General features: G+C 44.4%; 2 long non-coding RNA genes, 1 other non-coding gene and 4 pseudogenes across 3 annotated transcripts, besides 6 other annotated features; 3 read left to right on the forward strand and 4 right to left on the reverse strand.

Annotated features, from left to right (window-relative positions):
* RPS3AP30 (RPS3A pseudogene 30) lies at positions 16234 to 17082 on the forward strand (annotated as a pseudogene).
* Positions 31909 to 79838, forward strand: LOC105377803 (uncharacterized). The gene is made up of 4 exons (XR_941393.3): positions 31909 to 32023; positions 46104 to 46192; positions 48128 to 48176; positions 79670 to 79838. It is a non-coding gene; the product is annotated as an uncharacterized LOC105377803 (long non-coding RNA).
* On the reverse strand, positions 36446 to 37227 carry SNRPCP6 (small nuclear ribonucleoprotein polypeptide C pseudogene 6; annotated as a pseudogene).
* Positions 40615 to 41115: an enhancer, noted in NCBI's record as "H3K4me1 hESC enhancer chr8:7004751-7005251 (GRCh37/hg19 assembly coordinates)". NCBI's record gives its function as "activates a minimal SCP1, AML or CMV promoter by ChIP-STARR-seq in naive H9 embryonic stem cells {active_cell/tissue: H9 hESC(naive)}" and the evidence as "EXISTENCE:reporter gene assay evidence [ECO:0000049][PMID:30033119]".
* Positions 46159 to 46783: an enhancer, noted in NCBI's record as "OCT4-NANOG hESC enhancer chr8:7010295-7010919 (GRCh37/hg19 assembly coordinates)". NCBI's record gives its function as "activates a minimal SCP1, AML or CMV promoter by ChIP-STARR-seq in primed H9 embryonic stem cells {active_cell/tissue: H9 hESC(primed)}" and the evidence as "EXISTENCE:reporter gene assay evidence [ECO:0000049][PMID:30033119]".
* Positions 50297 to 50978: an enhancer, noted in NCBI's record as "NANOG-H3K27ac hESC enhancer chr8:7014433-7015114 (GRCh37/hg19 assembly coordinates)". NCBI's record gives its function as "activates a minimal SCP1, AML or CMV promoter by ChIP-STARR-seq in naive H9 embryonic stem cells {active_cell/tissue: H9 hESC(naive)}" and the evidence as "EXISTENCE:reporter gene assay evidence [ECO:0000049][PMID:30033119]".
* Positions 51661 to 52342: an enhancer, noted in NCBI's record as "OCT4-NANOG-H3K27ac hESC enhancer chr8:7015797-7016478 (GRCh37/hg19 assembly coordinates)". NCBI's record gives its function as "activates a minimal SCP1, AML or CMV promoter by ChIP-STARR-seq in naive H9 embryonic stem cells {active_cell/tissue: H9 hESC(naive)}" and the evidence as "EXISTENCE:reporter gene assay evidence [ECO:0000049][PMID:30033119]".
* Positions 52343 to 53023: an enhancer, noted in NCBI's record as "OCT4-NANOG-H3K27ac hESC enhancer chr8:7016479-7017159 (GRCh37/hg19 assembly coordinates)". NCBI's record gives its function as "activates a minimal SCP1, AML or CMV promoter by ChIP-STARR-seq in primed H9 embryonic stem cells {active_cell/tissue: H9 hESC(primed)}" and the evidence as "EXISTENCE:reporter gene assay evidence [ECO:0000049][PMID:30033119]".
* SNRPCP15 (small nuclear ribonucleoprotein polypeptide C pseudogene 15) lies at positions 63920 to 64695 on the forward strand (annotated as a pseudogene).
* Positions 84125 to 84973, reverse strand: RPS3AP33 (RPS3A pseudogene 33; annotated as a pseudogene).
* Positions 108908 to 121574, reverse strand: LOC101928095 (uncharacterized). Its single transcript, NR_168401.1, has 3 exons — positions 121239 to 121574; positions 115099 to 115339; positions 108908 to 109236 (listed from the first exon to the last, which is right to left on the reverse strand). It is a non-coding gene; the product is annotated as an uncharacterized LOC101928095 (long non-coding RNA).
* On the reverse strand, positions 109608 to 114598 carry LOC124901876 (uncharacterized). The gene is made up of 4 exons (XR_007060792.1): positions 113939 to 114598; positions 112544 to 112721; positions 111512 to 112053; positions 109608 to 110658 (listed from the first exon to the last, which is right to left on the reverse strand). It is a non-coding gene; the product is annotated as an uncharacterized LOC124901876 (transcript).
* Positions 114497 to 115243: an enhancer, noted in NCBI's record as "H3K4me1 hESC enhancer chr8:7078633-7079379 (GRCh37/hg19 assembly coordinates)". NCBI's record gives its function as "activates a minimal SCP1, AML or CMV promoter by ChIP-STARR-seq in naive H9 embryonic stem cells {active_cell/tissue: H9 hESC(naive)}" and the evidence as "EXISTENCE:reporter gene assay evidence [ECO:0000049][PMID:30033119]".
* Positions 121575 to 121896: the final 322 nt, after the last annotated feature.

Genomic DNA, 121896 nt, shown 5'->3' on the forward strand with positions numbered 1-121896 from the left:
TGAAGGTCATGTGCAGGTGGAACGAAGAGGGTGAGCCTTTTGGGGTGAACTGCAAGCATTTGATAAGATCCCTGTCCCCATGGTTGGGGAAGTCTTGATAAGCAACCTCAATGGGATGGAGGGATCAAGGAACCCGTGACTCAACCTGTCCAGCATGGCAGCAACATGACACAGCCAAGTTATTGATTATTGGTTGCTCAGCTGTCATCACTCAACATCTTCTGTTAGTTATAGCTGTAATTTGCATTAGTTGTCAGTGCCAGTTTTGACTTTCCTAGTCAATAAAGTGTTCTGAGAGTGGCGACTAAGGCTGAGCACTACCCATAATCATGAGTATTACAGAGGCAAGCCGCCTTGCCCACACACCTGCAGGTGATGACACACCCTAGGAAATCACTCAATTCTTTGGAGGACCCTGAATAAATGCTCAAGTCCATTTGTTCATCTGTCCATCCATCCATCCACCATTCCATCCATCCATGCATCCATCCATGCATCCATCCATGCATCCATCCATCCATCCATCCATCCATCCATCCATCCATCCATCCAGACACGCATACATCCATCCACACACCTACCTATCTGTCCACCCACCCACCCATCTATCCATCCAACCCACTCTCTTATGCACGCAGCTATCATCCACCTACCCACCCACCAACCCATCTATCCATCCACTCACCCATGACTCTATCCACCTATTCACTCATCTACCCATCTATCCACCCACCGGTCCATCCATTTATCTATCCCTCCACCCCCTCACCCACTCATCCATTTCTCCACCCACTCAGCCATCCCTTCACCGAGTCAACCATCCATTCATTCATCCATCTGCCCACCCACCCATCTTTCCATCCACCCATCTATCCACCTACCCACCTACGTATCCATCCACTGCTTGTCCTTCTGTTCATTTATTCCACAAAGACTCATTAACCACCTACTAGATTCTGGGGAGGTATCTGTTCTAGTAATTGAGAACATGGTTTCTGGAATCTGATTCCCTGGGCTCAAATTGAGCTGCCTCCTAGCTAGCTGCTTGGGTAAGTTATAGAAACTGTGCTTTGATTTTCTTATCTGAAAATTGGCTATTAATAGCTTCTACTCTTGCAGATATAGTGAGGATTAAATAAGATGACACATTAAAAGTGCATCATCGACACTCAATAGAGATTAGGTTTTGCCATTCATTATTATTCTTGGCAGATGCTGCAGATAACGTGGAGAGCATATGAAAGACACAATGTTTGAACCAGTAGTGACATACAGGTGCTAAGTTCTGCAGTAGGGGAAGGGCAGAGAGCCATGGAGAGGGCGTGGCCCAATCTTGGAGCGTCAGAAAAAAGTTCCCCGTTGAATTGCTGTTTTAGCTGAGACTTGTGGGATGGGTAGTAGTTGGAGATCCCAGACAGGAGGTGACCGAGTTAGCCAGGGAAAAATTGGGTCCTGGCACCCATGGCAGAGTTGAGTGATCCAGTCCTTCTGTCTCCTCTGGCTGGAAGTCCACCAGATCTGGGAATGTCCAGCTGGGGCAGTGGGCTGACAATGATCATGACCTTCACCTGTCCTCACATGTCCTCTGTGTATCTGCAAAGCCTCTGCCTCAGTCTCCTCTTCTGGAAAGTGGGATTGAAAACCACATCTGCTTCTCTCCCAGGACTGCTAGGAAGACAAGATTAGATGGCAGGTGAGAGCTCCTTGAAAATGAAAACATTCTGCTATTTGAATGCAAAGTGTTCTTCTTTGCCTGTGATGTTTCCTAATCTGTGAAATCATACTGGACCTCGAAGGTGTGTATTAAAAAAAAATAGCAAAGTGGCTGGGCATGGTGGCTCATGCCTGTAATCCTAGCACTTTGAGTGGCTGTGGGGGGTGGATCACTTGAGGCCAGGAGTTCGATACCAGCCTGGCCAATATGTGAAACCCCATCTCTACTAAAAATACAAAAATTAGCCAGGTGTTGTGGCGTCTACCTGTAGTCCCAGCTACTCGGAAGGCTGAGGCACAAGAATCATTTGAACTCAGGAGGCAGAGGTTGCAGTGAGCCGAGATGGCACCACTACACTCCAGCCTGGGCGACAGAGCGAGGCTCTGTCTGAAAACAGAAAAAAAAAAAAAAAAAAAAAAAAAAAGCAAAGTTAACACTTCCTCCATCTCTCCCCTAGGGGAGGCAATTTGTCAAATATTGTTGTTGGATTTTACACACAGGGAAATCTAAGGAAGGGTGGAAACCAGATCAGGAATCCAGACTCTCATCTCTCTGTTTACAGGGTCTTAAATGGGGGAGCCACTTTGGGTTCTTACCACAAGATTGCTTTGTAAAAAAAACAAGAAACAAACAAACAAACAAAATGCTCAAAAAAACAGCCCTGACCTAAATATTCACAAGGGACCTTAGGCAATATCTGCAAACAAAAGTGAGTGATGAGTGGAATCTGTCGTCTTTACAACTAAGACAGCTCCAGAGTTGAAGCAAGTGGAAACATCTCTAGAGACAGAGATTTGGGCGGGTTTTGCCAGTTAAAAGCTATGAGAACCTGGGCAGGTTTACCTCTCTGAGCTTCTGTGACCTTGTAAAATAGGCTGCATTGCGCTAAATGTGCAGGAGGAATCCCAGCATCCTCCTGTGCACAAGGCTGGTTTCTTCCCATCCTTTTCCTTGTTCTGCCTCTCTCCTCCTCTCCAAGAGACGAATACATTTGGGCCCAGTAGGGACCTATGTTTGCAAAAGCTCGCAGGCGATTCTCATGCAGACAGCCTGGCTCTGGCACTGAGTTCTTGGACACTTCTGGAGGCACATTTACTAGTGAGGAAGATCACTGTGTGCTGAAGGCATGACTCATCTTCCATTCCTTTCTTCCATAAAGCAAGGCGCATGGGTCGACTGAGCTGGGAGAGTCCACGGTGTCAGCCTCCCCCACGCTTCCCTCCCTCCTTATTCCTTGTGTGCTGTACTTTGTCTTGATTTCCTGTACTCTGCACCAAGCCAGGAGATGGTAAGCTCTCAAAAAAATCATTTTTTTGGGAAATGGGATCAAGAGGGTTTTGGTTTGCTTGTTTGTTTGTTTGAGACAGGGTCTGTCGCCCAGGCTGGAGTGCAGTGTCATGACCTTGCTCACTGCAGCCTTGACCTTCTGGGCTCAGGTGATCCTCCCTCCTCAGCCTCCTGAGTAGCTGGGACTGCAGGTGCACACCACCATGCCTGACTGATTTGTCTATTTTTTTGTAGAGATGAGGATTCACCATGTTGCCTAGGCTGGTCTCAAACTCCTGGGCTCAAGCAGTCCTCCATCCACCTTGGCCTCCCAAAGTGCTGAGATTACAGGCATGAGCTTCTCTGCCTGGCCAAGGTTTATTATTATTATTATTATGAAAAATTGTCAATATACATAAAAGTAGAGAGACCAGTTGAATGAGCTATCATATACCCATCACATAGGTTTAAAAACTATTAACATTTGCAATATTTACTCTATTTGTTTTTCTGAAGTATTTAAAAAATAGTTCACAGTAGTTATGTAATTGCATCCTGATATTCACCCCTACGTAATTTACTTTCCCTCTAAAAACATGAGGGCATTTTTTATATGATCATTGTCATACCTAATCAAATTACCAATAATTCCTTAATATCCTCTAAGATCAAGTTTACATTCAGATGTCTTGTCCTCAAAATGTCAATTGTGATTATTTTTTTCTTTGAGCAAAGATAATAAGATCTCAAGATTTAATGACAGAGATTCCATGTTAGCCCTGATGTCTAAGCTCTGTGGTCCATTGTGGCTTTACTTGAAAGTCTCAGGCGAGGCGTGGTGGCTCACACCTGTAATCCCAGCACTTTGGGAAGCCAAGATAGGTGGATCATGAGGTCAAGAGATCAAGACCATCCTGACCAACATGGTGAAACCCTGTCTCTATTAAAAATACAAAAATTAGCCAGGCGTGGTGGCGGGTGCCTATAGTCGCAGCTACTCAGGAGGCTGAGGCAGAAGAATCGCTTGAACCCGGGAGGCGGAAGTTGCAGTGAGCTGAGATTGCACCACTGCATGCCAGCCTGTGTGGCAAGAATGAGACTCTGGAAAAAAAAAAGGTCTCTCACCGTGGTCTCATAATAAAAGGACACTCCATTTCCCATCTGGCCCCTGCTCCTTAATATTAGCCCCCTGCTGTGGGGAGAAGGGGGTGACCTTCATCGCAGGTTCAAGCATTCCCAGGGCTGGCTCTGATCCCGATAAAGCCCATCATGAATGAATGCCTCCCTTGCAGGTTATTCTAAGTATTGTAAATAGTGCACGTGGAGCACCCTCATGATGCCTGGGATGGTAGTGAATATTTATAGGTTTCTTTTAGTGCCTTTTTTTTTTAGTGTTTTCCATAGTTCCATGTTTCTACAACCCTTAGGAACATCAGAATCATGTGTGTGTGGGTGCTTATTAAATACACCAATTCCTGGAGCTCACTCCCAGTGACTCCCAGTCTGATGATTAGGGGCTCAGCTAGGACCTATGTTTGCAAAAGCTCCCAGGTGATCTCATGCAGCCAGCCTGTCTCTGGCTCTGGCTCTGGCTCTGGGAGCTGGGTTGGGAACTAGTCTTTGGTGCTATTCTGCTGAAACTTCAAGTTGGGCTCTTTGACTCCGTCTTGTATTGTCACCCCTTGTATTCAGATCTGTTTTTCCCCTGTATTGTAAATTCCTTGATGTCTGGGTCATCTCAGCTCATGAGCTGAGCTTTCAGTGGGTGCTCAGTGGAACAGGTGCTGAGTGGAGTCAGGCTCTAGGGAGGCCAGCGTGTGCTGGTAAGTGAGAGACAAAAATCATTTTAAAAAGAATCTTTTTGCCCTTCAGTTGTGTTTACCATGAGTTAATGTGACTTACTCTAGTGGAAGCCAGTGCAGCTTAAGTGGAAGTCTTGCCCTGAAATGGAGCAAGGTTATGGATCAGCAAAGCTGCCAAAAGCATTTTGGGGGAATTGTTTCTGTGTCACCCTCAGTTGATTGAACTCAAGTTTTCACTCCCTTTTAACACCACGTGGGGGCCATTCTGACTTCTGCGGAGTGGGTATGATCAGGTCTTCTGTAAAAGTGTCAGTGAGGAGGCTGGGCACGGTGGCTCACATCTGTAATCTTAGCACTTGGAAGGCTGAGGTGGTCAGATCACTTGAGGCCAGGAGTTTGAGACCAGCCTGGCCAACGTGGTGAAACCCTGTCTGTACTAAAAATACAAAAATTAGCCAGGCATGATGGCGCATGCCTGTAATCCCAGCTACTCAGGAGGCTGAGGCAGGAGAATCGCTTGAACCTGGGAGGTGGAGGTTGCAGTGAGCTGAGGTTGCACCACTGCACTGAACTCCAGCCTGGGTGACAGAGCATGACTCTGTCTCAAAAAAAAAAAAAAAAAAAAGTGTATGTGAGGAAACTGGGATAGAGCTTGGGGATATTGGGGGATGGAGATACTTCATCTACTGAACAAAAACCATGGGATACCAATGCTGGAGGAAGAAGCATCATCCTCAGTTTCTACTAACTCAACCACGCATGAGATGGGGACTTGGTGTCCAAGAGCAGAGCCTCTTTTTAGGTCTTCAGCCTTGATCAAACCATTTCTGAATTCCTCATACACATATAATCAGGTACTATGAGTGCTACTGATTGGATAATCTTTCTGTCGTTTCCTGTGCTAGGAAGGAAAATGCATGTACAGCTAACTTCCTTGAGGGTTCGTTCTTTTGCATCAGGGTGTCTCAAGCTCCTGCTCTTAAAACACCTGCAAGAGAATCATCCAGGCGGCTTGCTCGCTCTGTATGCAGACCCTTTAGAATCAGAATCAGAATCCCTGGGGCTGGAGCCACAAAATGAAATGACATTTCAACAAGTTTGTCATCACGTAAGAGAGAATAGGTGAGTATTTGGATACCTATAATACAAAGTAGATTCAAAAAGAATAATGATTATTTTAAATGTTATGTTTTTAAAAATTTAATACAGAAAAGGCTGGGAACGGTGGCTCACGCCTGTAATCCTAGCTCTTTGGGAGGCCAAGGCGGGTGGATCATTTGAGATCAGGAGTTCAAGACCAGCCTGGCCAACAAGGTGAAACCCCACCTCTACTAAAAATATAAAAATTAGCCAGGCGGTAGTGGTGCGCGCCTGTAATCCCAGCTACAGGGGAGGCTGAGGCAGGAGAATTGCTTAAGCCTGGGAGGCGAAGGTTTGGTGAGCTGAGATCGTACCACTGCACTCCAATGTAGGTGACAATTGTTTAACCACCACCAAAATGGTTTCTGAGTCCAAATATTAATATGAAGGACATTGGTGACATTGTCTCAAAAAATTAATACAGAAAAGTACAAAAAGGGAGAGAAATCACCCCAAATCTCACGACCCCAAGAAATAAACCTCCTAATATTAAGTGAACAACATTCCTTGCTATGCACAAAGATGGCTAGAGACATGAACAGACACTTCTGATAGCACAAAATCAGATTTTAAAAAGAAGTAGCAAATTGAATGCTGTGTAAATTTATCAGAAGAAAAAGAAATGGAAGTGAAACTGAAGGAACTGGTCAACTCAGATAAATGTAGTTTTTCCTCACTAAAAATCAGTTTCTAGAACGTCAAAGAAATCAAAGATGATGAAAACTATTAAGATGTTTTATATATATGTAGAAGTCTTTACAGTTTATTAATCATCTCATGAAAAATTTGTACAGTCACTGCAAATAAAGTCATTGCAAAATCTTTACTCCTTTTGCTTTTTGCCAGCACTGACATTGGCCTTTGCAGTCTCTTGACTTCTTTCTGCCCTTGCATTCCTGTTGCTGTTTTCTTGAGGTCATCTTCTTCTCATGCCAGCTGTGTCTTGCAAGTCTATGTTTGAGTTCATTTTTCTTTGCATAATTCAAAGAACCAGATAGCATGCCAAAGCCCATTGTTTAACCACCACCAACATGGGTTCTGAGTCCAACTATTAATATGAAGATGACACATATTGTGGTCTTGTACATTTTGTTGTCTTTCCGGGGTGAAGGACATTGGTGACCATTTGTTTCCTCTGGAGTGGTCGATTGGTCATGAACTTCCTGGTCCAGATAGTTACTGTGCCATTCATGATGGTGGTTGATCCTCAGGTAGTTAGGGAGGAAAATAAACAAGAAGTTATATATTTAAAACCACGTTTCAATTTTAGACCTGATTAATTAACTTAATAAAGGGCATTAACACTTCTACTTCCTACAGTCCCTCCCTTTACCTCTGGAAACTAGTTATTTCTAGGTTGTTTTATGTTGTTAAGGTTGACCACCTTCTCTTTCTGTTCTGCAATCATAGTCCTATTTTTAAATGGATTCACCTCTCATCATTAGCCTTTTGTCATGGTCATTCAATTCACAAGTTGCTTATTTTTTAATTTCTTGGCTGACTAAATTTTATTATGAAGACTTTTTTTTTTAAAGAGCTCAGAAATACTGTATTCTTTAAGTTCTTGAACTTGTGATAGTGTCTATTGCCTATTTTGATTGGGCAATAATTTAGCTGGCTATAAAATTCTTGGATTATACTCTATTTCCCTTAGAAATTATAGGCACCCATCCACTGACATTTCATTGTGCTTTATTTATTTATTTATTTATTTTTGAGATGGAGTCTTGCTCTGTCACCCAGGCTTGAGTGCAGTGGTGCAATCTCGGCTCACTGCAAGCTCTGCCTCCCGGGTTCACACCATTCTCCTTCCTCAGCCTCCCGAGTAGCTGGGACTACAGGTGCCTGCCTCTGTGCCTGGCTAACTTTTTTGTATTTTTAGTAGAGACGGGGTTTCACCGTGTTAGCCAGGATGGTCTCGATCTCCTGACCTCGTGATCCGCTGGCCTTGGCCTCCCAAAGTGCTGGGATTACAGGTGTGAGCCACTGTATGAGCACAGCCTCATTGTGCTTTGTACTAACCCCCTTTCCCTGGTCTCTTCCAGCTTGTCTTCTTCTCTCCCAGTAGTTTCTTCATGAAGAGGCCATGTACTATATTCCATGAGATATTTCAAACTCAAAGAAGACTTCTTTTATACTCTTTTGATAATTTGTCTGGGAATCACTGTCTTGATTTATAAGAGGGTTTATAATAAATACAGTAAAAGAGAAACACAACATATTTTGAGACATCAGAGAAGGGAGAAACCAATTCTATTAATATTTGGGGTTAGCAGGGAAGGCTTAGTTAAGAGGTAACATTTGACCTAAGTCTTGAAATAAGGGAAGGATTTGGACATGCAGTAATGTGGAGAGAGTAGAAGCAAGACATGATGGTTAGTGTTATGTATCAATTTGACTGGGTTGTGGGGTGCCCAGATATTTGGCTACACATTATTCTGGGTGTGTCTCTGAGGTATTCTGGATGAGGATAACATTTAATTGGTAGACTGAATAAAGCAGATTGTCCTCCCCAATGTGGGTAAGCCTCATCCAATCCACTGAAGGCCTGAACAAAACAAAAAGGTAGAGTCACAGAGAATTTGCTCTTTTTACCTGATTATATTTGAGTTGGGACATCAATATTCTCCTGACTTTAGATATGGACTCGAGTTGGAACTCTGTCATTGGCTGTCCTGGGTCTCCAGCTTGCTGGCTGCAGACTCCAGGACTCCTTAGCCTCCATAACCATGTGAGCCATCCCTTAAAACAAATCAGTCTGTCTCTGTCTATGTGTATAGCTCTACCTCTATCTCTCTGTTCTTTCTCTGGAGAACCTAGAATAATACACAAGGTTATATTAGAGAAGAAGATGACCCAAGGAAAAGCATGGAGTCAGAAAAGTGCAAAGAGGGTTTGGGAAGACTGGGGTCCTGATGGGGAGTTTGGATTTCTCTGTGTGTAGCATGGAGAATCCTTGAAAATAGTCAAGAGGTGAAAATTGTATCTGTGGAAGAACACCAGGAGTATGTGAAAAGAAAAACATTCACTCCGTTTTAACTCCACTGAAGGGGGCATCAAAAGGATACACTGGGGACATGGGTTGGAGGGTAGTTGAGGCCATATCTGGAGGATCTTTACTTCTAGGCTGAGTCTGAATTTATCTTTCTGGGGAGTGGGAGATTAAAAATCTTTGAGCTCCACTCAAGAGATGGTTTTGCTAACAATGGCAGGGCGACGGTGGTGGTGGTGGTGGTGGGAAACTGGTAGCATGAATTCTAATTGGGCTTCTGTTATTCCAGCCGAGAAAGTTGGGGAATGGACTTTCAGTAGAATAATACAGACCTGGGAATCAACTGCATGGAGGAGGTAGTTATAGGTGATGAGATGGCTCAGGGACAAAGTTGTGTAGAAGGAGAAAAGATACTAGTCTGGTACAAAAATAATTGCTGTTTTTGCCATTACTTTTAATGGCAAAATCCACAATTACTTTTGCACCAACCTAATTAGGATGCAGACTTCAGAGCCATCTGCATCAGAGGGATTGATGAAGATCAGCAAAGTTTGGGAACACAGGAAAGGAGAGGGGAGGGTAATGACTTGAGGGCATAGCAGGGATAATCAAGGTTTTTCCTGTTAGCATGTGGAGACTTAAGCATGATTATATGTTAATCGCCTGGCACATACATGGTGCGAAATATTTATGAGTGAAATGACAAGTGAAGGTGGTGAGTCATGGGAGTTCCAAGGGAATGGGTGATAAAGGGAGGTCTCAAATGAGGCACAAGTGGAGAAGGTAGCTTGGGAAAGGAGAATGATGCTTCTCCTTATAAGATGGGAAAGGCAGAGGAAGAGGGTCAAGATACAGTGATCTAGGGGTGAGATGGAAGTGAGTTGAGAGAACTCAACTCTGGGCTCTGAAACCCCTAGGGATGGGTTTGGGGGGCTTTGAGATATGGAAGAGGTTTAAAGTTAATTATTATAGCAAATATGGTTTGGAATTTATTTGTCACGCTTAAAAATATTGCTGAACAGAAGTGAAGTCTACCCTAGAGTTGGATGGTGAGATTATTTAGTGGAACTACCAGATCCATGTTGTGATTCTTCCCAGTATCATTCAGCAGCCCTTGGGCAGTTGCGAGGCAAGTCATCAATGGGGTATGGAGATTTTCCAGGTGGGTGTGGTTGAAGGCAGGGAAGAACGCGTTTAGGAGCACATTACAAGAAGGTGACTGTAAGGTCCAGGCTGAGCAGGAAGGTAAAGCAAGAAGGAAACATGAGGTTGTGAAGAGAAGTTTAGAGGGATGAGGAGGCAGGAGAGGTGAACAGTTGCAGGATGTAGCTAGAGTGGCGATGTTAGATCTAGGGGCCAGACAGCTTTACAATGATGATGAAGATCAAAGGGCATTAGAATCAAGCTATAAAGAGCCACTGTTTGATGTTGGGATGTGAGGATGCTGCAGGTGGATGTGTGCACATTGATGGTGAGAACATGGTCACCCTGGCCCTGCTGGGTCTTTGCTAAAAAGACTGTGCTCTGTTCTTGGGGCCGTTTTCATCACCTGATTAGAGCAGTGGTCCCCAAATGGTGTTCTTTGGACCATCTGTATAAAATGTTCATAGGTCAAGGATAAAATGGAAAAACAGAGACTGTGTCACAGAAATGTACCCACTGGTGAAAGACCACCAGCTGTCCTTTTTGGAGGATTGTTCTTTATTCTAAAAATGTATATATTCTGTTCTATTAAAACATTTTTGTATTTGCATTTTTTTTCTCTTTTATGAAATGCCATGGGGTAGAACTTTGTAATGTATCCAATTCTCCTGTCTTCATGCATTGCCCTGTGGTGGGGGAGGGGATGTGGCTAGTACTGGCCAAGAGGCTGGGGGCAGAAGTGCAGTGTTAGACTTCTAGCCTGGAGTATTTAATTCCTAGTACAAGACTGTCTAGCATTCTTCTCCCTCTGTTCCCTGCTTGGTGATACTTGAGGTATTGCAGCCCCCATTAGCCTTAGTCTTAGGGCAAGTTTGATGGGAAACAGAGCACCCCACACCTCCCTGCAGATGAAGCATGAGTGAGAAAAACAACTTCTGATGTTTGAAGTTACCAAGATTTAGGAGTTGTTTGTTATTGCAGCAAAACCTCACCTATTCTGACCAATCATGGTGGAATTTCTGTGTGTATGTGTGTGTGTGTGTGTGTTTGTGTGTGTGTGTGTAAAACTGGTAGTTTAAAAAAGTTCCTTCTTACCAAAAAGAAAAAAAAGTAGCAACCTTATGTTGGTTCTCAAATTAATAAAATATTTTTACTGGTTTATAAAATAGAAAAATCTGAGAATCTGTAGCTTAGAGAACTACAGTGTGGGATGCCTATAAAGACCAGGTTATTTTATCAGCTCCTAACACCCCTTAATAGAAGCTTAGCCAAGACTTGGACTATTTCAGTATTTCCCATTCCACATTCCATGGACTCTTGAAGAGACATTGATGAAACGGTGCAGCCATGAACCACCCTCACTCAATCCTAGTGGCAGAATCCCCCTTTTACTGCAGAATGAGCTTCTTGCTACAGTGATACTTGAACCCCTTAGATATATCCTGTACTAATTATATTAAAACACGACCAATGCTTTTGCTTTGTTGTCCCCCAAATTAAACACCTTAATCATGAGAACCCAGAGAATTGGATTTAGTGTGACCGATTCCAAACTGTCAGTAAGAACACAATTAGGTTATATTTTTCTCCAGTTCAAATAAAAGAAAATTGACAATAAAATGCTGATCAATATGTGTAGCTCAGGAGGTAGAGCCTGCTTTGAGATGCAGAAGTGTTTGTTTTTTTTAGATCCATATTCTTCAGTAAAGAAAAAATCCATCTCTCTTTCCTAGAGGGGAAGACTTTCAGAGCTGGGCTTGGCAACAGCCTATCAGAGGCTGAATTAAACAAATAGGTACCTCCCTGGAGTGAATGGTGCATTTCTCCTATTCGGGGAACCGTGCTTTTATGGTGGAGTTTGCTTTCTGTCTTGGTCTCCGGATGTGTGTATCTGTGGATTGATGTCTGCATGTAAATGGCAATGTATACCTGTGTGGGTGTGTAGAAAATTCCCATGTGAATCTCAGGTTTGTGGGGATCTCCAGGTCTTGAGCCCAGAAGATGCCAGTTGAAGAAAAGTCACTTGAAAATGAGACAGAAAGAACGGAAACTAAATCCTAGCTCTAAAGGCACCAGGCTGATTAAAAACAAAACTCTGGATCTTCTTTGTTTTGGACTCTACCTACCTCCAAATGACATTTCTGTTTCCTCTGAAATGATTAGAATGACAGAGATCCTGAGCACGAAAGAGCAGATACTGTGTGATTCTGTGTATGTCAGGGTGTCAGCTGTGAGGCTGCTGACATTTCGGCTCAGCAATTTCTCTGTTGTATGTGTGGGGGTTCCCTGTGCATTTTAGGATGTTGAGCGGCATGCCTGGATCCCTGGAGTCACTGGATGCAGTAACACAACTTCCTCCAAGTACAGACAACCCCCAGTGTCTCCAGATATTGCCTAATGTCCCCAGGGAGCAAAATAGCCCCATCTGAGAACTGCTGCTTTCATAAAGTACAATGTCTGGTGAAATAGGTAGAGGCTGTTTTTAGTCAGGCGTTAGTAGAGATGGAAGAGACCCCAGGAACATCCTGGAAGGGGCTGTAATGTTCTGTTTCTTGAATTGGGTGTCGGTAATATGGAGACGTTCAATTTTTTTTTTTTTTTTTTTGGCAGGATCTTGCTCTGTCACCCAGGCTGGAGCACAGTGGCACCGTCTTGGCTCACTGTAGCCTTTGCCTCCTGGGCTCAAGCAGTCTTCCCACCTCAGCCTTCCTGAGTAGCTGGAACTACAGGCAGGTGCCATCACTGTTGCCTAATTTTTGTATTTATTTATTTTTTGTAGAGAGGGGGGTCTCACTATGTTGCCCAGGCTGGTCTCGAGCTCCTGGGCCCAAGCAGTCTGCTCACCTCGGCCTCCCAAAGTGCTGGGATGATAGGCATGAGCCACTGCGCCTGGCCAGTATGTTCAGTTTGTAAGAAAAGTACTGTGTTGACCTCTTCTATGTGCACATTTCTTTAAGTAATAATTCAATAAAGCATTTAGAAAAATTGGTCATAATAGGAGTGATTTGTAGAGTGATTGGCATGAAAGCTGATCACCTTAATTTGAACTACTCTGAAATGAGCACCAGGGGCCACCAAGTGGAACTTTTCAAGGTGTCATAGCCAAGGATAGGAGTGTGTTGTGTACATCTCTGCATAAAGGATTTGCTGGTTACATGGAAGGATGAAGCCTCCTTCTGAGGACAGAGGCAGCAAGGCAAGTGGAAGCCGAAAACATTGAGCTTTGTAAATGGACTTTGCTAAAATCTTGTGGATGACTCATGCTCTTAACATACACCCATGTACATATTGTCCATATAAACATTAATTCTGTAACAAGCCCCACACATAAGGGTATTTTTTTCTTTCGAGACAGTCTTGCTTTATTGCCCAGGCTAGAGTACAGTGGCATAATCGTGACTCACTGCAACCTCCACCTCCTGGGTTCAAGCAATGCTTGTGCCTCAGCCCCCCGAGTAGCTGGGACTACAGTTGCACACCACCATGCCTGTCTAATTTTTGTATTTTTAGTAGAGACAGGGTTTCAACATGTTGGCCAGGCTGGTCTCAAACTCCTGGCCTCAAGTGATCTGCCCACCTCAGCCTCCTAAAGTGTTGGGATTACAGTTGTGAGCCACTGTGTCTGGGGCCACACTTAAAGTTTGAGTTTAGATAGAGAAACTCTGGCAGGACTGAGGAATTTGGCCACAGTCTCTGGGAAATATGCACAATTTCTGGAATCTTCTCTACTTGCAGAGTTCCCACTTTCTATCTGTCTCCTATTTATTCAACAAATTTGTATGGAACCACAGTGTGTCTAGAACTTGCCAGGCGTGGAGGATAAAAGATGACTGAGGTCGGGCATGGTGGCTCATGCCTGTAATCCCAGCACTTTGGGAGGCCAAGGCAGGCAGATCACTTGAGGTCAGGAGTTTGAGCACAGCCTGGCCAACATGATGAAACGTCTCTAATAAAAATACAAAAATTAGCCAGGCATGGTGGCACGCACATGTAGCCCCAGCTACTTGGGAAGCTGAGGCAGGATAATCACTTGAACCCAGGAGGCAGATGTTGCAGTGAGCTGAGATCACCCCGCTGCATTCCAGCCTGGGAGACAGAACGAGATTCCATGTCAAAAAAAAAAGATGACTGAGATACAGACTCCATCAGAGTTGACTCTGACACAAATTTGGTAAGAGCCCAAGGTCTGGCTGGGCAAGGACCTTGATCGGCTTCATCCTGCAGCCTCTACTAGAATGAAGAGCACTTTTTCCTTTACTCATGAAAATGTTTTGTGCTTCGTACCTACAAGTACAATTTGTGTTAATTCTGCAAAATATGCCACATAACTCTGCCTGTATTCTTAGCATTTTTCCTTTGAGAGATTTCTCAGCACATCATCTTTGGACTATGTGGAATTGGAAATTTACTTAGAGTCAACAACAAGTACAGGAAAGTCAGTTCTTAGCCAAGAGTTAGGTTTTCAAAGACAGTGGATAAAATAAACAATCTAGTACAGTCAAGATTATACGTGCAAATCCCCTCATCATTCATAAAGTTTAGCCGTCAGTCTTACCGTGGCTCACCAGGTCCAATCCATACTTCTTCCTCCACGATTGGAGCAGAGGGTGATTTTTTTTTTTTATGAGCAACTGCTGAAGTCATTTAGAGACCATTTGCAGTAGGAGCCCTGTGTACTAGAGACCAATCAATGTGCCCTCATGGCACCATTTCTGCCTCTCTCCCTCTTTGTTCTTGCCAAGTACCCATAGTTCATTTTCCATAGATTAAAAGAGCCCAAGTTGGGCCTATACCTAGGAGTACAATTACTGGGTCATTTGGTAACTCTATGTAGAATTGTTTGGGAAGTTGTTAAACTGTTTCTCACAGTGGCTACACCATTTTAATTCCTACCAGCAGTGTATGAAAGTTCTAGTTTCTCTGCATCCTCACCAACACTTGTTATTTTCTGTATTTTTTTTTTGAGACTAAGTCTTTCTCTGTCACCCAGGCTCGAGTGCAGTGGCACAATCTCAACTCACTGCAACCTCTGCCTCCCAGATTCAAGTTACTCTCCTGCCTCAGCCTCCCGAGTAGCTGGTATTATAGTCACCTGCCACCATGCTTGGCTAATTTTTGTATTTTTTTAGTAGAGACAGGGTTTCACCATGTTGGCCAGGCTGGTTTCAAACTCATGGCCTCAGGTGATCCACCTGCCTCGGTCTCCCAAAGTGCTGGGATTGCAGGCATGAGCCACCACTCCACGCCAATTTTCTCTATCTTCAATTCTAGCCATCCTTATGGGTATGGAGTGGTATCACATTGTGGTTTTGATATCTGTTTCCCTGATGATGAATTTCATTGAGCATCTTTTCATGTGCTTATTGGCCACTTGTATGTCTTCTTTGGAGATGTGCCATATTTTCATATTCAAAAAGGAAAGCACAGGTCCACACAAAATTTTGTACATGAATAATTACAGTAGCATCACTCCTAATAACCCACAGAGGGAATTAATCCAAATGCCCATCACCAGATGAAGAGATACACCGATTGTTGTCTACCCACATGGTGGAATATTATTTGATCACAAAAAGGAGGAAAGTACATACGCTACAGCGTGGATGAACCTTCAAAACAGATGAAAGATCACATTCTACATGATTTCATTCAGATGGAAATCTATAGAAATAGGAAGTCGATTAGTGGTTGCTTAGGGCTGGTAGGGGCATGGGAGGATAGGGGGTGATAGCTAAAGGGTATGAGGTTTCTTTTTGAGGTCATGAAATGTTCTAAAATTGACTGGTAATGTTTGCGTGTATCTCTGAATATATTAACCATTGAAATGTAAAAAAATGCAAAGAAAAAACAGCCCAAGATGCAATTTTATTCAACACTTGATTGGCTTTAGAAATAGATTCCAGGCTGGGCATGGTGGCTCACACCTGAAATCCCAGCGCTTTGGGAGGCTGCGGTGGGAGGATTACTTGAGGCCAGGAGTTCCAGGCCAACCTTGGCAACATGGCAAGACCCTGTCTGTACAAAAAAGAAAAAATAAATATCAGCTGGGTGCAGTGGCTCACACCTGTAATCCCAGCACCTTGGGAGGCTGAGGCGGGCAGATCACCTGACATCAGTTCAAGACCAGCTTGGCCAACATGGTGAAACCCCTTCTCTACCAAAAATATAAAATTTAGCCTTTTGCTACTCTGAGCAGCACCATGGCGGTTGTTAAGAACAAGTGCCTTATGAAAGGTGGCAAAAAGGGAGTGAAGAAGAAAGTAGTTGGTCCATTCTCTATGAAAGATCAGTATGATGTGAAAGCACCTGCTATGTTCAATATAAGAAATATTGGAAAGACTTGGTCACCAGGACTCAAGGAACCCAAATTGCATCTGATGGTCTCAAGGGTCTTGTGTTTGAAATGAGTCTTGCTGATTTGCAGAATGATGAAGTTGCATTTAGAAAATTCAAGCTGATTACTGAAGATGTTCAGGACAAAAGCTGCCTGACTAACTTCTATGGCATGGGTCTTACCTGTGACAAAATATGTTCCATGGTTGAAAAATGTTCAACAATGATTGAAGCTCATGTTGATGTCAAGACTACCGATGGTTACTTCTTTCTTTTGTTTTGTGTTGGTTTTACTAAAAAACACGACAATCTGATACTGAAGACCTCTTATGCTTAGCACCAACAGTCTGCCAAATCCAGAAGAAGATGATGGAAATCATGACCTGAGAGGTGCAGACAAATGACTTGAAAGAAGTGGTTAATAAACTGATTCCAGACAACATTGGAAAAGATGTAGAAAAGGCTTGCCAATTTATCCTCTCCATGATATCTTCATTAGAAAAGTAAAAATGCTGGAGAACCCTGGGTTTGATAGGCATGGAGCTTCGTGGTGAAGGTAGTAGTTCTGGAAAACCCACTAGGGACAAGACACATGCTAAAGTTGAATGAGCTGATGGATAGGAACCACCAGTCCAAGAATCTGTTTTAAGTTCAGACTTAAAACAGTGGCAAATAAGAAGTCCTATTTGTGAAAAACAAACAAGAAACAACAATGAAAAAAGCAAAATTAGCCTGGTGTGGTGGTGCATGCCTGTAATCCTAGCTACTCAGGAGGCTGAGGCACGAGAATCACTTGAACCCAGGAGACAGAGGTTGCAGTGAGCCAAGATTGCACCATTGCACTCCAGCCTGGGCAACAGAGTGAAACTCTCTCCAAAAAGAAACAGGAAAAAAAAAAGTATCGGGGCTTGGTGGCATGCGCCTGTATTCTCAGCTACTCTGAAGGCTGAGATGGGAGGATAGCTTGAGGCCAGGAGTAATTTGAGGCTGCAGTGAACTATGATTGTGATACTGCACTCCAGCCTGGACTGGAGAGCAAGACCCTGTCTCTCATACATACATACATACATACATACATGCATACATGCATACATACATACACACATGCGCACATACATACATATCCAGGCTATACCTCTGGTGATTCTGACTCAGTAGGGTGGGGTATCCCCTAGGGATCCTGCTGTTCAGCCTGGTCTGGGATCCACTTTTCATTGGGAACTGAGACACTGGCTGTGAGCCTTTCTGTCCTGTGATGTAGAGGTCATGGCGACGCAGGTTCAAGCTTAAGGAGACCTGACTGTGCGTTAGGTATTGTGCTGAACATCATCTCTTACTCTCACAGCAACATCCTTAGAAGGTTAATGATGTGTCCCCGCTCTACAGATGAGAAACTGAGCTTTGAGAGGAGTTTAGCTTGTTCAAAACTTATTCTTCCTATTGGAAAATTTGTACCCTTTGAGCAGTGTCTCCTATCCGCTACCTTTCCTCCACCCCAGCCCCTGATAAACACTGTCTTACTCTCTATTTCTGTGAGTTCAACTTCTTTAGATTCCACATATAAGTAAAATCATGCAGTATTAGTCTTTCTGTGCCTGGCTTATTTCACTTAACACAATGTCTTTCAAGTTCATCTATGTTGTTGAAAATGACAGGCTTGCTTTCTTTTTTAAGGGTTAATAGTATTCCGTTGTGTGTATATAGTACATTTGCTTTATCCTTTCATCCACTGACGGACACGTAGGTTGATTCTATATCTTGGGTATTGTGAATAGTGCTGCAGTGAACATAGGAATGTAGGGATCCCTTCGACATATTGATTTCGATTTTTTTTTGTCTATACCCAGAAGTTGGGTTGCTGGATTATATGCTTTGAAATCTATAACACAGCAGCGTGACTATAGTCAATAATAACGTATCTTTCAAAATAACTAAAAGGCTACATTTCAAGTGTCTCATCATAAAAATTGTCAATAAATTAGGGGATGGACATGTTAATTAGTTTGATCTAATCATCCCACATTGTATACACATATCAAAACATCACATAAATGTGTACAATTATGATTTGTCAATTAAAATAAAGTTAGTTAAAAAAATAAGTAACTTGTTCAAAGCCCCAGTTGGGATTGATGGAGCCGGGACATGCACCAAGGCTTATGCTCTCAGGCTCACAGAGTCCTTGGTCCACAAATGTTGAAGCCCTACCTGAGATTTCTACTGAGATCAGTGTAGGGATTCGATGTCTCAGAATCATCCCATCCTCCAGGGCCCACAAGTCCATGACCGTTGGCTCTACCCCCGACCCTGCTGACCTGAAATGTGGCACCTGCTTTCATTTCCAGGAGCATACAACACTTACACCAAGCATTGATGGGTTTTATTGACTTCATTTGAGATTGGGGCCGTGGAGAGGGTCCCATGATCCTTGCTTGGTGTTGGCCAACTCATTGACTTCGCTCTTTGACTTCACCCTTCCCTTTTCTACTCACCTCCTCTGTCATGGATTGCTCTGGGAATTCTGAGCCCTAGTTCCTTTATTTTGCAGATAACCTTCACTCTTCTCTGCAACGAATCCCAAAAGTATGTAGTTGAGCTGACTGCAAGGTGCTTGACATGCAAGAGGCTCCACAAATGGGATTCGGCCTCTGGAAAGTGGTGGTAGTTCCAGATTTATGTGTATGTTACTTTGTTTTTCCCTATAAAATATATTCTTTAAACTATCAAGCTCTTGGCTCCTGGATGCAGTCCTTTGCTGGTGGCAGTTGGCTGGGTACTGTCACTGGGGAGAAATGCTGCCCACTTAGAGAAAGAGTAACTGGTTCTCTTTAAGAGGCAGAGGAAGGTTTCCAGTGCCAGTTTGTTTGGAGGCAAAATGGCTGTTGTATTAAAATTGCCCAAACTTGGGCTGGTGCCTTGTGTGTTTAGAGCTCAAAGCCATGATTGTTTTCATTTTTTTTTTGGTGGTCGGTTTTACATCCTTTTGCTTGGTAGGTTTCTGCTAATAGCTTCAACCTCAAGAGTGCCATTATACAGACACTAATAGCACCTACTATGTGTCAGGCATTGGAGATAATATAATGATGAACAAGATAAACATGGCACTTGGAAAAGAGAGTCTAGTTCCCACTCTCAGCCCACCCCAAAGAGAGGCCAGAATTGGGCTTCCAAAGATCTCAGATGCCCTTGCAGCACCTCCCTGTAGAGGGCGGGTGAAGCCTTGGTGTCTGAAGAGAATTTGGCTGGACAATCCCCGAGGTTTGGAACGATGGGAAAGAGCTGCCATCTGTGTTTAAGGTGAGAAGGGGGGAGTGGCTGTATATCAGAGGAAGCCAAGATGAAGAGAAGGTTTTTGTGAGTTCCTATGCATAGTGGAGACCTGTTCTAGTGAGGGTCCCTGGGGCTGAGCCTGTGGTTCAGTGGAATGATGCTGTGAGGAGGGTCTTTTTATAGCAGATGGCCCAAAAAAGGCTGATGGATCATGAGCAGCTGGAAGAATGGAGAGTTCGGGGGAAGGAGTTCCTACCTGGCTTTCCAACAGTGTGTAAGCCCAGAATTCTTACATAAGCCCATGGAGAAGGGAAAGCAATGATGGTAATGACAAGATTGAATTCTCCACCTGCCAGGCATCCAGGGACTCAGAGCAGATTTAACTGAAGTTACAGAAATAGGAATGTGACATTTCCTACATCCGGATGTGCTGGAGCAAAATGTATTCCCTCTCTGGTTTGTGAGGAAGGAGAATGCTAACAGACAAGACTCCAGGTTTTCGCTCTTAAACCTGGTGCCTAGAAATGCATTTTCTACTGGATGCAGACAGAAGCTCCATATAGACATATCCATCGCTGCATCTCTCATGCCTTGTGTTCTCCCTAATTTTCCCTTTTTAACCCACAGAGGAAGAAAGTTCAAGCACCACTTCTGGCCTCTCAAGAGTGAGTTTGGTGGCCAGGTGGGGTTATTCATGCCTGTAATCTCATAATGAAGGGGTGGCCTGCCCCTCCACACCTGTGGGTATTTCTAGTCAGGTGGGATGAGAGACAAAAAAGAAATAAGACACAAAGTATAGAGAAACAACAGTGAGCCCAGGGGACCGGCGCTCAACATACTAAGGACCTGCACTGGCACAGGTCTCTGAGTTCCCTCAGTTTTTATTGATTATTATCTTCATTATTTCAGCAAAAAGGAATGTAGTAGGAGGGCAGGGTGATAATAAGGAGAAGGTCAGCAACAAACATGTGAGCAATAGAATCTATGTCATAATGAAGTTGAAGGGAAGGTACTATGACTGGACGTGCACGTAAGCCAGATTTATGTTTCTCTGCACCCAGACATCTCAGTGGAGTAAAGAATAACAAGGCAGCATTGCTGCAAACATGTCTCACTTCTCACCATAGGGCGGTATTTCTCCCATCTCAGAACTGAACAAATGTACAATCGGGTTTTATACCGAGACATTCAGTTCCCAGGGGCAGGCAGGAGACAGTGGCCTTCCTCTATCTCAACTGCAAGAGGCTTTCCACTTTGACTAATCCACCTCAGCACAGACCCTTTATGGGTGTCGGGCTGGGGGACCATCAGGTCTTTCTCATCCCACGAGGCCACTTTTCAGACTATCACATGGGGAGAAATCTTGGACAATACCCAGCTTTCAAGGGCAGGGCTCCCTGCGGCTTTCCACAGTGCATTGTGCCCCTGGTTTATTCAGACTAGAGAATGGCGATGACTTTTACCAAGTATATTGCTTTCAAACATTTTGTTAACAAGGCACGTCCTGCACAGCCCTACATGCCTTAAACCTTGATTTCATACAACACATGTATTTTGAGCTCCAGGTTTGGTCAAAGTGGTGGGGGCAAAGTGGCTGGGGCAAAGCTACAGATTAACAACATCTCAGCAAAGCAATTGTTTAAAGTACAGGTTTTTTTCAAAATGGAGTCTCTTATGTCTTCCCTTTCTATGTAGACACAGTAAGAGTCTGATCTCTCTTTCTTTTCCCTACATATCCCCCTTTTCGTTTTGACAAAACCACCACCATCATCATGGCCCCTTCTCGCTGGTCGCTGTCTCTCTGGAGCTGCTGGATACACCTGTAGACTAATAATAGAAAAGACAGACAGACAAGGATTAATACAAAATTTACAATAATGGAATTTCCGGTGGTTTTAACCCAAGTGACGGGGGCAAGAGGACGGTGTGGGTACTTCGGTACCCGGGCAGTCTCCCACCTCCTTTGTGTCTTAGTTGCTGTTTCTCATAGTTTTCAGTCTTTCTCCTCACCTGCTCACTCGCACCTTTTATCTCTTTGTCTCCCTTCTCTTATGGTCTCTCTCTCTCTCTTTTACACTATCTCTCTCCCCAGTCTCACTTTTTGTGTCTGTCTCTGATCTCTGTCTCTTTTTCTTTCTATTCCTCGTCCTGGCTCTCCACATGTGCCATTTTCTTGGTGGATGGTAACTTCATCTCTTCTTCTGATATCACCATTTTGTTCACCCTGCGAGTCGATGATGCTCGATTGCGTGTTTTCTGTCTCTGCGGAGGCACTTTCATTTGCATCTCTGATAGGTTCATTGTAGAACTTCAAATGTCTAGTGGGTATCCAAACAGGAAGCTGATTTTCTTCTGGTGAAACACGAACAAAACCTCTCCCCCATGTTATCACTTTACCTATTTCCCATGTTTTGTTTTGTTGTCTTTCCACCAAATCAATTTTCACTCATGTGGGCTGTTCTTTTCACCAGTAAAATGTTCTGCAGAAGTAGTGGTCTCATTTCTATGTATGTTTAGAAAATTTAAAGTATAGAGTGTTAGATTAAGTTGCATCTGGGAAGTGTTATACTCCTTACTGTCTGTTTCCTTTTTTTGTTTAACCAATTGAGCTTTGAGTGTTCTAAGCAGGACAGGTAAGATCTGCGTCTGGCACAGCCAGCCAGGTCTCCTTACCCTCGGCCTCCCTTTCTGCCTGTGACTGAATGGGTATGTCATGGTCTAGTAGGGGATCCAGGAGGAGGAAGCCTCATTAACTTCTATTCTGCAGCAATTGATGGCCACCCAACTTGAACAGTGGGGGCTTATCACCTCATGTATTAAGACCGGAGATAGCTGATGCCAAGGTTGGCTAAATTAGTAGCATGAGATGTTAGGTTTTTCATTTGAGGTTTCTATGGTGCTATTGCCTTCTGCTCTTGGTCACAGAGGCTGCCACAATCCGCATGTCAAGTCCTCATGTGACAATATCCAGACACAGCAAGGAAGAGGTACAGTGTATTCCTGCATGTTTCTTAAAAAAATATTTTTGATAGAGAATAATTGTACAGATTTTTGGGTTCCATGTGAGGTTCCGGTACATGCATGCAATGTGTAATGATCAAATCAGGGTCTTTAGGATATTAATCACCTCAAACATTGATCATTTCTTTGTGTTGGGAATATTTCAAATCTTATTGCTATTTAGAAATATACAATAAATCCATTTATCAGGATACAAAATCTATGTACACACATCAGTAGCAGTGCTATACACCAACATCTACCAGGCTGAGAATCAAATCAAACCCTTTTATAATAGCTGTAAAAATAAAATACTTAGGAATATACCTAACCAAGGAGGTGAAAGACTCCTACAAGGAAAACTACAAAACACTGTTGAAAGAAATCATAGATGACAAAACAAATGGAAACACATTCCATGCTCATGGATGGGTAGACTCAATATTGTGAAAATGACCATACTGCCAAAAGCAGTCTACAAATTCAATGTAATTCCTATCAATATACCATCATCTTTCTTTATAGAACTGGAAAAAAAAAATGCCAAAATTCCGTTGGAACTAAAAAAGAGTCTGCACAGCCAAAGCAAAACTAAGCAAAAAGAACCAATCTAGAGGCATCACATTACCCAACTTCAAACTATATTACAAGACTATAGTCACCAAAACAGCATGGTGCTAGTATAAAAATAGGCACATGACCAATGGGACAGAGTAGAGAAGCTAGAAATAAAGCCAAATAGTTAACAGCCAGCTGATCTTCGACAAAGTAAACAAAAACAAAGTAGGGAAAGTACACCCTATACAACAAATAGTGCTGGGATAATTGGCAAGCCACATGTAAAAGAATAAAACTGAATCCTCATCTCTCACCTTATACAGAAATCAACATAAGATGGATCAAAGACTTAAATCTAAGGTCTGAAACCATAAACATTCTAGAAGATAACATTGGAAAACGCTTCTACACATTGGCTTAGGCAAACAGTTCATGACCAAGAACCCAAAAGTAAATGCAACAGAAACAAAGATAAATAGATGGGACTCAATTAAACTAAAAGCCTCCTGCACAGCATAGGAAATAATCAGCAGAGTGAACAGATCACCCACAGAGTGGGAGAAAATTTTCGCAAACTGCATCTGACAAAGGACTAATGTCCAGAATCTACAGGGAACTCTAATCAGCAAGAAAAAATAATCCCATCAAAAAGTGTGCCAAGGACATGAATAGACAATTCTCAAAAGAAGATATACAAATGGCCAACAAACATATGAAAAAATGCTCAACATCACTAATTACCAGGGAAATGCAAATCAAAATCACAATGCAATACTACATGTAAAATAAACAAAAATAGGGCCGGGTGCGGTGGCTCACGCCTGTAGTCCCAACACTTTGGGAGGCCGAGGTGGGCTGATCAGGAGGTCAGGAGTTTGAGACCAGCCTGACCAACATGGTGAAACCCAGTCTCTACTGAAAATACAAAAATTAGCCGGGCATGGTGGCAGTTGCCTGTAATCCCAGCTACTCAGGAGGCTGAGGCAGGAGAATTGCTTGAACCCGGGAGGCAGAGGTTGCAGTGAACTGATATGGCACCATTGTACTCCAGCCTGGGAGACAGAGCAAGACTCCGTCTCAAAAAAAAAAAAAACAAAAAAAGCAAAAATTGGTGTTGACACGGACATGGTGAAAGAAAACGCTTTTACACTGATGGTGGGAATGTAAGCTAGTACCGCCACTATGGAAAGCAGTATGGAGATTCCTTAAAGAACTATAAGTAGATCTACCATTTGATCCAGCAATCCCACTGCTAGGTATCTACCCAGAGGAAAAGAAGTCATTATATGAAAAAGATACTTTTGCACACATGTTTACAGCAGCAAAATTCACAGTTGCAAAACTATAGAACCAGCCCAAATGCCCATCAATCAATTAGTGGATAAAGAAAATGTATATATATATATGTATACACACACACACACACATATATATACCATATACACAAATATACACATACACAAATATACACATATATATACCATAGAATACTACTTAGCCTTAAAAAGGAATGAAATAATGGCTTTCATAGCAACCTGGATGGAGTTGGAGACCATTATTCTAAATAATGTAACTCAGGAATGGAAAACCAAACATTGCATGTTCTCACTCTTAAGTGGGAGGTAAGCTATGATGATGCGAAGGCACAAGAATGAAACAGTGGACTTTGGGGGCTCAGGGGGAAGGTGGGAGGGGTTGAGAGATAAAAGACTATGCATTGGGTAAACTGCTTTGCTGATGGGTATGCCAAAATTTCAGAGATCACCACTAAGGAATTTATCCATGTAACAAAATACCACCTGTTCCCTAAAAACTATTGAAATGAAAAATATATATACACAACAAATTGTTGTAGTCACTTTCTGTGATAATGAACACTAGATCTTATTCCTTCTATTATATATTTTTATACCCATTAATCAACTTCTTTTCAAACCCCTCCTAATCCCAGCCTCTGGTAACTATCATTCTATTCTTTATCTCCATGATATCAATTTTATATAGCTCCAGGGCACACAAGTCCATAATTGCAGTCTCTATCCCTGATCCTACTGACCTGAAACATGGCCCCCACTTTGATTTCCAGGAGCATAAACTGCTCATATAAGTGAGAACATGAAATAGTTTTCTTTCTGTGCATGGCCTAGTTCACCTAACTTTATGACCTTTAATTCCATCCATTTAGCTGAAAATGACAGGATTTCATTCTTCTTTATGGCTGAGTACTATTCTCTTGTGCGTATATTCCCATTTTCTTTATCCATTCATCCATTGATTGACACTTAGATTGATTCCATATCTTGGCTACTGTAAATAGTGCTGCAGTAAATATGGGGGTACAGATATCCCGTTGATACACTGATATCCTTTTTTTTGGGTATATACCCAGGAGTGGGATTGCTGGATCATATGGTAGATCTGTTCTTAGTTTTTTGAGAAATCTCTGTACTTTTTTTCATAGTGGCTGTACTAATTTACATTCCCACCAACAATATACGATAATTTTCTTCTCTTCACATTCTTGCCAGCATTTGTTGTGCTTTGTCTCTTTAATAATAGCCATTCTAACAAGTGTGAGATGATATCTCACTGTGGTTTTGATTCGCATTTCCGTGATGATTAGTGATGTTGAATATTTTTTCATAAACTTGGTGATTTGTATATCCTCTTTTGAGGAATGTCTGTTTATTTTTTGATAGTTTCTTTTGCTGTGCAGAAGCTCTTTCATTTAATTAGATCCCATTTGTCAATTTTTGCTTTTGTGGCAATTGCGTTTGGCATCTTCACCATGAACTCTCTGCCCATCACTATGTACCGGATGGTATTGCCTAGGTTGTCTTCCAGGGTTTTTATAGTTATGGGTTTTACATTTAAGTCTGTAGGCCATCTTGAGTTAATTTTTGTATATGGTGTAAGGGAGGGGTGGTGTCTTTTCACTCTGTTGATTGTTTTCTATGATATGCAGAAGGTATTTAATTTAATATAATCCCATTTGTCTGCTTTTGTTGCTTGTACTTTTTAAGTGTTAGCCATACAATCTTTGTTCTGAAGCGTTTCTCCTGTGTTTATTTCCAGTAGTTTTATAGTTGTGGCTGTTACATTTAAGTCTTTAATTGATTTTGAGTTTATTTTTGTAAGTGATGAGAGATAAAGGTCTAGTTTTATTCTTCTGTGTTTGGATATCTAGTTTTCCTGGCACCATTTAATGAAGAGGGTGTCTTTTATTCAATGTACGTTCTTGACACCTTTCTTGAAAATCAGCTGTAAATATGTGGATTCATTTCTGGGTTCTTTAGTCTGTTTCCTTTGTTTTTGTGTGTGTTTTAATACCAATACACGCTGTTTTGGTTACTATAGCTTTGCAGTATGTGTATATATATATATATATTTTGTTTGTTTGTTTGTTTTTTTGAGACGGAGTCTTTCCTTGTCACTCAGGCTGGAGTGCAGTGATGCAATCTCGGCTCACTGCAAGCTCCGCCTTCCGGGTTCACGCCATTCTCCTGTCTCAGCCTCGGCTAATTTTTTTGTTTTTTTTTTTTAGTAGAGACGGGGTTTCACCGTGTTAGCCAGGATGGTCTCAATCTCCTGACCTCATGATCCACCCTCGTTGGCCTCCCCAAGTGCTGGGATTACAGGCGTGAGCCACCACGCCCAGCTGCTTTGCAGTATACTTTTACGTCAGGTAGTGTGAGACTTCTAGCTTTGTTCTTTTTGCTCAGTTTTGCTTTGGCTATCTGGGGACTTCTGTGGTTCCATATGAATTTCAGGGTTTTTTTTTTTTTCCTGTTTCTGTGAAGAATATAATTGATAGGGATTATACTGAATCTCTAGATTGCTTAGGGTAGTATGGTCATTTTAACAGTATTAGTAATTCCAACCCATGAGCATGAGATGCTTTTCCATTTGTTTGTGTCTTCTCAATTTATCAGTGTTTTGTGGTTTTCATTGCAGAGGTCTTTTTTTTTCTTTTTCCCCATCCTTGGTTAAGTTTATTCCTAGGTATTTTATTTTTGTAGCTATTGTAAATAGAAATTCTTCCTTGGTTTCTTTTTTCGCTAGTTTTTTACTGGTATATAGAAACATTACTGATTTTTGTATGTTGATTTTGTGTCCTGAAGCTTTACTTATACATCTGTTTTTTTAAAAATTTTTTGTTTTTTATTTTTTGAGATAGAGTCTTTCTCTGTTGCCCAGGCTGGAGTGCAGTGATGCAACCTTCACTCACTACAACCTCCGCCTCTGGGTTTCAAGCGATACTCCTGCTTCAGCCTCCCAAGTAACTGGGATTACAGGCACCTACCACCATGCCTGGTTAATTGTATTTTTAATAGAGACAGGATTTCACCATGTTGGCCAGGCTGGCCTCAAACTCCCAAGCTCAGGTGATCCGCCCACCTTGGCCTCCCAAAGTGCTGGGATAACAGGCATGAGCTACCATGTCCAGCCTAATTTATCAATTTCAAGAGTTTTTGGTGGAGTCTTTAGGTTTTTCTGTTTACAAGTATAAGATTATGTCATCTGCAAAGTGAGACAATTTGACTTCCTCTTGTCTAGTTTGGATGCCTTTTATTTCTTTATCTTGTCTGATCACTCTGGCTTGGATGTCCCATATTGTGTTGAATAAGAATGGTGAAAGTGGGCATCCTTGTCTTGTTCCAGTTCTTGGAGGAAAAGCTTTTCAGTTTTTCCCAGTGAGTAGGATATTAGCTGTAGATTAGTCATATATGCCTTTTCTTATGTTGAAGTGTTCCTTCTATGCCTAATTTGTTGAGAGTTTTCATCATGAAGGAATGGTAAGTTTTACCAAGTGATTTTTCTGCATCTGCTGAGATGATCAGATAGTTTTTGCCTTTCATCTTGTTGATGTGATGTATCACATGCACTGATTTTGTGTATGTTGAGCCATCTTTGCATTCCTGGGATAAATCCCACTTGATCATGGTATATTATCTTTTTCATTCATCATTAGATTTGGCTTGGTAGTATTATGCTGAGAATTTTTGCATCTGTGTTCATTAGGAATATTGGCCTGTAGTTTTCTCTTTCTGTTGTGTCCTTGTCTTGATTGGATATCAGGGTAATGCTGGCCTTATACAATGAGTTAGGAAGAATTCCCTCCTCTTCAATTTTTGGGAATAGTTTGAGAAGTATTGGTGTTTGTTTTTCTTTATAAACTGGGTAGAAATCAGTATAAAAGCCTGGTCTAGGGCTTTTCTCTTTGGAGAGACTTTTTGTTACTGATTCAAACCTGCTATTCATTTTGAGTCAGTTCAGGTTCTCTCTTTCTTCCTAGTTCAATCTTGGTAGGCTGTGTATGTCTGGGAATTTATCCCTTTCCTCTAAGCTTTCCAATTTGTTAGGGTATGGTTGTTCGTAATAGCCTCTAATGATCCTTTTTATTTCTTTGGTAACAGTTGTAATGTCTCCTTTTTCATTTCTGATTGTATTTATTTGGGTCTCCTTTCTTTTTTTTTGGTTAGCCTCACTAGTGGTTTATCAATTTTGTTTAACTTTTCAAAAAAACAACTTTTATCTTGTTGATTCTTTGCATTTCTTTTTTGTCTCTGTTGCATTTGGTTCTGCTGTTATTTTTTTTTTCTTTCTACTAATTGTGTGTTTGGTTTGTTCTTGCTTTTGGAGTTCCTTGAGGTGCATCGTTAGGTTGTTTATTTGAGATCTTTCTACTTTTTTAGTGTAGGCATTTATTGCTATGAACTTACCTCCTAGTACTGCTTTTTTCTGTATCCCATAGGTTTTGCATGATGTGTTTCCATTTTCTGTTTAAAAAATTTTTTTGATTTCCATCTTAATTTCTTCATTGACCCAATGATCATTCAATAGCACATTTATTGTTCATGTATTTGTACACTTTCCAAATTTCTTCTTGTTATTGATTTCAAGTTTTATTCCATTGTGGTCTGAGAAGATAGTTGATATGATTTTAATGTTTAAAATTTTGTTGAGCCTTGTTTTGTGTCCTAACATATGGTCTATCCTGGAGAATGTTCCATGTGTTGATGAGATGATTGTGTATTCTGCTGCTGCTGGATGAAATATTCTGAAAATATCTGTTAGGTCCATTTGGTCTAAAGTGCAGCTTAAATCTAATGTTTGTTTGTTGATTTTATGTCTAGATGAACTGTCCAATGCTGAGAGTAGGATATTGAAATTCTCAACTATCATTGTATTGGACTCTATCTCTCCCTGTAGATTTAATAATATTTGCTATGTGTGTCTGGATGCACTTGTGTTGGTTGCATGCACATTTAGAATTGTTATATTTTGCTGCTTAATTTTTCCCTTTATTACCATATAATGACCTTCTTTGTCCTTTTTACAGTTTTTGACTTAAAGTCTGTTTTATCTGATGCAAGTTTAGCTACTCCTGATTACTTTTGATTTCTGTTTGTGTGGTATATTTTTTTCAATCCCTTCACTTTCAGTCTGTGTGTGTCTTTACAAGTGAAGTGAGTTTCTTGTAGATGTTGTTGGGTCATTTTTTATCCATTAAGCCTGTCTGTACCTTTAGGTAGGTAATTTAACACATATTCGAAGTTATTATTGATAGGTGAGGACTTATTCGGGTCATTTTGTTCATTGTTTTCTGGTTATTTTGTATATCCTTTTGATTTGGTTTGGCTGTGTCCCCACTCAGATCTCATCTTGAATTCCCATGTGTTGTGGGAGGGACCCAGTGGGAAGTAGTTGAATCATGGGGGCAGGTATTTTCCATGCTATTCTTTTGATAGTGAGTAAGTCTCCTGAGATCTGATGGTTTTAAAGGAGGAGTTTCCCTGCTCAAGCTCTCTCTTTGCCTGCTGCCATCCCTGTAAGATGTGACTTGTCTCTCCTTCACTTCCACAATGATTTTGAAGCCTTCCCAGCAACAAAGAACTGTAAGTCCATTAAACCTCTTTCTTTTGTAAATTTCCCAGTCTTATATGTGTCTTTATCAGCTGTGTGAGAATGGACTAATACAGTAAATTGGTACCAGAAGTGGGGTGTTCCTAAAAGATACCTGAATATGTGGAAGTGACTTTGGAACTGGGAAACAGGCAGAGGTTGGAGGGCTCAGAAGGAGACAGGAAAATATGGGAAAAGTTGGAAGAGATTTCCTAGAGACTTGCCCAAAATGCTAATGGTTATATGGACAATAAAGTCTAGGCTGAGGTGGTCTCAGATGGAAATGAGAAACTTGCCGGGAACTGGCACAAAAGTGACTCCTGTTATGTTTTAGCAAAGAGACTGGTGGCATTTTGCCCCTGCTGTAGAGATTTGTGGAACTTTGAACTTGAGAGAGATGATTTAGGGTATCTGGTAGAAGAAATTTCTAAGCAGCAAAGCATTCAAGAGATGACTTGGGTGCCGTTAAAGGCCTTCAGTTTTATAAGGGAAGCAGAGCATAAAAGTTTGGAAGATTTGCAGCCTGACAATGCAATAGAAAAGAAAATCCCATTTTCTCAAGAAAAATTCAATCTGGCTGCAGAAGTTTGTTGAAGTAACGAGGAGTCAAATGTGAATCTCCAAGACAATGGGGAAAATGTCTCAAGGGCATGTCACAGAGCTTCATGGCAGCCCGTCCCATGAAAGGCCCAGAGGCCTAGGAAGAAAAGATGGTTTTGTGGACTGGACCCAGGGACCCCTGCTGTGAGCAGACTCGGGTGCCTGAGTCTTAGCCACTCCAGCTGCAGCTAAAAGGAGCCAAGGTACAATGTGGGCTGTGGCGTCAGAGGGTGCAAGCCCCAAACCTTAGCAGCTTCCAAATAGTGTTGAGCCTGTGGGTGCACAGAAGTCAAAAATCGTGGTTTGGGAACTGCTGCCTAGACTTCAGAAGGTGTATGGAAATGCCTAGTTGTCCAGGCAGGAGTTGGCTGCAGGGGCAGGGCACTCATGGAGAACCTGTACTAGGGTAGTGCAGAAGGGAAATGTGGGGTCAGAGCCCCCACCTAGAGCCCCTACTGCAGTACCACCTAGTGGAGCTTTGAGAAGACGGCCACAATCCTCCAGACCCCAGAATGGTGGATTCACTGACAGCTTGCACTGTGTGCCTGGAAAAGCTGCAGACACTCAATGCCAACCCATGAAAGGAGCCAGGAGGGGGTTTATACCCACAAAGCCACGGGAGTGGAGTTGTGGCCTTTTTTCTCCCAAAGCCATGGGAGCCCACCTCTTACATCAGCATGACCTGCATGTGAGACATGGAGTCAAAGGAGATCATTTTGGAGCTTTGAGATGTCAGTGCCCCACTGGATTTTGGGCTTGCATGGGGCCTGTAGCCCCTTTGTTTTGGCAATTTTGTCCCACTTGGAATGACTGTATTTACCCAATGCCTATACCCCCATTGTATCTAGGAAGTAACTAACTTGTTTTTGATTTTACATGTTCATAGGCGGAAGGGATTTGCCTTGTCTCACATGAGACTTTGGACTGTGGACTTTTGAGTTAATGCTGAACTTAGTTAAGACTTTGGAGGACTGTTGGGAAGGCATAATTTGTTTTGAAATGAGATTAGGCAAGGGCCAGGGGCAGAATGATATGCTTTGGTTGTGTGCCCACCCAAATCTCATATTGAATTCCCACATGTTGTGGGAGGGACCCGGTGGGAAGTAATTGAGTCATGGGGGTAGGTCTTTCCCATGCTGTTCTCGTGACACTGAATACGTCTCACAAGGTCTGATGGTTTTAAAAAGGGTAGTTTCCCTGCAGAAGCTCTCTCTTTCTCTGCTTCCATCCAGCTGAGACATGACTTGCTTTTTCTTGCCTTCTAACATGATTGTGAGGCTTCCTCAGCTACGTGGAAATGTAAGTCCATTAAACCTCTTTATTTTGTAAACTGCCCAGTCTCAGTCAGGTATGTCTTTATCAGCAGTGTGAAAACAGACTAATACACCTTTGTTCCTTTTTTCTCTCATTATTTATTGTTGCAGTTTGGTGGTTTTCTTTAGTGGTGACGTTTGAATCCTTTCTCCTTTGTGTGTCTGCGCTACCATGAGTTTTATACTTTCATGTATTTTCATGATGGTAGATATTGTTCTTTTGCTTCCCAGTGTAGGACTCCCTTAAGCATTTTTTGTAGGACCACAACAAACAAGACACAAACAAACAGTCTTTTGCTTATCTGGGAAATATTTTTTCTCTTTTTTAAGCACTGGAGTCTCACTCTGTCACCCAGGCTGGAGTACAGTGGCATGATCATAGCTCACTGCAGCCTTGAACTCCTGGGCTCAAATGATCCTCCTTCCTCAGCCTTCTGAGTCTCTGGAATTGCAGATGTGAGCCACTGTGCCAGTCTTCTTCATTTGTGAAGGATAGCTTTGCTGGTTTTAGCAATTTTGCCTTACATTTTTTTTTTTTTTAACTTGTAGTATACATCCCCTTTTCTCCTAGCCTGTAAGGTTTCTGCTGAGAAATTCCCCGTTAGCCTGATGGAGATTCTCTTATAAGTGACTTGATGCTTTTCTCTTGCTGTTTTTAGCATTTTCTCTTTGTCTTTTGACAATTTTACCATAAAGTCCTTGGAGAAGACCTTTTTGAGTAGTGTTTATTTGGTAATCTTTGAGATTCCTTTATTTGGAAGCTTTCAGGAAGTGTTCAGTTATTATTTTATTAAATAGGTTTTCTATGCTTTTACCCATCTCATCTCCATCCAGAACTCCCAGAATTTCAGTTTTTGGTCACATATGTGTCCCATATGTCATGTAGCCTTGCTTCATTCTTTTTTCTTTCTTTTTGTCTGACTGGATTATTTTAAAAGACTAGTCTTCAGGTTCAGAAATTCTTTGTTTTGCTTGATCTAGTCTATTGTTAAAGCTGTCAGTTGTCTTTTGTATTTCTTTCAATGATTTCATCTCTTCCAGGATTTGTGTTTGGTTCTTTGTTATGCTGTCTATCCCTGTTGAATTTCTCATTCAGATCATGAATTGTTTTCCTGATTTTTTTGTATTCATTATCTGTGCTCTCTTATATCTCCCTGAGTTTCTTTAATATCATTATTCTGATTTTTTTTCAGGCATTTCATAGATTTTCTTTTCATTGAAATCTGTTGCTGGAGAATTATTGTGCTTCTTTGGAGATTTTATGTTTCCTTTTTCATATTTCTTGCGTCCTTATGTGACTACTTGTGCCTCTGACATAGCAGTCACTTCTTCCAATTTTCTGGGTTGGCTTTTATATGGGAAAGACCTTTTCTTATAGCTGTATCTACAGCGTTCATTGGATATCACACTTTGGCTTTGATTCTGGGTGGGTACAGTGGTATAGGCTGCATATGATTTCTTCAGCTGTAATTGGCATGAGTGGTGTCTGTGAGTTATTCAGTGGCTTAGACAGCAGTTTTTTTTGTTTGTGTGTTTGTGATTGAGATGGAGTCTAGCTCTGTCACCAGGCTGGAGTACAGTGACACAATCTAAGCTCACTGCAACTTCTGCCTCCCAGGTTCAAGCGATTCTCCTGCCTCAGCCTCCTGAGTAGCTGGGACTACAGGCACCTGCTACCACGCCCAGCTAATTTTTGTATTTTTAGTAGAGATGGGGTTTCACCACGTTGGCCAGGCTGGTCTTGAACTCCTGACCTCGTTATCTACCTGCCTCAGCCTCTCAAAGTGCTGGGATTACAGGTGTGAGCCACTGCGCCCAGCCAGACTGCAGTTGTTATTGGAGGCTGTGGTGAGGCTTTGCTGAGGATGGGGATGCCTGGAAGTCTTGTCCTTCAGCATCAGTGGTAGTGGTGGTAGAACAGGTGTGTCAATACTAGTGACCATGTGCAGTGTATGTGGGCACTGATGATAGCCTGTCTGCATGGGCCAATCCCTGGGCCTCCAGGTGGCTTCTTTGGTTGCTGGCAGTGGCAGCACTGGGCCAGGTGGGCGGGTGCGCCACTGGGCTCCTGGGTTGTGTGTGTGGCAGGCTGATCTCTAGTTCTCCAGGTGACGTGTGCAGGTTCTGGTGGTGGGTAGGCAGGTGTTTCCTCAGGCCTCTCAGTAGTAAGTGTGAGCGCCAGCTCTGGAGGCAGTGTGAGTCAGTCTCCAGGCCCCCAGATGGTACATTCAGGCACCAGCATATTCCTATGCATTTCTAGATAATAGTATTTTTCAGAAAACCTGAGCATATGTCCTATTAATACAACTTTCCCTCATCAGCTCTGCATGAGAAGAAGGGGGATTTCCCTCAGTAGAACAGTCACAATGGAATCATAGACTTGTTTTGAGCCACTCACTGGTATGTGGGGGTAGGCTAAAATGATAAGCTCAGAATCTAAACCTTAGACTAGGGAATGGCTAACTTTTTCCATAAAGAAGCAAACGGTAATATTTTAGGCTTTTGGTCTGAATAACCTCTGTTGCAGTGACGCAGTGGTGCCATCGTAGTTTAAAACATATGTAGACAAGGCATAAATGAATGGACCTGGTTTTATTCCAGTAAAACTTAATTTATACAAACAGTCAGAGGGCCAGATTTGGCCCTTGGTCTATAGTTTGCCAACCCTGTTTAGACAAGTCACAATTTATTCCCTGGGGCTGGGCCAATTTTTTCTAAAAAAAAAAAAAAAAAAAAAAGAAAGCAACCCGCTTTCAGAATAAAATAGGGTTTCTATTTAAAAAGAAGAGGCTGGGTGTGGTGGCTCATGCCTATAATCCTAGCACTTTGGGAGGGTGAGGCAGGAGGACTGCTTGAGGCCAGGAGTTTGAAACCAACTTGGGCAATATAGTGAGATCCTGTCTTTGCAAAGAATAAAAAAATTAGCCAGGCATGGTGGCACATGTCAGGAGTCTTAGCTACGTAGGAGGTTGAAGGGGAAGATCAGGGGAGCCCAGGATTTTGAGGTTACAGTGAGCTCTGACTGTGCCACTTGTACTCTAGCCTAGGCAAAGAATAAGACTCCGTTTCAAAAAAAAAAAAAAATGGTTGGTTGGGGTGGGTTGGAGAAGAAAGTATTTCTGAATTTCTGGGTAGGTAACTGGTAGTGTCAGGGCAAACTAGCTCTACAGTCTTATTCATTATAAATAAAGGCAACTAGAAGATCTCCATCTAGCTATTAAAAATTGGTTAAAATCTACAGAGATAAAGTATGGTGACCCTTGTATCAGTTAGTTATTGTCACAAAATGCTGCATAACAAGTCACTCCAAATCTCAGTGGCTTAATACAACAGTTATTTATTTTCATGGATCTATGGGTCAGCTGAGGATTGGTTAATCTAGCATAAGCATGTCTGGGAAGCTCTACTTTGCTCTTGGTGTCTCTTATCTTCTGCTGGAAGCAGCAGGCTGGCCTGGGCTTGTTCTCATGGTGATAGCAGGAGTGAGCGAGCACAAATGAATGCACACTTTCCAAGTTTTTGGTCATGCAGATTAATATTCCAGTGGCCAAAGCTAGACACATGACTAAACCCAACATTAGGGGCTGGAGAAATATACTCTGATTCTTCAGTGGGAGGAACTGCAGAGACAAATGACAGAGTCTTGGATACAGGGAGGACACGGATCCATTAATGTACCTTAATCAACCGCAACCCTCTAACCACCAATGCAATTAAATAAGTATTTGTTGAATGCACTTGTGCCTGAATGCTTCTGGCTGCAGCCCAGGCAATGGGGGCCTGACTGGGAAGGGACCATAGCAGGGACTCGATGTCCTGCAGGTCTGCATGTAACTGTGCACGGCCGACTCCCCATTGGTCATGGCTGATTTGCTTTATCCTGCGACCCCAAGGGGCAACGATTACCTGATTTTATTTCTGAACAGTTTTGACAAAGTTGTTTTCAGGAGCCCAGGAAGCAAATCAATTGTAGATTTGAATTTTGCAGGGGGTCAGAATTGTTTAATATATATATAGTCTTTTACATGCTGATAATTATTTCCATACCACAAAGAAGGCCGGCTATTAGGAGGCTGCTGTTCAATTCCTTTGCCCCGTGAGCTCATGAGCTGTGTCTATGTGGGGGGCACTCACTTGTTAGAGATATTTCCCTTCAGAATAACATTAGCCAATATTCTAAATAAATGCAGGAAATTAAATAGTCTTCCCCAGACAGGTACTTTGCACTTCTAAAGTGAATTACACATTCTAAAATAAAACACAGTCACATTAAAAAAACAAAAGGTCTTTGTGTTAGGTTGGTCTGGCATCAGCAAAGATATTTTCCTCCAGAGTAGAAGATCCTTGTAATGCACGATATTGCGTGTGGCAGCCCCACATCTCGTTTCCTTTTTTTTGTTGTTGTTGTTTTTAACTAAAAGAGTTGACAATTTTATTTTCACATTTCCCAATACAAATGAAAACTGCATCTTTTTTGGTCCCACTTCTCCCCTCCAAAACTATTCTCTTTGATAGGGCAACGGGGCAAGTCTTCCTTATGCTGTTAAGAAAACCCGGCATCACAGCAGCATGATCTCCTGGTGAAGGGAGCAGGTAAATATAAAACTCATATAGGCCGGGTGCAGTGGCTCACACCTGTAATCCCAGCACTTTGGGAGGCTGAGGCGAGCGGGTCACGAGGTCAGGAGATTGAGACCATCCTGGCCAACATGGTGAAACCCTGTCTCTACTAAAATAAAAAAAATCAGTCGGGCATGGTGCGCATGCCTGTAGTCCCAGCTACTCAGGAGGCTGAGGCAGGGGAATCGCTTGAACGCGGGAGGTGGAGGTTTCAGTGAGCTGAGATCGTGCCACTGCACTCCAGCCTGGGCGACAGAGGAAGACTGTGTCTCAAAAACAAAACAAAACATTACAAACAAAGAAAACACAACAATAATAACAACAAAACAACACTGATGTAATGAGGCCTCCCCTCTATCCTTATCTGTCTGGTTGAGTCATTCTGGGCTGACTGGGCACCATCATGAGACGGGCAGGAGGTCTCATCATTGGGCACCCAGGCATCATGGGCATGTGGCCTTCCATGGGTGGCCTCATTCCAGGAGCAGGTCTCACTGGCATCATCCCAGGAGGAGGAGGGCCCATCATTGGCATCATGGGAGGGCCCCCCATATGGGGTGCTGCCATCATTCTGAGATGTGCTAGAAGTGTCAAATACACATTAGATTGTGAAGACTTAATATAAAAAGAAAGCAAAGTATTTTGTTAATGTTAAAATATTTTATACTTGTAGACCTGGTATTTCGGATAGATTTGTTTAAATCTGTGATATTATTCCAATTACCTTCACTTCTTTTGTTTTACTTTTTAAAATGTGGTTACTACAAAATGCAAAAGTAAATATGTGGCTTCCATCATATTTCATTACATTTAGTGTGGACCCTGAGGATCTAGGGGAGTTATGAGCCTTAAGTTGAGGGTGACCCAGGTCAACATGAATTGCTCTGAAAGAGAAGCAAAGGGCATAAAGAGAACGTATAAATGGAGAGAGGGAGTGAGGAAAGGCTTTCTTTCTTACACAGTCTGGCACTTCTTCAAAAGCTTAAACACAGAGTTCTATGACCCAGCACTTCCACTCCAGTTTATGAAAGAAATGAAAGTATATGTCCGTGCAGAAACTTGTACACAAATGCTCATAGCAACATTATTCATAATAGCGCCAAAGTGAAAACAACACAAATGCTTGTCTACTGATGAGTGGAGAAATAGAACATGGTTTGACCATGCAATGGAATATTATTCAGTCATCAAAAGGAATGAAGTACTGACACGTGCTACAACACGGATGAACTATGAGAATATTATGCTAAGTAGAAGAAACCAGTCACAAAAGGTCACATATTAGAAGATTTCATTTATATGAAATGTCCAGAACACGCAAATCTATGAAGACAGAAACCCTGTCTCTACTAAAAATACAAAATTAGATGGGCGTGGTGGCATATCCCTGTAATCCCAGCTACTCTGGAGGCAGGAGAATTGCTTGAACCTGGGAGGCAGAGGTTGCAGTGAGCCGAGATTGTGCCACTGCACTCCAGCCTGTGATAGAGACTCTATCTCAAAGTAGATTGTCAGGACTTAGTGGGAGGAGGAAATGGCAGGAACCTGCTCATGGATACAGGGTTTCTTTTGGAGTGATGAAAATGTTTTAAAATTGATAATGATGGTGGTCGCCGAGCTCTGTGAATGCACTGAAACTATTGATTTGTTCACTTTAAATTGGCAAAGCATACGGTACCTGAATTATAATAGTAATATTAAAAAAGTAAAATCTTCCTTGAAGAGATGACACTTAAGGAGAGGCCTAGGGGGTGGGATGAGTTCACTATGTAGAGAAATGAGGAACAGCATTTCAGGGTGAGGAACAGCATAGTGAAGTCCCTGAGGTTGATAGGCATAGAGCAGATTTAAGGGACTTTTGTTTTTGAGACGGACTTTCAGTCTTGACGCCCAGGCTTGGGTGGAGTGGTGCGATCCTGGCTCACTGCAACCTCTGCCTCCCGAGTTCAAGCGATTTTCCTGCCTCAGTCTCCCGAGTAGCTAGGATTACAGGTGCCGTCCACCACACGTGGCTAATTTTGGGATATTTAGTAGAGATGGGGTTCCACCATGTTGACCAGGCTGGTCTCGAACTCCTGATCTCAGGTGATCCAGCCGCCTCAGCTTCCCAAAGTGCTGGGATTACAGGCGAGAGGCACTGCGCTCAGCCAGATTTAAGGCACTTTCAAGAAGTTTATGTGGCTGAAGCCTGCAGGGCAAGCAAGAGAATCAGGAAATGAGGCTGGAGAAAGAGAGGGGCTAGGTCATGGAGGGTCTCACATTAGGGTGTGGAAACTTACACGAGTGGTCCCACCTTGGGCATCCCACCTAACTACTCTGTGTCCCAGCTTCCCCACTGGTGAGATCAAGGGCTGATGTAGGGATGGAATGAGATAGTGTGTGCTCAGTAGAGGTGACCTTTTATCATTTTTTTTTTTTTTTTTTTTTGAGATGGAGTCTCACTCTGTCACCCAGGCTGGAGTGCAGTGGCGCGATCTCGACTCACTGCAAGCTCCACCTCCCGAGTTCACGCCCGTCTCCTGCCTCAGCCTCCGGAGTAGCTGGACTACAGGCGCCCGCCACCACGCCTGGCTAATTTTTTTGTATTTTTAGTAGAGACGGGGTTTCACCGTGTTAGCGAGAATAGTCTGAATCTGCTAACGTCGTGATCCGACTGCCTCGGCCTCCCAAAGTGCTGGGATTACAGGCGTGAGCCACCGCGCCCGGCCGAGCTTTTATCATTGTTAACCCACACAGCAGTGGGAGCCACGGAAAGTTGAGTGATCTGTTTGGATGCACCTTCTGAAGTGATTGCTTTGGTCCCTGTGAGGAGTGCAGATTGTCACAGGGCCAGGGAAAAGCAGAGGCCAGTCTGGAGGCATTTGCAGTCAAACACCTGGAGGTGATGGTGGCTTGGTTTATGATGGTGTCAGGAGAGTGGCTGAGCAGTGAAGGATATGAGAAAGATTTAGGAGGTAAAACCCACGTGACTTGGTCACTGAATGTGGGTTGTGTGGGCTGGAGGGAAGGTAAGAAAGAATGAGAAGAAAAACATACTCAAGTTTTGTAGGCTGTACAGGGAGCATGACACTGACATCTGCTGAGCTTCTGTAGAGGCCTCAGGAAACTTACAATGATGGCAGAAGCTGAAGTGGGAGCAAGAGAGTAAGGAGGGAGGTGCTACACACTCGTAAACAACCAGATATTGCAAGAACGCACTCACTATTGCAAAGACAGGACCAAAAGGATGACGATAAATCATTCATGAGAAATCCACCCCCGTGATCCAATCTCTTCCCATCAGGCCCCACCTCTAACACTTGGGATTACATTGCAACATGAGATTTGGGAGCGGACACATATTCAACCTGTCAGCTGCTTTCATTCTATGGGTGACAGAGCTCAGTATCTACTACAAGAGACTGTATGGCCCACGAAGTCTAAAATATTTACTATCTGATGCTTTCAAGTAAAAGCTTGCAAACCCTGCTCTTGAAAAGGAAAGGAAGGGAGAGGAGAGGAGGAAGGCTGGAAGGAGCAGAGAGGAACACGGGGCTGTATTCAAACATCTGTTGTTAAGAAGGAGAAATTCAATTTATTTGGCATGGTCCAAGTTATCAAACTAGGAGCACTCCATTGAAGTTTCAGGACAAACACTGTGCTGAATATAAGGATGACCCCATCTGTAATGCCTAACCTTGTTTTTATTAACTTTGTTCTTAGACTTTCCTTTTCTTTTAATCACTTAGCCTTGTTTCTACCTGAATTGACTTTCTTTTAGCTAAGAGAGCTAGACAGACTTTGTCTTGGCTTTTTCACTGGCAGCCCCTTCCTCAAGGCCATCTCTTGGCCGCCAGCTAAATAAACAGACTTAATTCATGTCAAAGTGTGGCATTTTCTCTAACTCGCTCAAGTACAACATTTGGAGGCCCGAGTGAGAAACGCCACGAGGCAAGAGCTGGGCTCGCTCCGGGCTTCCCCAGAAGGACGGCCGGCTTGTGGGGGGGTGCCATCTGAAAAAAAATTGCAGGTCCCCGAAAGGTGACCGTCTTCCAGAGGAGAGCGGATCGACTACCGTGTGGATGATTAGGACAGTTTCTTCCTTTTTTTTTTTTTCAGACAGACAAGGGGAGGGTTTCCTGTGATGGGATCAGTCAGATGCCTGCCTGGCCGCTCCCCCTGAGGGGACTTGGGCTCCTCTTAGCATTGGCAGGCAGGAATAAACTTCCGGCTCAGATCGAGCTATGCCTGATGCTGCCTTAAGCCTTATGAGGTCGCCACGGAACCGCAGGTGAGGTGAGGACCTACTTGAACTCCGTAGCTTTCGCCGTGGAGCTACAAACTGGAGGACAAGCGCGAGCCCTTGTCCTCCCTCACTCATTCATTATTCACACAGAGTATATAACAGTTTTTTTTTTCTTTCTTGGAGATTCTTCAAGAAACTCGAACAAGAGAAAGATGAGAGATAGAAAAGGAGAGAGAGAGAATGACCGGTCTGCCAGAAACCAGGACTCAGTCCTCCAGCATCCTGGGATGTGGACTGAGTCAAGGGAGGGCCCCTGTCAGGGCCACTTCCCTCCTAGAAAGAGACACAGAGGTGCCTGACAGAAAACCAGGGCTCTACCTTCTAGCGTCCTAGAGAAACAGGCAGAGTCGAAAGAGGGACACCCTCATCAGGGCCGCTTCCCTCTTACTAGAACTGAAGTCAAATCTGACCTACCTGACCTCGGGGTCAGAAGTCGAGGACTCAGAGGTGGAATTCTTATGGGCACCCACAGGGTAGTCGATCCGCTCTCCTCTGGAAGATGGTCACCTTTCGAGGACCTGAAGATTTTTTTTTAGGTGGCACCCCCCACAAGCCGGCCGTCCTTCCGGGGGAGCCCGGCTCTCGCCTATGGCGTTTCTCGCTGGGGCCTCCCAATGTTGTACTTGAATGAGTTAGAGAAAATGCCACACTTTCGCATGAATTAAGAGTCTGCTTATTTAGCTGGTGGCCAAGAAATGGCTAACTCTTAAAGTTCTCTTGGCCCCGAAGAAGGGGCTAGATTTTCTTTTATACTTCAGTTTAGAAAGGGGAAACGGGTCTAGTTAAAAGAATTTTACAGGAGTAAAGTAGACAAAAAAGTTAAAAGGATAAATTGTTACAGGAAAGTAAACAGTTCTAGGTCTAAGGGCTTTAAGACTATTACAAAGTGATAGACGTGGGGCTTTAGGCATTATCAATCGGACAAATTCCTGGGAACTGCGGATATTGCTCGCCCCACAGTATCTTATCAGTTAATTGCATTCTTAGATGTGCTAAGAGTCAGCTTGCACAAGTTAAGTCCTTGAGGAAGGGGCTGCCAGTGAAAAAGCCAAGATAAAAGCTGTCCCCAGTGTTAGAGGTGGGGCCTGGTGGGAAGAGATTGGATCATGGGGGTGGATTTCTCATGAATGATTTTGCATCGTCCTTTTGGTCCTGTCCTTGCAATAGTGAGTGAGTTCTTGCAAGATCGGGTTGTTTACGAGTGTGTCGCACCTCCCTCCTTACTCTCTTGCTCCCGCTTCACCTTCTGCCATCATTGTAAGTTTCCTGAGGCCTCCACAGAAGCTCAGCAGATGTCAGTGTCATGCTCCCTGTATAGCCTACAAAACTGCGAGCCAATTAAACCTCTTTTCTTTATATATTACCCAATCTCAGGTATTTCTTTATAGCATGAGAGAACAGCCAAATCCAGCAGCCATAGACAATATGTAGCAAATGTGCATGGCTGTGTTTCAATAAAACTTTATTGACAAACACATGTGCAAGCAGGTCAGATTTGGCCCATGGGCCATAGTGTCCCAACGTCTGCTCTGGAATATTCTGTTCAGCCTGGATGGACATCTCTAGGTTGTTTTTTTTTTTTTGAGACAAAGTCTCACTGTTGCCCAGGCTGGAGTGCAGTGGTGCATTCTTTGCTCGCCACAACCTCTGCCTCCTGGGTTCAAGCAATTCTCCTGCCTCAGCCTCCCAAGTAGCTGGGATTACAGGCACCTGCCACCACACCTGGCTAATTTTTGTATTTTTTAATAGAAATAGGGTTTCATCATGTTGGCCAGGCTGGTCTCAAACTCCTGACATCAGGCGATCCACCCACCTCGGCCTCCCAAAATGCTGGGATTACAGGTGGCCGCCACCACACCTGGCTAATTCTTTTATTTTTAGTAGAGATGTGGTTTCACTATGTTGCCCTGGCTGGTCTCGAACTCCTGATCTCAAGTGATCCACCTGCCTCGGCCTCCCAAAGTGCTGAGATTACACCTGTGAGCCACTGCAGCTGCCCTCTAGATTTTTCTTGTTTTTTTGATCATTGCTTATTTGGTTTGACTTTCATTTTCTTCCCCATTGTGGTAGTCGTTTTCTGAATGCCTGTTAGTTTGTCCATCTCTCTCCTCTGTAGTCCCTAGAGTCAGATGAACTCCTCTGCAGGTGCAATGGTGTAACACTCTCTAGTGCTGAATTTTGAGCAGGAGAAAGAGAGCAAGAGTGACCAGTACCTTTGGAAACTCTGGCCTCCTGAGAATTTGGTGTCTCCTCTGCAAAGGTTGCATACCTGTTAACCCACAGGCAGGAGAGACAGACAAGCCAGAATCATGATCTGTTGAGCTTGAGTTTAATAACTGATGCACAGAGATCACTGAGTTTTTTGATAAGAATTAGAGTAGGAAGAAATGGCCACAGAGAACAATTTATATCTCCAGGTGAGGACTCAGGAGATAATTCTGCGAACAGAACTTCCTGAGAACTGAGATGGGGTAAATCGCTGGTATTAGAAGAGTGAAAATGTCAGTAATTAAGGCTACGACTGTGCTCTTAGAGGCAAAAGAAGAAAATGAGACTGCCAGGCATGAATAATGAGAAATCTTTGATGGAATTAGCCATGCAGAACAGATACTAAATGCATCCTCATTCTTCTCATAGTCAAAAGTTTCTGCTTAAGCTGGATGGGAAAAAGAGAATCCCATTTCACTAAGTATAAAAGAGGGGATTTTAGAGAAGGTTTCAGAAGTAAGAGATGTGGGGGTTTGGTGAAACTCACCAGAGGCTGAACCCTCTCCTGCATAACACAGGGATTGGGAGGAGCGGGGTGGCATTAGGCCAGATGCATAGCCCAGTGCTGCTCTCTCTGGACTTTCTGCTCTCTCTGGACTTGTTTGCTATCTGAGCTCATCCATTTACATAATTTTCAGTGCCATTTCTCAGCTAATGAGTCCTGAACTTTTGTCTTGAGGCTAGACTTCTCCTTCAAACAGCAGTCTTAAACACTCAACTTCTTTCCTGTTTTTTCCACTTGTCAACTCATGAACACCTCAACCTTGTTACATCCAAAGCCAAACTCATGGCTTGGAGTGGTAGGTGATGGCTGTAATCCCAGTGCTATGGGAGGCTGAGGTGGGAGGATTACTTGAGGCCAGGAGTTGGAAGCCCGCCTGGAAAACACAGTGAGGCTCCCTATCTACAAAAAAAAAAAAAAAAAAGCTAGGCATGGTGATGTGCATCTGTAGGATCTGTAGTCCTGCTACATGGCAGGCTGAGGCAGGAGGATCACTTGAGCCCAGGAGTTTGAGGCTGCAAAGAGCTATGATTGCACCAATGCACTCCAGCCTGGGTGACACAGCCAGAGACCCTGTCTTAAAAAAAAAAAACCCAAAGCTAAACTCTCTTTTTCCTCCTCCTTCTCCATGGGCTCTGTCCATGCCATCTCTGTTCTGTAAATGGCACCACCCCCTGCTGAGCTGCTCAAGGTGGTCATAACTCATGTGTTGTGCTAACTCTGCTTTTGCCCTCTTCTCCAGTCAGCAAGTCCTGTGATTCTAAACTTTATCCAACTTGTCCAGTCTCTGTAGCTTCACTGTCATTATCTTTGCCTAGGACACCGCTATCTCAGCTAGGCTACAGCAGCCTCCTAACTGGTCTTAACTGGTACTCTGCACCTGCTCTCCATGCTCAGCAATCCATTTCCTACCTGGCAACTTCAGTGATCTTAAGGTGTCCATTGAGTCTCATCCCTGCCTTTCCTGCCCATGGTACATAGAATAAAATCGAGACCCCGAGTCTTCTGCCTGTTCCTGCCACCTCTCCAGCCCTCTCCTATCTCCTGCCCTTGGCCTACTCTATTTCAGCCGCTATGGCCTCCTTTTGTTTTCTTGGACTTTCAAACCTTTTTCCACAACACGGCCTTTGCACTTGCTGCTTCAGCCTGGAATGATTTTCCTCTGCACCTCCCCAAATTAGACCATCCTTTAGGTGTCAGCTAAAATGGTGCTTCCACAGACAGCTCTTCCCTGACCCTGCTCTTCTCCACCTTAACGTCTTATTGTTTCTTGTTGTGGGAAGTCAGGGACCCCAAATGGAGAGGGACTGGCTGGAGCCATGGCAGAGGAACATAAATGGTGAAGATTTCATGGACATTTATCAGTTCCCAAATAATACTTTTATAATTTCTTATACCTGTCTTTTATCTCTTAATTCTGTTATATTCATAAGCTAAGGATGTACATCACCTCAGGACCACTGTGATAATTGTGTTAACTGTACAAATTGTAAAACATGTGTATTTCAACAATATGAAATCAGTGCACCTTGAAAAAGAGAATAACAGCAATTTTTAGGGAACAAAGGAAGACATCCATAAGGTCTGCCTGCCTGCAGGGTTGGGCAAAAAGAGCCATATGTTTCTTCTTGCAGAGTCTATAAACGGATGTGCAAGTAGGAGAGATATCGCTAAATTCTTTTCCTAGCAAGGAATATTAATAGTAATACCCTGGGAAAGGAATGCATTCCTGGGGGAAGTTCTATAAATGGCCGCTCTGGGAATGTCTGTCTTATGCGGTTGAGATAAGGACTGAGATACGCCCTGGTCTCCTGCAGTACCCAAAGGCTTACTAGGGTGGAGAAAAACTCCGCCCTGATATATCTGTGGTCAGCCTGGTTCTCTGCTCTTGAACCCTGTTTTCTGTTGTTTAAGATGTTTATCAAGACAATACATGCACCGCTGAACATAGACCCTTATCAGTGGTTCTGCTTTTGCCCTTTGCTTTGTGATCTTTGCTGGACACTTATCAGTAGTTCTGCTTTTGTCCTTTGTCCTGTTCCCTCAGAAGCACGTGATCTTTGTTAGACCCTTAGTAGTAGTTCTGCTTTTTGCCCTTTGAAGCATGTGACCTTTGTACCTACTCCCTGTTCTTACACCCCCTTCCCTTTTGAAGCCCTTAATAAAAACTTGCTCATCTGAGACTCAGGGGGCATCACGGTCCTACTGATGTGTAATGTCACCCGCAGCAGCCCAGCTGTAAAATTCCTCTTTGTAGTGTCTCTCTTTATTTCTCAGCTGGCTGACACTTATGGAAAATAGAAAGAACCTACATTGAAATATTGGGGGCAGGTTCTGCCTATACTTCTTTCATGGATTTACTTATTTTTTATTTGTCCCTCTGTATCCTAGAAACTCCTGGAGGGCAGATGCATGCCTGCCATCTTCATCGTTTCATTACCACCATCCAACACTATCGGGGGACCTGCCCTGATAATCAGGTAGGTTCTTTTCTATTTTCCTAAGTGTCGAGTGGCTTGAGAAATAAAAGGACAGAGTACAAAAGAGAGAAATTGTAAAGCTGGGCGTCTGGGGGGAGACATCACACATTGGTAGGATCCGTGATGCCCCACAAGCCACAAAAACCAGCAAGTTTTTATTAGGGAGTTTCAAAAGTGTAGAGAGTATATGAATAGGTGTGGGTGACAGACATCAAGTACTTAACAGGGTAATAGAATATCACAAGGCAAGTGGAGACAGGGTGAGATCACAGGACCACAGGACGGAAGTGAAATTAAAATTGCTAATGAAGTTTTGGCACCATTGTCATTGATAACATCTTATCAGGAGACAGGGTTTTGAGATCAACCCGTCTGACCAAAGTTTATTAGGCGGGAATTTTCTCTTCCTAATAAGCCTGGGAGTGCTATGGGAGACTGGAGTTTATTTCACCTCTGCAATCTCGACCATAAGAGACAGGTACGCCATGGGTGGCCAGTTCCGAGACCTACCCCTAGGTGCGCATTCTCTTTCTCAGGGACGTTCAATGCTGAGAAAAGGAATTCAACGATATTTCTCCCATTTGCTTTTGAAAGAAGAGAAATATGGTGCTGTTCTGCCCGGCTCACCGGCGGTCAGAGTTTAAGGTTATCTCTCTTATTCCCTGAACAATTGCTGTTATCCTGTTCTTTTTTCAGGGTGCCCACATTTCATATTGCTCAAACACACATGCTGTACAATTTGTGTATGTAACGCAATTATTACAGGTCCTGAGACGATATACATCCTTCTCGACTGACAGGATTAAGAGATTAAAGTAAAGACAGGCATAGGAAATCACAAGGGTATTGATTGGGGAAGTGATAAGTGTCCATGAAATCTTCACAATTTATGTTTAGAGATTGCAGTAAAGACAGGCATAAGAAATTACAAAAGTATTAATTTGGGGAACTAATAAATGTCCATAAAATCTTCATAATCCACGTTCTTCTGTCATGGCTTCAGCCGGTCCCTCCGTTTGAGGTCCTGACTTCCCGCAACATCTCTCCCTTTCTTTTTATATAAATGTGCCATGGCGATGAAGGCTTGTTCGTTCTCTCGATTTTGACACAGGATTATTTGACTGGTACGGCACACTAAAAGCAAGCCGATTAAGCAGAGAAACATAATTCCAAAATTTAGTACAGTGGATCCCCCAATAGACTTAATCCATAAAGATTTTCTGCCACCTGATCTAACGCCTGAGCTCCAGGCACGATGGATAAGTGAGCTTGGGAGGCTTCAAAAATTTGCTTTTTTAATTTAGTTGTTTTCAATGATAAATTACCTTTTCTACCTAGAAGGTGTCCTTTGACCGTTTCCCATGAATGATCAGTCTCGTTATAGGAATAGGGGTGATGCAGAAATCCAAAGTATTCCAATCGCACTGCATTTGCATGCGATGTTCTAGACTCACTACCTGATCTCCAAGCCAAATAACAGACTGTCTTAAATCATTAATTTGCTTTGCCAATTTTTGATCGATGTCTTGTTGAGAATTCCACATTTGGGTGGAATTGGCTTGCCAATCATTAACAAAATGAGCCGTTTGAATAGACTGGTGTAATTCCATTCCGGCAGTGGTGGCCATTGCAGTGACTGTAATTAGGCCCATGATAACAGCGATTAAAGTGAAAACAAATCTCTTAGATCTTTTTAGAATTCGTTGTACCAGATCTTTTTTGAATTCGTTGTACCACTTCATTAATTAAATGTATTGAGGGGGAGAATTCCCAAGGTCGAGGTAAAGTTATCGGAATCCAGATTCTTTCTCCAGCTTGAACCAACATTACACTTTTCCTGGAGTCAAAATGGGAGTTAATACAAGTGTATAGATGACAATTGACGCACTGGACAGTTTGATTATTCATCCAAATTTTGATATTTCCTACCAATAGCATGTAACGAGGCTCAACACAACTCTGTATGGGAACAGTCAGGTTGGAGGTAAGTGAAGCAGAATGTCTGGGTCTACGATGATACTGAGAGAATGGGACGGTAGTGGGAACAACAGTCAAAATAGTTTTTCCTTCCCATACTCGCAGTCCAGCCATGGCAATAGCCAATTTCCAAAGTTCTGGGTGTTCTGGGCTCAGAATAGGGAGTGTCATAGGAGGCCTGGAGGGGGCGGGTAATGCCTTTATCTTCCCATTTTAAGGGAAAGAATGAGCTGATCCTTCTATGCAAAGTAGAATGATGATTCTCTTTCTCCGGATAAGAAATAAAATAAGTAGCCTCCAGGCATTCCCTTCCACAGAGGAGCAATTGTTTTTTAAATAGCCCTATGGTGCCCAGTCTATTACTAAACCATATGAGTCATTTTTTAATATTACTGCATGTGAGTTAACACAATCTTCCCAAATTAAAGTTTTAGATGGTCCCTCAAAATGTTTAGGGCATGGTTTTCCTGCAGGTTTATATTGAAAGTATGGGGTACCTCCCATTACTCCTCCTTTCATTTGTTGTAAAGGAGAAAGGGAGAGGCCAGAGGCCAAATGTCCCATTTTATCTGTAGCTGATGTTTCTGAAAGATAAGCAGCCCAGAACTAAGTTTCTAGATGGATGCAACCAGGTGCATGTCCGAGGCACAGAGGTGGGTATTTATAACCCATGGTAACATTAAATGCAGTGCCTTCTTCTCCTGGTTGTGCGGGGCAAGGGTCGTCTATGGCTCCAGGCATCCACACACTATCGTTAGTGTAGATTTCTGCGGGAGCATCTATCCGGGTGAGAGAGCGAATAAGTGGAGGAAAAGACACCTAAGCCCAAGAAGAATAATTATGTGTAGCAGGTAAATCAGTGTGAGAGGAAACTGGTGAGACAGAAAGTATAAGGAGGAGAATCATTAAATAAAACCTAGTGTAAGCGAGATGGAGTGCTGAAGGAGAAAGAGAAGAAGAGTGGGATGTTATTTTCAGGCTAATAGAAATGGTGAGATATTTAGGTTTGTAAGGAGAAAAAGAAAGGTAATCAGGATAAGTGTGATTAGTTAGATGGGTCTCCACTGTCATCAGGGAGGATTGATTTACACCCATTGTGATTTGGTGTGCCTGTTTCTGAGGAGTCGGCACAGATCTCACCACATCTGAAGGCAGTCTCTGACACAGACGTCTCTTCACTGTGGTTTTGATTGTCAGTATTCACAAGAAGCTTGAGTCTTCTGGTGGGCACCCAGACAGGGGATTGATGATCTCCTGGTGAAACACAAGCATATCCTCTTCCCCACGTTAAGTAGAATAAGAGACAATATTTAAAGGTTTGGGGAAATCCTGTAAGGCAGTAATCACAGCAATTAACTCCGCATTTTGAAGAGAAGTATAAGAGGTAGAAAGAAGTTTGTCTGCAGGACCTGTATAGCCAGCATTGCCATTACCAGAGCCATCAGTGAATACTGTAACGGCCTCAGGAATGGGTTGATTTTTGGTTAATCTAGGAACCACCCAAGACGTTATTTTTATAAAATCAAACAATTTGTTTTTTTGGATAATGATCGTCAATAACACCAATAAAATCAGCCAAGTGAATTTGCCACAGTACAGAATGTTGAAAGGCAGCTTGAACTTCGAGCTGATTTAAAGGAACTACAATTACACTTGGATCAAATCCAGAAAATTGAAGTATTCTGCACCGAACCTGTCCAATTAATATGGCTATTTGGTCTAGATAAAGTTTTTGACACAGAATGAGGAAGAAAACACCATTCCACTAAATCATTATGTTGAACTATTAGTCCAGTAGGAGAGTGTAATGAAGCAAAAACCAGAAGCTGAAAAGGCTGAAATGTCTGTACTCTAGATAACTGGGCGGTCTGGATTTCTTCCTCTACAAATTCCAGATCCAGTAAAGCCTCAGGGGTCAAAGTCCTAGGGCTGCGGAGATCAGAATCTCCCCGCAGCATAGAGAACAAGTTAGACAGGGTATAGGTCGGAATGCCTAAAGTAGGTCTTAAATAATTAATGTTACCCAAAAGTTTTTGGAAGTCATTTAAAGTTTTTAAAGAATCTCTCCTAATTTGAACTTTTTGAGGTTGAATACATTGTTTATCGACCACCATTCCTAAATATTGAACAGGAGTGGTCTGTTGAATTTTATCCTGAGCAATGCGTAATCCAGCCTCTGTAACACAGCGGTTCAAAATTTGGTAACAGTCAATTAATTTTTTATCAGTGGGGGCAGAAATTAAAATATCATCAATATAATGAAGAATATAGGCCTCGGGAAATCGGGCTCAAACTGGTGAAAGCACTTGTCCAACATAAAGCTGGCAGATTGTAGGGCTATTTAGCATTCCCTGAGGAAGTACTTTCCATTGATAACGAGCTACAGGCTCCTGATTATTGATAGATGGTACAGTAAAAGCAAATTTTTCACAATCCGATTTATGTAAAGCGATATGAAAAAAAAAACCTCTTTAAGATCAATAAGTATGAGAGGCCAATCTTTAGGTATTAAAGCAGGGGCAGGCATGCCGGGTTGGACGGCCCCTATAGGTTTAATTACAGCATTAATGGCCCTTAAATCGGTTACCATCCGCCATTTGCCTGATTTCTTTTTTACTAGAAACACAGGAGAATTACAAGGGGAAAGAGAAGGTTCCACATTTCCAAGTTGTAACTGCTCAGAAACCAATTGATTTAAAGCCTCCAGTTTTTCTTTAGAAAGCGGCCACTGCTGAATCCCAGGGCCACTTGTCTTATCTCCTTTGTTTAAAAGGATATTAGGTAGTAAAAGCAATTGAACTTGTTTAACAGTAGTAAAAGAAACAAGAGCTTGGGCTCGGGAGTGTAGTTTATCCCAAGCTCTCATACACACTTTTGTTACTTGTTTTGTGGTAAGAGTATCAAAGTTTAATTGGGCATAAGCATCAGAGAAACTATCGGAGCCTGTGAGCTGAGCCTGAGTAATTAGAATGCCATTACTCCGATTTAGCTGAGCCTGTAAACAGGCCTCCTCTGACCACCAGGCTGAGATGGACTTAGAACAGCTTTTTGCCAAAAGATCACAGTCTAAAGGAAGCAAAACAACCTCAGTATAAAAAGTTTGCAATACCATTTGAACATAAGGAAAAGTAGGACCATACTGAGTACAAGCATCCTTAAATTGTTTTTAAAAAGGTAAGATTGAGCGGCGCCTATCGATGCAGACTGGCTGAGGAACTGAAACGACAGGAGGGTGAGGGGCTGTAGTGGATGGGGGAGGGCCTGGAGAATGACAGGTAAATTGTAGTTTGGTCCCAGAGCCATTATTTGATGCTGGAGGTTTGAAGAGAGAAGAATTAGCATATTTATGTTACCGGGCTTTGTGAGTCACAGCCGCAGGAGTGTGAAGTACCGGCTTTTCGTGGGAAGAAGTAAGAAAAGTAGGGGGTAACTTTAAGCCAAAGTTACCAGAGTTAGAAATCGAATTTTCAGAATCGTTAGGGAGGGGAGGAGTAGCTGAAGGGAGAGTCTGAACGAAGGCCATGTGGGAGAGGAAGGTTGAGAAAAAGGCAGAGAAACTGAGGAAAAGGCAGAAAACTGCGGCAACTGCAGGGGGTCACGAGATTGGCAAGCCACGAAGATGTCACGCACCAAGCACCCCAAACAGTGATGGGCACATAATACCCGGCCGAGATCAGTTTTCGGAATGCCTTACGGACACAATCACACAATTTTATATACACCGTTCCTTTTTCAGGAAACCAAGAACAGTATTTTTCTACTGCCCTGAATAGAGTGATCATATTTTTCATGGTTACCGGTTTTAACAGGAGTTTGTTAGATTACACATGACCCACAGTTAACCCAGACCTTACACAGATTACTCACCACTCGTCGGGGAGTTGAACACGCTTATCTGTGGACCAAGCCGATTGACGTTTCACCGCACCTACCAAAGGGAATCCGGTTCCCTCATGCACTTAGGAAAAAAGAAAGACCACGTGGGCGCCAGATATCGGGGGACCTGCCCCGATAATCACGTAGGTTCTTTTCTATTTTCCTAAGCGTCGACTGGCTTGAGAAATAAAAGGACAGAGTACAAAAGAGAGAAATTGTAAAGCTGGGCATCTGGGGGAGACATCACACATTGGTAGGATCCGTGATGCCCCACAAGCCACAAAAACCAGCAAGTTTTTATTAGGGAGTTTCAAAAGGGGAGGGAGTATATGAATAGGTGTGGGTGACAGACATCAAGTACTTCACAGGGTAATAGAATATCACAAGGCAAGTGGAGACAGGGCCAGACCACAGGACGGAAGTGAAATTAAAATTGCTAATGAAGTTTTGGCACCATTGTCATTGATAACATCTTATGAGGAGACAGGGTTTTGAGATCAACCCGTCTGACCAAAGTTTATTAGGCGGGAATTTTCTCTTCCTAATAAGCCTGGGAGTGCTATGGGAGACTGGAGTTTATTTCACCTCTGCAATCTCGACCATAAGAGACAGGTATGCCCCGGGGGGCCAGTTCAGAGACCTACCCCTAGGTGCGCATTCTCTTTCTCAGGGACGTTCCATGCTGAGAAAAGGAATTCAACGATATTTCTCCCATTTGCTTTTGAAAGAAGAGAAATATGGTTCTGTTCTGCCCGGCTCACCGGGCGGTCAGAGTTTAAGGTTATCTCTCTTATTCCCTGAACAATTGCTGTTATCCGGTTCTTTTTTCAGGGTGCCCACATTTCATATTGCTCAAACACACATGCTGTACAATTTGTGTACTTAACGCAATTATTACAGGTCCTGAGACGATATACATCCTTCTCGACTGACAGGATTAAGAGATTAAAGTAATGACAGGCATAGGAAATCACAAGGGTATTGATTGGGGAAGTGATAAGTGTCCATGAAATCTTTACAATTTATGTTTAGAGATTGCAGTAAAGGCAGGCATAAGAAATTACAAAAGTATTAATTTGGGGAACTAATAAATGTCCATAAAATCTTCATAATCCACGTTCTTCTGTCATGGCTTCAGCTGGTCCCTCCGTTTGGGGTCCCTGACTTCCCGCAACACAGCACAGTGCCTGGCACAAAAGAGTTGCTCAATAAATACATCAGGATGAATAGATAAATACATGGATAGGCACTTTGAACTACAGATGAGCTTAAATACTTTGTGTTTTTCTTAGTCAAACATGTGCAATTAAGCATGTGATAAATGTTATGATGAGCATACCTGTGTCTTGCCTGATGTTCTTTGCAATCACTAAATGAAGTCAATTGGGCCTGTTTTGACAGTTCTATTTTCAACCTAATGATCTGTTTATTTTAACTTCTGGCTGTTGGCTTTGTTTGGGTTTGTTAGCCTGACAAAGTGGTAGATATTGGTATTTGCTCTTTTGTTTAAATGTCACGAACTTTAAAAATGCCTTTGCTTTTGGTAAGAAACCCTAGTTAGGACACCCTAGCAGTCAGGATGATTTGCGTTCTGGTGCTGTAACAACAATCCCCAAATCTCAGTGGCCTCATGCAGTGAGGTATTTGTTTGTTTGTTTTTGAGACAGGGTCTCACTCTGTCACCCAGACTAGAGTGCAGTGGTGCAATCTCAGCTCACTGCAACCTCTGCCTCCCAGACTCAAGTGATTCTCCTGCCTCCTGAGTAGCTGGGATTACAGGCCCATGCCATCACTGTCTGGCTAATTTTTGTACTTAGTAGAGACAGTATTTCACCATGTTAGCCAGGTTGGTCTTGAACTCCTGACCTCAAATGATCCACCCGCCTTGGCCTCCCAAAGTGCTGGGATGACAGGCATGAGCCACCATGTCTGGCCACAGTGAGGCTTATTCTTGGTCACGTTGCATGTCTGGGCTGTGTTAGGGCATTGTGGGGTGGTCTGTTCATTGTGTTCACTCAGGGATCCAGGCTGACAAAAGCCCCATCTCTGCATGTGTCCTTGATCACCACTTCAGGGGAAAGAGAATGTGGTGGATCATAGAGCCTCTTAACACTTCCACCTGGAGGTGACTCAAGTTGCTCCTGCTCATGGTTCATTGGACAAAACAGATCAAAGAGTCATGGGCAACTTCTCTGTGCCTGGAAGAGGAACCAAAATATGAATATCTACATTGACTTTCCCTAGCTATTACACAGAAGGTCTCATTTAAATGCAGTTACTTATTTGTGTTTTGAAGCTAACTGTAGTCCATCAAACTTCACAGAAGATATGTGCACTTCCAAGCTATTACTAAGCACAATTTTTTTTTTTTTTTTTTTTTTTTTTTTTTTTTTTTTTTTGAGACAGAGTCTCACTCTCTTGCCCAGGCTGGAGTGCAGTGGCATGATCATGGATAACAGCAACTTCTGCCTCCTGGGTTCAAGTGATTTTCATGCCTCAGCCTCCCAAAGTGCTGGGACTACAGACAACCACCACCGCACCTGGCTAAGTTTTGTATTTTTAGTAGGGATGGGGTTTCACCATGTTGGCCTGGCTGGTCTGGAACTCCTGACCTCAGGTGATCCACCTGTCTCAGCCTCCCAAAGTGCTGAGATGACAGGCGTGAGCCGCTGTGCCCGGCCTTGAGTATGATTTTTGATTGGGAAGGTCAGAGTTAGGGTTTTAGTCTGAGGACAGTATGATGTGAAGGTGAAAAGCAGAGCTTGGCTGTGAGTTTGCTGGGATTCCTGTGCTGCTTCTACAGCTCTTTGGCTGTGTGACCATCACCTTTGGCAAGTTCCTTTACCTTTCTATGTGTTGGCTTCCTCATCAATAAAATGGAAAAACTAATCATAATCATAGTATCTGTTGGTGTTGGGATAGCCCAGTGGTTGACACATAAGGACTCAAAAATAGTTTTTTTTAGTTTTTTTTTTTTTTTTTTTTTTTGAGACAGAGTCTTGCTCTGTTGCCAGGCTGTAGTGCAGTGGTGCAATCTCAGCTCACTGCAAACTCTGCCTCCTGGGTTCAAGCGATTCTCCTGCCTCAGCCTCCCTAGTAGCTGGGATTACAGACACCTGCCACCACTCCCAGCTAATTTTTGTATTTTTAGTAGAGATGGGGTTTCACCATGTTGTCCAGGATGCTCTTGACCTCATGATCTGCCCACCTCAGCCTCCCAAAGTGTTGGAATTACAGGCATGAACCACCGTGCCCGGCTCAAAAATACTATTACTAATTTTGGGGGGTAGTTACTATATTTTGTGAAAATCAGAGTTCAGTACCTTGTAACACTGGGTTGGGATCTATCCCTGAAGGAACAGGCTTCTTAAGAGGAAGGCATGGAGTGAGGGGCAAAATTTTAGTTGATGTTGTAATGACTTTAGGTATATGGATCTGGGTCTGAGTTCTAGCTGGGGCCACCAGGTAGCAAGGTGAACTTTGCTAAATTCTATCACTTTCCTGAGCCTCAGACTCACTTGTTACAAATGAGGTTAAAGCATCCCTCTTTCAGGGCTAAGATAAAGATGATTAAGTAAGAGGGAATGAAAGTAACTTCCATCAATGGTCAAAAGTATTCGTTTAAAAAAAAAAATATATATATATATATATATTTTTGAGATGGAGTCTCTCTCTGTTGCCCAGGTTGGAGTGCAGTGACATGGTCCCGGGTCACTGCAACCTCCGCCTCCTGGGTTCAAGTGATTCTCCTGCCTCAGCCTCCTAAGTAGCTGGGATTACAGGTGTGTGCCACCACGCCTGGCTAATTTTTGTATTTTTAGTAGAGACGGGGTTTCACCATGTTGGCCAGGATGGTCTCCATCTCTTGACCTTGTGATCCACCCACCTTAGCCTCCCAAAGTGTTGGGATTACAGGCATGAGCCACCACGTCCGGCCCATTTAACTTCTATATTACTTTCCTGTTGGTGGATTTACCAGTGCAAACTGAGCAGCTTAAAACACCACCAAGGGTCTGGGCAGGGTTTAACTGGGTCCTCTATTCAGGGTCACAATACTGCAACCAGAGTGTCAGTTGGAGCTGGGGTCTCATGGGATGCTCAGTATCCTCTTCCAAGCTTATTCAGTTTGTGGACTGAATTCAATATCTTGCAATTGTTGAATGAAGGCCCTCAACTCCTAGAGCTGCCACCTCCAAAGACAGCTCACAGCATGGCCATTTGTGTCTCCTTGGAGGCTAAGGGTTGAACCTCTGAAACTTCACCTTTAAAAGATTCACCTGATTAGGTCTGGCCCACCTAAGATCATCCTGCTTTGGATGAACTCAAAGTCAGCTGAACAAATGTGCTTAACAAAGCAACTGTGACCATAATCACATTTGCAAAATTCCTTCCTCTTGGCCAAATCACAAGCTCTGCACACACTCAAGAAGAGGAGATGATACAGGGAGCAGATATAAGGGAGTGGGTCTCTTGGGGGCTGTCTTAGTATTCTGTCCATTACAACTTCCTTTCTTGAGGAACAGCAGGCCTGGGGAGAGATGATCACAGATGAGGGCAGCCCACAGGTGGTGAGAGCCTGGTGCTGGTGTAGGATGCAGGAGGCTGTGAAGCAAGTAGGAAAAGCCTTCTCTGGGCTGGGTGCAGTGGCTTACACCTGTAATCCCAGCACTTTGGGAGGCTGAGGTGGGCAGATCACGAGGTCAAGGGATCGAGACTATTCTGGCCAACCAACATGGTGAAACCCCGTCTTTACTAAAAATAAAAAAATTAGCTGGGCATGGTGGCGCATGTCTCTAACAACCCAGCTCCCCAAGTGAGCAACTCTTGTCCCTTTTAAGGGCTCACAAATCTAAGGGAGTCCACATGAGAGGGTCATGATCGATTGACCAAGCAGGGAGTACGTGACTGGGGGCTGCATTCAGCAAACCCCATCTCTACTAAAAATACCAAAATTCAGCAAAGTTTCAGGATACAAAATCAGTGTGCAAAAATCACAGGCATTCTTATACACCAATAACAGAGAGCCAAATCATGAGTGAGCTCCCATTCACAATTGCTTCAAAGAGAATAAAATACTTAGGAATCTAACTTACCAGGGACATGAAGGACCTCTTCAAGGAGAACTACAAACCACTGCTCAATGAAATAAAAGAGGATACAAACAAATGGAAGAACATTCCATGCTCATGGGTAGGAAGAATCAGTATCGTGAAAATGGCCATACTGCCCAAGGTAATTTATAGATTCAATGCCATCCCCCTCAAGTTACCAATGACTTTCTTCACAGAATTGGAAAAAACTACTTTAAAGTTCATATGGAGTCAAAAAAGATCCTGCATTGTCAAGTCAATCCTAAGCCAAAAGAACAAAGCTGGAGGCATCACGCTACCTAACTTTAAACTATACTACAAGACAACAGTAACCAAAACAACATGGTACTGGTACAAAAACAGACATATAGACAAATGGAACAGAACAGAGCCCTCATAAATAATGCTACACATCTACAGCTATCTGATCTTTAACAAACCTGACAAAAACGAGAAATGGGGAAAGGATTCCCTATTTAATAAATGGTGCTGGGAAAACTGGCTACCCATATGAAGAAAACTGCAACTGGATCCCTTCCTTACCCCTTATACTAACATTAATTCAAGATGGATTAAAGACTTAAATGTTAGACCTAAAACTATAAAAACCCTAGAAGAAAACCTCAGCAATACCATTCAGGACATAGGCATGGGCAAGGACTTCATGTCTAAATCACCAAAAGCAATGGCAACAAAAGCCAAAATTGACAAATGGGATCTAATTAAACTAAAGAGCTTCTGCACAGCAAAAGAAACTACCATTAGAGTGAACAGGCAACCTACAGAATGGGAGAAAATTTTTGCAATCTACTCATCTGACAAAGGGACCTATGACTTTCTTATAACCAAGAGAATATGGCAGAGGTGACAGGATGTAGTGATTATGTTAGATAGATAGGATGTTAAGTTGTCTTGCTAGGAGGCTGTCTGTCTTGCTGGCTTTGAAGATGTGAGCTGCCATGTCATGAGCGGCCAGATGGAGAGGCCCATGTGGCAAGAAGCTGATGGCAGCAAGAAACTGGGGCCCTGAGTCCAGCAGCCTGCAAGGAACTGAATGCTGCCAACAACCAGATGAGCCTGGAAGCAGATCAATCACCAGTCAAGCCTCCAGATGAGAACTGAGCCCTGGCTGACACTATGGCCACAGGCTTGCATTGAACCCAGCTGAGTCACACCTGGATTTCTAATCCACAGAAACCGTGCAGTGGTAACTGTTTGCTGTCTCAAGCCACAAAGTTTGCAGTAATATTTTTGCACAGCAATAGATAACTAATATAAAAACTGTCCTACATCATGTACATTACTGAGCGAAAAGTAGAACCTGGATTTGAGCTCTGATTTCAGAGTTGTCTCCCCAGGGAGACCTGTCCTGGGAGACAGTTATGCCAGGCTGTGATGCTGTGATGATTGTTCTCTTCCTACTCAGAAGCTTTCAATAGGCATGTCAAGCATGTGAACCCAGCTACATATACCAAATATATTTCTGACAAATGCCAGGACATCGTGAGCTTTCTTATTTTACTGAGAGCTCCCTAAAGGAGGGACCATCTCTGTCTTTTTTTTTTTTTTAATAGTCTCACTCTCACCCAGACTGGAGTGCAATGGTGCGATCTCGGCTCACTGCAGTCTCTGCCTCCTGGGCTCAAGGGATTCTCCAGCCTCAGCCTCCTGAGTAGCTGGGATCAAAGGTGTACATCACCACACCCAGCTAATTTCATATTTTTGGTAGCGATGGGGTTTTGTCATGTTGGTCAGGCAGATCTCGAACTCCTGGCCTCAAGTGATTCGCCCACCTTGGCTTCCCAAAGTGCTGGGATTACAGGCATGAGCCACTGCACCTGGCCTGTCTTTTTTATGTTATGTCCACGTGAAACAGCCCAGTGGTCAGCACACAAAGGGGTCCAAATGTGAAAGGGCAAACACAGGGGAAACAGGGGTGTTCAGAAATAGTTCCCAGGTTACTGTCTGTTTCAATATGTACCGTTCTCTGCCCCACCCACAAGATTCTGACTTGGCGGGTCAGAGTTGGAGATGGGGGAGCTACCTGGTTACGAGGGATCCCAGTGATTTTGAGGCAGCTGGTTGTTAGACTGCACTGTAAAAGTTACCCCCCAAAGATGTGAAGGGATAATTCATGTATTTTTAATAGAGATAGGGTTTCACCATGTTGGCCAGGCAGGTCTCCAACTCCCAGCCTCAGGTGATCCGCCCGCCTTGGCCTCCCAAAGTGCTGGGACTACAGGCATGAGCCATTGCTCCAAGCACTATTTTTTTAATGAGGCCAAATACACATAACATACAAGTCCCTGTATGAAATCATACACTTCAGTATCATTAAATACCTTCACAATGTTAAGCAATCATCATCTCTGTCTAGTTCCAAAACATTTTCTTTAACACCCCCCGCCCCCCAAAAAATAACCCTGTATCCATCAAGCACTCTCCATCCCCTCCCCTTTCCCCCAGTTCCTGGCAACCACTTACCTGCTTTCTGCCTCTACAGATTTGCGTATTCTGGACCTTTCACATAAATGGAATCATGTAATATATATAATAACCAAAAGGTAGCAACAACAAAGATGGTCATTCGGTTTATGAATGAATAAACAAAATGTGCTGTATCCGTACAATGGAAGTATTGGTGCCTACTACATGTGGATGGAACTTGGAAACATCACGCTGAGTGAGAGAGAGCCTTGGTATTGTCTCATCTCCCCAGGAGATTCCAAGGTGCAGCCAAGGTTGAGACCCACTGACAAGCAATGGATAAGGTTGGGTGCAGATGAAATAAGGCAGCCAGGGGCAGGAGGGACGTCTCATTGAAGACGACTATTTGTGGATGCCTAGCAGGGGTGGGGATGAGGGATGATAACAGCAACCCCAATCCCAACACAGCGTGACCGATTTTATCTTCAGCCAGCTGATACGCCTCATGGGGTGTGGACACAGGACATCTCTGCCTCCCAGGTTCAAGCGATAACTCCTGCCTCAGCCTCCTAAGTAGCTGGGGTTACAGGCATGTACCACCACGCCTGGCTAATTTTTGTATTTTTAGTAGAAACGAGGCCTTTTCATGTGGCCCAGGTTGGTCTCGACCTTCTGGCCTCAAATGATCCACCCACCTCAGCCTCCCAAAGTACTGGGATTACAGGCATGAGCCACAGTGGCAGCCTCCAAATTCTATTTGAAGTTCGACTTTCCACCTCCAGAAAATCCAAACCTTTGCCCAAGTCACAGTGGGACACCTCGGAGTTAATGTGAGAGAAATGTGCTTTTAAAAACAACTCCAGGACTAGCACAGTGGCTCACGCCTATAATCCTAGCACTTTGGGAGGCCGAGGCGGACGGATCACGAGGTCAGGAGATCAAGACCGTCCTGGCTAACACGGTGAAACCCCGTCTCTACTAAAAATACAAAAAATTAGCCGGGCGTGGTGGTACATGCCTCGAAGCCCAGCTACTCGGGAGGCTGAGGCAGGAGAATCGCTTGAACCAGGGAGTCAGAGGTTGCAGTGAGCCGAGAGTGCGCCACTGCACTCTAGCCTGGTGACAGAGAGAGATTCCGTCTCAGAATAAATAAAACCCTCCGATATGAACACCAAACTAGAATCACTCCATTGACTTCCCTCCGCCAATCAGGGGGAGTGATGGTGATGGTGCATGAGTGTCTATTTGCATTCAGTCTCACTCAAAGGAAAAACAAATCACAGCCCAGACTGGAGCTGTGGATGAATAACATGGCTGAGTGTTGGTACAGGCTTTCCACAGCAATACTAAAACTGAAAAAATCAGCAATGAAACTCCCAGCCACATTTCTGCCAAATGATTTGGGGGAAAACAACAGAGGCACTCCTCAACTTTTTCTTCGCTGCACAAAGTGGGTTTGGCTGGAAATGCCAAGTGTGCTTGTTGCTGGGATCTTTCAAATGAAAGCAAGCTGGGAGTCAAACTCCTGCAGCCACAGGCCAGAAATGGGTTTAGAGCAAACTATTATAGTAACACTGGTGCACATCGAAACAGATTAAACTCCCTCACAGCAATCCAGATTAATTGAATATGCTTTCTTATTGGCATACTGCGTTTCTCATTAAAGCAAATGAACATCCATCCCTCTATAATAAATTAGGGCCAAAAAAAATTCATATGTTTAGGGCATAGGGAAGGAGGAGTTGTTGGCTGTTAAAAAAAAAAATACTGCAAGTGGCCTTTGAAAGTCTAGACATCTTCATCATAAACACAAATATTCCTCTTCACAAAGGGACCTCAAGTAACCTTAGGCTGGAGGGCCCACTTGAGTATGTTTTTCTTCTCATTCTTTCTTACCTTCCCTCCAGCCCACCCAACCCACATTCAGTGACCAAGTCACGTGGGTTTTACCTCCTAAATCTTTTCAGATCCGTTCACTGCTCAGCCACTCTCCTGACACCACCATAAACCAAGCCACCATCACTTCCAGCTGTTTGACTGCAAATGCCTCCTCACTGGCCTCTGTCTTCCCCTGGCCCTGTGACAATCTGCACTCCTCACAGGGACCAAAGCAATCACTTCAGAAGGTGCATCCAAACAGATCACTCACTTTCAATGGCTCCCACTGCTCTATGGGTTAACAATGATAAAAGCTCAGCCGGGCACGGGGGCTCACGCCTGTAATCCCAGCACTTTGGGAGGCCGAGGCGGGTGGATCACGACGTTAGGAGATTCAGACCATTCTCGCTAACACGGTGAAACCCCGTCTCTACTAAAAATATTAAAAAAATTAGCCAGGCGTGGTGGCGGGCGCCTGTAGTCCCAGCTACTCGGGAGGCTGAGGCAGGAGAATGGCGTGAACCCGGGAGGCGGAGGTTGCAGTGAGCCGAGATAGCGCCACTGCACTCCAGCCTGGGCGACAGAGTGAGACTCCATCTCAAAACAAACAAACAAAAAACAATGATCAAAGCTCACCTTTACTTAGCACACTCTATCGCAGTCCATCCCTACATCACCCTTGATTTCACGAGTGGGGAAGCTGGGACAAAGAGTAGTTACGTGGGATGCCCAAGGTGGGACCACTCGTATGAAGTTTCCACACACTAATGTGAGACCCTCCATGACCTAGCCCCTCTCTTTCTCCAGCCTCATTTCCTGATTCTTTCGCTTGCCCTGCAGGCTTCAGCCACACAAACTTCTTGAAAGTCCCTTAAATCTGGCTGAGCGCAGTGGCTCACGTCTGTAATCCCAGTACTTTGGGAAGCTGAGGCGGGTGGATCACCTGGCATCAGGAGTTCGAGACCAGCCTGGTCAACATGGTGAAACCCCATCTCTACTAAACATCCAAAAATTAGCCAGGTGTGGTAGAGGGCGCCTGTAATCCCAGCTACTAGGGAGACTGAGGCAGGAAAATCGCTTGAACTCAGGAGGCAGAAGTTGCAGTGAGCCAAGATCACACCACTCCACTCCAGCCTGGGCGTCAAGACTGAAAGTCCGTCTCAAAAAAAAGTCCCTTAAATCTGCTCTATGCCTATCAACCTCAGGGACTTCACTATGCTGTTCCTCACCCTGAAATGCTGTTCCTCATTTCTCTACATAGCGAACTCATCCCACCCCCTAGGTCTCTCCTTAAGTGTCATCTCTTCAAGGAAGATTTTACTTTTTTAATATAACTATTAAAATATAATTCAGGTACCGTATGATTTGCCCATTTAAAGTGAACAAATCAATGGTTTCAGTGCATTCACAGAGGTCGGCAACCACCATCATGATCAATTTTAAAACATTCTCATCACCCCAAAAGGAAACCCTGTATCCATGAGCAGGTTCCTGCCATTTCCTCCTCCCACTAAGCCCTGACAATCTACTTTTTTTGAGATAGAGTCTCTGTCACCGGCTGGAGTGCAGTGGCACAATCTCGGCTCACTGCAACCTCCGCCTCCCGGGTTCAAGCAATTCTCCTGCCTCCCGAGTAGCTGGGATTACAGGGATATGCCACCATGCCCATCTAATTTTGTATTTTTAGTAGAGACAGGGTTTCTGTCTTCATAGCTTTGCGTGTTCTGGACATTTCATATAAATGAAATCTTATAATATGTGACCTTTTGTGACTGGTTTCTTCCACTTAGCTTAATATTCTCATAGTTCATCCGTGTTGTAGCACGTGTTAGTACTTCATTCCTTTTGATGACTGAATAATATTCCATTGCTTGGTCAAACCATGTTCTATTTCTTTACTCATCAGTAGACAAGCATTTGTGTTGTTTTCACTTTGGCGCTATTATGAATAATGCTGCTGTGAGCATTTGTGTACAAGTTTCTGCAGGGACATATATTTTCATTTCTTCCATAAACTGGAGTGGAAGTGCTGGGTCATAGAACTCTGTGTTCAAGCTTTTGAAGAAGTGCCAGACTGTGTAATAAAGAAAGCCTTTCCTCACCCTGTAAGACCGAGCTCCCTCTCTCCATTTATACGTTCTCTTTATGCCCTTTGCTTCTCTTTCAGAGCAATTCACGATGAGCTGGGTCACCCTCAACTTAAGGCTCATAACTCCCTTAGACCCTCAGGGTCCACACTAAATATGATGAAATATGATGCAAGCCACATATTTACTTTTGCATTTTGTAGTAACCACATTTTAAAAAGGAAAACAAAAGAAGTGAAGGTAACTGGAATAATATCACAGATTTAAACAAATCTATCCAAAATACCAGGTCTACAAATATAAAATATTTTAACATTAACAAAATATTTTGCTTTCTTTTTATATTTAGGCTTCACAATCTAATGTGTATTTGACACTTCTCACACATCTCAGTATGATGGCAGCACCCATATGGGAGGCCCTCCCATGATGCCAATGATGGGCCCTTCTCCTCCTGGGATGATGCCAGTGGGACCTGCTCCTGGAATGAGGCCGCCCATGGGAGGCCACATGCCCGTGATGCCTGGGTGCCCAATGATGAGACCTCCTGCCTATCTCATGATGGTGCCCAGTCAGCCCAGAATGACTCGACCAGACAGATAAGGATAGAGGGGAGGGCTCATTACATCAGTGTTGCTTTTTTGGTGTTATTGTTGTGCGTTTTTTTGTTTTGTTTTGTTTTTGAGACAGAGTCTTCCTCCGTCACCCAGGCTGGAAGGCAGTGGCACGATCTCAGCTCACTGAAACCTCCACTTCCTGGTTTCAAGTGATTCCCCTGCCTCAGCCTCCTGAGTAGTGTGGGACTACAGGCATGTGCACCATGCCTGGCTAATTTTTTTTATTTTAGTAGAGACAGGGTTTCACCATGTTGGCCAGGATGGTCTCAATCTCCTGTCCTCGTCACCCGCTTGCCTCAGCCTCCCAAAGTGCTGGGATTACAGGTGTGAGCCACTGCGCCCGGCCTGTATGAGTTTTATATTTACCTGCTCCCTTCACCAGGAGATCGTGCCGCTGTGATGCTGGCTTTTCTTAACAGCATAAGGAAGACTTGCCCCCTTGCCCCATCAAAGAGAATAGTTTTGGAGGGGAGAAGTGGGACCAAAAAAGATGCAGTTTTCATTTGTATTGGGAAATGTGAAAATAGAATTGTCAACTCTTTTAGTTAAAAACGAAAAAAAAAGAAAAGGAAACAAGATGTGGGGCTGCCATAAGCAATACCATGGATTCCAAGGATCTTCTACTCTGGAGGGAAATATTATCTTTGCTGAAGCCAGACCAACCTGACACAAAGACCTTTTGGTTTTTTAATGTGACTGTGTTTTATTTTACAATGTGTAATTCACTTTAGAAGGGCAAAGTACCTGTCTGGGGAAGACTATTTAATTTCCTGCATTTATTTAGAATGTTGGCTGATGTTGTTATGAAAGGAAACAGCTCTAACAACTGAGTGCCCCCCACATAGCCACAGCTCATGAGTTCATGGGGCAAAGGAATTGAACAGCAGCCTCCTAATAGCCGGCCTTCTTTGTGGTATGGAAATGATTATCAACATGTAAAAGACTATATATATATTCAACAATTCTGACCCCCTGCAAAATTCAAATCCACAACTGATTTGCTTCCTGGGCTCCTGAAAACAACTTTGTCAAAATTGTTTAGAAATAAAATCAGCCAATTGTTGCCCCTTGGGGATGCAGGACAAAGCAAGTCAGCCATGACCAATGTGGAGTCGGCCGTACACAATTACATGCAGACCTGCAGGACATCGAGTCTCTGCTATGGTCCCTCCCCAGTCAGGCCCCCATTGCCTGGGCTGCAGCCAGAAGGATTCAGGCACAAGTGCATTCAACAAATATTTAATTGCATTGGTGGTTAGAGGGTTGCGGTTGATTAAGGTACATTAATGGATCCATGTCCTCCCTGTATCCAAGACTCTGCCATTTGTCTCTGCAGTTCCTCCCACTGAAGAATCGGAGTATATTTCTCCAGCCCCTAATGTTGGGTTTAGTCATGTGTCTAGCTTTGGCCACTGGAATATTAACCTGCATGACCAAAAACTTGGAAAGTGTGCATTCATTTGTGCTCGCTCACTCCTGCTATCACCATGAGAACAAGCCCAGGCCAGACTGCTGCTTCCAGCAGAAGATAAGAGACACCAAGAGCGAAGTCGAGCCTCTGAGACATGCTCATGCCAGATTAACCAATCCTCAGCTGATCCATAGGTCCATGAAAATAAATGATTGTTGTATTATGCCACTGAGATTTGGAGTGACTTGTTATGCAGCATTTTGTGACAACAACTAACTGATACAAGGGTCACCGTCCTTTATCGCTGTAGATTTTAACCAATTTTTAATAGCTAGATGGAGATCTTCTAGTTGCCTTTATTTATAATGAATATGACTGTAGAGCTAGTTTGGCCTGATACTACCAGTAACCTACCCAGAAATTCAGAAATACTTTCTTCTCCAACCCACCCCAACCAACCTTTTTTTTATTTTGTTTTGTTTTTGGGTTCTCCATCTTTGCCTAGGCTAGAGTACAAGTGGTACAGTCAGAGATCACTGTAACCTCAAAATCCTGAGCTCAAGTGATCTTCCCCTTCAGCCTCCTATGTAGCTAAGACTACAGACATGTGCCACCGTGCCTGGCTAATTTTTTTATTCTTTGCAGAGACAGGGTCTCACTATATTGCCCAAGTTGGTTTCAAGCTCCTGGCCTCAAGCACTCCTCTTGCCTCACCCTCCCAAAGTGCTACGATTATAGACATGAGCCACCACACCAGCCTCTTCTTCTTTTTAAATAGAAACCCTATTTTATTCTGACAGTAGGTTGCTTTTTTTTTTTTTAAGAAAAATTTGGCCCAGCCCCAGGGAATAAATTGTGACTGGTCTAAACAGGGTTGGCAAACTATAGACCAAGGGCCAAATCTGGCCCTCTGACTGTTGGTATAAATTAAGTTTTATTGGAATAAAACCAGGTCCATTCATTTATGCATTTTTTACATATGCTTTTAGGCTACAATGGCACCACTGGGTCACTGCAACAGAGGTTATCTAGACCAAAAGCCTAAAATATTACTGTTTGCCTCTTTATGGAAAAAGTTTGCCATTCCCTAGTCTAAGGTTTAGATTCTGAGCTTATCATTTTAGCCTATCCCCCCTTACCAGTGACTGGCTCAAAACAAGTCTGTGATTCCATTCTGAATGTTCTACTGAGGGAATTCTCCCTTCTTCTCATGCAGAGTTGATGAGGACAAGTTGTATTAATAGGACATATGCTCAGGTTTTCTGAAAAATACTTTTATCTAGAAATGCATAGGAATATGCTGGTGCCTGAATGTACCATCCGGGGGCCTGGAGATTGACTCACCTGCCTCCAGAGCTAGTGCTCACCCTTACTACTGAGAGGCCTGAGGAAACACCTGCCTACCCACCACCAGAACCTGCACAGATCACCTGGAGAACTAGAGATCAGACTGCCACACACACCACCCAGGAGCCCAGTGGTGCACCTGCCCAACTGGCCCAGTGCTGCCACTGCCAGCAACCAAAGAAGCCACCTGGAGGCCCAGGGATTGGCCCATGCAGACAGGCTATCATCAGTGCCCATGTATACTGCCTGTGGTCCCTAGTATTGACAAACCTGGTCCACCACCACTACCACTGAGGCTGAAGGACAAGACTTCCTGGCATCCCCATCCTCAGCAAAGCCTCACCACAGCTTCCAATAACAACTGCATTCTGGCCAGGTGTGGTGGCTCACGCCTGTAATCCCAGCACTTTGAGAGGCCGAGGTGGGTAGATCACGAGGTCAGGAGTTTGAGACTAGCCTGGCCAACATGGTGACACCCCGTCTCTACTAAAAGTACAAAAATTAGCTGGGCATGGTTGCACGTGCCTGTACTCCCAGCTACTCAAGAGGCTGAGGCAGGAGAATCATTTGAACCCAGGAGGCAGAGGTTGCAGTGAGCTGAGATTGCATCACTGAACTCCAGCCTGGTGATAGAGCTAGACTCCATCTCAACAACCACAAAAAAAAAAAAAAAAAACAAAACCAAACAAAAACTACAGTCTAAGCCACTGAATGACTCACAGACACCACTCATCCAATTACAGCAGAAGAAATCATATGCAGATTATACCACTGTACCCACCCAGAATCAAAGCCAAACTGTGATATCCAATGAACATTGTAGATATAGCTATAAGAAAAGGTCTTTCCCATATAAAAGCCAATCCATAAAATTGGAAGCAGTGACTGTTATGTCAGAGGCACAGATAGTCACATAAGGATGCAAGAAATATGAAAAAGGAAACATAACATCTCCAAAGAAGCACAATAATTCTCCAGCAACAGATTCCAATGAAAAGAAAATCTATGAAATGCCTGAAAAAAATTCAGAATAATGTTATTGAAGAAACTCAGGGAGATACAAGAGAACACAGATAATGAATACAAAAAAATCAGGAAAACAATTCATGATCTGAATGAGAAATTCAACAGAGATAGACAGCGTAACACAGAAACAAACACAAATCCTGGAAGAGAATAAATCATTGAAAGAAATACAAAAGATAATTGACAGCTTTAACAATAGACTAGATCAAGCAAAACAAAGAATTTCTGAACCTGAAGACTAGTCTTTTAAAATAATCCAGTCAGACAAAAAGAAAGAAAAAAGAATGAAGCAAAGCTACATGACATATGGGACACCTATGTGACCAAAAACTGAAATTCTGGGAGTTCTGGATGGAGATGAGATGGGTAAAGGCATAGCAAACCTATTTAATAAAATAATAACTGAAAACTTCCTGAAAGCTTCAAATACAGGAAGCTGAAAGATTACCAAATAAATACAACTCAAAAAGGTCTTCTCCAAGACACATTATGGTAAAATTGTCAAAAGACAAACAGAAAATGCTAAAAACAGCAAGAGAAAAGCAACAAGTCACTTATAAGAGAATCCCCATCAGGCTAACGAGATTTCTCAGCAGAAACCTTACAGGCTAGGAGAAAAGGGGATGTATACTACAAGTTAAAAAAAAAAAGTAAGCCAAAAATACTATACCCAGCAAAGCTATCCTTCACAAATGAAGGAGCCTGGCACAGTGGCTCACATCTGTAATTTCAGAGACTCATAAGGCTGAGGCAGGAGGATCATTTGAGCCCAAGAGTTCAAGGCTGCAGTGAGCTATGATCATGCCACTGTACTCCAGCCTGGGTGACAGAGTGAGACTCCATTGCTAAAAATAAATAAACAAATAAATAAAAGAGAAAAAAGTATTTCTCAGATAAGTAAAAGACTGTTTGTTTGGGTATTGTTTGTTGTGGTCATACAAGAAATGCTTAAGGGAGTCCTACATTGGGAAGAAAAAGAACAATATCTACCATCATGAAAACACATGAAAGTATAAAACTCACTGGTAGAGCAGACACACAAAGAAGAAAGGATTCAAACATCACCACTAAGGAGAGAAAATAGGAATAAAGGTGTATTAGTCTGTTTCCACACTGCTGATAAAGACATACCTGACTGAGACTGGGCAATTTACAAAAGAAAGAGGTTTAATGGACTTACACTTCCACATAGCTGAGGAAACCTCACAATCACGTTGGAAGGCAAGAAGAAGCAAGTCATGTCTCACATGGATGGTAACAGGCAAAGAGAGAGCTTCTGCAGGGAAACTGCCCTTTTTAAAACAATCAGAACTTGTGAGACGTATTCACTATCATGAGAACAGCATGGGAAAGACCTGCCCCCATGACTAAATTGCTTCCCAACAGGTCCCTCCCACAACATGTGGGAATTCAAGATGAGATTTTGGTGGGGACAAAACCAAACCATATCATTCTGTCCCTGGCCCTTCCCAAGTCTCATATCCTCATATTTCAAAACCAATCATGCCTTCCCAACAGTCCCCCAAACTCTTAACTAAGTTCAGCATTAACTCAAAAGTCCACTGTCCAAAGTCTCATGTGAGACAAGCCAAATCCCTTCCACCTATGAGCACATAAAATCAAAAACAAGTTAGTTACTTCCTAGATACAATGGGGGTATAGGCATTGGGTAAACACAGTCATTCCTAATGGGAGAAAATTGCCAAAACAAAGGGGCTACAGGCGCCATGCAAGCCCAAAATCCAGTGGGGCAGTCAAATCTCAAAGCTCCAAAATGATCTCCTTTGACTCCATGTCTCACATGCAGGTCATGCTGATGTAAGAAGTGGGCTCCCATGACCTTGGGAGAAAAAAGGCCACAGCTCCACTCCTGTGGCTTTGTAGGGTATAAACCCCCTCCTAGCTCCTTCCATGGGTTGGCATTGAGTGTCTGCCGCTTTTCCAGGCACACAGTGCAAGCTGTCAGTGAATCCACTATTCTGGGGTCTGGAGGATGGTGGCCCTCTTCTCACAGCTCCACTAGGTGGCGCAGCAGTAGGGACTGTATGTGGGGGCTCCGACCCCACATTTCCCTTCCGCACTGCCCCAGTAGAGGTTCTCCATGAGTGCCCTGCCCCTGCAGCAAACTCCTGCCTGGACGTCTAGGCATTTCCATACATCTTCTGATATCTAGGCAGTGGTTCCCAAACCTCAATTTTTGACTTCTGTGCACCCATAGGCTCAACACTATGTGGAAGCTGCTAAGGCTTGGGACTTGCACCCTCTGAAGCCACAGCCCACATTGTACCTAGGCACCTTTTAGCTGCAGCTGGAGTGGCTAGGACTCAGGCACCCTAGGCTGCTCACAGCAGGGGGGCCCTGGGTCCAGCACACAAAACCATCTTTTCTTCCCAGGCCTCTGGGCCTTTGATGGGAGGGGCTGCCATGAAGATCTGTGACATGCCCTGAAGACATTTTCCCCATTGTCTTGGGGATCCACATTTGACTCCTTGTTACCTAAACAAACTTCTGCAGCCAGATCGAATTTTTCTTGAGAAAATGGGATTTTCTTTTCTATTGCATGTTCAGGCTGCAAATTTTCCAAACTTTCATGCTCTGCTTCCCTTATAAAACTGAGGGCCTTTAACACACCTAAGTCATCTCTTGAATGCTTTGCTGCTTAGAAATTTCTTCTACCAGACACCCTAAATCATCTCTCTCAAGTTCAAAGTTCCACAAATCTCTACAGCAGGGGCAAAAAGCCACCAGTCTCTTTGCTAAAACATAACAGGAGTCACCTTTGTGCCAGTTCCTGACAAGTTCCTCATTTCCGTCTGTGACAACCTAAGCCTAGACTTTATTGTCCATATAACCATCAGCATTTTGGGCAAGTCTCTAGGAAATCTCTTCCAAATTTTCCCACATTTTCCTGTCTCCTTCTGAGCCCTCCAAACTGTTCCAACCTCTGCCTGTTTCCCAGTTCCAAAGTCACTTCCACATATTCAGGTATCTTTTAGCCACACCCCACTTCTGGTACTAATTTACTGTATTAGTCCATTTTCACACAGCTGATAAAGACACATTCAAGACTGGGAAATTTACAAAAGAAAGAGGTTTAATGGACTTACAATTCTACATTGCTGGGGAGGCTTCGAAATCATTGCAGAAGTCAAGGAGAGGAAAGTCACATCTTACAGGGATGGCAGCAGGCAAAGAGAGAGATTGAGCAGGGAAACTACTCCTTTTAAAACCATCAGATCTCAAGAGACTTATTCACTATCAAAAGAATAGCATGGGAAATACCTGCCTCCATGATTCAACTACTTCCCACTGGATCCCTCCCACAACACATGGGAATTCAAGATGAGATCTGAGTGGGGACACAGCCAAACCATATCAAAAGGATATACAAAATAACCAGAAAACAATGAACAAAATGACAGGAATAAGTCCTCACCTATCAATAATAACTTCAAATATGTGTTAAGTTAACTACCTAAAAGATAGAGGCAGGCTTAATGGACAAAAAATGACCCAACAACGTCTACAAGAAACTCATTTCACTTGTAAAGACACACACAGACTGAAAGTGAAGGGATTGAAAAAGATATACCACATAAACAGAAATCAAAAGTAACCAGGAGTAGCTAAACTTACATCAGATAAAACAGACTTTAAGTCAAAAACTGTAAAAAGGACAAAGAAGGTCATTATATGGTAATAAAGGGATCCATTCAGCAAGAAAGTATAACAATTCTAAATATGCATGCAACCAACAAAAGCACATCCAGACACACATAGCAAATATTATTAAATCTACAGGGAGAGATAGAATCCAATACAATGATAGTTGAGAACTTCAATATCCTACTCTCAGCATTGGACAGTTCATCTAGACATAAAATCAACAAAGAAACATTAGATTTAAGCTGCACTTTAGACCAAATGGACCTAACAGATATTTTCAGAATATTTCATCCAGCAGCAGCAGAATATACAATCATCTCATCAACACATGGAACATTCTCCAGGATAGACCATATGTTAGGACACAAAACAAGGCTCAACAAAATTTTAAAAATTAAAATCATATCAAGTATCTTCTCAGACCACAATGGAATAAAACTTGAAATCAATAAGAAGAAGAAATTTGGAAACTGTACAAATACATGGACATTAAACATGCTATCGAATGGTCATTGGAGCAATGAAGAAACTAAGATGGACATCAAATTTTTTTTTTTTAAACAGAAAATAGAAACACATCATGCAAAACCTATGGGATACAGCAAAAGCACTACTAGGAGGCAAGTTCATAGCAATAAATGCCTACACCAAAAAAGTAGAAAGATTTCAAATAAACAACCTAACGATGAACCTCAAGGAACTCAAAAAGCAAGAACAAACCAAACACACAATTAGTAGAAAGAAAAGATAATAAATTACATAGCAGAACCAAATGCAACGGAGACAAAAAAGAAATGCAAAGAATCAACAAGATAAAAGTTGGTTTTTTGAAAAGTTAAACAAAATTGATAAACCACTAGTGAGGCTAACAAAAAAAAAAAAAAAAAGAGAGAGACCCAAGTAAATACAATCAGAAATGAAAAAGGAGACATTACATCTGTTACCAAAGAAATAAAAAGGATCATTAGAGGCTATTAGGAACAACCATATGCTAACAGATTGGAAAACCTAGAGGAAAGGGATAAATTCCCAGAAATACACAGCCTACCAAGATTGAACTAGGAAGAAACAGAAAACCTGAACTGAGCCAAAATGAATAGCAGGTTTGAATCAGTAACAAAAAGTCTCCCCAAAGAGAAAAGCCCTAGACTAGGCTTTTATGCTGATTTCTACCCAATTTATAAAGAAAAACAACACCAATTCTTCTCAAACTATTCTCAAAAATTGAAGAGGAGGGAATTCTTCCTAACTCATTGTATAAGGCCAGCATTACCCTGATATCCAATCAAGACAAGGACACAACAAAAAGAGAAAACTACAGGCCAATATTCCTAATGAACACAGATGCAAAAATTCTCAGCATAATACTACCAAGCCAAATCTGATGATGAATGAAAAAGATAATATACCATGATCAAGTGGGATTTATCCCAGGAATGCAAAGATGGCTCAACATCCAGAAATTAGTGCATGTGATACATCACATCAACAAGATGAAAGGCAAAAACTATCTGATCATCTCAGCAGATGCAGAAAAATCACTCAGTAAAACTTACCATTCCTTCATGATGAAAACTCTCAACAAGTTATGCATAGAAGGAACATTTCAACATAAGAAAAGCATATATGACTAATCTACAGCTAACATCCTACTCACTGGGAAAAATTGAAAAGCCTTTCCTCTAAGAACTGGAATAAGACAAGGATGCCCACTTTCACCACTCTTATTCAACACAGTATGGGACATCCAAGCCAAAGTGATCAGACAAGATAAAGAAATAAAAGGCATCCAAAATGGACAAGAGGAAGTCAAATTGTCTCACTTTGCAGATGACATAATCTTATACTTGTAAACAGAAAAACCTAAAGACTCCACCAAAAAACTCTTAAAATGGGTAAATTAGGCTGGGCATGGTAGCTTATGCCTGTAATCCCAGCACTTTGGGAGGCCAAGGTGGGCGAATCACCTGAGGTTGGGAGTTTGAGACCAGCCTGGCCAACATGGCGAAACCCTGTCTCTACAAAAAATACAATTAGCAAAGCATGGTGGTAGGTGTCTGTAATCCCAGCTACTTGGGAGGCTGAAGCAGGAGAATTGCTTGAACCCGAGAGGCGGAGGTTGCACTGAGCCAAGATTGCACCACTACACTCCAGCCTGGGCAACAGAGTGAGACTCTATCTCAAAAAATAAAAAATAAAAAATAAAAAAAATTTAAAAAGCAGATGTATAATTCAGTAAAGCTTCAGGTCACAAAATCAACCTAGAAAAATCAGTAATGTTTCTATATACCAGTAAGAAACTAGCTAAAATAGAAATCAAAGAAGAAATTCTATTTACAATAGCTACAAAAATAAAATACCTAGGAATAAACTTAACCAAGGAGGGGGAAAATAAACCAAAAAACCTCTGCAGTGAAAACCACAAAACATTGATAAAATAAATTGAGAAGGACAGGAACATATGGAAAGGCATCTCATACTCGTGGGTTGGAATAACTAATACTGTTAAAATGACCATGCTACTCGAAGCAGTTTAGAGATTTAGTATAATCCCTATCAATTATATTATTCACAGAAACAGGAAAAAAAAAAGCCCTGAAATTCATATGGAACCACAGAAGACCCGAAATAGCCAAAGCAATACTGAGCAAAAAGAACAAAGCTAGAAGCCTCACACTACCTGATTTAAAAATATACTGCAAAGCGGCCGGGCGCGGTGGCTCATGCCTGTAATCCCAGCACTTTGGGAGGCTGAAGCGGGTGGATCACAAGGTCAGGAGATCGAGAACATCCTGGCTAACATGGTGAAACCCTGTCTCTACTAAAAAAAAAAAAAAAAAAAAAAAAAATTACCAGGTGTGGTGATGGGTGCCTTTAGTCCCAGCTACTCGGGAGGCTGAGGCAGGAGAATGGCGTGAACCCTGGAGGCGGAGGCAGAGCTTGCAGTGAGCCAAGATCGTGCCACTGCACTCCAGCCTGGGCGACAGAGCAAGACTCCATCTCAAAAAACAAAACAAAACAAAAATATATATATATGTACTGCAAAGCTACAGTAACCAAAACAGCGTGTATTGGTATTAAAAAAGACACAAAAACAAAGGAAACAGACTAAGGAATTCAGAAATGAATCCACATATTTACAGCTAACTGATTTTCAAGAAAGCTGTCAAGAACATACATTGAATAAAGGATACCCTCTTCATTAAATGGTGCCAGGAAAACTAGATATCCAAACACAGAAGAATAAAACTAGACCCTTATCTCTCATCACTTACAAAAATAAACTCAAAATCAATTAAAGACTTAAATGTAACAGCCACAACTATAAAACTACTGGAAGTAAACACAGGAGAAAAGCTTGAGAACAAAGATTGTATGGCTAACACTTAAAAAGTACAAGCAACAAAAACAGACAAATGGGATTATATTAAACTAAATACCTTCTGCATATCAAAGAAAACAATCAACAGAGTGAAAAGACAACACCCCTCCCTTACACCATACACAAAAATTAACTCAAGATGGCTTAAAGACTTAAATTTAAAACCCATAACTATAAAAACGCTGGAAGACAACCTAGGCAATACCCTCCAGTACATAGTGATGGGCAAAGAGTTCATGGTAAAGATGCCAAACGCAATTGCCACAAAAGCAAAAATTGACAAATGGGATCTAATTAAATGAAAGAGCTTCTGCACAGCAAAAGAAACTATCAAAAAACAAACAGATATTTCTCAAAAGAAGATATACAAATCACCAAGTTTATGAAAAAATATTCAACATCACTAATCATCACGGAAATGCAAATCAAAACCACAATAAGATATCATCTCATACTTGTTAGAATGGCTATTATTAAAAAGACAAAGCACAACAAATGCTGGCAAGCATGTGAAGAAAAGAAAATTATTGTATATTGTTGGTGGGAATGTAAATTAGTACAGTCATTATGAAAAAAAGCACAGAGATTTCTCAAAAAAACTAAGAACAAATCTACCACGTGATCCAGCAATCCCACTCCTGGGTATACATCCAAAAAAAGGATATCAGTGTATCAACGGGATATCTGTACCTCCATATTTACTGCAGCACTATTTACAATAGCCAAGATAAGGAATCAATCTGAGTGTCAATCAATGGATGAATGGATAAAGAAAATGGGAATATACGCATAACAGAATAGTATTCAGCCTTAAAAAAGAATGAAATCCTGCCATTTTCAGCTAAATGGATGAAATTAAACGTCATAATGTTAGGTGAACTAGGCCATTCACAGAAAGAAAACTATTGCATGTTTTCACTTATGTGAGCGGTTTATGTTCCTGGAAATCAAAGTGGGGGCCACGTTTCAGGTCAGTAGGGTCAGGGATAGAGACCACAGTTATGGACTTGTGTGCCCTGGAGCTATATAAAATTGATATCATAGAGATAAAGAGTAGAATGATAGTTAATAGAGGCTGGGAAGAGGAGGGGTTTGAAAAGAGGTTGATTAATGAATATAAAAATATATAATAGAAGGAATAAGGTCTAGTGTTCATTATCACAGAAAGTGACTACAACAATTTGTTGTGTATTTCTTTTTTTAATTTCAATAGTTTTTAGGGAACAGATGGTATTTGGTTACATGGATAAGTTCCTTAGTGGTGATCTCTGAAATTTTGGCATACCCATCACCAAAGCAGCTTACCCAATGTATAGTCTTTTCTCTCTCACTCCCTCCCACCTTCCCATTGAGCCCCCAAAGTCCACTGTTTCATTCTTGTGCCTTTGCATCATCATAGCTTAGCTCCCACTTACGAGTGAGAACATGCTATGTTTGGTTTTCCATTCCTGAGTTACTTCATTTAGAATAATGGTCAAATCCATCCAGGTTGCTATGCATGCCATTATTTTATTCCTTTTTAAGGCTAAGTAGTATTCTATGGTATACATATATATAACACATTTTCTTTATCCACTAATTGATTGATGGACATTTGTGCTGGTTCTATAGTTTTGCAACTGTGAATTCTGCTGCTGTAAACATGTGTGCAAATGTATCTTTTTCATATAATGACTTCTTTTCTTCTGGGTAGATACCTAGCAGTGGGATTGCTGGATGAAATGGTAGATGTACTTCTAGTTGTTTAAGGAATCTCCATACTGCTTTCCATAGTGGTGGTACTAGCTTACATTCCCACCATCAGTGTAAAAGCGTTGTCTTTCACCACATCCATGCCAACATCAACTTTTGTTTTTTTTGTTTTGTTTTGTTTTTTGGTTTTTTGAGATGGAGTCTCACTCTGTAGCCCAGGCTGGAGTACAGTGGTGCCATATCAGCTCACTGCAACCTCTGCCTCCCGGGTTCAAGCAATTCTCCTGCCTCAGCCTCCTGAGTAGCTGGGATTACAGCCAACTGCCACAATGCTCGGCTAATTTTTGTATTTTCAGTAGAGACTGGGTTTCACCATGTTGGTCAGGCTGGTCTCAAACTCCTGATCTCGTGATCCGCCCACCTTGGCCTCCCAAAGTGCTAGGATTACAGGCGTGAGCCACCACGCCTCGCCCTCTTTTTGTTTCTTTTACACGTGGTATTGCATTGTGGTTTTGATTTGCATTTCCCTGGTAATTAGTGATGTTGAGCATTTTTTCATGTTTGTTGGCCATTTGTATATCTTCTTTTGAGAATTGTCTATTCATGTCCTTGGCACACTTTTTGATGAGATTCTTTTTTTCTTGCTGATTAGAGTTCCCTGTAGATTCTGCACATTAGCCCTTTGTCAGATGCAGTTTGTGAAAATTTTCTCCCACTCTGTGGGTGATCTGTTTACTCTGCTGATTATTTTCTATGCTGTGCAGGAGGCTTTTAGTTTAATTAAAGTCCCATCTATTTATCTGTGTTTTTGTTGCATTTGCTTTTGGGTTCTTGGTCATAAACTCTTTGCCTAAGCCAATGTGTAGAAGCATTTTCCAATGTTATCTTCTAGAATTTTTATGGTTTCAGACCTTAGATTTAAGTCTTTGATCCATCTTGTGTTGATTTTTGTATAAGGTGAGAGATAAGGATCCAGTTTTATTCTTTTACATGTGGCTTGCCAACTATCCCAGCACTATTTGTTGTATAGGGTGTACTTTTCTTACTTTGGTTTTGTTTACTTTGTCGAAGATCAGTTGGCTGTTAAGTATTTGGCTTTATTTCTAGGTTCTCTACTCTGTCCCATTGGTCATGTGCCTATTTTTATACCAGCACCATGCAGTTTTGGTGACTATAGCTTTGTAATATAGTTTGAAGTTGGGTAATGTGATGCCTCTAGATTGGTTCTTTTTGCTTAGTTTTGCTTTGGCTTTGCAGACTCTTTTTTAGTTCCAAATGAATTTTGGCATTTTTTTTCTAGTTCTATAAAGAATGATGATGATACATTGATAGGAATTGCATTGAATTTGTAGACTGCTTTTGGCAGTATGGTCATTTTCACAATATTGAGTCTACCCATCCATGAACATGGAATGTGTTTCCATTTGTTTTTGTCATCTGTGATTTCTTTCAACAGTGTTTTGTAGTTTTCCTTGTAGGGGTCTTTCACCTCCTTGGTTAGGTATATTCCTAAGTATTTTATTTTTACAGCTATTATAAAAGGGTTTGATTTGATTCTCAGCCTGGTAGATGTTGGTGTATAGCACTGCTACTGATTTGTGTACATAGATTTTATATCCTGATAAATAGAATTATTATGTACTTCTAAATAACAATAAGATTTGAAATATTCCCAACACAAAGAAATGATCAATGTTTGAGGTGGTTAATATCCCAAAGACCCTGATTTGATCATTACACATTGCACGCATGTACCAGAATCTCACATGGACCCCATAAATGTGTACAATTATTCTCTATCGAAAACATTTTTTTTTAAAGAAACATGCAGGAATACACTGTACCTCTTCCTTGCTGTCTCTGGATATTGTCACATGAGGACTTGACATGCGGATTGTGGCAGCCTCTGTGACCAAGAGCAGAAGACAATAGCAGCATAGAAACCTCAAATGAAAAACCTAAAATCTCAAGCTACTAATTTAGCCAACCTTGGCATCAGCTATCTCTGATCTTAGTACATGAGATGATAAGCCCCCACTGTTCAAGTTGGGTGGCCATCAATTGCTGCAGAATAGAATTTAATGAGGCTTCCTCCTCCTGGATCCTCTACTAGACCCTGACATGCCCATTCAGTCACAGGCAGAAAGGGAAGCTCAGGGTAAGGAGACCTGGCTGACTGTGCCAGAAGCAGATCTTACCTGTCCTGCTTAGAACACTCAAAACTCAATTGGTTAAACAAAAAAAGGAAAAAGACAGTAAGGAGTATAGCACTCCCCAGATGCAACTTAATGAAACACTCTATACTTTAGATTTTCTAGACATACATAGAAATCAGACCACTACTTCTGCAGAACATTTTACTGGTAAAAAGAATAGCCCACATGAGGGAAAACTGATTTGGTGGAAAGACAACAAAAACAAAACATGGGAAATAGGTAAGGTGATAACATGGTGGGAGGTTTTGCTTGTGTTTCACCAGGAGAAAATCAGCTTCCTGTTTGGATACCCACTAGACATTTGAAGTTCCACAGTGAACCCATCAGAGATGCAAATGAAAGTGCCTCTGCAGAGACAGAAAACCCGCAATCGAGCATCATCGACTCGCAGGGTGAACAAAATGTGATATCAGAAGAACAAATGAAGTTACAATCCACCAAGGAAATGGCACATGTGGAGAGCCAGGGAGAGGAAGAGAAAGAAAAAGAGACAGAGATCAGAGAAAGACACAGAAAGAGATTGGGGAGAGAAATAGTGTAAAAGAGAGAGAGAGAGACCGTAAGAGAAGGGAGACAAAGAGATAAAAGGTGCGAGTGAGCAGGTGAGGAGAAAGACTGAAAACTATGAGAAACAGCAACTAAGACACAAAGGAGGTGGGAGACTGCGTTGGTGCCGCAGCAGCCACACCGTCCTCTTGCCCCCGTCACTTGGGTTAAAACCACCGGAAATTCCACTATTGCAAATTTTTTATTAATCCTTGTATGTCTGTCCTTTCTATTTTTAGTCTACAGGTGTATCCAGCAGCTCCAGAGAGACAGCGACCAGCGAGAAGGGGCCATGATGATGGTGGTGGTTTTGTCAAAATGAAAAGGGGGATATGTAGGGAAAAGAAAGAGAGATCAGACTGTTACTGTGTCTACATAGAAAGGGAAGCCATAAGAGACTCCATTTTGAAAAAGACCTGTACTTTAAACAATTGCTTGCTGAGATGTTGTTTATCTGTAGCTTTGCCCCAGCCACTTTGCCGCAACCACTTTGACCCAATCTGGAGCTCACAAAAACATGTTTGTATGAAATCAAGGTTTAAGGCATGTAGGGCTGTGCAGGACGTGCCTTGTTAACCAAATATTTGGAAGCAGTATACTTGGTAAAAGTCATCACCATTCTCTCGTCTCAATAAACCAGGGGCACAATGCACTGTGGAAAGCCGCAGGGACCTCTGCCCTTGAAAGCTGGGTATTGTCCATGGTTTCTTCCCATGTGATAGTCTGAAATATGGCCTCATGGGATGAGAAAGACCTGACGGTCCCCCAGCTCGACACCCATAAAGTGTCTGTGCTGAGGTGGATTAGTCAAAGAGGAAAGCCTCTTGCAGTTGAGATAGAGGAAGGCCGCTGTCTCATGCTTGCCCCCTGGGAACTGAATGTCTCGGTATAAAACACGATTGTACATTTGTTCAATTCTGAGATGGGAGAAAAACCACCCTATGGTGGGAGGCGAGACATGTTTACAGCAATGCTGCCTTGTTATTCTTTACTCCACTGAGATGTCTGGGTGCAGAGAAACATAAATCTGGCTTACATGCACGTCCAGTCATAGTACCTTCCCTTGAACTTCATTATGTCATAGATTCTATTGCTCACATGTTTGTTGCTGACCTTCTCCTTATTATCACCTTGCCCTCCTACTACATTCATTTTTGCTGAAATAATGAAGATAATAATCAATAAAAACTGAGGGAACTCAGAGAACGGTGCCAGTGCAGGTCCTTGGTATGCTAAGCGCCGGTCCCCTGGGCCCACTGTTGTTTCTCTATACTTTGTCTCTGTGTCTGATTTCTTTTCTGTCTCTCATCCCACCCGACAAGAAATACCCACAGGTGTGGAGGGGCAGGCCACCCCTTCAGTATGAGATTACAGGCATGAATAACCCCACCTGGCCACCTAACTCACTCTTGAGAGGCCAGAAGTGATGCTGGAACTTTCTTCCTCTGTGGGTGAAAAAGGGAAAATTAGGGAGAACACAAGGCATGAGAGATGCAGCGATGGATATGTCTATATGGAGCTTCTGTCTGCATCCAGTAGAAAATGCATTTCTAGGCACCAGGTTTAAGAGCGAAAACCTGGAGTCTTGTCTGTTAGCATTCTCCTTCCCCACAAACCAGAGAGGGAATACATTTGCTCCAGCACACCCGGATGTAGGAAATGTCACATTCCTATTTCTGTAACTTCACTTAAATCTGCTCTGAGTCCCTGGATGCCTGGCAGGTGGAGAATTCAATCTTGTCGTTACCAGCATTCCTTTCCCTTCTCCATGGGCTTATGTAAGAATTCTGGGCTTACACACTGTTGGAAAGCCAGGTAGGAACTACATCCCCTGAACTCTCCATTCTTCCACCTGCTCATGATCCATCAACATTCTTTGGGCCACCTGCTATAGCAAGACCCTACTCACAGCATCATTCCACTGACCCACAGGCTCAGCCCCAGGGACCCTCACTAGAACAGGTCTCCACTATGCATAGGAACTCACAAAAACCTTCTCTTCATCTTGGCTTCCTCTGATATCCAGCCACTCCCCAACTTCTCACCTTAAACACAGATGGCAGCTCCTTCCCATCCTTCCAAACCTGGGGGATTGTCCAGCCAAATTCTCTTCAGACACCAAAGCTTCACCCGCCCTCTTTAGGGAGGTGCTGCAAGGGCATCTGAGATCTTTGGAAGCCCAATTCTGGCCTCTCTTTGGGGTGGGCTGAGAGTGGGAAGTAGACTCTCTTTTCCAAATGCCATGTGTATCTTGTTCATCATTATATTATCTCCAATGCCTGACACATAGTAGGCACTACAGACTGGCACATAGTAGGTGCTATTAGTGTCTGTATAATGGGACTCTTGAGGTTGAAGCTATTAGCAGGAACCTGCCAGGCAAAAGGATGGAAAACCAACCACCAAAAAAAAAAAAAAAAAAAAAAAAAAAAGAAAACAATCGTGGCTTTGAGCTCTAAACACACAAGGCACCAACCCAAGTTTGGGCAATTTTAATACAACAGCCATTTTGCCTCCAAACAAACTGACACTGGGAACCTCCCTCTGCCTCTAAAAGAGAACCAGTTTCCCTTTCTCTAAGTGGGCAGCATTTCTCCCCTGTGGCAGTACCCAGCCCACTACCACCAGCAAAGGACTGCAGCCAGGACCCAAGAGCTTGAGAGTTTAAAGAATAGATTTTATACGGAAAAATAAAGTAACATCCACATAAATCTGGAACTACCACCACTTTCCAGAGGCCGAATCCCATTTGTGGAGTCTCTTGCGTGTCAAGCACCTTGCAGTCAGCTCAACTACACACTTTTGGGATTCGTTGCAGACACGAGAGAAGGTTATCAGCAAAATAAAGGAACCAGGGCTCAGAATTACCAGAACAATCCATGACAGAGGAGGTGAGTAGAAAAGGGAAGGGTGAAGTCAAAGGAGAGAAGTCAATGAGTTGGCCAACACCAAACAAGGATCATGGGACCCTCTCCACGACCCCACATCTCAAATGAAGTCAACAAAACCCATCAATGCTTGGTGTAAGTGTTGTATGCTCCCGGAAATGAAAGCAGGGGCCACATTTCAGGTCAGTAGGGTCGGTGGTAGAGGCAGCGGTCATGGACTTGTGGGCCCTGGAGGATGGGATGATTCTGAGACATTGAATCCCTGCACTGATCTCAGTTGAAATCTCAGGTAGGGCTTCAACATTCGTGGACCAAGGACTCTGTGGGCCTGAGAGCAACAGCCTTGGTGCATGTCCCAGCTCCATCAATCCCAACTGGGGCTTTGAACAAGTTACTTATTTTTTTAACTAAAGTTATTTTAATTGACAAATCAAAATTGTACACATGTATGTGATGTTTTGATATGTGTATACAATGTGGGATGATTAGATCAAACTAATGAACACGTCCATCCCCTAATTTACTGACAATTTTCATGATGCAACATTTGAAATGTACCCACTTAGTTATTTTGAAAGATACATTATTATTTACTATAGTCACGCTACTGTGCTATAGATTTCAAAGCATATAATCCAGCAACCCAACTTCTGGATATAGACCAAAAAAAAATCAAAATCAATATGTCGAAGGGATCCCTACATTCCTATGTTCACTGCAGCACTATTCACAATACCCAAGATATAGAATCAACCTAAGTGTCCATTAGTGGATGAAAAGATAAAGCAAATGGACTATATACACACAACGGAATACTATTAACCCTTAAAAAAGAAAGAATTCCTGTCATTTTCAACAACATAGATGAATTTGAAAGACATTGTGTTAAGTGAAATAAGCCAGGCACAGAAAGACAAATACTGCATGATTTTACTTATATGTGGAATCTAAAGAAGTAGAACTCACAGAAATAGAGAGTAGGACAGTGGTTATCTGGGGATGGGGTGAAGGAAAGGGAGGGGATTGGAGACACTGGTCAAAGGGTACAAAGTTTCCAATAGGAAGAATAAGTTTTGAACAAGCTAAACTCCTCTGAAAGTTCAGTTCCTCATCTGTAGAGCAGGGACACATCATCAACCTTCTACGGATGTTGCTGTAAGAGTAAGAGATGATGTTCAACACAATACCTAACACACAGTCAGGTCTCCTTAAGCTTGAACCTGCATCCCCATGACCTCTACATCTCAGGACAGAAGGGCTCACAGCCAGTGTCTCAGTTCCCAATGAAAAGTGGATCCCAGACCAGGCTGAACAGCAGGATCCCTAGGGGATACCCCACCCTACTGAGTCAAAATCACTAGAAGTAGAGCCTGGATATGTATGTATGTGTGTGTATATATATGTGTGTGTGTGTGTGTGTGTGTGTGTGTGTGTTTGTGTGTGTATGTATAAGAGACAGGGTCTTGCTCTCAAGTCCAGGCTGGAGTGCAGTGTCACAATCATAGTTCACTGCAGCCTCAAATTACTCCTGGCCTCAAGCCATCCTCCCATCTCAGCCTTCAGAGTAGCTGAGACTACAGGCACATGCCACCAAGCCCGGATACTTATTTTTTTTTTCTTCTTTTTGTAGAGTCTCACTCTGTTGCACAGGCTGGAGTGCAATGGTGCAATCTTGGCTCACTGCAACCTCTGTCTCCCGGGTTCAAGTAATTCTCGTGCCTCAGCCTCCTGAGTAGCTAGGATTACAGGCATGCACCACCACACCAGGCTAATTTTGCTCTTTCATTGTTGTTTCTTGTTTGTTTTTCACAAATAGGACTTCTTATTTGCTACTGTTTTAAGTCTGAACTTTAAACAGATTCTTGGACTGATGGTTCATATCCATCAGCTCATTCAACTTTAGCACGCATCTCGTCCCTAGTGGGTTTTCCAGAATCACCACCATCACCAGGAAGCTCTATTCCTTTCAAATCCAGGGTTCTCCGGCATTTTTACTTTTCTAATGAAGACATCATGGAGAGGATAGATGGGCAAGCCTTTTCTACATCTTTTCCAATGTTGTCTGGAATCAATTTATTAACCACTTCTTTCAAGTCATTTGTCTGCACCTCTCAGGTCATGATTTCCATCATCTTCTTCTGGATTTGGCAGACTGTTGGTGCTGAGCATAAGAGGTCTTCAGTATCTGATTGTTGTGTTTTTTAGTAAAACCAACACAAAACAGAAGAAAGAAGTAACCATCGGTAGTCTTGACATCAACATGAGCTTCAATTATTGTTGAACATTTTTCAACCTTGGAATATATTTTGTCACAGGTAATACCCATGCCATTGAAGTTAGTCAGGCAGCTTTTGCCCTGAACATCTTCAGTAATCAGCTTGAATTTTCTAAATGCAACTTCATCATTCTGCAAATCAGCAAGACTCATTTCAAACACTAGAAACTTGAGACCATCAGATGCAATTTGGGTTCCTTTGGTCCTGGTGACCAAGTCTTTCCAATATTTCTTATATTGAACATAGCAGGTGCTTTCACATCATACTGATCTTTCTTAGAGAATGGACCAACTACTTTCTTCTTAACTCCCTTTTTGCCACCTTTCATAAGGCACTTGTTCTTAACAACCGCCATGGTGCTGCTTAGAGTACCAAAAGGCTAAATTTTATATTTTTGGTAGAGACGGGATTTCACCATGTTGGCCAAGCTCGTCTTGAACTGATGTCAGGTGATCTGCCTGCCTCAGCCTCCCAAAGTGCTGGGATTACAGGTGTGAGCCACTGTACCCAGCTGATATTTATTTTTTCTTTTTTTGTACAGACAGGGTCTTGCCATGTTGCCAAGGCTGGCCTGGAACTCTTGGCCTCAAGCAATCCTCCCACTGCAGCCTCCCAAAGCACTGGGATTTCAGGTGTGAGCCACCATGCCCAGCCTGGAATCTATTTTTAAAGCAATCAAGTGTTGAATAAAATTGCAACTTGGGCTGTTTTTTCTTTGCATTTTTTACATTTCAATGGTTTTTAATATATTCAGAGATATACGCAAACATTACCAGTCAATTTTAGAACATTTCATGACCTCAAAAAGAAACCTCATACCATTTAGCTAACACCCCCATCCTCCCATGCCCCTACCAGCCCTAAGCAACCACTAATCGACTTCCTATTTCTATAGATTTCCATCTGAATGAAATCATGTAGAATGTGATCTTTCATCTGTTTTGAAGGTTTATCCACGCTGTAGCATATGTACATTCCTCCTTTTTGTGATCAAATAATATTCCACCATGTGTGTAGACAACAATCGGTGTCTCTCTTCATCTGGTGATGGGCATTTGGATTAATTCCCTCTTTGTGTTATTAAGAGTGATGCTACTGTAATTATTCATGTACAAATTTTTGTGTGGACCTGTGCTTTCATTTTTGAATATGAAAATATGGCACATCTCCAAGGAAGACATACAAGTGGCCAATAAGCACATGAAAAGATGCTCAATGAAATTCTTCATCAGGGAAACAGAAATCAAAACCGCAATGAGATACCACTTCACACCCATAAGGATGGCTAGAATCGAAGATAGAGAAAATTGGCCTGGTGCGGTGGCTAATGACTGTAATACCAGCACTTTGGGAGACCGAGGCAGGTGGATCACCTGAGGCCAGGAGTTTGAGACCATCCTGGCCAACATGGTGAAACCCTGTCTCTACTAAAAAAATACAAAAATTAGCCAGGCATGGTGGCAGGTGACTATAATACCAGCTACTCGGGAGGCTGAGGCAGGAGAGTAACTTGAATCTGGGAGGCAGAGGTTGCAGTGAGCTGAGATTGTGCCACTGCACTCCAGCCTGGGCTACAGAGCAAGACTTTGTCTCAAAAAAAAAAAAAAATACAGAAAATAACAAGTGTTGGTGAGGATGCAGAGAAACTAGAATTTTCATACACTGCTGGTAGGAATTAAAATAGTGTAGCCACTGTGAGAAACAGTTTAACAGCTTCCCAAACAATTCTACATGGAGTTACCAAATGACCCAGCAATTGTACTTCTAGGTATAGGCCCAACTTGGGCTCTTTTAATCTATGGAAAATGAACTATCGGTACTTGGCAAGAACAAAGAGGGAGAGAGGCAGAAATGGAGCCACGAGGGCACATTGATTGGTCTGTAGTACACAGGGCTCCTACTGCAAATGGTCTCTAAATGACTTCATCAGTTGCTCATAAAAAAAAATCACCCTCTGCTCCAATCATGGAGGAAAAAGTATGGATTGGACCTGGTGAGCCACGGTAAGACTGACTGCTAAACTTCATGAATGATGAGGGGATTTGCACGTATAATCTTGACTGTACTAGATTTTTTATTTTATCCACTGTCTTTGAAAACCTAACTCTTGACTAAGAACTAACTTTCCTGTACTTGTTGTTGAGTCTAAGTAAACTTCCAATTCCACATAGTCCAAAGATGATGTGTTGAGAAATCTCTCAAAAGAAAAATGCTAAGAATACAGGCAGAGTTATGCGGCAAGTTTTGCAGAATTAACACAAATTGTATTGTAGGTATGAAGCACAGAACATTTTCATGGGTAAAGAAAAAAGTGTTCTTCATTCTAGTAGACACTGCAGGATGAGGCCGATCAAGGTCCTTGCCCAGCCAGACCTTGGGCTCTTACCTAATTTGTGTTAGAGTCAACCCTGATGGAGTCTGTATCTCAGTCATCTTTTTTTTTGACATGGAATCTCACTGTCTCCCAGGCTGGAATGCAGCGGTGTGATCTCAGCTCACTGCAACATCTGCCTCCTGGGTTCAAGCGATTCTCCTGCCTCAGCTTCCCAAGTAGATGGGACTACATATGCATGCCACCATGCCTGGCTAATTTTTGTACTTTTAGTAGAGACGTTTCATCATGTTGGCCAGGCTGTGCTCAAACTCCTGCCCTCAAGTGATCCGCCTGCCTTGGCCTCCCAAAGTGCTGGGATTACAGGCATGAGCCACCATGTCCGATCTCAGTCATCTTTTTATCCTCCATACCTGGCAAGTTCTAGACACACTGTGGTTCCATACAAGTTTGTTGAATAAATAGGAGACAGATAGAAAGTGGGAACTCTGCAAGTAGAGAAGATTCCAGAAATTGTGCATATTTCCCAGAGACTGTGGCCAAATTCCTCAGTCCTGCCAGAGTTTCTCTATCTCAACTCAAACCTTATGTGTGGGCCCAGGCGCAGTGGCTCACACCTGTAATCCCAACAATTTAGGAGGCTGAGGTGCGCAGATCACTTGAGGCCAGGAGTTTGAAACCAGCCTGGCCAACATGGTGAAACCCCCTCTCTACTAAAAATACAAAAATTACCCAGGCATGGTGGTGTGCACCTGTAGTCCCTGCTACTCGGGGGGCTGAGGCACAAGCATTGCTTGAACCCAGGAGGCAGAGGTTGCAGTGAGTCACGATTATGCCACTGTATTCTAGCCTAGGCAATAAAGCAAGACTGTCCCAAAAGAAAAAAAAAAAAACCCTTAAGTGTGGGCCTTGTTACAGAATTAACGTTTATATGGACAATATGTACATGGGTGTATGTTAAGAGCATGAGTCATCCACAAGATTTTAGCAAAGTCCATTTAGAAAGCTCAATGCTTTGGGCTTCCACTTGCTTTGCTGCCTCTGTCCTCAGAAGGAGGCTTCATCCTTCCATATAATCAGCAAATCCTTTATGCAGAGATGTACACAACACACTCCTATCCTTGGCTATGACACCTTGAAAGGGTCCTCTTGGTGTCCCCTGGTGCTCATTTCAGAGTAGTTCAAATTAAGGTGATCAGCTTTCATGCCAATCACTCTACAAATCACTCTTATTATGACCAATTTTTCTAAATGGTTTATTGAATTATTACTTAAAGAAATGTGCACATAGAAGAGGTCAACACAGTACTTTTCTTACAAACTGAACATACTGGCCAGACGCAGTGGCTCATGCCTGTCATCCCAGCACTTTGGGAGGCCGAGGTGAGCAGATTGCTTGAGCCCAGGAGCTCAAGACCAGCCTGGGCAACATAGTGATACACCCCTCTCTACAAAAAATAAATAAATACAAAAATTCAGCAACAGTGATGGGACATGCCTGTAGTTCCAGCTATTCAGGAGGGCTGAGGTGGGAGGACTGCTTGAGCCCAGGAGGCAGAGGCTGCAGTGGGCCATGACGGTGCCACTGTGCTCCAGCCTCGGTGACAGAGCAAGATCCTGCCTCAAAAAAACAACAACAACAACAACAAAAAACTGAACATCTCCATATTACTGACACCGAATTCAAGAAACAAAATATTACAGCCCCTTCCAGGATATTCCTGGGGTCTTTTCCATCTCTACTAACCCCTGACTACAAACAGCCTCCACCTATTTCACCTGACATTGTACTTTATGAAAGCAGCAGTTCTCAGATGGGGCTATTTTGTCCCCTGGGGACATTAGGCAATATCTAGAGACACTGGGGTTTGTCTCTACTTGGGGGGAGTTGTGTTACTGCATCCAGTGAGTCCAGGGATCCAGGGATGCCGCTCAACATCCTGAAATGCACAGGGAACCCCCACACATAAAACAGAGAAACTGCTGAGCCAAAATGCCAGCAGTGTCACAGCTAACACCCTGACATACACACTATCACACAGTATCTGCTCTTTTGTGCTCAGGATCTCTTTCATTCTAATCATCTCATAGGAAACAGAAATGTTATTAGGAGGTAGGTAGAGTCCAAAACAAAGAAGATCCAGAGTTTTTTGTTTTTTTTTTTTTTTAATCAGCCTGGTGCCTTTAGAGCTAGGATTTAGTTTCCATTCTTTCTATCTCATTTTCAAGTGATTTTTCTTCAAATGGCATCTGCTGGGCTCAAGATCCGGAAATCCCCACAAAGCTGAGATTCACATGGGAATTTTGTACACACCCACACAGGTATACACTGCCATTTGCATGCAGACATCCACCCACAGATACACACATCCGGACACCAAGACAGAAAGCAAACTCCAACATAAAAGCACGGTTTCCCGAACTGGAGAAACCCACCATTCACTCCAGGGAGGTACCTATTTGTTTAATTCAGCCTCTGATAGTCAGGCTGTTGCCAAGCGCAGTTCTGAAACTCTTCCCTTCTAGGAAAGAGAGATGGATTTTTTTCTTTACTCAAGAATATAGATCTAAAAAAAGCAAACACTTCTGCATCTCAAAGCAGGCTCTACCTCCTGAGCTACACATATTGATCAGCATTTTATTGTCAACTTTCTTTTATTTGAATTGGAGAAAAATATAACTTAATTATGTTCTTACTGACAGTTTGGAATCAGGTACACTAAATCCAATTCTCTGGGTTCTCGTGATTAATGTGTTTAATTTGGGGGACAACAAAGCAAAAGCATTGGTCGTGTTTTAATATAAATAGTACAGGATATATCTAAGGGGTTGAAGTATCACTGTAGCAAGAAGCTCATTCTGCAGTAAAAGGCAGGTTCTGCCACTAGGATTGAGTTAGGGTGGTTCATGGCTGCACCGTTTTATCAATGTCTCTTCAAGAGTCCATGGAATGTGGAATGGGAAAGACTGAAATAGTCCAAGTCTTGGCTAAGCTTCTATTAAGGGGTGTTAGGAGCTGATAAAATAACCTGGTCTTTAAAGACATCCCACACAGTAGTTCTCTAAGCTACAGATTCTCAGATTTTTCTATTTTATAAACGGGTAAAATTTGTTTTTTTTAATTTGAGAACCAACATAAGGTTGCTATTTTCTTTTTCTTTTTGGTAAGAAGGAAATTTTTTAAACTACCAGTTACACACACAAACACACACACACACACACACACACACACACACACACACACACACACACGGAATTTCCACCATGATTGGTCAGAATAGGTGAGGTTTTGCTGCAATAACAAACAACTCCTAAATCTTGGTAACTTCAAACATCAGAAGTTGTGTTTCTTACTCATGCTATATCTGCAGGGAGGTGTGGGGTGCTCTGTTTCCCATCAAACTTTCCCTAAGAGTAAGGCTAATGGGGGTTGCAATACCTCGAGTATCACCAAGCAGGGAACAGAGGGAGAAGAATGCTAGAGAGCCTTGTACTAAGAATTAAATGCTTCGGGCTAGAAGTCTAACACTGCACTTCTGCCCCCAGCCTCTTGGCCAGTACTAGCCACATCCCTTCCCCCACCACACTGCAATGCATGGAGACAGGAGAATTGGATACATTACAAATTTCTACCCCATGGCATTTCATAAAAGAGAAAAAAATGCAAATACAAAAATGTTTTAATAGAATAGAATATATACATTTTTAGAATAAAGAAAAATCCTCCAAAAAGGACAGCTGGTGGTCTTTCACCAATGGGCACATTTCTGTGACATTTTCTCTGTTTTTCCATTTTATCCTTGACCTATGAATATTTTATACAGATGGTCCAAAGAACACAATTTGGGAACCACTGCTCTTATCAGGTGATGAAAACGGCCCCAAGAACAGAGCAGAGTCTCTTTAGCAAAGACCCAGCAGGGCCAGGGTGACCACGTTCTCACCATCAATGTGCAGACATCCACCTGCAGCATACTTACATACCAACATCAAACAGTGGCTCTTTATAGCTTGATTCTAATGCCCTTTGATCTTCATACTCATTGTAAAGCTCTCTGGCCCCAAGATCTAACATCGCCACTCTAGCTACGTCCTGCAACTGTTCACCTCTCCTGACTCCTCATCCCTCTAAACTTCTCTTCACAACCTCATGTTTCCTTCTTGCTATACATTCCTGCTCAGCCTGGACTTAACAGATACCTTCCTCTTGTAATGTGCTCCTAAACGCGTTCTTCCCTGCCTTCAACCACACCCACCTGGAAAATCTCCATACCCCATTGATGACTTGCCTCGCAACTGACCAAGGGCTGCTGAATGATACTGGAAAGAATCACAACAGGGATCTCGTAGTTCCACTAAATAATCTCACCGTCCAACTCTAGGAAAGACTTCACTTCTGTTCAGCAATATTTTTAAGCATCGCAAATAAATTCCAAACCATATTTGCCATAACAATTGACTTTAAGCCTCTTCCATATCTCAAAAACCCCCAAACCCATCCCTAGGGGTGAAAAGAGCCCAGAGCTGAGTTCTCTCAACTCACTTCCATCTCACCCCTAGATCACTGTATCTTGACCCTCTTCCTCTGCCTTTCCCATCTTATAAGGAGAAACATCCTTCTCCTTTCCCAAGCTACCTTCCCCACTTGTGCCTCATTTGAGACCTCCCTTTATCACCCGTTCCCTTGGAACTCCCATGACTCACCACCTTCACTTGTCATTTCACTCATAAATATTTTGCACCATGTATGTGCCAGGCATTTAACATATAGTCATGCTTAAGTCTCCACATGCTAATAAGAAAAACCTTGATTATCCCTGCTATGCCCTCAAGTCATTACCCTCCCCGCTCCTTTCCTGTGTTCCCAAACTTTGTTGATCTTCATCAATCCCTCTGATGCAGATGGCTCCGAAGTTTGCATCCTATTAGGTTTGTGCAAAAGTAATTGCGGATTTTGCCATTAAAAGTAATGGCAAAAATAGCAATTATTTTTGTACCAGCCTAGTATCTTTTCTCCTTCTACCAAACTTTGTCCCTGAGCCATCTCATCACCTATAACTACCTCCTCCATGCAGTTGATTCCCAGATCTGTATTATTCTACTGAAAGTCCATTCCCCAGCTTTCTCAGCTAGAATAACAGAAGCCCAATTAGAATTCATGATAACAGTTTCCCACCACCACCACCACCACCACCTTCGCCCTGCCATTGTTAGCAAAACCATCTCTTGAGTGGAGCTCAAAGATTTGTAATCTCCCACTCCCCAGAAAGATAACTTCAGACTCAGCCTAGAAGTAAAGATCCTCCAGATATGGCCTCAACTACCCTCCAACCCATGTCCCCAGTGCATCCCTTTGATGCCCCCTTCAGTGGAGTTAAAATGGAGTGAGTGTTTTTCTTTTCACATACTCCTGGTGTTCTTCCACAAATACAATTTTCACCTCTTGAATATTTTCAAAGATTCTTCATGCTACACACAGTGAAATCCAAACTCCCCATCAAGACCCCCGTCTTCCCAAACCCTCTTTGCAGTTTTCTGCCTCCACGCTTTTCCTTGGGTCATCCTCTTCTCTAATGTAACCTTGTGTATTACTCTAAGTTCTCCAGAGAAAGAGCAGAGAGATAGAGGTAGATCTATACACATAGAGACAGATTGATTTGTTGTAAAGGATGGCTCACATGGTTATGGAGGCTAAGGAGTCCTGGAGTCTGCAGCCAGCAAGCTGGGGACCCAAGACAGCCAATGATATTGTTCCAACTCGAGTCCACATCTAAAGTCAGGAGAAGATTGATGTCCCAGCTCAAATATAATCAGGTAAAAAGAGCAAATTCTCTCTGACTCTACCTTTTTGTTTTGTTCAGGCCTTCAGTGGAATGGATGAGGCTCACCCATATTGGGGAGGACAATCTGCTTTATTCAGTCTACCAATTAAATGTTATCCTCATCCAGAATACCTCAGAGACACACCCAGAATAATGTGTAACCAAATATCTGGGCACCCCACAACCCAGTCAAATTGATACATACCGTTAACCATCATGTCTTGCTTCTACTCTCTCCCCATTACTGGATGGCCAAATCCTTCCCTTATTTCAAGGCTTAGTTCAAATGTTACCTCTTAACTAAGCCTTCCCTGCTAACCCCAAATATTAATAGAATTGGTTTCCCCCTTCTCTGATATCTCAAAATATGTTGTGTGTTTCTCTTTTACTGTATTTATTACAAACTCCCTTATAAATGAAGACAGTGATTCCCAGACAAATTATCACAAGAGTATAAAAGAAGTCTTCTTTGAGTGTGAAATATCTCATGGAATATAGCACATGGCCTCTTCATGAAGAAACTACTGGGAGAGAAAAAGACAAGCTGGAAGAGGCCAGGGAGAGGGGGTCAGTACAAAGCACAATGAGGCTGGGCTCATACAGTTGCTCACACCTGTAATCCTAGCACTCTGGGAGGCCAAGGCCAGTGGATCACGAGGTCAGGAGATCGAGACCATCGTGGCTAACATAGTGAAATCCCGTCTCTACTAAAAATACAAAAAAGTTAGCCAGGCGTGGAGGTAGGCCCCTGTAGTCCCAGCTACTCGGGAGGCTGAGGCAGGAGAATGGTGTGAACCCGGCAGGCAGAGCTTGCAGTGAGCCAAGATCGCACCACTGCACTCAAGCCTGGGTGACAGAGCAAGACTCCATGTCAAAAAAAAAAAAAAAAAAAAGCACAGTGAAATGTCAGTGGATGGGTGCCTATAATTTCTAAGGGAAATAGAGTATAATCCAAGAATTTTATAGCCAGCTAAATTATTGCCCAATCAAAATAGGCAATAGACACTATCACAAGTTCAAGAACTTAAAGAATACAGTATTTCTGAGCTCTTTAAAAAAAAAAAGTCTTCATAATAAAATTTAGTCAGCCAAGAAATTAAAAAATAAGCAACTTGTGAATTGAATGACCATGACAAAAGGCTAGTGATGAGAGGTGAATCCATTTAAAAATAGGACTATGAGTGCAGAACAGAAAGAAAAGGTGGCCCACCTTAACAACACAAAACAACCTAGAAATCACTAGTTTCCAGAGGTAAAGGGAGGGACTGTAGGAAGTAGAAGTGCTAATGCCCTTTATTTAGTCAATTAATCAGGTGTAAAATTGAAACGTGGTTTTAAATATATAACTTCTTGTTTATTTTCCTCCCTAACTACCTGAGGATCAACCACCATGATGAATGACACAGCAACTATCTGGACCAGGAAGTTCATGACCAATCGACCGCTCCAGAGGAAACAAATGGTCACCAATGTCCTTCACCCCAGAAAGGCAACAAAATGTACAAGACCACAATGGATGTCATCTTCATGTTAACAGTTGGACACAGAACCCATGTTGGTGGTGGTTAAACAATCGTCATCCACATTGGAGTGCAGTGGTACGATCTCAGCTCACCAAATCTCTGCCTCCCAGGCTTAAGCAATTCTCCTTCCTCAGCCTCCCACGTAGCTGGGATTACAGGCAAGCACCACTACTGCCTGGCTAATTTTTATATTTTTAGTAGAGATGGGGTTTCACCTTGTTGGCCAGGCTGGTCTTGAACTCCTGACCTCAAATGATCCACCCGCCTTGGCCTCCCAAAGTGCTAAGATTACAGGCATGAGCCACCGCGCCCAGCCTTTTCTGTATTAAATTTTTAAAAACACAACATTTAAAATAATCAAGTCATTCTTTTTCAATCTACTTTGTATTATAGGTATTCAAATACTCACCTATTCTCCCTCACATGATGACAAACTCGTTGAAATGTCATATCATTTTGTGGCTCCAGCCCCAGGGATTCTGACTCTGATTCTAAAGGGCCTGCATGCAGACCGAGCAAGCCCCCTGGATGCTTCTCTTACAGGTGTTTTAAGGGCAGCAGTTTGAGACACCCTGATGCAAAAGAACGAACCCTCAAGGAAGTTGGCTGTACATGTATTTTCCTTCCTAGCACAGGAAACGACAGAAAGATTATCCAATCAGTACCACTCATAGCACCTGATTATATGTGTATGAGGAATTCAGAAATGGTTTGATCAAGGTTCAAGACCTAAAAAGAAGCTTTTCTCTCGGCCACCAAATCCCCATCTCATGCGTGGTTGAGTTAGCAGAAACTGAGGATGATGCTTCTTCCTCCAGCATTGGTATCCTATGGTTTTTGTTGTTCAGTAAATGAAGTAACTCCATCCCCCAACATCCTCAAGCTCAATTCCAGTTTTCTCACGTACACTTTTTTTTTTTTTTTTTTTTTTTTTTGAGACAGAGTCTCGCTCTGTCACCCAGGCTGGAATGCTGTGCAGTGGTGCAACCTCAGCTCACTGCAACCTCCACCTCCCAGGTTCAAGTGACTCTCCTGCCTCGGCCTCCTGAATAGCTGGCATTACAGGCATGCACCATCATGCCTGGCTAATTTTTGTATTTTTTAGTAGAGATGAGGTTTCATCATGCAGTCCAGGCTTTTCTCAAACTCTCAGCCTCAAGTGATCCACCTACCTCAGCCTCCCTAGTGCTAAGATTACAGGTGTGAGCCACCGTGCCCAGCCCCCTCATGTACACTTTTACAGAAGATCTGATCATACCCACTCTGAAGAAGTCAGAATGGCCCCCACGTGGTGTTAAACGGGAGTGAAAACTTGAGTTCAATCAACTGAGGGTGACACAGAAACATTTCCCCCAAAACGCTTTTGGCAGCTCTGCTGATCCATAACCTGGCTCCATTTCAGGGCAAGACCTCCACTTAAGCTGCACTGGCTTCCACTAGAGTAAATCACATTAACTCATGGCAAACACAACTGAAGGGCAAAAAGTTTCTTTTTAAAATGATTTTTGTCTCTCACTTACCAACACACGCTGGCCTCCCTAGAGCCGGACTCCATTCAGCACCTGTTCCACTGAGCACCCACTGAAAGCTCAGCTCATGAGCTGAGATGACCCAGACATCAAGGAGTTTACAATCCAGGGGAAGAACAGACCTGAATACAAGTGATGACAATACAAGACAGAGTCAAAGAGCCCAACTTGAAGTATCAGCAGAATAGCACCAAAGACTAGTTCCCAACCCAGCTCCCAGCGCCAGAGCCAGAGCCAGGCTGTCTGCATGGGATCAGCTGGGAGATTTTGCAAACCTAGGTCCTAGCTGAGACCCTAATCATCAGGCTGGCAGTCACTGGGAGTGAGCTTCAGGAACTGGTTTATTTAATAAGCACCCACACACACATGATTCTGATGTTCCTAAGGGTTGTAGAAACATGGAAGTATAGAAAACACTAAAAAAAAAAGGCACTAAAAGAAACCTATAAATATTCACTACCATTCCAGGCATCATGAGGACACTCCACGTGCACTCTTTACAATACTTAGAATAACCTGCAAGGGAAGCATTCATTCATGACGATGGGCTTTAGTGAGATCAGAGCCAGCCCTGGGAATGTTTGAACCTGCGCTGAAAGTCACCCCCTCCTCCCCACAGGAGGAGGCTAACATTAAGGAGCAGGGGCCAGATAGGAAATGGAGTGTCCTTTTATTATGAGACCACAGTGACAGACTTTATTTTTTTTTTCCAGAGTCTCGTTCTTTCCACCCAGGCTGGCCTCCAGTGGTGCAATCTCAGCTCACTGCAACTTCCGCCTCCCGGGTTCAAGTGATTCTCCTGCCTCAGCCTCCCGAGTAGCTGGGACTATAGGCACCCGCCACCACACCTGGCTAATTTTTGTATTTTTATTAGAGACAGGGTTTCACCATGTTGGTCATGATGGTCTTGATCTCTTGACCTTATGATCCGCCTACCTTGGCCTCCCAAAGTGCTGGGATTACAGATGTGAACCACCACGTCTAGCGTCAGACTTTCAAGTAAAGCCACAATGGACCACAGAACTTAGACATCAGGGCTAACATGGAATCTCTGTCATTAAATCTTGAGATCTTATTTTCTTTGGTCAAAGAAAAAAATAATCACAATTGACATTTTGAGGACAAGACATCTGAATGTAAACTTGATCTTAGAGGATATTAAGGAATTACTGCTAATTTGATTAGGTATGACAATGATCATATAAAAAATGCCCTCATGTTTTTAGAGGGAAAGTAAATTATGTAGCGGTGAATATCAGGATGCAATTAAATAACTACTGTAAACTATTTTGTAAATACTTCAGAAAAACAAATGGAGTAAATATTGCAAATGTTAATAGTTTTTAAATCTATGTGATGGGTATATGATAGCTCATTAAACTGGTGTCTCTACTTTTATGTTTATTGAAAAGTTTTCGTAATAACAATAAAAAAAAAAAAAAAACCTCGGCCAGGCACAGCAGCTCATGCCTGTAATCTCAGCACTTTGGGAGGCTGAGGTGGATGGAGGACTGCTTGAGCCCAGCAGTTTGAGACCAGCCTAGACAACATGGTGAAACCTCATCTCTACAAAAAATAGACAAATTAGTCAGGCATGGTGGTGTACACCTGCAGTCCCAGCTACTCAGGAGGTTGAGGTGGGAGGATCACCCGAGCCCAGAAGGTCAAGGCTGCAGTGAGCCAAGGTCATGCCACTGCACTTCAGCCTGGGCGACAGACCCTGTCTCAAACAAACAAGCAAGCAAACAAAAACCGTCTTGATCCCATTTCCCAAAAAAATGATTTTTTTTGAGATCTTACCATCTCCTGGCTTGGTGCAGAGTACAGGAAATCAAGACAAAGTACAGCACACAAGGAATAAGGAGGGAGGGAAGCGTGGGGGAGGCTGACACCGTGGACTCTCCCAGCTCAGTCGACCCATGCGTCTTGCTTCATGGAAGAAAGGAATGGAAGATGAATCATGCCTTCAGCACACAGTGAACTTCCTCACTAGTAAATGTGCCTCCAGAAGTGTCCAAGAACTCAGTGCCAGAGCCAGGCTGGCTGCATGAGAATCACCTGCGAGTTTTTGCAAACATAGACCCCTACTGGCTCCAAATGTATTCATCTCTTGGAGAGGAGGAGAGAGGCAGAACAAGGAAAAGGATGGGAAGAAACCAGCCTTGTGCACAGGAGGATGCTGGGATTCCTCCTGCAAGTTTAGCGCAATGCACCCTATTTTACAAGGTCACAGAAGCTCAGAGATGTAAAACTGCCCAGGTTCTCATAGCTTGTAAGTGGTAAAACCCGCCCAAGTCTCTGTCTCTAGAGATATTTCCACTTGCTTCAACTCTGGAGCTGTCTTAGTTGTAAAGATGACAGATTCCACTCCTCACTCACTTTTGTTAGCAGATATTGCCTAAGGTCCCTTGTGAATATTTAGGTCAGGGCTTTTTTTTTGAGTTTTTTGTTTGTTTGTTTGTTTTTATAAAAGCAATCTTGTAGAAAGAACCCAAAGTGGCTCCCCGTTTTAAGACCCTGCAAACAGAGAGACCAGAGTATGGAGTCTTGGTCTGATTTCCACACCTTCCTTAGATTTCCCTGTGTGTAAAATCCAACAACAATCTTTGACAAATTGCCTCCCCCAGGGGAGAGATGGAGGAAGTGTTAACTTTGCTTTTTTTTTTCTTTTTTCAGACAGAGCCTCACTCTGTTTCCCAGGCTGGAGTGCAGTGGTGCAATTTTGGCTCACTGCAACCTCTGCCTCCTGAGCTCAAATGATTCTTGTGCCTCAGCCTCCCGAGTAGCTGGGACTACAGGCAGATGCCACCACACCTGGCTAATTTTTGTATTTTTAGTAGAGATGTGGTTTTGCATATTGGCCAGGCTGGTATCGAACTCCTGGCCTCAAATGATCCACCCTCCTCAGCCTCTCAAAGTGCTAGAACTACTATAGGCATGAGCCACCATGCCCAGCCACTTTGCTATTTTTTTAATAGACAGCTTCGAGGTCCAGTATGATTTCACAGATTAGGAAACATCACAGGCAAAGAAGAACACTTTGCACTCAAATAGTAGAATGTTTTCATTTTCAAAGAGCTCTCACCTGCCATCTAATCTTGTCTTCCTAGCAGTCCTGGGAGAGAAGTAGATGTGGTTTCCAATCCCACTTTCCAAAAGAGGAGACTGAGGCAGAGGCTTTGCAGATACACAGAGGACATGTGAGGACAGGTGAAGGTCATGATCATTGTCAGCGCCCTCCCCCAACTTGACATTCCCAGACCTAGTGGACTTCCAAACACAGGAGACAGAAGAACTGATCAATCAATTCTGCCATGGGTGCCAGGACCCAATTTTTCCCTGGCTAACTCGGTCACATCCTGTCTGGGATCTCCAACTATTATCCATCCCACAAGTCTCAGCTAAAACAGGAATTCAACGGGGAACATTTTTCTGAGGCTCCAGGATTGGGCTAGGCCCTCTCCATGGCTCTCTGACCTTCCCCTACTGCAGAACGTAGCACCTGTATGTCACTATTTGTTCAAACATGTGTCTTTCATATGCTCTCCACGTTGTCTGCAGCATCTGCCAAGAATAATAATGAATGGTAAAACCTAATTTCTATTGAGTGCCGATGATGCACTTTTAATGTGACATCTTATTTAATCCTCACTATATCTGCAAAAGTAGAAGGTATTAATAGCCAATTTTCAGATAAGAAAGTCAAAGCACAGTTTCTATAACTTACCCAAGCAGCTAACTAGGAGGCAGCTCAGTATGAGCCCAGGGAATCATATTCCAGAGACCATGTTCTCCATTACTAGAGCAGGTACCTCCCCAGAATCTAGCAGGTGGTTAACGAGTCTTTGTGGCATAAATGAACAGAAGGACAACAGATGGATGGATACATAGGTGGATGGATGGATAATGGGTGGGTGGGCAGGTGGACGAATGAATGGATGGTTGAGTCAGTGAAGGGATGGCTGAGTGGGTGGAGAAATGGATGAGTGGGTGAGGGGTTGAAGGGATAAATGGATGGATGGGTGGGTGGATAGATGGTTAGATGAGTGAATGGGTGGATAGATGCATGGGTGAGCGGATGGACAGATGGGTTGGTGGGTGGGTAGGTGGATGATAGCTGGGTGCATAAGACAGTGGGTTGGTTGGATAGATGGGTGGGTGGGTGGATAGATGGGTGGGTGGTTGGATGTATGCATGTCTGGATGGATGGATGGATGGATGGACGGATGGAAGGAAGGAAGGGTGGATGGATGGATGGACAGATGAACAGATGGACTTGGGCATTTATTCGGGGTCCTCCAAAGAATTGAGTGATTTCCCTAGGGTGTCTCATCACCTGCAGGTAGGTGGGCAAGGGGGCTTGCCTCTGTAATACTCATGATTATAGGTAGTGCTCAGCCTTAGTCACCACTCTCAGAACGCTTTATTGACTAGGAAAGTCAAAACTGGCATTGATAACTAATGCAAATTGCAGCTATAACTAACAGAAGATGTTGAGCTGATGACAGCTGGGCAACCAAGAATCAATAACTTCGCTGTGTCATATTACTGTCATGCTGGGCAGGTAGAGCCACGGATTCCTTCATCCCTCCATCACATTGAGGATGCTTATCAAGACTTCCCCAACAATGGGGACAGGGATATTATCAAATACTTGCAGTTCACCCCAAAATGCTCACCCTCTTCGTTCCACCTGCACATGACCTTCAGCTCAAAGACATTTCCAGTCCTCCAGGTCAGCCCTTCTTCCAGCCTTTGAATTAACCCTGATGACGGCCTGCCCATTAGGTGTCTTCAGCTTTCATCACACAGCCTTTTCCAAGGCTCTCCTTCAGTCCAGCCCTCACTAAACGCTGGAACTGTTGTTGACAAAATCCAGAACAAGCTGGGTGGGGGATGCAGTTGGGAAGCAGACTGTAGTAATGGGGAAAAATTCTAAGCAATCTCGATCACAGAAAAGAAACTGAACAGGTAAGAGAGAGGCAGTCAAGAGAACAAGTGTGAATTTTGCATAACTGAAGCTGAAGAAGATCGGGGGGCATGGTAGACCACAAGATAAATATGATATAGCCTCCTTTTTAAAAAAGTATAAACATCCACCCTTTCCTACTGACAACTGTGCTTCAAATATTGCTAAGGTCTTTACTAAAGGTGAGTCAGAAAAACTGGGTATTTTATGCAATACAGTAAGAAGGCCCATAGGCAAGTATGTTCCTGACAACACCTTCTAGGATAAGCCCTGAGATTCTAGTTACACCTGTCCTAAAGTTGTCTCTCACTCCTGCTGTTGGAGAGCTACCATGAGAGAAGAACCATAGTAAAGTGGTTAAGAGTGTGCACCCAGCGACCGGCCAGATGGCTACAAACCATCACTATCTAATACCGAGCAAGTTACATAATGTTCCCAAGCCTCAACTTTCTCATCTGTAAAATGGGTATGTTGTCATTCATTAATCAAATTCTAGGTGAGCATATACTAAACACCAGAGACACAAATGAGAATCAGAACAGGCATGTCCCTGGCCCTTATGGTGACCACAGTCTTGAAGGGGAAGGATGACACGCACAGAAATAGGAAGCCATAGCTGAGCTAGTGTCTACCACAGAGAGGCACCTGGTGTCATGAAAGCAGATAACAGGGGGTTGCTGTGACTGAGTCAGTGTGGCCAGACGTCCCTGAGGATGTAGTGACTCCAGTGTCAGATGAGACCGTGACCAGGTGAAGAAGCAGGGAGAGGGAAAATTTTTCCAGGCGGAAAGAGCAGGATGTGCAAAGACTCTGTGGCAGGAAAAGAACAAAGGAAGTGCAAGAGCCTGAAAGAGGCCAGAGAGAGCAAGTGAAAATGTGGATAATCACAGCACCGACCTCATACAGGACTTGCAAGAAATCGAGACCCTGTCTGTAACAGATTCAGCAATGACTAAATAGAAACTATCTCCTAAAAGCACACGATGAGGCTCCTTGGTGGTATTTCCCACATGAGGCTGCCATGCACTCAGAAGCCAAGTTCAACCTGTCTGTAGACAACCTCCAAGCCAGCTGGACACACATAAACCCTCAGGCTCAGGATACCCAGGACAGAGTCCTGGATGCTTGAAGTCATGATAAGTATCCAGAATGACACAGAATTCCAGCCAGGCGTGGTGGCTCATGCCTGTAATCCCAGCACTTTGGGGGCCGAGGTGGATCACCTGAGGTCAGGAGTTCAAGACCAACCTGGCCAACATGGTGAAACTCCCTCTCTACTAAAAATACAAAAAAAAAAAAAAAAAAAATAGCTGGGTGTGGTTGTGGGTGCCTGCAGTCCCAGCTACTCAGGAGGCTGAGGCAGGAGAATCGCTTGAACCAAGGAGGCAGAGACTGCAGTGAACTGAGATTGCACCATTGCACTCCAGCCTGGGCAACAAAAGTGAATCTCCGTCTCAAAAAAGAAAAAAAAAAAAAATGACACCGAATTTGCTAAAGGGGGAGAAAGGGCTTTCTTCCAAAGCTGGGCCTGGTTTCTACAGAGAGTCTTTCACATGAAAATTAGGCAGCTCTTTGCAAGCACCTCAGAGGAGAACCCCTCACCCTGATGAATCAGGCACAGGGGCAGATCCAAGACAACTGGCTGCGTGCATATGAACAAGTCTATGGTGGAAATGCAGTGCTTTATTTGTTTGTGGTGGTTTAATCACCAGGAGGGAGAAGCTTCTAAAGCAGCATTCAGAGGTGGCTGTTGCCTGGGTTTTCTGGAAGGGGGAGGCGGTGAGGATGAGGGCTTCCCTTTCATCTGCAGGCCCCTTGCAGAAGGAGCTTGGGAAAGCTTTGCAACCCTCTGCACACTGTTTGCCATCTTGTCTGGCTGGGACGCCGAGCTCCAGATGGGGGCAGATGGGATAGCTCTTGCCACCGTATTTGGAGAGAGATGGCAGGGAAGTCAGCCCCCGTGGAGAAGACAGGAGCAGGCACGTGCTGGACAGTGCTGCCCAGGCCCCTGGGGCTGAAGTGTCCAACCCCACAGCCTCTAGGTGCCACTAAAGCAGCCCAAGAGGACCTTCTCTGTCCATCTCCATCCTGGCACCTACAGACACTTGGAGAGAGTCCTTCACATGGGAACTCACAAATGCACACTGATAACCCCCACACGGAACTCTCATACGTAGCAAGTGAAAAGACAGGATGCCAGCTTAACTTGAATTTCAGATAAACAACAAATCATTTTTTAGGGTAAGCAGGTCCCAAATATTACATGGGATATATTTGCACCAAAAAAAAAAAAAAAAAAAAAAGGGTTAATGAGAAGTTCAGGTTTAATTGGACCTCCTGTATTTTACCTGGCAAGCCTAACCCTGCATAAACACAACCTCGAGCTTGAAACTCACAGAGAAGCCACGGCCGTGCTCACACACGTGCACAAACCCATATGCCTTACAGAGTCAAGGGCTGTGATGAGGGTCCCCACCCTTGCACACTTCTCTGTCCTCTGTCTGGGCTCAGAGTAAACAGGGGGTCACCTGGAATCCACGTCTAAGCTGGGCTTGGAGGTGTCCTAATGAAGCAGGATGCTGACATGCACTTCCCCAGGTCAGCTGGGACTGTAGCCAGGCCTAGCTTCCAGTCTCGGGCCTAGAACACACAGCACAGCCCCAGACCTTGGCAAGAAGGCTTCATCTCAAGGGCCACTGGTGCAGGAACTATTAGAAGCCCCACTTCTTTCCTCTGTTTCTGCTGCCATTGCCCCAGTCTCTGACCCTGCCACTCAATCACTCTATAAACACAGCAGGTACTAGGGGTGGCTCTGGGCTCAGCACTAAAGACACTGACCCTGGTAAAGCCACAGTCTAGCAATGACAGTCAACCACGTATCAGCAACAGCCCTGCCCCACACGTGCTGACTGCGCACAAGGCCGGCGCTGTGAACGTGCTCTCAACAGTGATCTCACTGAACCCTCATGGCAGCTCTAGGATGCAGACAGTAGCATCACATTATCCCCATTTTACTTTTGAGGAAACTGAGGCCTGAAGAAGGCAAATGCAGGCCTCGAGATTTGCAGTAACATTGCCAGGAATGTTTGAGAAAGCAAACTTCTCCAGAGTGAGGCAGTCTGCCAGAGCTCAGAAGCCAGAGTCCCTGTTAGCAGGGGCTGGGGGCACTGTGGGGTGAGGGCAGACAAGTGGGTAGGGGCTGGAACCCCCAGGACACCAGGGTGCAGACTGGTGTGAGTAAAAGAAAGAGGGGCTGTCATGCCATCATCTGCAGAAGATGATGTCTACAGAGGACAGTACCATGTGAGCCCTTGGGGAGGTGGATGACTGGATGGAATTTTGCACAGGATGCAAATTGAGCACAGATCCCCCTCTGACCTAGACAGCCCACTTCCAGGAACATCTCACAGAAATGCAGGCACAGAGCACCAAGTGATGTGTGTAAGGAAATTCATCAGAACACCGTCTGTGACTGGGAAAAGGCGGAAACCATCCAAAGACGTATCGGTGCAGGGCTGGTTAAACGAAGCGTGGTGCATCCACAGGTCAGAATAACTGCTGGGAGAAGAAGGTGGTACCCAGGTTCCAACGTGAGACAATGTCAAAGACATGCTGCCTGAAAAGCAGGCTTTCCAAAGAATAAATATAGCATTATTTCATTTTTACTTTTTTAAAAATATTACAATAAACACTTATGTGCAAATACATGTGCTTGTGTGCACAGAGGAAAAAGCTGTGGACAGAAACAGAAAACCAAACACGGTGTGCTCTCACTCATAAGTGGGAGTTGAACAATGAGAACACATGGACACAGGGAGGGGAACATCACACACCGGGGCCCATCGGGGGTGGGGGACAAGGCGAGGGAGAGCGTTAGGACAAATACCTAATGCATGTGGGGCTTAAAACCTAGTTGACGGGTTGATAGATGCAGCAAACCACCATGGCACATGTATATCTATGTAACAAACCTGCACATTCTGCACATGTATCTCAGAACGTAGAATAAAAAATAAAAAGAAATCAAAGAAAAAGGTGGGGAGAGGTATAACCCAACCCTTCCCAGTGTTACCTCTGAGATGCAAGATCAAGAAAAGCAAATCAAGAGGTAGTTTTGCTTTCTGTTTTCTATATAAATTTTTTTTTTTTTTTTTTTTTTTTCTGGAGACATAGTCTCGCTCTATTGCCCAGTCTGGAGTCCAGGGACACAATCTCGGCTCACTGCAACCTCCTCCTCACCACAACCTCCTCCTCACTACAACCTCCTCCTCAGTGCAACCTCCTCCTCACTGCGACCTCCTCCTCACTGCGACCTCCTCCTCACTGCGACCTCCTCCTCACTGCGACCTCCTCCTCACTGCGACCTCCTCCTCACTGCAACCTCCTCCTCACTGCAACCTGCTCCTCACTACAACCTCCTCCTCACTGCAACCTCCTCCTTACTGCGACCTCCTCCTCACTGCAACCTCCTCCTTACTGCGACCTCCTCCTCACTGCGACCTCCTCCTCACTGCAACCTGCTCTTCACTACAACCTCCTCCTCACTGCAACCTCCTCCTCATTGCAACCTGCTCCTCACTGCAACCTGCTCCTTCTGGGTTCAAGGGATTCTCTTGCCTCAGCCTCCCAAATAACTAGGATTACAGGCATGCACCACCAAGCCCGACTAACTTTTGTATTTTTTGTAGATACAGGGTTTCACTATTTTGGCCACCTGGTCTCAAACTCCTGGCCTGCCCACCTTAGCCTCCAAAAGTCCTGGGATTACAGGTGTGAGCCACCACGCCTGGCCTGCATTGCTTGAATTCTCAGACCACATGGACCCTCTCATCTGGTCCAATTGCAAGAGTCCAAGGCAGGAAAGGCAGAAGGCAGGGGCTTACCCCTCCATCAGGACAACATAGAACAGAGTCAAAAAAGGAAAACATGAATGGATCAGTCAAGAGGGCCGTGCACATGCCCTCCCAGGCACCTACATCTTGCAACTTAAGCCGACAGCCTTTCAAGCCACAGAGTCTTCCTCCCCAGAGACTAGCAAGGACACAAGCCCTGGCCAGGCCCTTCCAGGAAGATGTTCTGAGGGACAAGGTGGGGGGCACAGTCAGGGGTGGCAGGAGGAAAGGGGGACACGAAGCCAAGGAAACCAGGGCACCCCATGCTTCCTGAAGGCAACTAGAACAGGGCGCCACACAGAGCCCCTGTGTACCTGTTTCTACAACAGCCTGAATACAAGGAAAAGGAAAACAAGGAAAATACACAAAGCCCAGCCTCACCAGGAGCAGGTTAAATAAAGGTGTGTGAATTTTCCTCATGTCCTTTGGAATTGGAAATCCAAGCTTCCTCTTCTGTGCCTTTAAGGTCCTGGCCGCTGCCGCACAGCTCCCTTCTCTTCCCTCCTCCTCCTGTCCTATTTTTTTTTTTTTTTTTTTTTTTTGAGATGGAATCTTGCTCTGTTGCCCAGGCTGGAGTACAGTGGCACAATCTCAGCTCACTACAACCTCCACCTTCCGGGTTCAAGCAATTCTCGTGGCTCAGCTTCCCGAGTAGCTGGGATTATAGGTGTCACCATGTCTGGCTAATTATTGTATTTTTAGTAGAGACAGGTTTTCACCATATTGGCCAGTCTGGTCTCAAACTCCTGGCCTCAGGTGATCCGCCCACCTCGGCCTCCCAAAGTGCTGGGATTACAGATGTGAGCCACCATGCCCGACCCTCTTGTACTAACTCTGCCATCTCTTTGCAGTCTCCCCTGAGCAGCTTTTCCTGGGCCCGCACTGCCCCCCTCCAGAGCTGCACTCTCAAACCACGCCCCAATGCCCCCTGGCCCTGGCTCCTGCCCCGGGGCTCTGATCCTCAGCTGGTGAGGTCTAGAGTGTCAGAGGGAGCCAGACTCCTTAGAGAAGCTAAGGCGGGAGACCTGTGCTGGGCTGTGGTTAAACTGCTCCCTTCCAGCTGGGGCCGAATAGAAAGTGAAAGACTGCCCCCAGAATACAGGGCCCTCAGAGGCCCTGGGGATCTGTGCTGGCAGTCAGGAGGACTGTCACCTCAGTGCAGTTGCCTGCAAGGAGGGCTGTGCAGGAAGCTGCATGTTGCTCAGAGAACAAAAAAAGGAAATTAAATGCACCATCTCCTTATTAGCATGAGCTTTTGAGGCAGACACTTAAATATGCATGCCTAGACATTGTAAAACTTGGGGGAAATGTTAATTTCAATAACGCCACTTCTTGTGCTTGCAGAAACCATTCTTTTATCTCCCTTCCTAGTCATTTGTGGGCTCCATCCCTCAGAGTGGCAGCGCCAAGACAGCCGGCCTCACTGGGTTTTCTAAGCTGTGCAAGGTGAGATCCCAAGCCCTGGCCTCGAGACCCATCTTAGGAAAATGTTAGAACAGGGCAACAAGTTGCCATTTCCTCCCTCCTTTCTCTTCCCCATACAAAAATCAGAAAGCACCCTTGCCCAGTGCCCAGCCACAGTGAGGAAGAAACCCCACACAAAATCCTGGGTTGTGCCCCTGATACCAAAGACCTGCAAAATTGGGCCTCACCTGCTGCAACCTCAGCCCAGACTTGTGTACATTTCAAGGGTGGCTGGACTCATGGCCGCCTGGGACGTCAGAGTGGTACGAAGTCCTCTTAACCTAAGACTGTCGGGGTACAAGGATCAGCATTTTTTTCCTTTCTCTCCAGGGCCAGATGGTAAATAGTTCATCTTTGCAGGCCATAGGTCTCTGTCCCAACTATTCAACTCTCCACTCTCCATTGTAGCAGGAAAGCAGCCACAGACAATAGGCACTGAAATGGGTGTGGCTGTGTTCCAATAAAACTTTATTTGTGTGAACAGGCAGGGGGCTGGTTCTGGCCTGTGGGCTATAGCCTGCCTCCTCTGCTACAGGGTGATCTCCAAGGACCCATCCATCTTGTAGACCAGCAGCTGGCACACAGGAGCTGCTCAGATACTTGAAGGAGGAATGGAGAAGGCAAACAGCCCCCAGTGTGCAGATGTGAGGGTCTCCCAGCGGCACCATCCTTTGCCATCTCATGCCAAGGGACAAAGCCAGAGCAGGGCTCTCCACCAAGGCTGGGTTCTCCTCCAAGGAAATGTGATAACAGGACAGAAAGCATCGTGGAAGGATAGGGGCTTTGGAGTCCCACAAACCACAGTTTGCAAGACCAGGAGCATCCTGCACTTCCTTGCACACATCCTGGGTGGGTACTGGAGCATCTAGACTTAGAGTGAATCTTCTCCCCATCCTCCCCCAACTGGCCTCCATTAAACTTCCAGCAACAATGTGGTGTATGTACACAATGGAATACTATTCAGTCTTCAAAAAGAAGGAAATCCTGCCATTTGAGACAACATGGATGAGCCTGGAGGATATTATGTTAAGTGAAATAAGCCAGGCACAGAACGACAAATACCACATGATCTCACTTACATGTGGAATCTAAAAAAGTTGAACTCGGCCAGGCATGGTGGCTCACGCCTGTAATCCCAGCACTTTGGGAGGCTGAGACCAGAGGATTGCTTGAGCCCAGGAGTTCGAGACCAGCCTGCATAACATAGCAATACCCCATCTCTACAAAAAATACAAAAATTAGTGGAGCATGGTAGTGCATGCCTGTACTCCCAGATACTCAGGAGGCTGAGGTGGAAGGATTGATTGAACTTGGGACCTCAAGGCTGCAGTGAGCCATGATCACAACCCTGCACTACAGCCTGGGCAATAGAAGGAGATTTTCTCCAAAAAAAAGGAAAAAAAAAAAAAGAGAAGAAAAAAGTTGAATTCACAGAAGCAGAGTAGAATGATGGTTGCCAGGGTGGGGAAGTGGGCAGATGCCAAAGGACACAGAATGTCATTTTTAGAGAAGAATAAGTTCAGGAGATCCATGGGACAACAAGGTACCTATAGTTAATAACAACATATCATATACTTGGAAATCACTAAGAGAGTAGATTGTTTAAGTGTTCTCACCCCAAAAAGTAAGTCTGGGAGGTGATATGTTATTTACCTTGATTTAGCCATTTCATAATGTATACATACCTCAATCACATCATGTTGTATACCCTCTTGTACATAATTTTTGCCAATTCAATAAATTCAACAACTCCAAAAAACAAGACATTCTCTTTACAAAAATAATTGTTAAAAATAAAATTCAGAATTCTATTTTATTTATTTATTTATTTTTGAAACAGAGTCTCGCTCTGTCACCCAGGCTGGCTGAAGTACAGTGGTTCCATCTCGGCTGACTGCAACCTCTGTCTCCCAGGTGCAAACGATTCTCCTGCCTCAGCCTCCCAAGTAGCTGGGATTGCAGGTGTGTGCCATCACACCTGGCTAATTTCTGTATTTTTAGTAGAGACAGTTTTGCCATGTTGACCAGGCTGGTCTCGAACTCCTGACCTTAGGTGATCCGCCAGCCTCGGCCTCCCAAAGTGCTGGGATTACAGGTGTGAACCACTGCACCTGGACAGAATATAAAAGATTGTTTAATTCAACTAAAACATTAAAACACAGATTATTTCTATAAGTGGTAATTGTTCTAACATGTTTTGGTCAAAATAGTCTCCTTACTTATCCACAATTAAATGGTTAATTGATATTTGATTGGATTTTTATAAAGTTTTCAAATCATGATTCACTTTTCCAATGTACAGTAAAATGTGTTTGAAAATATTGCATAAAAATTAATATTTAAAAATGGTCAGGCATGGTGGCTCATGCCTGTAATCCCAGCACTTTGGGAGGCCAAGGTGGGCCGATCACTTGAGGTCAGGAGTTTGAGACCAGCCTGGTCAAACCTCATCTCTACTAAGAATACAAAAGTTAGTCAGGCATGGTGGCACGCACCTGCATTCCCAGCTACTTGGGAAACTGAGGCAGGAGAATCGCTTGAACCTGGGAGGTGGGCTCCCCAGGCTTAAAGCAAAACCCCCATCTTGTCTGTCTCCACTCTCATCCCAGGCAATCGCCGTCATTTCCACAGCCTCAACCACTGTCTACCTGGGATGCATCCCAAGCCCGGGTCGCCAGCCCAAACCTGCCTTCCTAGCCCCAGACCCATCTGTCCTGGCACACATTGCCCCCTGGGTCCCCAGCAACCTCAGCCAATGAGACCAATGCCAACTTCCTGTCCTTGCCTGACACTGTCAGCCCTGAGATCAGACTTGACCATTCACCTCCAGTACCTGATAGGTCCATCAGTCCTTTGGAACATATCCCACGAAAATTCCCCAAACCAGGCACCGGACTCCACACATCAACACCGTCACGTGAGTCACCAGCATCCCTGGCAGGGACCCCTGTCCCAGCCTCCAACTCATCTCCTTCCTGTCCCTTGAGTTCTGTGTCACATTCCAGAGGCCACAAGAAGAAAAATGACCACCTTAATGAAATTAAAAGAATTGAGAAGACATTTCTCTATGGTCCAAAATCTTTCCAACTGAGAAACACATATCAAGATCCAGCCTGCTGGCCCTGTGGTTAAATGTTCCTGAAATAATTAAAGCCCAGGGCAACACAGCCCCCACTCCACAAGTACTCCCAGCACAGTAAGACTTGCTTCTCTACAGGGGCTTGAAATGTCCAGTGTGTACCCTGCCCCTCTCTGTCGTAGCTAACAGGAATGTGCTCCGTGTCTTCTTCCTGCTCAAAGGACCGTCCACCAACCTGCGCAGGCAGCACTTTCGGCAAGGGGAGGATGGGAGAACATCCTACCATTTCCCACTTACTCACTGCATTCATCAGGAGCCTGCCTCACAAATTACAAGAGCGCCACGGCAGACCCACGACGTTCCAGCGGGTGGCCATGTCTTCATGTCAACTTGAAAGATCATCGCCAGGGAAATATCTATATCTCGGCAGAGAACTTCAGCCTGTGTAGTCCAGCTGTGCTCAAATGGAAATCCAAAAACCCAGATGTTGGTCAAAACACCCTGTCTCAGGGAGCTGGCTCTGCAGGTCCCCAGTGTGAGAGTGAACTGGGTGGGCCACCTGACCTGTCTACCCACATCCCGGCCTCCTGGAATCCTGGACCCTGAGAACCAGGGGGATGTGGTGGGGAGCAGGCAAGTCTTGTGCAGAAAGCCAAGATGCCACCCAAATCCACTCTGCAGTCTAGGAGGGCGATATTCTGGTCTGCACCACACCAGTGCACGAGAGGATGGAGGATGGAGTCTAGACAAGCCAAATGTAAAAATATATTGTCCAAGTATTTTGTGCTTTGTCTGTGTTACAATGCGATGACAAGCCCAGTGTGCTGGCTCACACCTGTGATCTCAGCAACTTGGGAGGCCGAGGCAGGCGGATCACCTGAGGTCAGAAGTTTGAGATCAGCCTGCCCAACATGGTGAAACCCCATCTCTACTAAAAATACAAAAATTAGCCAGGTGTGGTGGTGGGCACCTGTAATCCCAGCTACTCTGGAGGCTGAGGCAGGAGAATCACTTGAGCCCAGGACGTGGAGGTTGCAGTGAGCAGAGATCATGTCACTGTACTCCAGCCTGGGCAACAGAGTAAGACTCTGTCTTAAAAAAAAATTAAATAAATAAAGGCTATGCCCAGTATTTTCCATGTACTGTCTTATTATCTCAGTAAATCCCATATAACCTTCCTATGAAAGTGTATCTCATTTATCTCCATTTTATAGATGAGAAAACTGAGGCCCCTGGAGTAGTATTAATTTTCCAAGACAGCATTGCTCATAAAGGGTACAGCAGGGACCCAAGCTCGACACTCTCACCCTCAAACATTTCCACAAGTGTAGACCAATGGCTCTCAACTGTGGTGGTTTTGCTCACGTACCACTCCCTTGCCCCACAGCATTGAAACCATCTGCAGACATCTGGGGTAGCCATAGCTGGGAGGGTAGAATGGCACCTAGAGGATGGAGACCACAGATGCTGCTAACCGTCCTACAATACACAGGATGCCCCCCCACCACCACCACGAATGGTCTCACCCCAAATGTTGTGACTGTGCCAAAGCTGAGAAATCCAGGTTTCTCCTCAGCAAGAAGGAAAATACCTGCAACGTGGATGCACCTCTACAGGAGCCTCAGGCTGACAATAACCTTCCTGATCTGGTTTCAACCCTGGATGCTTTTACCTGGTGCGTCCATCAGGGATTTCAGGGACTCCAGTGAGTTATCACCCTCGAATGCTCGGTTCTGCCTGACAACCCAGAAATCTCTGCCAAGGTGCCTGGTCTTGGGGAAGGCTCAGCAAGCAGTTGAGGTTGACAACCAAATACCTAGGAGAGACTTTTCTCTCCCTCCAGGAGGAGCTGTGGGTCAGACACACACTGGGATCATTCACAAGCGGTCAATAAAGGCTTGGGGAGGGGCAGATTTTCTAGGCCTTCTCAATGGGGTGGGTGTTTGTGGATACACAAGAAGCCTGTGAAACTTCTGATATTGGCAGGAAATCAATGCCCCCATCCTCCACCCCCACCCCCACCTCCCCACCATAAACACATGCCCTGCAGCAGGACTTGACACTCAGGGGCTCCTGGGGTCCCGATTTATCTGCTAAAACCTCCTCTAGCCACCACCGAATAAAGCAACCCCTTGCGACCCAACCACAAGAGCACTGCCTGGAAGCAACTCCAAGGGACATCCAGTCACATTAAAACCTCAGCCATCCAGAGCACCAGGCCTGGTGATGAGAAAGAACATTTTATCCTTAAAAGCATCTGAATGCCCATGCTGCTTCTTGCAGAGAAAAGTCCAAAATAATCTGTTATTAAAGAACGAGGATGGTTTTGACATTTTTACCAAGCTAGTGGTCTACGCAGACAAAATCTCATAAAAGGGCACTCTGTTCTTCTTGATCCACTCAGACATGGCCTGTGAGTGAAGAAACGGGCTCTCCTCCTCAAAGAAATCACTGCTGATCCTCGTACCAGCCTGACACTGCTTCATGGGTTCTTCAAAGAGAGTATTCCCATAGGAACTAAAAGGGAAGAGGAATGTGTCTGGCGGGCATTGTGGGCAGCAGCGAGCTTTGGGCCAAATTTTAAGTTTGAAAATCAAGATTCCCTCTTTTCAAGGGGCTGCCGGACTGAGCAGATACAGGCACCGTGAAAAGAGGGTGCCATGTTCAGATTCAGGAAACAAGGATGGTTTCTATTCAGTTCATCCATCATCCTTCAGGTCATGCTATTCCCATTTCCCTCTGTGGACCAAAAAATTCAGCGGGGTTTCTGCCTTTTAAACATTTCATTATCAACATATCATCCTTTTAGCCTCCAGAAAGCATTTTAACATGGAGATTCTGGCTTAAGACTCTTGTGGGTCTGTCTGTCTCTCTCTCTCTTTTCCTTGAAACGGTCTCACTTTGTCACCCAGGCTGAAGTGCAGTGGCGTGATCACAGCTCACTGCAACCCAACCTTCCAGGCTCTAGCAATCCTCCCACCTCAGCCTCCCAAGTACTTGGGACTGCAGGCACACACCACCATAACTGCCTTTTTTTTTTTTTTTTTTTTTTTTTGGTAGATATGAGGCTTCACCATGTTGCCCAGGCTGGTCTTAAACTCCTGGGCTCAAGTGATCCCCCCCTTTCGGCCTCTCAAAGTGCTGGGATTATTGGCTTCAGCCACCATGCCCAGCCAAGGACCTTGTCTCTTGTGAAGTACTCCAGAACAAAACATCACTGCAAAAACACATCAGGGCATGAGTTTTAGTCTTAAGTCCCACTTATCCACCATACACTATGTGCCAGGCACAACGCTAAGTGCTTCTATGGACGAGCTTCCCTTAATCTCAGCAGCAACAACCCCAGGCAATGGAGCCTGTTGACAGATCCATTTGCCACTGAAGACAGTAAGGCTCAGACAGGGTAAGTGGCTTGTGCCATGTCAGCCAGCTAAGGAGGGGCAGAACCAGAATGCAAACCCCAGCCACCTGGCTCCAGAATCGCGTTCCCAAGGTCTCACTACACTTGGTCACTCCACCGCATTCTGGTATCCTGGTCTTTGGCAGAGTCCACGTAAAAGAGGGAGGTAGAGGGAGTGAGAGGGACTTCATGCAATAAAGTTTCCCGGCGTTACACTGCCACCATAATTGTGTCCCCGACCAGGACCTCTCCCTTCTCATCCTTTCCGTGATCGGCCCTGGAAAACCTTCCAAAGAACTGTCCTCCTTCTCCCGGGATCTCAGAGAAAATTCACCTGAGTTCAGTGTCCAGGTGACCCAAGCTCTGAATGCGGTAACGTGGATGGGGAGAAGAGGATGTCACCATGAGCAAGCCTCCCAGACAGCATCCAGGAGCAACCCCAAGACTGGGCGGGGGGGCTCTGATGCCGCCCACGGCGAGGAGGGCTGCCCATGCTGCCTAAATGGGTTCAGAATGAAGACCGCCCTCTCTCCCATGTGGGGCTCATTAACCATGAATCCAATTATTAAGACAAGCTCAGCTGAGCAAATGGTCAAACATAAAAACATGTGGAAGGAACAAAGAGGTCAACCCCATTATCCATTAAAAACCATCAAGGTGGCGGCCCTCACTGAGGGGTACAGTTCTCCAGCTGGCCCTCATCTGCCCTCCAAACCCACATGCCTCCCCAGTGGAAGGCCAGCAAAGCCACACAGGAAGAGTTGGGGTAGGAAAGCAGAAAGTGAACCCCAGGAGGCCAGCCTGGCTACGCAGCCCCATCCCACACACACTGGCCCGGTGATTCAGGGGCCAACGTTTGCAGGACACCGGGAGCTCACAGGGACAGCGCCCCGGGGATGCAAGGAACTTTGCCTCTCTGTCCCTCTCTGTAGGGATGGAAAGAGGAGAGCGATTTCTGGGATGGAAGCCATCTGCCTCCTCTCAACTCTTGCTGCCCAACCAGAAAGGGAAGAAGAACAGGAAGATGCGGGACAGGTGAGGAGCTGGGTGAGCGCCGCCAGCCCGCAGTCCAGCCGAGCAGGGCTTGGCCAAGCCTGGCGCCAGGGACTTCCCCCCTACCCCCACCACTGGCCCCTCGCCAGGTGAGAGGCACCGACAGGGTCCCAGACAGATGCCCCAGACAGGATGCCCAGCGCAACACCCGCCACTTCCCCTGCTAGGGGCCCCCAGGACGCGGGGCTGCCCCTCTCTTTTTGGCCAGCCGCAGAGTCCAGTGGGTCTCCCAGCCAGGGACGTCGTGGGAGAATCAGGAAGTCAAAGCCACACAGCCGAGAAGCGGCAGCTGGCATCTCGGAGGCCGTCACGCGCTGTCACTCCGCGCCCTTCGGAGTTGCAGCTAAAATACCAACTTCAACCCGGGGCCGGCCACGGAGCCTCCCGCCGCCCCTACCGGCGCCCCCGGCACCCCCGGACCCCAGCGCCCGCGTCACTTACTCCTCTGCGGTCGCCACCTGTCTGGGTGCCGGTCTCCTCCCTGCCTGGCCGCGGCGCGTCCTCCCCGTTCTCGCAGTCCTCGGGCTGTGCGCTTCCCCTCTCCAGCTACAGCCGCAGCCTCTTCTCTTCCGGAGGGACGTCGTCCTCCTCCCTCCTGGGCCGGCCATCCCTGCCTCGGGGCTTGCCAGTGGCTTCGGAGCTGCCGGAAGGGCTGGCCATGGCTCGGGGGCTCTGCCTGCACCTGGAGAAGAGGAAGGATACGGCGCGAGCGGCCTCTCGGCGGAGCTGGGGCGTCTGAGCGCGGGCTCGGTGGGTCCGCGCGGCGCGGAGCTGGGTATAGGGGCCGGCGCGGGCTCCTCCGCGGGCCGCGCCTGGCTCTCTGGCGCCCTCTTCTGGCCGCTCTCGCGCACCTCCGCCACGCCGGGCCCAGGCCTGCGCAGCTCTCACATGTCCTGGCCCAGGAGGTCGCTGTCCCTTGCCCATGGACAGGCCCTCTCTGGCAATGCCCTGCACCTCCTCCCCACCCCGGCCAGGTTGGACCCCGATGGTCTCCCTGCTCAAGGAGGAGAGAAGAGAAGGGACGCCACGAGAGGGTGGACATCGGCCAAAGCCACCTTGTCTTTGCTCTTACCCTGTGTCTTCCATGATTTGGAGGTGGTGGGAAACCCGAGGCTGCTCAAAACTCGTGGAGAATTCCTCCTGCAGGATGACATGAATGCACCTTCCCATTGCCTACCAACAGATCTTTTTTGAGCATCACTGTGGACCAGTCGTGGTGATGGGGGAGGGGATATTGTGGAGAACATGACAGGCATTGCCTTCACCCAGTGAGGCTCAGCTCTGGGTGGGAAGGCATTGAGAATGGACATTGTCAACTGGGCCAAAGGAGGCCAAGGAGAAGTGCTGGGGGCATGGGAACTGAAAAAGAGAGGAGGCTCAGCACGTCTTTGAGCTGGGAGAGGGACAGCAGCAGCGGCTTTTCCAAAGGAAGCAACAGCTGAGAGAGGTCTCAGAGAGTTGTTCTCAGCCCAGTGGAGGGTGTTCAGGCAGAGGGAACAGCGTGTGCAAAAGCCCAGAGGCTGGGAAAGAAGCAGAAAGAGGACTGTGGGGCTGGAGCATGGTGGGCAAGGGGAGGAAGGTGTGGTGGGCAGACAGATTGCCTGGGACCCAGCCGTGCAGGGGCAGAGGAGATACGGGATCCTTGCAGGCCCCCAGCCGGGGCTCAGGCACAGAGACAGTGCAGGTGGGCAAAGGGAGGAGACGTGGAGAAATATTTTGGAGGCATGCCCTGATGAATGAGCCCAGGATGCACCCTTAGTGTCAGTGTGGAGCTCCTTCCTTGACTGTGTGATGAGCTGAACTCGGGGGTATTTTCTGGACATTGAGGTGCTACACCAAGAGCCCAGGACAGGCTAAGTGAGCACTAGCAGCTCCTGGCCCACCTCAAAAGCAGGAGAGACAGGGGAGACTGAGGAGGCCGGGGCGGAAGGGGAAGCCAGGAAGGTAGGAGAGGCCAGGGAAGCAGAGGAGGCCCGGGAGGCAATGGAGGCAGGAGAGGCTGGGGAGGTTATGTCCTTTCCATGATTCTGCCCTCGATCCTAGGCCCCTGAACTCCCTGAGCTTCCCCACCCCAAGCGCTGGAACCATGTTGCACAATGGTCTCCCCACTAAGCTCCTGATGGCAGCCCCTACCCTGCTGTGCTCCCTGTTTCAACCCTAACAGCTCTCACAGTGGGCAGCACATAGTAGGTGCTGAGGAAACACTGGTGGGAGAGCACGTGGGTCTGCTCAGCACCTTCCTCTCTCCTCCAGCTCTCCCCTGTCACGAAATAATTCTGATAACGACACATGGACTTTGAGACCCTCTTCTATTACTTTCCATATGCTAATCCATCTATACCTCACAGCAGCCCTGGGGGTGGGTGCAATGAGGATGCCCATTTTATAGAGGAGGAGACTGAGGTATAAAGAGGGTAAGTGACATACGCACACTACAGGGGCTGGGGTCAAGTGATCAGAGCACTCAATCCCCAAAGGCAAGGTGGATGCAGTTACCATAAAAGACAGCAGAGTCAAAGCTGCAACCAGAATAGCCTGACTCGCAGCGACCTATGGTGCCTGTTGATCCTGGCTTTCCTAGAAGTGAAATAGATAAGAAGCCTGCCACATTTTTACTGGAACTGTGTTTGCAGAAGTGTTCTAGGTCAAGTGAGCAGAAGTCTAATCTGATTAATAAAAACAGAGTCACAGTCCCCGGTCAATTTCCAGACATAAGCCAGTTCACAGACTCGGAGTCCCTTGTGTGAATGGGAAGCCAGGTCCCCTCCAGAAAGGACTCTGCTACACTGCCAAAAATTTATACTGTCAATCTTTCTCCCAGCCTGCTCCCAAGGGAATAAACAGCCTTTTGCTAGGATGACTGAACAGGAGAAAAGGAACTAATGGAACCTGTGCAGGATCACTGGACACAGGCTCTGAACTGGCACTAGGATGAGACTAGGGTCTACCAGTCAGAATAGGCATTTTGAAGGTCAGGTGAATGTTGGTGCAAGTTCATGTCACGGTAGGTCCATTGGGTCCCCAAATCCATCCTCTGGTTATATACAAAGCGGCAATGCTGAGATTCAAATTCAGGGCATCCAACATAGAGGCTGGGCTCTTATTCATGAAACATTCTGACACTAGTAACCAATTTAAAAATGTAAACACCTCCTGGGGCTAGCCAGAGTCCTCCAAACAGTCATGTAAATTGGTTCTGTCAAGGATTTCCTCCCACCCACTGCTGAGAGCCAGTTGCAAGGAGAGACTAGGGAAGGGCATTGGGTAACTTTGTTGCTAAAAGCTCTTCTGGATAAAGACATTTGGGAAAAGAAGCAAATAGAGTTCAGCAGAAGAGGTAAGAAAGTAAGTTTATGTTTGGCCAGGCACGGTGGCTCACGCCTGTAATCCCAGCACTTGGGAAGGCCCAGGCGGGCAGATCACGAGGTCAAGAGATCGGACTATCCTGGCCAACATGGTGAAGCCCCATCTCTACTAAAAATTCAAAAATTAGATGGGCATGATAGCGCACGCCTGTAGTCCCAGTTACTCGGGAGCCTGAGGCAGGAGAATCACTTGAACCCAGGAGGTGGAGGTTGCAGTGAGCGGAGATCATGCCACTGCACTCCAACCTGGGCAACAGAGTAAGACTCTGTCTTAAAAAAAAATTAAAATAAATAAATGCTATACCCAGCATTTTCCATGTACTGTCTTATTATCTCGGTGAATCCCATATAACCTTCCTATCAAAGTGTATCTCATTTATCTCCATTTTATAGATGAGAAAACTGAGGCCCCTGGAGTAGTATTAATTTTACAAGACCGCATTGCTCATAAAGGGTACAGCAGGGACCCAAGCTCGACACTCTCACCCTCAAACATTTCCACAAGTGTAGACCAATGGCTCTCAACTGGGGTGGTTTTGCTCACGTACCGCTCCCTTGCCCCACATTATTTGAAACCATCTGGAGACGTCTGGGGTAGCCATAGCAGGGAAGGTAGAATGGCACCTAGAGGATGGAGACCACAGATGCTGCTAACCATCCTTCAATACACAGGACAGCCCCACCACCAGCACCACGAATGGTCTCACCACAAATATTCTGACTGTGCCAAAGCTGAGAAACCCAGGTTTCTCCTCAGCAAAAAGGACAATCCCTGCAACGTGGATGCACCTCTACAGGAGCCCCAGGCTGACAATAACCTTCCTGATCTGGTTTCAACCCTGGATGCTTTTACCTGGTGCGTCCATCAGGGATTTCAGGGACTCCAGTGAGTTATCACCCTCGAATGCTCGGTTCTGCCTGACAACCCAGAAATCTCTGCCAAGGTGCCTGGTCTTGGGGAAGGCTCAGCAAGCAGTTGAGGTTGACAACCAAATACCTAGGAGAGACTTTTCTCTCCCTCCAGGAGGAGCTGTGGGTCAGACACACACTGGGATCATTCACAAGCGGTCAATAAAGGCTTGAGGAGGGGCAGATTTTCTAGGCCTTCTCAATGGGGTGGGTGTTTGTGGATAAACAAGAAGCCTGTGAAACTTCTGATATTGGGAGGAAATCAATGCCCCCATCCTCCCCCCTCCCCCACCTCCCCACCATAAACACATGCCCTGCAGCAGGACTTGACACTCAAGGGCTCCTGGGGTCCCGATTAATCTGCTAAAACATCCTCTAGCCACCACCGAATAAAGCAACCGCTTGCCACCCAACCACAAGAGCACAGCCTGGGAGCCACTCCAAGGGACATCCAGTCACATTAAAACCTCAGCCATCCAGAGCACCAGGCCTGGTGATGAGAAAGAACATTTTATCCTTAAAAGCATCTGAATGCCCATGCTGCTTCTTGCAGAGAAAAGTCCAAAATAATCTGTTATTAAAGAACGAGGATGGTTTTGACATTTTTACCAAGCTAGTGGTCTACGCAGACAAAATCTCATAAAAGGGCACTCTGTTCTTCTTGATCCACTCAGACATGGCCTGTGAGTGAAGAAACGGGCTCTCCTCCTCAAAGAAATCACTGCTGATCCTCGTACCAGCCTGACACTGCTTCATGGGTTCTTCAAAGAGAGTATTCCCATAGGAACTAAAAGGGAAGAGGAATGTGTCTGGCGGGCATTGTGGGCAGCAGCAAGCTTTGGGCCAAATTTTAAGTTTGAAAATCAAGATTCCCTCTTTTCAAGGGGCTGCCGGACTGAGCAGATACAGGCACCGTGAAAAGAGGGTGCCATGTTCAGATTCAGGAAACAAGGATGGTTTCTATTCAGTTCATCCATCATCCTTCAGGTCATGCTATTCCCATTTCCCTCTGTGGACCAAAAAATTCAGCGGGGTTTCTGCCTTTTAAACATTTCATTATCAACATATCATCCTTTTAGCCTCCAGAAAGCATTTTAACATGGAGATTCTGGCTTAAGACTCTTGTGGGTCTGTCTGTCTCTCTCTCTCTTTTCCTTGAAACGGTCTCACTTTGTCACCCAGGCTGAAGTGCAGTGGCGTGATCACAGCTCACTGCAACCCAACCTTCCAGGCTCTAGCAATCCTCCCACCTCAGCCTCCCAAGTACTTGGGACTGCAGGCACACACCACCATAACTGCCTTTTTTTTTTTTTTTTTTTTTTTTTTGGTAGATATGAGGCTTCACCATGTTGCCCAGGCTGGTCTTAAACTCCTGGGCTCAAGCGATCCTCCCCCTTCGGCCTCTCAAAGTGCTGGGATTATTGGCTTCAGCCACCATGCCCAGCCAAGGACCTTGTCTCTTGTGAAGTACTCCAGAACAAAACATCACTGCAAAAACACATCAGGGCATGAGTTTTAGTCTTAAGTCCCACTTATCCACCATACACTATGTGCCAGGCACAACGCTAAGTGCTTCTATGGACGAGCTTCCCTTAATCTCAGCAGCAACAACCCCAGGCAATGGAGCCTGTTGACAGATCCATTTGCCACTGAAGACAGTAAGGCTCAGACAGGGTAAGTGGCTTGTGCCATGTCAGCCAGCTAAGGAAGGGCAGAACCAGGATGCAAACCCCAGCCGCCTGGCTCCAGAATCGCATTCCCAAGGTCTCACTACACTTGGCCTCTCCACCGCATTCTGGTATCCTGGTCTTTGGCAGAGTCCACGTAAAAGAGGGAGGTAGAGGGAGTGAGAGGGACTTCATGCAATAAAGTTTCCCGGCGTTACACTGCCACCATAATTGTGTCCCCGACCAGGACCTCTCCCTTCTCATCCTTTCCGTGATCGGCCCTGGAAAACCTTCCAAAGAACTGTCCTCCTTCTCCCGGGATCTCAGAGAAAATTCACCTGAGTTCAGTGTCCAGGTGACCCAAGCTCTGAATGCGGTAACGTGGACGGGGAGATGAGGATGTCACCATGAGCAAGCCTCCCAGACAGCATCCAGGAGCAACCCCAAGACTGGGCGGGGGGGCTCTGATCCTGCCCATGGCGAGGAGGGCTGCCCATGCTGCCTAAATGGGTTCAGAATGAAGGCTGCACTCCCAACTTCAACCCGGGGACGGCCACGGAGCCTCCCGACGTCCCTTCGTCGCGTCCCCGGCACCCCCGCGCCCCTGGCACTCCCGGACCCCCGCGCCCGCGTCACTTACTCCTTTGCCGTCGCCACCTGTCTGGGTGCCGGTCTCCTTCGTGCCCGGCAGCGGCGGGTCCTCCCTGTCCTCGCAGTCCTCGGGCTGTGCGCTTCCCCCCTCCAGCTACAGCCCCAGCCTCTTCTCTTCGGGAGGGACGTCCTCCTCCTCCTCCCTTCTGGGCCGGCCATCCCTGCCTCGGGGCTTGCCAGTGTCTTCGGAGCTGCTGGAAGGGCTGGCCATGGCTCCGGGGGCTCTGCCTGAACTTGGGGAAGAGGAAGGACACGGCGCGAGCGGCCTCTCGGCGGAGCTGGGGCGTCTGAGCGCGGGCTCGGTGGGTCCGCGTGGCGCGGAGCTGGGTATCGGGGCCGGTGCGGGCTCCTCCGCGGGCGGCTCCTGGCACTCTGGCGCCCTCTTCTGGCCGCTCTCGCGCACCTCCGCCACGCCGGGCCCAGGCCTGCGCAGCTGTCACATGTCCTGGCCCAGGAGGTCGCTATCCCTTGCCCATGGACAGGCCCGCTCTGGCAATGCCCTGCACCTCCTCCCCGCCCCGGCCAGGTTGCACCCCGATGGTCTCCCTGCTCAAGGAGGAGAGAAGAGAAGGGACGCCACGAGAGGGTGGACATCGGCCAAAGCCACCTTGTCTTTGCTCTTACCCTGTGTCTTCCATGATTTGGAG

The sequence above is a fragment of the Homo sapiens genome, chromosome 8, assembly GCF_000001405.40.
Source record: "Homo sapiens chromosome 8, GRCh38.p14 Primary Assembly".
In the NCBI taxonomy this organism is placed as follows: domain Eukaryota; kingdom Metazoa; phylum Chordata; class Mammalia; order Primates; family Hominidae; genus Homo; species Homo sapiens.